This window comes from Parambassis ranga, chromosome 4 (assembly GCF_900634625.1).
Source record: "Parambassis ranga chromosome 4, fParRan2.1, whole genome shotgun sequence".
NCBI lineage: Eukaryota > Metazoa > Chordata > Actinopteri > Ambassidae > Parambassis > Parambassis ranga.
In genome coordinates, this window is record NC_041025.1 from 22043412 (window position 1) to 22168944 (window position 125533).

The 125533-nt window shown below is 43.0% G+C and overlaps 2 protein-coding genes across 2 annotated transcripts; both read right to left on the bottom strand.

Annotated features, from left to right (window-relative positions):
* Window positions 1-1246: 1246 nt before the first annotated feature.
* Window positions 1247-84583, bottom strand: LOC114435197 (ephrin type-B receptor 1-like). The gene is made up of 20 exons (XM_028404824.1): window positions 84328-84583; window positions 51846-51910; window positions 50975-51265; window positions 49951-50169; window positions 49681-49861; window positions 40679-40834; window positions 36095-36357; window positions 32586-32661; window positions 31275-31399; window positions 21601-21766; window positions 21112-21217; window positions 19070-19128; window positions 18792-18989; window positions 14332-14579; window positions 11477-11544; window positions 10827-10974; window positions 8780-8929; window positions 2952-3148; window positions 2689-2847; window positions 1247-1358 (listed from the first exon to the last, which is right to left on the bottom strand). Exons 1-20 carry the CDS (start codon window positions 84425-84427, stop codon window positions 1247-1249), a joined length of 3087 nt encoding a protein of 1028 aa, XP_028260625.1. The 5' UTR covers window positions 84428-84583.
* Window positions 84584-87701: 3118 nt separating this feature from the next.
* On the bottom strand, window positions 87702-118746 carry gpc1a (glypican 1a). The gene is made up of 10 exons (XM_028403826.1): window positions 118112-118746; window positions 95973-96131; window positions 94227-94444; window positions 93723-93896; window positions 91828-91993; window positions 91607-91737; window positions 91256-91393; window positions 90997-91127; window positions 89485-89660; window positions 87702-89078 (listed from the first exon to the last, which is right to left on the bottom strand). The coding sequence occupies exons 1-10, from the start codon at window positions 118266-118268 to the stop codon at window positions 88894-88896; spliced, it is 1635 nt and encodes a 544-aa protein (XP_028259627.1). The 5' UTR covers window positions 118269-118746; the 3' UTR covers window positions 87702-88893.
* Window positions 118747-125533: the final 6787 nt, after the last annotated feature.

A 125533-nucleotide genomic window follows, 5' to 3' on the forward strand; every position in this document is an offset into this window, starting at 1 on the left:
CCTCTCTGACGCAGCTCAGCACTGTAAAGGCTGCTGTCCACGGATCAGAACATATGGACAGGCCGCCTCATGTCATTTCATCTGCGAGCTGACACAGCTGTATTAATGAGAGATGTCAAAGCAGACACTGACAACAATGACATGTCTGGAAGCCGATGAATAAATCAGAAAAACGGGGTGGACTGAATGAACGGGCCCCGCCTGGCTGCCGGGCGCCATGTGGACAGACATGAGATCTGTTCTCTGCGTGGACACAACATGAGTGTTGGATCTCTGTGCTGTATTAATGCTCGACTGGCCGTCTGCTTTAGACATTTGCAGCCAGCACAAAAGACAATACAATGTCTCAATTTGATCACAACAGGTGCATCGACACCCCACAGTCCTCCACACCTCCGAGCACGCTCTGCTTCCCAGCCTGGAACCAGCTGTAATTCTTCATGTAGTGCTCCCTCCCTCTCTCTCTCTCTCTCTTCCTTTTTTCTGATCTGTAATTGGCTTTACTCAGAGGGCGTTTGTGCTGATTGTAAAACATCATCCAATATGAGTTCCTTCTGAATTAAGTACTTTAAGTAGGCCAGGCTGTCTGTGAGTTTATCTTCTGATGGGGAAAAAATAGAACCTATTTTTCTTTTTGTCTGCAGTACAGCACTGCAGAGCTCGTTCCAGTGATGAGTGAGACCGAGGAGGATAATCACCAACAAGTCAGAAAACACTGAAGTCAAAGCAAAATGAGCAAACAGGAAGTAAACATCCCATATCATCGTATGTACACACTCTTCAATATGAAGATAGATTCCACTGTTGGCTCTTGTTGGGACTCGACTGGTAGGAGTTTTCACCAACACGTCGCAGTGTTCTCAATAACAGGCCTGCCGCCGGTCTTCAGAAAACGCAGGCTTTTGGTCCGGTTCTTTTTCGCCCCCCCCCCCTCCGTATAAATAAATGTCTGCACAGTAGAGTCTCCTTTTGATCGGTCAAGTTTTAAAGTCTGTAATAACACCTGTACACTGGAATACTTTCCAATTTTTAAGAAGCTAAATGAGTAGAGAGAAGTCTGACTGGTTGATTTTATCTGGCCATGCAGACGACATTAATGGCCACAATGATTGTATCAAAGTACGCAAAAGTGGTTGTAGCAAACGTATAAGTGTGAAACAGAAGAGTGAGAGGACAGCCTGCCGGCTCACGGGCTGCACGCTGGTCCAGTGTTTCCATACTGCGCCGCGCCCTGGGTGGACTGCAGCTACACAGATTCAGTGGGAGACTGGTCGTCGTTCTGGGGCCTCATCGACTGCACGCTGGTCAGGATTTTCTTCTGGTGTCCGGCGAGGGACACTCCGATCCTCTGCAGGTCCCTGTGCAGACACAAAAACATGTATAAGGATGTGTTTAAGGTAGTAGAGGCCACGTCCCGCCATCTCCATCAACTTCCTCCAGAGGGTTCTACAGCTGCTCGCAGTCCATATGTGAGATAAATAATCCCTCCAGAAAGCCCATGGGGCTGTTACTACATCGATTAAACCAAATGTATAAATTGAAAGATGCCAGAACTGTGATTTAGCACATCCTGACTCAGCAGGTTTTGACTGCTTTCATTAGTTTAGTTTGAACAGAAACTTGTAAGCTGCATACTTGCTGCATTAAAAAAACAATTGTGTGTCGGCAGAGCGACGAGGATGTCCCATTTCCCGGCTTCTTTAAATACGGCTACAGAGATCCTACTTTATCCCAGGACTTAGAGAGAATGGGGTCTATGCCAGAAATTCAAATTTGGTGGCTAAGGGGTGCATCCATCAAAGTCCATATTAACTGTAAACGCCGGAGTGGCGATTCGTGTCAGGTGATGTCACATAAGCACTTGGCTGGCATCACCACCTCCATCCATCCATTTTCTTAACCCACCTTGTCCTGTACTACAGGGTCATTTAAGGAGGGCTGCTGTCCCGCCTCACTCTGTCAGGGTTACACTGGCCTTAAATGCAGAACGACCAATCAGAAACAAGCTGTATGATGATGAAATTTAACACACCGCACACATTTATGACTCGACGAAGAAGCCAAGAAAAGTTGGTCCAGGCTTCACATTCATTCTTCTCCCCTGTGTAGCATTTCATCCTACATTAAAAAAGTCTTAAATAAAGTTCACCGACTCATGCTCCTCCTGTCTGCCTTCTTCACACTCACACTGTGTTAAAATACACCTAATTAATCCCTTTAGTGAAAGCCATCCCCTCCATTTGACCTATTCTAACTATTTTAGGAACAGCAGGCGGCCAAAGTGCAGCGCGTGGAGACCAGCCCCAGGTCTGGTCAAAGGTAACGGCGGGAACCCCCCGGTGGAATATCAGCTGACACGAGATTAAGGAGGCCGGGGCGAGCAGCTGTCGAACAGAAGTGAAGCACATGTTGACACTCCTTCTTATTCTCATCACTGCCTCGTTTAAGCAGGAAAAAAAAGGTGATTTCTACTAACGACAGAACGGATATGAAGTAGTTTATTAGGTAGTAAACAAAGCTAAAGCCTGCAGTATTTATCACAATGACAGAGATAATCTAATGATCTCTATTTAGAGCATTTTGTACTCTAATGAATGCAGGGAAGTCATCCAACTGAGCTGTTTGGCAGCGTGAGACAGCGAGAGGCAGACGCTCAAACACTGAGACTGTTCAGGAGGAAAAACCTACTCGGCTGTGATATGTGTGACGAGGGGCAGGGAGGTGAAGCCTGAGCCCAGGAAGGAGTCTCTATACTGAGTCATCTTCAGCGCAGCCAGCCAGTCCTCCACTGAGCTCACCCTGCTCAGGTCCGGAGCCCCGCGGTCTAACAAGGGATGATGGGACGGTCTGTAAAAACACAGGAGAACACAGGAGGGTTTTAGAAAAGCAGCTGCATCACTGAGACAGGAAGAGAGCCAGTGTTTGTATGTAGAGTCAGTGTCTCCGCTCACCCGGGGGGGATGTTGTTGGTGCCGGCTTTGAGGGATGTAGGGTTGCGTATCATTTTGTCCAACATGCTGACGATGTCGGGGAACTTCGGCCGAGCGTTTCTGTCTTTCTGCCAGCAGTCCAGCATCAGCTGGTGCAGCACCACCGGACAGTCCATGGGAGCGGGCAGCCTGAAGTCCTGCTCTATGGCATTTATCACCTGTGACAGACAGCAGCGGGGGCGGGGGAGCATGGACGGAGGAGAATGAGACAAACGAGCACAAAGGGAACCAGAAAACGTGATATTACTGCCAACAGTTTGTCTCTTTACCTCTTTAACTGGCAACAGCTTTAAACAACTACATGACCAAAAGTAAATGGACACAACAAGCACACTTTACTGTACTGTACTAGATCTAAAGCTGATAAATGTTTGCAATATTGATATGATCAATCAATGTATTCTGAGTTTTTATGAATATACCAAGTGGAAAATGTCCTGAAAATGTTCCACTTTCCATTTATTGGCTTCTAATTGTTGCAGCTTTAGAGCACGAAAGAAATATTTCGATGATAACTGTGTGTTTGTCGGCTTCCTGTTACAACGTGGTACAAAAACAAACAAACTTTTCTCAATTCCATGTATAAAAACTTGCTTGTCCTCACCTCATCACCTGAATTTACTTAATGGGCTTAGTGGGAAAAAAAATGGAGGCTGGTGTCCACAGCCGCAGTGAAAGGAGTTCAGTAGTTTTTTGGCATGTTCTTCAAGCTTCTAGCTTGTGTGTATTAGCAGGCAGAGACAAAGGAGCGAATAAATAAATTATAGTCATATATATCAATCTTTACACTTTTTTGGAGTGTCGCCTTTAACCAGGGTTCTTGCAGGTTTTAGTAAGTTAAATTTAAGACTTTTTAAGATCTTTCAAGACCATTGTGAAGGAAATTTTAGACAAACACGATGCATTACCTGAAACAACTCAGTAACTGGGTGAAAGCTTAAAACCGCTGAAGGCTTTTTACAGCAAGCTGGTGTTTGTCCGCCTTGGAGTGAGACTCAAGCGCTTTCACACCCAAGGTCCCTAACTGGATGGTCCTCTTGCAGAGTTTACAGTGAGCTTGCTGGGAACCGCTTGCAACCAGCTGCTAAAATCGCTGTTATCAAGCCAAGCCTAATTGAAAACACACTTCCCCGTGTTTTCTACAACAAGAAGGCGAAGTGACTGAACGCGCAGGCATCTCAAACATGGCAGCAAACTGACCAGCAGTTATCACAGGATTTGTAGTGCCACGCTACCAACAATGGTAGCTATCCAAGCCCCTCAGAAAGAGAGACGATGCAGAATCAGATTGCGGCATTTTACTCTGATTCTATGCGGCCAACACTTCTCAGGAATGAACAAAAGCCAAAAACTAAAAATTAAGACTTGACAAGATTAAATTTAAGACCTTTGGGTGAAAATCCGGTCGTTTTAAGACTTTTTAAGGCCCTGCAAGAACCCTGCCTTTAACACAAACATGCCACCAGATAACAGCCCGCAGTCTCAGAGGTTACACACAGGTAAAGGCTAAACATTAGCGTCATCTTTCCATCACAATGTATTAAGGCGTTTCCTGTTCTGGCACATGACAGCAGGATCGTTCCATGTGTGTTCGCTGGGAGCTCCAAATCACAGAAACATATCTTAACGCTCCACTGATATAAAAACACTCAGGTATGTATTTGATGCACACGTGAGAAACAGAGTGGTTTGTTTGTAGAATTATGAGTCCAGCTCTCTGGCTGCTCTTTAGGCGACACTTTATATTTTGCTCTCAGGTTCTGATTTGTCACTTCCTGCTGGCAGGAGCGTTCAGTCAGGAGAGGATGTTCTCCTCTGCTGCAGCTCCTTTGTGATTTCAGATGGTTCAGGTGTATTTTTTTTGCAGAACAATCTTGCCTCCTTCGGCTTTATTTAAAACCGCAGAGAAAATGAAAACTCGCATTAGTTAAGAGGATCCAATTTCTGCAGGAGAACTTCATCCCGGCGCAGCGTGCAGTCACAGTATATTCAGATCTTCATCTCTGAGCAGCGCTAACGTGCAGTGTCGAGGCAGGTAGATTTACACAGAGGAGCTTTTGATTTCATTATGCCGCCACAGCTACAGGGAAACAATAAAGGGGTTTTTTTTTTTTCAAGCGTGAACTTTTTCACTTTTTTTTTTTGTATTACAGAGAGGCTGTGCTAACTGTGCCGACTACCTTTGAGTGCAGAGTGTAATTATCTTGAACATCACAGAATCCAAAACTCTGAGTAACTAGTGGCTTCGCCGCCCTTAAAGAAAATAATCAAAGAGAGGAAGCTCACTGATCATTATCTGAAATGGTTCTGCCCCCTCTGCCAGGAATGTGAAAACAATCTTTTAAATGTCTCTTTTAATTAGGATGCTTGCAGTGTTTAAAAGCCGTATTGTGTTGTAACCTGATGGCACAAGGAGGTGTCATCTAACATGTTGTCTACGTTGTACAGCTGTCAGATAATATCTGTCTTACAGCCTTTTTGCATAGATCAGATATCCAATTACCGTGATGTGTCTTATCACCTGCCATGCTTTATTCTTTGGAGGCCAAATGAGAATCCTTATAGCTTTATAAATAACATGTATACTTATGTCTTGTTGACACTTTATGCACGTCACTTATTCTCATGGAAACAAAAGCTTTACACGCCTCATGGTTTATACTAATACATGACAGCAGAGTAAGGCCCTAGAGAAACTAGAGAAAGTCCATCCAGCTGGAGTAGGAGTGAATCCGGATATCCTTTAAGCGGGATATGTTCAAATCTGGCACACACACGTGTCCGCGCTCAATCCGGCTTGTTTGCTGTCCTCCAAACCGCTAGGTGGTGCCTTGTAATATACAGAGTCTGTTCAGGGCGTGGTAGCACCGCGTGTGCACATGTGTTGTGCGTTTTTTTTTGTCCCGTGTCGCTCGTTCTTTCGTTTTTTTTTTGCAGTTCAAAAAGCAGTTTATTCCTTTGTAGCCCTGTGGAAAATAAACTCGGCAAAGCTGTCACAGTTCGACAGTTGTTTACATACGGCTTTTGTACGCGACCCAGACACTGAACCGGAAGTATCACGTCGCTAGCCGGATTTGCATTCAGACCTGAGATAGATGTAAGCCAATCTGGCTAGATCCACCTCCGAGAGGTGGATTGAAATCAATCCGGATTTATCCAGATACGGCCTGAATCCCACTCTATAGTCGGATTGATTTCCCCAGTGTGAACGGGGTCTAAGTCCCATTACATGTATATTTTAACAGTGTCTCATAATAAGTTTATTGGCTGTCTTGTTGAGAGCTGGATGTAAAGGGTTAAAGGGTAAAGTTAGCTTAGCACAAGAACACTGTGAAAGGTTTGTTGTGGAGACACACGTTCCAATAATACTGCTAAAAATGTGACAAAAAGGTGGTTAGATACCACCTAAAACCTGCACTGAAGCCCTCATGGAGGACAAAACTTTGGTATTGACAACTTCATCGTAATTGATTAAATACTTGGATGAGGTAAATTAGTAGATTATTAGAGTAAAAAGTTAATCTGGAGATAACTGGGCATGTGACACAGTCCTAATTGGTGTTAGGATTAATATTTATTATGCTAAAACAAGAGAAACCAGAAGATGCTCATGTCGTGTGTTGTGCTGGTTTGAATGTGAACCATGCTTAACCCTGCTCCAGCTGAACTGGGATCAGAATCGGGGTGATGATTATCTCTTTGTGTGGATCAGCCCTGGATTTATATGTCCTCTGCAGCACTGACCACATCCTCACCGTCATTACAGACTCATCATTCATTACTCATTCCCTCAGCCGTCCCCGGTGTGTTGCCCATGTTCCCCGTCACCTGACCTCCACATCCACCTGCACACCTGCTCCTCGCTTTCCTCCCTACTGTCACCTGTAGTCTCACGTCACTGTATTTCTTCCTCTGCCACAGTGGTTCGGCCTTTTGTCTTGTTATCCTGCCAACCTCTGTTTTTGACCTCTGCCTGTTTTGTTGGACTTTTGCCTGCCAGCTTTTTGCCCCCTCGGACTTCTCTGCCTCTCCCTGCTTTGATCATTGACCTCCTAAACCTTGTTTTTTACTCTCCTCCTGTTCTGCCTGTGATTTCTGAATTTCAGGTGCAGCTCTTTTGATACAGAAGAGCCGTAAAAATTCCTTGAAATAATAGATCAACAAGTTTTTTTTCTTCCTTTTTCACGGCCTCCTGTAAACTTTAAGTTACAAGTCTGTGTCTGTGTACTTAAGCTGGGGAAATGCTGTGCTTCTGCTACTGTAAATGGAGCGCCGGGGATTTGTCTGCTCGCTGGGTGAACTCTACTTGACCCCGACACACTTCTCAGGCTTTGTGCCGCATAAATTCACTCTAAGCAGGGCTGTCAATCAAAATAGCAGCGAGTGTAGTGAAACATCACAAGTCTCTTTCATGATTAATTCATGTTGAACACAGCACCTGCAGTGGCTCCGCTGACAATTTCATCGCTACATGTTCTTTCAAATCATGTGTGTGTGTGTGTGTGTGTGTGAGATTTTAGGGTGTGAGTTCCATGCATAGTTAATGCCCCGGCAGACCCTCGTTAGCTATAGTGGTAACACATACTCTCCCCATCATTATACACAGTCTGAGCCATAATAAATCTGTCTCTGTCATTATACTGACTCTCTGTCATTACTGCTGCTTCTGTTGCTTGGGAGCAACTGTGGAATGGAGGGAGGGAGGGATAAGGGGTGAGGTGAGGAGTGCCAGCAGCAGGGGTGGAGGAGGTAAGAGACGGAGGGTGAAAGTGTGAAATAAGGGGAAATACGGCTTTGCTGACAACAAAAAAACAAAAAAACGAGGGAGTGATTAAGTTCGATTATCTCAAATTGCATCCGTCTTACATATGGAAGGAGCCCTCGCCACTGATGAACCCCTCAACAGTAAGACAGCCGCCCCCATAGAGAAAACTTCACATACAGTCCGAGCTAACGAGGTCTAAAGCAGGCTAAACATCGCTGGAGTGGAACTCCTGTGGATCTACTGGGAGAAAACCTCAAAATATTCTATAAAAGAAAGTGTTGATTGGGCATATTTTCTTGGTAATAAACACAACTGAAGTCTCCCAGCGGTGCTTTGACAGGTTCTGCAGCAGCAAAATTGTTCTTTTAAAGTTTTTTTTTTTTGGTGGTGAAATTCCCTGGCTCCTCAGCGTCAAAGCTGTTATGTATATAGTTTTATAAAAGCAAGAGAATTTAAAGCCTTGGGGCTTTCAAATAGTTCCAAAAGTGCCAAAATAATCTGTGTCAAAACATGTCAGCCATTCAATCTCCTCCTCAATGTACTGAAAACTCATTCTAAACACAACATTTAGCACAAAAATAACAAAGAATTGTGCGAACACTGGTGATGATTTCTAGCTTCCGAACAGCAGGATGGGGTGAAGCACTTAATAACCTCAACGTGATGCAGGCACAATAAGGTGCGGAAACACTGCAGCAACCTGATCACACTGCAAAGGTAATTGGAATAAAGCTGTCAGAACAATAAAATAGTTCCTGTAAGAAAACATCCGGCCGACGCCTTTTGGTCTGACGTTCAGGGAACAAACACTCATGTGACACTTCAAATTGATGTCCTCATTTTCCGTGTGTTTTCCTAGACATGCAGAGCCCCTGCTGTGAGGCACTGCAAAGGAAACAAACAAGCGCAACCCCCCCTCTAACACACACACACACAGATGCCAGAAAGCCGTACAATCTTTTAAAGTCACCGTGAAAAACAAGGCGCAGACTCTGGCTCACACACAAGCAGGTGGTGAACTTACATCTTGGTTGCTCATGTCCCAGTAAGGTCTCTCTCCGTATGACATCACCTCCCAGGTGACGATCCCATAACTCCAGACATCTGAGGCTGAAGTGAATTTCCTGTAGGCGATCGCCTCCGGGGCTGTCCACCGCACAGGGATTTTACCTCCCTGAGAACAACAAAGAAAAAGAGGAGAGAGGGGAAGATAGAAATGAAGACAGAGAGGGTTTATGTGTAGCTACTTTTGGCTACACAGGCCTGCATTTGCCTGCATTTCTCTTCTCTGGTTTGGAAGTGGAGACTAAGCAGATGTTCAATAATGTGCACCTGCTCTGTATACATGAATCCACATCTGCCCGCTGTTGTCTTTTCTAATAAAGACAAAGTAGAGGGCAAACAAAACCTTTGTTCCTCTGACTGCTGACTGAAATCCAGGATAAAAGGACGGATTACCACCTGCTGCTGTATAAAATATGATCTGTTTAAGACAGATGCTTACATAAATCTTTCACAGGGCCGTAACCACAAGAACAGTTTGTCGGTAAGTATCTGTGACCTCAAAGAGAGACGGACCGTCGTCAGCGGCTTTGTTAGCTGCTGGTTTTTGTTCACTTTTTGATACTTTTTTAAAGACATGGGACGTGTTGTCTGCTGAGGATGACTGATGATGCCTACAGAGGTCATCCGATGATTCTACGCTGACACTGTATCTAATGACTGAAACTTTCACATCATCTTTGTGGAGTCAAAAGCCCTTAAAGGTCGGGTAGGAGATTTCATTCTGATGCACTTATTGTTAAATTAGTGTAACTTCTCTTTACAATCCGATAGCAACCGATTAGTTCGGCAGTTTCGCATTAAAGCGAAGAATATGAATCATCTGTGGAAGCTATAAAACACTAAAAACATCAGCCAATCCTCCGGGTGGACCCTGCACGGAGTATTGGCTGGTTGTCACTCTCTTCCTGCTCTGTGTGCACCAGAGAGGTACGTGCATGATGGCCGAAGTCCAAGTACAGACCGCAGCTCGTCTTCAGGTAATGCGCGTCCATGTGATTGGGAGGCGTGGCTTCGGGGTGAGCTCCGAGAGAAAGGGGCGTGTGTTTACTTTCCAAATCTGGCTGACTCTCACTGAGTTTTCAAAATCTCCTACTCTACCTTTAAAGTCGTGGGACTGGGTTTGATACTGTTGGAAGAATTCTTTTTTAATTTGTTTCTTAACTGTTAATTATTACTATAGTAGTTCTGTGATCTTGTTTTATGATTATGCTTGTGCCTATTCTAAGATGTGTGTATTCTAAGAAGTTGTGTCTGTTAGATAACAGAGGGTATAAGAAGGGAGTTGCTCTGAAAAGACCTTGAGCACTCCTACAGAGGCAACTGTCTGTGTATGTGACTGCTCCTTCCTGCAGGAATAAAAACACTTGAGTGAACTCCAGCTATTATCTCTCGTGTATTTTTCTGACCGATACTAACTGGCAAACTCAACAAAAACAAAAGGTCATGATAAACAAATGAGCAGCGAAATATAAAGAAACTAAACAAACGGCAGAGCAAAGAAACAAAAGATGGAAGTAAAACCAGACTGACCAGAAGGCGAGGCTCTGTTGAGCTGAGCGGTTTTTATTTAGTGAACAATGATCCTAATGGGTCCTAAACTGCAGACCCAAGCTACTTCGGTGTGCCGGCAGTGTGACTTAGGCCATGGATCAATACATTATCAATGGATTGGGAAGCACTGTGGAAAAGGAGGCGATGCTAAATGGACCACAGACAAAACCGAGTGAAAGGAAATTTGCTCAATTTGTGTCACTTTCATTGACACAAATTCAGGGATAAGAACTGATTTTGCTTGCTTCTAGTATCGGGAATGTAAACACTCCATTCATTTAAAAATATATCATTCAGCTCAGAGTGCCTCAGAGTGCCTGGACTTCTGTCTAGTCTTTACTATAATTTGATAAATGTGATAACACCCTGGACTCACTCCACATTCTGAGGGGTATCTGTATCAACGTGAGTGTCGATGAATGTTGTTGTGTGTCCCTTCTGTTTTGTGTCCTTACCAGTGAGCTGGTGTATGTGGGGTCAGAGGTGTCCTCCTCCAGATAACGCGATAAGCCAAAGTCGGACACCTTACACACCAGGTTACTGTTAACCAAGATGTTCCGAGCTGCCAGGTCGCGGTGAACATAACTCATCTCCGCCAGGTACCTGTAACATCAACAGGATTTATTATGTGTGTGTGTTATCTGTTGCCGGCTTCCATAAAGAAGGTAATAGGATCCTGTGTGTATGTGTGTATGAGTGTGTTATCACTGCAAGCTGCCTCTGATAAAACAGCAATAGGATTTAATGTTTGTGTATATGTAGATGTTTTTGTGTTATCACAGCCTGCAGTATAACACTGATAGGAGGTGTGTGTGTGTGTGTGAGCAGCTTGTACTAACATAGAGCATGTAGCAGAGGTTGGATGTTTTGTGTGTGTGTGTGCTTGGCAGGCAGTGTGTCTCGAGCTGCTGATACACACCACCTAGACAGTTCTTGAGATCACTGCATAAAATCACAAACTTCTTCTATCAATCACTGAAAGGTTGGAAACAACATTTTTTATATTCATATCATCTATTGTGTTTTTTATTTTTTTTTAGAACAAAATAGATTTCTGTAGTGGAATTGTGTGTGTGTGTGTATGTTTGCGTGTGTGTGTGAGTACCTCATTCCAGACGCGATGCCCCTCAGCATACCAACCAGCTGGATCACTGGGAACTGCCCGTCGTTTTGCTGCGAAAACACCAACCGTGACAGGATTAGCTGTATTTTCCATTATCAGACTCTCTCACTTCAGCTAGGTGAAAAATGTGCCTGTCTTTCTAATAAAGTGTCATAACAGGGGAAATATGTACCACAGAGGAGGGACTCTAGAACAGACCTGGGCACAGCCCGGCCCACGGGCCACACCCAGCCCGCTTGCGTCTTCAATGTGGCCCGTGCACCGTGCACACAATATTAAACAAAGGCAGCAAAAGTCAGCTGTTGAGCATGGTAACGTCTTTCCAACCCTCCTTGTCTCTTCCACGCTGCTGTACTGCGTCATCCCATCTACTGTCTGGAGAGACACGCTGTGTACACTTTAAAAATGCTGCGCGACTATTCTGAAATGTACGGTAAAGCACACAGAAACGGCGCATTCAGATGTCACCACGGTGCTGCAGCCGACATGTTTCATCGTCATCTGCTCTTAAAAAGCTCAGATTTTGCCCGATTTTCAGAACTCTGGGATTTGCTTCTTTAACTTTGACATTAACTCTAATGGTTTTCTTCTTTAAAAATATCTTCACATCATCTGTGCTGCTCTGTACTGTGTGTGTGTTTCAACATACAACCAGCACACACTCAGAGCAGACATGGACACACACAGAGAGGACAGAGGAACCAGTAAATGACAGAGAGATTCTTACAATGATGAAAATGTAACAGGAGCATATTTATAAAGGTAGATACTGTGCCAGTGGTCTCCAATTTATATGATTATTTATGAAAAATGTGGCCCTGATTTTCTTATGGAAGTCTATGTGGCCCTCGCAAAAAAATATTTGCCCACCTCTGCTCTAGAATGTGAATAAAGACATCATTGCTGTGATTTAATTGTGCATTAAGTCAGAAAAACAACTAAACTAAAAAAAGGCAGACCCAAGATGATATTTAAAATTTGGTGATAAAAAGTGAACTAACTTTATTTTTCGGTTCCCCTCCTGCTGGAGGTTTCTTGTATTTCTGTCAAAACTCTAAATATTTGCTTTTTGCCGTTTCACCTTTAGGCCAGACTGTCTGCCTCCTATAAACATCACTGACACTCCCTGCTGACATAGTTGCAGTCAAAGGTGTGTGTGTGTGTGTGTGTCTTTTAATTCACTTTGCGCATCAAACCTCGCCTTTGATGCTGCTCTAGCCTAATCCTCTGCAGGCAGAAACCTTCTTCTGGGTAGACACACAAACACACACACACGCTACATTGATCCTCTGGGTCTTGTGTCTGCAAGATGGTCACGCTAGGACAGCAACATCAGTGAGATCGATCATTGTGTGTGTGTGTGTGTGTGTGTGTGTGCATGAGTCACTAGATGATTTCTCAGTCAAAAGGGGTCACGCTGTGAGAAGCGAACATCAAAGAGTTTGTCTTTCTGTTTTTAGAGACGCCTCAAAAGGAGGGCAGGATCAAAGAGACGGACAGACTGACGGGCTGGCAGGACGAGCAGGAAACAGAACAGGAAGCAACACAGAGGAGCAAGAGGCTGTTTCTGTCTTTATCTCTCTTCTACGAACGGTCTCAGTCCTCCAGCTCTGCAACTGTTGCTGTGTTTGGGTATTCATGTGTGTCAACCTGATTAGGTTATTGAGCACAAACAGGAGGTATCAATGAGTTGTACAGGAATCTTCTTCTTTCCCTCATCAATATACTCCTGCTGCTCCTCCTCCTCTTTTAAAAATGTCCTTGCTGATTTCTTTACCTCTCCTCCTCCTCCTCTTTCACCTTCTCCCTCTTCTTCTGCTCATTCTTAATTTTTTTTGTTCTCTTGCTGCATTGCTTACTCCTGCTGATCCTCCTTCATCCCCTCCTCCACCCCGTCCCTATTTTTCCTTCTGTTTCTCCTCCTCAGCACCAGAACTACACTGTGGCCACTGTGTGGTTAAAATAATCCATTTGTTCTTTGTGGATGGTCGTTATGTTTACATGTTTCCAACATATGCAGAGCAGCGGAGTACGAGCTATTATTAGGCTTTCCTCGCAGAAACTAAGGTAACACTTTAGAATAACGATCCAGTATAAGGCATTTATAAGTTGTGAGTATATATTGGTAAATAGTGAACTTACGTATATACATTAGAATATTAAGTCATTTATTACTTAAATTACAAGACATTCGTAAGCTATTAGAATAAACAAATGGTACAGTACACCATTTCACCAATAAGGTAGATCATATTGAAAATTAGTTACTGATGAATAAATGATGTACAAACAATGTTGAATCAGGGTTTTTAATAATGTCATTCAATCATAAATTAATGTTGCACAACTTATTTAATATTAATATTTCCAAATCTGTATAAATTGTTTATTCATGAATAGTTCAATATCTACTAATAGCTTATAAATGTCTTGTAACTTAATAATAATAAATGACTTAATAATCTTTTTCTAATGTATATTAGTACTTTGTTCATGATTAGTTCACTATTAACTAATATATACTTACAGCTTATAAATGCCTTATAACGGATCTTTATTATAAAGTGTTACCGAAACTAATGCAGTTACTAAAATATGATACAACCAATAAGGATATAGACACAGACTCAGATGACACTTAATGGATTATTTAATTATTGTTAATAATAATAAAATATTAATTAAGTAAATATTTAATCACTGTTAACACTGTTAAACTCTATATTAACTTGCTAGATAGTAAAAAGTTTGAGAAAAAGAAGTTGTGAGTTTGTCACAGACTGCTGATAAGAGAGCGGTTCAGAGACACTGTTAGGTATCAGCTGTGTGGCACTTACCCTGAGAAACAAGTCGAGTGCTCCGTTCTCCATGAATTCAGTGATGATCATCGTGGGCCTGCTCTTGGTGACCACGCCCTCCAGCCTGATTATATTCGGCTGGTCAAACTGGCCCATGATGGATGCCTCGGACAGGAAGTCCCTCCTCTGCCTCTCAGAGTAGCCCACCTTTAAGGTCTTAATGGCCACGGGGATTTCTTTTTTCCCAACAGGTTTCAGGCGGCCCTTATACACCTCTCCAAACTCCCCTAAAAAAAGGAAAAAAAAACATTAGCAGGTGTGTGATTAGAGTATTTTGTCTAAACGCAAAGCTGCTACACACCCAGAGATCCTCGAAAAACAAGGGCACTGTTGCGCTTAAATGGTTGTTTATGTTAAAGCACCTCAGTTCAGAGCATTAGAAACATGATTACATAATTGATTGTACTTATAATAAGGTATAAACAAGATGAACTTCATACTATTTGGTTAGTATCATAAACAGCAGGCTGCTCTTTGCAGCAGCTGAGGTGGGGAGCGGTGTGATGGGGCAGGGTGTGTCGAACACACAGACACACTCTCAGCGCTGGGAGCTGTCGCCTGCACGCTCCCTCTCATACTGATGGCCTCTGAGCAGCTCCGCTGGAGCAGATTGAGGTCGAGGGCTTTGCTCAAGGGCACATTTTTTTTTCACAGACTGAAAGAACAACAACTGCTCTCAGGGGTGAGAAAAGGTTGTTCAGCAGAGGCGGCAAACGAGATAAAATGGACAGCGTGCCGTTAATGATGCTCGGATACACACAGCACACCTTAAAAATAATCGTGCTTAAATAAACACAGGCTGGTGACCTCATGGATAAAGAGACTCGACTGAAATAAAAAGTTCACAGGTCCAAGCCGTGGCTGCAGTTTATAATTCGTCTTGTGCACTAAAGCACTTTCTGTGCAGTGCACTGTAGCATCAATTTATCGAGCAGAGGTCTGTTTGGTCACATGGGACTTATGAGCTTATTTGCTTAGCATTAGCTGCCTTACCAGAAATTCAAAAAACATACCCAAAACCCATGTAGCAGAGGCAGAGATTTGTTTGTTTCCCTCTATTAACCATGCAGCCAAAGTGAAGCAAAACTGTACACAGCCTTGCTTGTTATCTGTGTAAAAGAAGCAGAAGCAGTGGAGGAGTACGGTTGTAAAAGTATAATATAGTTGGTGTATATATACACTTAGGTATCAGATTTTGTGAGGTTTAAGCAAGGAGGGGCCTCTCTGTGTGGAGTTCGCACCTTCCCCTGTGCCTGTGTGGGTTCTTTCCAGGTACTCCGGCTTCCTCCCACATTCTAAAGATGTGCTAGGTTAATTAGTGGCTCTAAATTGCCCGTAAGTGTGTGTGTGAAAGGTTGTCTGTCTGTATGTTGCCCTGTGATGGACTGGGGACCTGTCCAGGGTGGACCCCGCCTCTCACCCAAAGCTAGCTGGGATAGGCTCCAGCCCCCCCGTAACCCTGCACTGCAGGACGAAGCGAGTTAATAGACGATGGATGGATGGAACTACTCGGTACATGGAAGCATCAATACTTCTTGCTCAAGCAACGTCTTCCACCTGCAACAAACCGGCTTCTCTTTGGGTACCACGCTGACCAGACGTAGGAAAGCACTTAACAACAACAAATTAAGCACAAAACGATGGCCACTGTAGTTTTCCTCGTGAGCGTGTGCTGGGAAAAAACACATTAATTTGTCTTTGAATGTCTTCTTCATGCTGATCAAATCAGATCTACTGTCAGGAACATAAACTGGTTGTAACTTCAATTAACTTGTTCAATGCACAGAAAACGTCTTTTCTGTGGAGACGCAGATATCTTTTTGTCAAAAATAAACGCAGCTGTATGCTGCTTGGGGACATGAAAATTGAATATCACTTCAAAATAAAAGTCCTCATCCCAGAGATAAAAATCGGCATGTGAATAATGGATGAGTGATGGGAATTGGATGACAGGCCGTGTCGTCCTGTCTTGACTGTGATCTCTGCTCCACATCTCACTGCTCATTAAAAACTATCTACTGTCACCGCTGTAAACCAGCAGCAGCAGAGATGGATGGCAGCGCAAAAAAGAAAGAGGAAAAAGAAAAGGAGATAGAAAAGGGAGGGAAGGAGGCATGTGGGGGTGGGTCTAGAAAGAGTAAAGGATAGAAACGAGACAGGATTGATAACAAGGGAGAAGAGAAGAGGAAGAAAACTGTAATTTTCTCCAAGAATCAGACGACATGTCACTTCTTTGTCAGAAATGGAGGAGGTCAAGGAGAGTATGGGGCATAAAGAGAAAGATTCATTGGTGTTGTTATGAAATCTTGTCTTAAACCTACAGTATATCTACATTTACTGTTAGTAAAGGGCTGTCAGCTGACATATTATTGTCCCTTCCTATTATAAATTAAAGTGTTTCATGACTTCAGTCAAATAAAGTGCTTTTTGTGAAGGACATTTCTTACAGCGTGAGTGATAGTAATAAGAACAGAGGAAAAGCGAGAGGCTGTTATCACAAGGAGAGGATGAGGGAGTAAGGTGAGATATTTTTATTATCTCCTTAGGGTGCTTTCTTCTTTTATCTTCCCTCCTCAATCTGTTGTTCTGCCTCCCCCCTCCTTCCGTTCTTTGTTTAGCATCTCACACAAACAAACTCTAAAACTCCAGAGGGGCTGGATCGCAGAGAGAGTTGAAGATAGGAGGAAGTATCAAAGAAATACACAGAGAAAAACAAGAGAGACATATCAATGGATACGGTTTCACTTAAGACCCGGTCGCTTATCGGCTCACAAAGTCTGGCCACGTCTCACATCACTGCAGTCCATATTTTTCTCTCAATCTCCCTCTCTCCCTCCCCCTCCCTCCCCCGTCGTTTTTCATCCCTCCTCTGTCACCTCTGCCTGAGGTGAGAAACCCTTCCCTGGGAGAAATAAAGAGAGAAACGGAGGGATTACCAAAAGCCTCTCAGAGTGGCTCAACAGACCAAAAGCCCAAAGCACACACTGGCAGCGGTGAGGGTCGGAATCTGGTTCATGACCTTTAACACCAAGAGCTCAGTAGATATTTGGGTTTGATTGGTTTTGGTCCAAAAGAAAATAAGTTATGAGATATGAAGGGTTTAACATCTGAAGGAATAACAGTCCTCCTTCTAATGGAGCAGAAGGTAAAAAAAAACAAATGTGAAATATTAGAATCCGCTCTAAACTCAAAGCAGCATTGGAACCTGCTGGATACTAATTATTAAAAAAAAAACCACATATGGCCATCATCAGCCTCTGTGCTGCCATGCTGCCTTCAAGTGCTGATGAAGCTTGTTTTTAGTGCGACAACTCTACTACAGGCAATAAACAGCTTTAATTAGGCAGATTTACCTGCTCTTAGAAAACCTGCGCACACGAGCATTCTTCAGACGTCTGAATGAAGATAACATTACAGTAATCAGACACAAAGTCTAGACATTGTTAATGTGGTAAATACGTATTCTAGTTAGAAAAGGCTGATTTTTAATGGAATATATACACAGGTATACAGAGGTCCTTTTCCAGCAGCCATCACTCCTGTGTTCTAGTGGTACATTGTGTTAGCTAATCGTGCTAAAAAGGCTAATTGATGATTAGATGAACTCATGTGAACTGTTCTGCTGATCAGAGCAGCTGTAGAAGTGGCCTGGTGACCCCAAACTTTTGAACGAAGCTGCTGCTTCATTCATAGAAGCAGAGACAATGAATACTTAAAGCACTGTAATCATGTTTTCACACTTTTAGCCTTTAAATTCAGTTTGGATAGACACGTGGTTTTTACTGCCTCTTCTGGTGATCATGCTTTTTTCTCCATATCTACGTTGGCTTAATTATTTTATTGTGCTTTTAATGCATCAGATCTGTGTGTTCTGGAACCATAAAGGTGAAATAGTTAAATATGATCTTTGTGACTGCCCCCGCTGTCAGTTTAACTTCTTCCACCCAATAAAGCTGAAGTGCATAATTTCTTCTCTCCCTCCCACAAAAAAAAAGAAAAGAAAAAGAAATCAGACGCAGCTTGGGGACCAACTTTCTCTTTTTGCCAAACATCACACAGCATTTTTACGGTGAGCACACACAGATAGCCAAAGAGAATGCATGAAGACAGTTTTAATTTATTCCTGTGAAAGTTTTCAGCATGAATAAAACATCCCTCCTGACTTCAAAGGAAAAAATAGAGCAAAATAATAAACTGGCGTTGCGTCTTTCCAGATCTTTTCCATTGGCACAAAAGTCTGAAATTGATTATTTACTGTAGACTTTAATGTGACAGTTGGGTCTCATTAAATAAACTGAGGTTCTGGTACTGTGGTGATCTCAGCTGAAGCTCAAATGGAATGAATATTTCATGCATTTTAAGATAATCATGGGGCAGCACGGAGGAGAAAAGTGAAAAAGTCAAAGGGTCAAAAGCAATAAGCGTCTGAAAATCTCTACCTGATCCTATGACTTCCTCTATTTTGACACAGGAGGGGTCGATTTCTTTGGCGAACTCCCGGACGGCCTCGTTGGGGTCCTCGTAGGTGAAAGGGTCGATGTAGATCTTGACCCCTGGTGAGCTGTGACCCTCAGACAGGGTGGGAAAGGTCACAGTCGGGGTCGGACCGCTGAACATGTCTGGCCTGAGCGTCACCTCTGAGGAGAGAGTTCAAATATAAACACATATTTCAAAAAGTACAAAAAGGTAAAGAGTGTGGTGTCAGTAGCAGTCGCACCTCCTCCGGCGTTGTACTGCTGCAGCTTGTCACCGTACACGCTCTCCTTCAGCTGCCTTCTACAGACACAAGCAAAGAAACGGGAGAAATTTTACACAAAATTTTTTGAAATGTTGCGACAGTAAAATGCTAATTGGCTGTCTTCAGTCTCTTCGGCTGCGTGAAGGTAAAATAAACAGTCTTCCTGGATGATAAGAAGAAGGAGTCTTTCAGGGATTCATTAGTATTGGGTGACTTTGTTTCTGCTCTGTGTCTTCAGCTCCTGTTTCTTGCCTTCATCTGAGGATGCACTCACCGACAGATCTTTATGATAGACACCTTATACTGCATACAGTACAGACAGCATGACGCTCGCTATTTCTGAGAGGTCAAGGTGGGTCAGAACCTTTCAAATCTACCAAATGGGAATACATGTATGCCTTTAAAGGTCCACAAAAGGAATTTCATTTCTACTAACTGAAGTTGGGATGTAACAAGAACTGATATATTGGTACCGTGTTGATGTCTGACGGTGTGATAATAATAAAGGCGTCTCCACTGGAGATGCTGAATAACACTAGTAATATGTGTAGAACGGCAGATGCAGGGCCAGCAACAGGTCCGCTCTGATTTGCATGTTGTATAAGACATACAAACCCAGCCCAGTCAGTGTCACAGCCCGGAAATCTAGATCATTCTATTAGCAACTTGTTGCAACACATAAAAGCTTAGAAAAACACCGAGCAGGGATTCACTGGCACATTCTGTTTTGTGGAATAGGATGTGTTAACCACAGACCCTTTTTATGGCACTGAACCAAGAATCCATTCAATAAACCCTCTGACTTTCTGGGTTTAAAGACTCATTTCTGCAGCACTCTATCCAGTCTGCCAAAATATAAATAGTAAGCTAATGTATTTGATTCATGTATGGATTTCTTCTGGACTACAGTTCACATCAAGACTTGTAGAAATTCAGTGTTACCGGCAGTGACTACAAAATTTCACTGATGAGTAAAGCTTGAAAATACTTTTTGCTTTGATAGCTGCAGTCCTCGAGACAAAATAAAAAGAGGAAAATGACCACTTGGCAGGAAACCAAGCTGCAGATTTAACTGCTAACATGGCTTGAACCCGAACCGCTGGGCCATCAGGGAGTTCCCTAAAAATCTCTTTTATTGACTGAGTTCTTACGTGAGGGAGTAATCTGTACGGCACACTACTGGTTAAAGTTAGGCATAAAAAAAAAACAGGGTTGGGTGACGTCATGGCCAAAGAGTTAGAGGAGAGCAGGTGAGGGCTGAGACCATAAACCACGGGGTGTCAACTGGAACACAAGCACACACTTTGGAACATCTGCAGTGCTCACTGTTTCAGTTTAAAGCTGAGTGACGGTGTGTCTGTGTGTGTGTGCATGCTCTCATCTCTCTATGTAAACTACACAAACTATGTGTCTGCACACAAATACACTTTACTGTCATTAACCTGCTGCAAATAACGGAGCAATGTCTGGAATAGAAACTCAAACAGCCATAAAAATACTTTAACTTCACAGCAAACAGATCCAGTATTTAATAAACAGGCAGCTGGGATCATTTAAATGCAGCTGATGAAATGTGTCTGTGTGACAGCTCAGGTAAAGATAAGATCTCAGCTACTCCATGGATCATCTATATTTATATTAATAAGTCTTTAATGACTTTGCACGGCTGTTATGCGTCAGTCTCTCAAGTGTTTAGAGTACAGAGTGCAGAGTTAAACTGTGAGAGATGAACAGAGAAGACATAAGCAAACCTCCACCAGTATAATTACCAATGCAGCATATTGATAAAGGATATTGTCTCCTTGTATATCTCATATGAAAACATACGGATATATCTTTAAAACTCCAGGTATGGCCCAGCCCCAGGTCTTAGATGTATCTCAAAAGTTGGTAAATGGCATTTTAAAGGTGAGAAAGTATCTAAGTTATCAGACATATGTCTGCTACCTCTATCAGCTGCAGTACCTGCGAGGGTACGGTGTGTGTGTGTGTGTGTGCATGCATGTGTACATGTGTATTACCTGGTACAGATTATGACGATAGCAACCAATGAAACGATGCACACTCCACCTACTAAAGAACCTGCAATCAGGGAGAGCTGCTGTCCGAGCTCTGACTTATACTCATCTGCAAAAGAACACACACACACACACACAACCCGGTCCACACGTTGACAAAATGGATATAATATTCAACGTCTCATATTTTTGAGACTCTTGCATACACACAGCAGATCATTTCCATAAGGGAAAATATACAACTGACAGCTTCTCTCTCAAACACACATAAAATATCATTTACAAGGCTCATTTTACATGACTGCAAGCGTTCTCTCTCACACACACACACACATAAAGTAGGGCAGAATTTAATTACTTCACAGCCAGATTTCCACTCTTGCACAGCGTCTCTCAGCCCTGCACTCTCTTTCCTCTCCAGCATGAAACCCTCACCCACCCACACACATACACCTCCATGCTCTCGAGCCAATCACCCACCCACCCACTTACCGTCAGTGAGTGTTTGGAAAAGCATCTCCTTGCTGTAGGCTCCGTAGCCGGCCACCGTGCGGGCCCTCACCTGGACCACGTAGCCGGTCCCAGGCTTGAGACCCTCCAAAACCACATTAGGTGTCTCGCTCTTGACCATCGAGCTGTTCAGCACTGATGACACAGACTGAGGAGGAGGAGGAGAAGGAGGGAGACACACACAGAGGACAGATTATGTAAATACAGTAAAATAAAAACAGTGTGCTGACATCAGAAGAAGGTGAGAAACGACTGGTTTGCTGTATGTGCACTTTAGCTAAAAATACCTGAGGGCTACAGTAAGAGGAGCATGGCTGCAGCTGCTATTGTTGCAGTACCACTGGTACCTTCAAAAGGTCTCTACACCTTTTGAATCAAGAGACGACTTTATACAGTAAAAGTTCCTGCTTAACTACTATTGGCTCCCCCAACAGCCACTTACACTAAATGCCATGAGGACAAGGTCAAAACTTACTCCAGTTAACAATGAGCAGAAAGTATCTCACTGCTATGAAAACCTATAATAACAGCTTTTTGGAGACTACTGTACTATAGAAAGCAGCAGAGAGACCAGAGACCATGTTTCTAAATAATGTTTATAGACTGGGAAAGGCAAGAAACTTCATGTGTCATTTAAAGATTCAATTGCAGGACACATCTAAAGCCATTTTTATTTACGAACACTGGAGAATCGGGCCTGAAATCACAGAGGCAGCACACAGTAGCAGATTCTGGTTTATTCAGGGGGGATAAAAGTTGCAGGAGATAAAGGAGGGTTATAATTCTGACTCTTTTGGCATTGATATCCACTGAATATGCATGACCAACACACCTACAGCATCAACAACACCATCATGCCCACTCATTCACGCCGACTTATCTTGACAAAATTTGCCATTGCACAGGCTTTGTACTGAGGAACAGACATTTTATTCCCCATGTACGGCTTCGCCAGGTAAAAATGTCAAGTTCATGTTTCCTGTCTACCTGCACACATCTTGTAGGAGACAAGTCGAGCTTCCTGACCAGCCTTCACATTTCACCACCTCAACCGGATGCCCGGTGCTTTTCAACCAGTCTATCACTCTAAATCACTAAAGATCTGCTCAGCTCAGGAACTGCTTTAAGAATCATTTGGTTGAACAGACCCTTTAATAACTTGCCCCTTTAAACCTTAAAAACACTTCTGTTCCATTTTCACAATTCCTTTTTTTCAAAACTTCTGAACCTCCATTTTTTTTTACCTCACCTTGAATCCCCTCTCTCACACCTCCTCTCATCTATCTTCCAGTCATTCATTTTATCCACGAGCAGCTCCCTCATATTTCTCCACCCTCTTCGACCCATTCATTCCCTGCAAATATAATGCAGCGATAATGCAGTTAATTAGCTATTACCCACAGAGACAGGTGAGCTGAGGTGAATTAGGTATCAGGCCTATCTCATAAAACCCACGGCTACCACCTTTTACCCCTATCTATCTACGCCCTCCTTCTAGTTTTCCTCTTTTCTGGCCAGTTTCTTTCAGATACAAAAAAAAGGTTTTATTGCGGCTAAATGGAAACGGTCCAGAGAGAACGACAGATATAGTGCGGCGATGGCATCAAAGGAGGGGGGATGAAGATGAGGGGGGAAGAAATTAAGGAGAGAAACGGAAGGAGGGTTATCAGAGGAGCACGTGGACGTGGATGAAAAGGGCTTAAAGATGACAGCGCTTTTATTGCGATAATTCTTCATAAGCTTCTCCCTGTTTTTATCAGTGTTAGCCCCATTTTCTTGATATTTATTGTTGCTGCTGGATCACAGTTATATACAACACCACAGACTCCACTATTCTCTGATAATTAGGACATAGCAGATGGACAACTATAGAGTTTCCAGCACTAAAAGCTGAGGGAGAGTGAGTTATATTTGGAAGTGGCCACAGAAATGGGGTATTGTGTTGAGGGTGGGGTTTAGATTTGAAGGGGTGTGGGGAGAGTGGGGGGTGGCTCTGTGAAGAGGTTAGAGGGCAGCCCATCTGGGAAGGCCTGGTGGCCAGAGATAAGTCTTGAGGAAAAGAAAATCCTGCCTTCATGCCCCATATCAAATTTACTACATTAAAACCTCATTATCTTATAGAGTGGGGGAGTGAGGGAGGAGGTGGGAGGAAAGGGGGAGTAGATAGATGGTGGGGAAGGAAAGAAGGTGGAGAAATTACAAAACTGCCAGAGAAGGAGGTACGGTAGAGCCGTCTGGTAAGAAAAACCTGTCCTCTCTCCACAGGCTTATCAAACTGCTCCCTGAGGACACCTTCAGCTGAAGCTATGAGCTGAAATTGGTCATTATGTGGTCGGCTGCTCTACAGAATGAAATACGAAATCTTAATTGGCTTCCATGTTAAATAATATTAAAGCAAAAGCAGCAGCAAATAAGGCTGACTTACAGCGAAGGTGCTGCCATGATTCTGACTAAGTAAGGGTTTTATCTGTGACTGTCAGACTGCAGCTACATTCCGTCTCTCAGCCGTTGCTTCTCACTCTGTCCTCCACTCACTCTAATTGCTCTCACAGAAGCAGAGTCTCAACTTCTCCTTGTCTGCGGTTTCCCATCTTTTCTGGAACTTCATTCTTATTAGAACTGTGGTAGGCAGGGGTGCTGAGGGTGCTGCAGGCTGGCTGCACTGCCACACAGCTCAGGCACTAAATGAGGATGATTTCAAATGTAATGTATATATGAATGTTTTCAAATGGATTTATACATCTCCCAGGTATACTGGTGCGAAGTCTTTTGAGGAACTTGGCAGGTATTTTGCAGCATCTTCTGTGACTCTAGGTTGTCTCGGCATCTTGTGTCTCGTCATGTACTGTAATCCTACACTGACTCCATGACGAGAAGATTAGGACTCTGTGGGGAACAAACCATCTGTTGTAGGTCTTTTTGTTCTTCTCGTGGCTAAAGATAGATCTGCATGACACTTTGGGAGGCTGGTAATGCCGCAGAATGTTATCTGGGACGCAATCGTGCTGTTTTTTCACAATGAATATTAATTTAAAAATATGAAGTGCACACAGACTGATGGTGAACGATTCCAAAAATGACATATCTGCTTGTTTTGAGTGTAATTTTAAGAGATCGCAGAAGAAACACATATTTGAACTAGAGACCTGCACAGGACTGAATTTTCAATCCCGCTCCCGAACCGATCCCAAAACCTGTATAATAATATAATAATAAATAATAATAATGAATATATAATTTATCATTTATTTTTGTAAGATACTGATCTGTTCCCAAATATAAGAGTTGTATTTATGTGTGTGTTGTAACCATATCGATAAAAGGCCTTATTAGATCTATAGGCAGGATATAAAGAGCTAGAGCATCAGGTATAACATGTAAAAACGATTAGATAAGAAGAATAGAATACAGCTTTTATTAATTACACAGCGCCCCCTATCCTGATCAGTGTAATACAATACATAGTGAACAGCTTGGAACACAGCTACTGTGTCCTTACCATCCTCCATGTCCACTCTGTCACTTTGCCTACAACAGCATACTCCGAGAGAGAGCGAGACGGGACACCCAGGACTTTTGGTTAGATAAATTGCATTTCTTTTTATTTTTCGGAAGAAGAGACTTCTACTTGGTGATGCTAACAAAAGATCGCGGTTTGGGTTAAAACATATCACAAACTTCTCCATCATTTTCTTGGTTACAATGGTGACAGTCGTGCTTTAAAAAAAATTAGTCATGGTCAAACAAAACCAATGAACTGTGGAGTGAAATGGTCACAGTGGTCCCTTGTTTATTGCGGAGGTTACGTTCCAAAAATAATCCGCAATAGGCGAAATCTGCGAAGTAGTCAGCTTTATTTTGTACAATTATTGATGTTTTAAGTCAATAAAACCCCTCACTACACACTTTTTATACACTTCTCTCAGACAGGCATTGACATTCTCACACTTTCCTCTCGTGTTTAAACACTCTCAAAGTTCAAACCAGTCCAGTATTATAGAATGAAGTACGCATTGACAAACAATCAGGATGCAGAACACAATACACACACATTTTGTTTGCACACACAAAAAAAATCTGCGAAACAGCGAGGCCGCGAAAGGTGAACCGCGTTATAGCGAGGGACCACTGTATAGGCAACCTTCTAAAATGGTGTCACGGTAAAACATACAATATATTAGACAGGCTCTGTCTTATGAGTTACTGTTTGAAATCCACCTGAGAATCTGCGCACACTTCCTGTTTGAACTACAAATGAATTGCTTTCAGGTAACATATTCTGCTGGTGCCTTACATCCACTTCACTAATTGGACAGGGACGACTGCAAAAGTAGCTCTGAAACATCCGAGCAGCGATGACTCTTTATGACCCCTCATACATTAAAGGTATTAGATGCTGAATGTGCATGAGTGGATCATTTTAGCAGCATTTAGTGTCAATATATTCCTGTATAAAAACAGTGAGGTCAAAAGTTACTACTCTCATTAAAAGTTGATACCAAGGTTATTCAGTGTGAGCACTAAGATATAAATCACTGCTTCATTTTAATAAAAGCTGAGCACGATTTATCAAAAGCATCAACACATGTGCTGGAGGTAAACTCAGCAGTAGTATGAGTATTACTCATTACTGATTACTGTGCAATGATGAATGATTGTATTAGTGTCGTATTAAAAGCAGCAAGAACAAACCTAACAAAACATAAGACACACAAACACACTTTGTCCCTTCTCCTCGTGCAGCACGGTAAAATTACAGCAATTCAATTCTGTATGCTGAGCTGGAAAATTGGAATCTCTGAGCGAGTCCTCCTGAGCCACAGGCTTTAAGGAGCTGTTTTCGTCAAAGAGAATAGATAAGAAAGAGTTGACAAGAGTCTTCAGCATTTAAAGTTTGTAGCTGTTTTTTTGTAGTTGAGAGTTTCAGTGAGTTATGGAAGCACCAACTCACTGACGGCATGTATTAAAAAGCAAAAAAAAAAAAAAAAAAAAAATGCGTGCAGGGACCAGCAGTGGTATCCCAAAAAAAAAAAAAAAAAAAAAAAAAAAAAAAGATGCCAAAATCTATTTACCTCAGGTTTGTGAAAAGGATGTGAGGGTGCTGCGGGATGAAATGTGGGCTGCGGATGTGGAGGCACGAGTTGTTTTTGGTGTATCTTACACAATCCCTTGTAGGTGCTGTGCTACTCGTTTTAAATCCTTCTGCAGTGATATTCTAACACTGTCTCCACAGCTGTGGGCTCGGCTTCAGAAAAGACAAGGACATTTTTATATTAACCTTTGGGCCATAGATATGCAAGTAATTTAACGCTCACTCTCAAAATGCAAAATTCTTCCCTTTGAGTGGATTACAAAGACAAGATATGCAGTCACAATTTTCTTTTGTTTCCCCCGCTGTCTTCTTTCCCTTTCATGGGGAAGCACGTTTTTACCCCTGGATCAGAGGCTCTCATTGGTGCCCCAGGTTTGACACTCTCTACTTAGGGTAGTTTGATCAGTGAATGTTAGGACGCCTTTTGTCTCTTCTGGTTCACACAGATGAGGACAGGGCTCACTACAAGGAAGCTGAAAGCTTGATTGTTTCAGAGCAGAGTGGTGTGTGAGCTATGAACAGCACCCCCTAGGGGATAAATGGTGCTTTAGCCCTCTCATCTTTAAGTGATACAAACGCAGACAGAAAGATCCTCCAGTGCTCTACAAACAAAAATTCAGGGTAACATTTTTTTATATTGAATCTGTTTGGCAGAGGATGTATAATATTGCTTTTGAGTAAACTGCCTTGAATCTTAGAAGCAGGTCAGAGCCAAGACAAAATATGTTGACCTGAAGCTAAGAATAGGATTAAGACATACATCCAAAGAATGTGACCAGAGGTCAAGCAAGCCATAACAACTCATCTAACCCCAAGCAGGTGCTGAGGCCAAATGTCTTCCTGTAACTGTTCTGCCTACACCTTAGATTTTCCTATTTTCAATATCCTACTTCACATAAAAAGGTCAGGGGTTATAAAGCTATTTAACTGGACAAACTCCACCAACGGATAAAAAAAGAAAGGGCCCGCGTGGATGGGAGTGACCAAAATGACTGGCCAGTCTCTGTAGGGTGGCTTGGCTACCCTTTAGAGACTGGCCATGAAGCTCAGATCTGGAGAGGAGAGCTGCTGCTTTTTGCATCAAAGATACTCCAGGCGATCCGATAAGGCTGCTTTCTGGGAGTCTCATTATGGATATTTTATGGTAAGTGTACTATAAAAGACCCTGTGGTAGACTCAAAACATGCTGGAGGGATAACATATCGAATGTGGTTTGGGAACGACTCATCATCCAGTGAAGAGTGTGCACAGCTTCAAATCGGTTACAGCAATCTGAACTAACATACAAAATACCGGCAAACACACATGAATAACCCTCTTGCTTCAGCTGTAAGCAATCATTAGGAGGAACAACAAAAGCAGATTTGATAATTCGTGTAAACAGTTGAGGTTTAGACACCAATAAACAAAGAGACGGTATGATAGAACCCATCTGTGAACGAACCGCACAGGAAAACAGCCACCACCCATCAAGGAAGTGTGACGTGAATGTGAAGATCAGAAATCAAAATCTAGCGACACAAAGCTGATCATTTCCCTCACAAACTCATTTCATTTTTAAAGTTGTTAACCTTGTGTCAGATAAGGACTTACTTGTTGCAGAACTGAGAAGGGAAAACAAAGAAAACATCTGATTGTTGTGTGTTTACTACTAAGGAACAAAGATGGAGCTGTTGCTGGAGACAGTCATAGTCAAATCAGCGGCAGGAAGAGAGGCTGGACAAGACATCAATCACTGAGCGCCACACACACACTGGGGCAACACTACGCCGGCCTTGTTTGTCGTTTGTGAATGAGCATAAAGCGGACCTGTCCACACGGAGACCAACGCGGGCGTATCCACACAGGCATTTCATCCACAAGGATCCGGTCTTTTAAGAAAGCCGGTAGATGTCACTATCATCTCTGTGTCACACAGCCCGATTGCACTTCTCTTTTCACCTTTTCTGTCCATCACTGTGAATTTCATTGGTTTCCCTTTGACCTCAGCTGCCTGACGTGGATGCCTGGGTCTTTCCCTGCAGAGATGTTTTACTTCCTGTGATGGAGGCTCTTTCCTCTCTGGACAGGAAGACTTATCCTGTCATAGATTAAGGTGTGTATGTTATATGAGTGGGCCTGGGCTGACTTGTGGCACGCACACAGACCTCCGCAGTAAGCTGGGGGAAATGAATCTGGGACACAATCTCACTCGGCAAACAAGAGAGCAATATTAGTGGCTGCAGTCCACAAACACTGTAACGTTTCTCCCCGAGGACTTTAAGATATGTGCAGATATCACAGGCTGTAGAAACATCAGAGCCAAAAAACACAACACAAAGCCTGGATTGCATTCATAGAAAACAGACCATTATCTGCTGCTGGATGACATCAACATATTGTATATAAAAACTGCGCTTGGGCGCTATCAGACACACATTTCTTGGGCGTAATGACCATCCACACACAATTTGACTGAAGCTTGTCCTGCATGAGGTCATGGATCCTCAGAGATCTAAACTGGATTCGCTATAATGTGCTGAAGCTCATGGAACGGAGGCTTCTATCCTTCACATCCCTTCATTTTAGTGATGAAGTGATGCAGTCAGACAGGAGCTCACTGTTCAGAAATGGACACTACATAAACACACAGAAACTGTGTGCTGAAATAAAGAGAGGCTCTCCGTTACTAAACACCCCCGACAGGTTCGTAGCTCTGAGATCAATCCTGAATCATTAGAAAAAAATATTGTATATAAAGATGATGCATGAACAGAAACATGGTACAAGTGTGAGAGAAAATACATCACTTAGAGGAATTATAAATCTAAGGAACAGGCTGACAGGTTGCTGCCTTCAGCTGGCTTTAATTGATTTTTTTTTCACATTGTGTCTTTCAGCCACTCAGCGCAGCAGTAATAATGATTTTCTTTAGTACTCGTGTAAAATGACAGCAAATAATTAACAATACTGAAATAAACATATTGAGGGATCATTAATATATGGTGAAAGATTATTTTAACAGACACATCTGTCATGGTGTCTGTCACTGCATGAGACAGTGATGCATCTGTGAGCCATTATTTCACTTATTCATTCATTTTTCTACCTGGAATAAAGCGCGACAGCTGCATCTCATCTGAAAAGAACAAACACTGCAGCCTACACTGAGCTGTCAGGTATTAAAACACTGACAAACACATTCCTGTCTGTATCATTTTATCAAACTAATTCCTTCAATTATTCAAATCATTTAAATAAATTCTTTTAAATAGTGTTCTTATATGAATGTTGTTTTAAATCATTATCTGTTGTTTTACTTATAAATGAACACTTTATAACTTTATAGCGCACACATAAATGTTGTCTTGCTAATAGTTACGGTACCAGAAGCAGGGAGGGAACAAGCAGCCCCCCCTTATGCCGGGTTTACACTGTGCAATTTTTAGCGATCTTATAAGACCATTGCATGACACACTATGCGACGTGAATGTAATAAACTTTGACACAGCGTCAAGTTTGATGTGTGCAGATTGTACGATGTTGAGTTACTGAATCGCAGGTGATCACATCTTACGATGTACTCCAACATGCGAGGAGGAGGAGGAAGATGTGGATGCGGACATTGTGAGGACACTGAGTCAGTCATCCTAAATTTCTAACACCGCTAGAATGTTATCTCAGCTTGTCTTTGGTTGCAAGATGCTGACAACAGCCGTCGTGGAACCTGTGTCACAGCACGTCCTAAGACCACGGATTTAGAGCCACGACCAAAGACATCTCCACGATTCTCCTACGATACTCGTCTTTTATCTACGTCAGCCCATCGCACAGTGTAAAGTGGGCATTAGACAAAAATCTAGTTCCCGAATGAAGTGAATATGTGTCACCTGTTGTTACTCTGCAGTAGTTACAGGAACAGGAATCATGGTTGGATCACAGTTCAACACAGCAGAAATCTGCAGAGCATGCAGTCACGTTTAAGGATTGGCACACACAGGGTTACAACCAAGAAACAAGGCAAAGCATCATCAGACTTCTGAGGCCCTGTGCTGGATTTTGGTCGACATGGACACACTATACCATAGAGATGAATGGATCCATAAAGACAGAATCAGACACTTCTGCTACTTTATGTATGCAAAATACAGGTTTTGCTGTTATTCTGTAAGAAACATTCTGATTGAGTGTAATGAACATGATGAATATTAAACTGATGTTATTGTTCACAGCCTTTACCTTCAACCACTAGCAGAGCAATACAAGTCCTCCTCCTCCTCCTCCTCCTCAGGCGCTTTAGATTCACCTCTAGTAAAATACCTGAAAATCAGGACTGCCTTAGTTGTCCTCTGATTGGCTGATTCTCTACTTTATAGTTTGTGTGTCTTTATGAGTGGAGGCATTTTTTAAAGAAGTCGTCGTAGACGTTGCAGGTCTTCAGTAACAGATGACTTTGATACAGTTGATATTGATTTGCCCGTTTTATCGACTGGCAGTGGCCATAACACCAAAAAGGAGAGGCATACACACACACACACAGACACACACAGACACGCAATCACAGACATTTATCATCCTACTCTACCTTGTCATAGTATCGTATCTCGTAGTCCAGGATAATTCCGTTGGGCTGTTCGGGTGGTGGCCATGACAACGAGAAACTGCGGCTGGTTGAGCTCACTTGGTGCATTATGGGTACTACTGAGGGAGCTGTTAAAAAAAAAAAAAAAAACGCACACATACATACACACAATCAATTAGGCAGTTAAAAAGAGTCACTAGCACTCCATAAATATGGAAATACAGTGTGTAATGTGATGACATATTACTAAAGAATATTTGCACCCAGAGGAGGAAACGGTTTCGGTTTCACGCCTTGTGAAAACAAATTACTGCACTTGTCACTGATGGCAGAACAAGAGTTATGTCTGCAAGGCATTTTTACCCATAATTTTAGGAACCAGAAGCTGTTGGCTGTAATGTTCTGGGATTGTTTTATGAGATGGTTTTCATCACATCTGTACTTTGATCGTGGAAGCAGGAAGAGAGAGAGAGACGAGGCTGATACTATGCATAATGGTAAGAAGTATTAAGTTGTTTTAATGTAAGTAAAATGTGTGCTTTAAAGCAGGAAAATCATCATCAGTCATCAGGATATCACAGTGCTGCAAAGTTAATACGTCTTCTGTGGTTGACAGCATGGGTAAGCTGTCACCTGACCGCCTCACCTTCTTTGTTAATGCTGGCACAAATGCCATTTTACATGTCTGGCCCAAAACCTATTGCATCATTTAAAACTCACCCTCCCTCAGTGCAGTCAACCTGAAAATAAATCAACTTTTCGTTGAGTCCTAAAACATTTCAGTGATAGGAGAGGTCTGCATGCACCCAGCAGCAGCAGCAGCAGCAGCAGCAGCAGTAACAAATGGAATCAGAAAGCACTGCGGTGACAATGGATCATGTTTCGATTAGAAACGAGCCCCGGCTGCCACAGACGAGGTAAATGATGAGCTTTCCATAGCAAAGCGGCTTTTAAATCTAAATTTGGGTAGTGGTGGAAACATCACTTGTGTCTGTCTCCATAAAGTATTGATGGAGTAATAACTCAGTTACTTTATGGTCTCTAAGAATTATGCTGTGGGAGAGGCAGAAAAAAAAACAGGATGAAAGCTGTGGATGTGCAGAAAAGACAGAGGAGGAGGAGGAGAGTAAAGGCAGAGAGATGACAAGGTTCTAACATGTTTTATGAATTAAAAAGGCTGTAGCTCAATTTCCTTTATCTCCCTAGCCATCCCTCCCTCGCATAATCCACCATGCCCCAGGGTATGCTGACACACACGTACACAGATGCTTATACACACACACACACACATACATATACAGCCTTTGCACTCACCAGCCTGATTGGTTGTAATGTTAATTGACAGCTGCTGGGCGGGGTAAGGGCTCTTGTTGGAGACTCCGTTGACTGCCTGTAGAGCATAAAGTGTGATGATCAGGTACCTTACAAGCATTTTAATCCACTGCCGACAACCGGCGCTTTACAGTGTTAACAGCAGACCACTAAAAATTCTTGGGGAGCGGTGAACAATAGACCCTTGATTTCTGACGTTTCAGACAGCAAGGCTCAATTTCACAGCCTCAAAATGTCGCCTGCTGCCAGCGGAGCTTACCTGGCTGATTAGAACAATTACATTTAGAAAAGAAAAAAATAAAGAAATGAGCACTTGTTGTTTAAACTGCCATGAAATCTGTTCTGCATATATTATTGATCAGTATCAATACATGTTAAGTTAGAGTATACATTCTTAAAAATCACACAGATGAAATAAACGTTATTTCTTTTGTCAGTAAGTGGTTTTAATTACTTGCTAGTTAAACTGCTACCTTGCATCTGTTAGCATAGTTAGCTTGGCTAGCAGGCTAGCAACAAAGAAATCAGTATACAACACATATGATGTTTGATTTTAGCTTCTCCACTCTATGAAACATTGCAGATTTAAAATATTGTTATTTATTTGAAATGTTTCATCCATTTCATGAAGTGGAGAAAACTAAAAAAATTAACCCTGATGTTTCTGTTATTTTCATTTTAAGAGGATTAACTGCAGGGCAACATAAAGGCAACTTCAGGTAGCACAGTTCTGTGACTGTCACAATCATTTACACTCTTAAATACAATAATATTATAAGAATCTATGAAGTAAGCCTAGTAGTATTTCAAAAATTATATTCTGCAGTGTAAAACAAAGCAGCTGCCGAGCTTATTTAACATCCAGGACACACACACACGGTGGCGAAACAGCGCACACACACACTGCCTGTGTGATTTGTGAAATGGTTTGGAAAGGCTCAACAAAATATCCTCCAACCTCTTTATGTTCACAGTATCTCTGTGACTGCAGCTTGGTGAACAACATACAGAGGAACCCCAAAGCTTGACAGATCTGCCTTTTCCAATTACAGTTTCCAAGCCGTGATTGGACACTTGCTGTGATGTAGCAGTCAGTCAGGTGTCAGAAACAAAGAGACGGCTCTGCTCTCAGAGTGTACGCACTCTGCTAGTGTCTAGGCTTTCACGGGCCGTCTCATCTCGCAAACACAAAGACACAATTAGCAGGTTCTGAGTGTGTTTTAAAGATCAGCTAATTAACTGCCACACAGTGATTGTTATGAGCTCCGTTAATCATTTTGATGCAACAATGTCTTAGTCCAGGCTCCACTTCTAGATGTCTTTTTTCCTTTTATTTTATTACTTATTATTAATTTCTTTATGGCTTACCATCAAATCCTATGTGCTGCAAAGACTACACTAAGCTCAGATTTACACTAATACAGTGGTAACAATATACACACAAAATGCAACCTCTAACATTAGTATTGGTAGATTCAGGCCCTGCAGGCAAAAGGCTGAAGGTTCATGGTTGTACTCTCTTTATAGACCTCGGGGATATCCAGGTTTACAGTAACTGCAGATGGTGCATAAAAGCTTGCATATTGTTCTCAGTATCCTTGAAAAATACAGTGAATATCTGGCTGATATTTGCATTTTAAACAAGAAGTGATGGCACCAAGGCCTGTTTGTAGAGTATCAACCATTGACAGTAAAAACTATGGACAGAGCTTCCGTGACGTCACCCGTTTGTTTCTGAAGAGCCGTTCTGAGGCTCGGTGGGAGGCTCCGGGACGTGCTGACTGACGCCATGTTGGCAGCGTCACGTCCGCCAAAACTCCAAATATGGACAAAGAGGGGGAGCACGAGCGGGGTTTGGGGGGGTGGGCGATCATGGAAGCAGGAAACTCACGCTGTGATACGTCAACTGTCTGTCACTCAAGCGGCAACGCCCATAATTATGCGTAATTTTAAGTCTGAATACAACTGAAACGAGTGAGTTGTAAAAAAATTCACCCCCCGTACAATTGACACTAGAAGAGAACCTATCATCTGAGACCAGAATGTTTTTTTGTACCAGGCTGTAATCATGTTCTTTTCTGCTGTGAAGTCGGCCATTTTAACATGGGAGTCTATGGGAAATGACTCGCTTTTGGAGCCAGCCCCCAGTGGTTGCGGCGTGAACTACAAGTTTTGACACTTCCACATGGGCTTCAACTTTGAGCCCCGAAGGCTGCTGCTTGGTATCAACTTTGTATTTGAATGTGTCGTCCATGAAAGTAGATGGTAAATATCGCAAAAAAGTGGATTAAACTAGTTTCATTCAAGACATTTTTAACAAATTCAAAGCTTCAGAGGAATCAATGGAGAGAGTGGTGTTTTTGTTTAGATTTGCATAACTATCTTTTTTTTTCACTGCAGGAACTAAACGGTCATTCTGAGGCACCCTGCCCCTGTGTGTGTGTGTTTTCAACCACCAGACAAGCCCCTGTAGGACTTGATGAAGGGTTTGTTTTTCAGACAGAGAAAAGGGAAAGTACTTCTAATCATCCATGAATGTAACTTACTGTTTGAACAAACAAAAGGCTAACAAGCTAGTGGAGACAATGTAAAAAACAGCAGATAAATGTTACCCCATCTAAGAGCTGGCCCAGGTTCCTGCAGTGCAAACGTTACTCTACTCACTCCCCTACGTTAGATTCAAAGGGCTCATCAAGGAGTCTCTTGGAATTCTCTGAACTGGAAAACAGTTCCAGTGGAGTTCTCGAGATATGCAAAGGTTTTAGTGTGTAAACTAATGCTTTTAGTATCCTTGATGCAAACTTTTAGAGTGCATTGCAGAGATTAAGGCCTGGATGTCACTGAACTTTCTAAGCTTGAATGATGAAAAAACTGAGGTCATGTTGTTCGGCCCTGGTGAGGCCTCCAAAATGTATGTGGATCTGGGTCCTCCGAGTCAATTTTTGACACAAACAGCCACAAATCTGGGGGTAAAACTCTGATGTGCAGATTAAATCAGTTGTCAAGTCCAGTTTTTATCAATTAAGACAACTAGCCAAGTCAAGCCATTTCTTCCAAGACATCCCTTTGAGATTTTAATCCATGCTTTCATCTCATGATGACTTGACTCAGCAATGCACTTATTGTTGGGCTCAGCCAGACGTTGGCTTTTATTGTTTTATTTTGTTTTATGTATTCTTTTATTTCTAATGTGTTTTATATGCTTTATATTGGTGTACAGCACTTTGGCCCACAAGGTTAATCTCAAAGTGCTTTATAAATAAAGTTGAGTTGTGCTGTTGTCATCCAGGCGTGTCGATTGTAAAGCAACCAAACAGACAAGTCAATGGCGCAAAGAGTGAACAATGCCGCAGCAGTGACTTCCAGGAAGTTACTGCCATCCACCACTAATAAACACAGACACCTGTTAGGTCTGCAGGCGCTGAGCGTGTGACAGGCAACAGTGAACAAACCTCTCCAAGCACAAACTTTAAAAACCAAAAGGCACAAACCTGAATTTCGAAGGTGTACGACATGTGGGCCCGCAGCTTGCTGATCTCCACCCTTGTTTCCTTTAACGCCCGTTTGCCTGGAACAAAGGCCACGCTGTCGTCACATGGCTGGCACGCCCGCCGTTCGCTGCTGTGGCATCGTCGGCACAACACGTTATATGTCAAGTCGTCGCGGTGCCCGGTGTCACGTGGCGAGTGCCACTCCAGCAGCACCGAAGTCTGATTGACAACCGAGACCACGTTGCGAGGAGCTGATGGGACACCTGGAGAGAGGAGGAGAGAGATAAGAGATGAAAAAGGAGTAAAAAAAAAAACACACATGCTTCTTCAGTCTGTGTCTGTGCTTCAGTCTGTGTTTTACTGAACCTGTAACTGACCAAGCCAAAGTGCTGTTGACATCAATCATGTGAATTAAACACCTGAATACAGTAACTTTTTATTGTGGCAAGCACTCGGGAAAATCATTTGATTCTTTTATTAAGCTGTGCCGAGTAATGGCTTGCATATGGATTTTTTTTTATTATTATGGGATATGTGCTCTTTTATAGCTAAGCAAGCTGTTGTTGTGTAAGCAGACACTACAGTAACGAGCATGCCCGGAAGTTTGTCGTAAAGTAAATGTGCAATGGGAGTGCGCCGTATCAGACGTAATGTGGTTCAGCAGAAGCAAGCTTCTGTTGCAGTGCCTTTTCTATAAGCACATGTAAGCTAGCAGGAAAGCAATCATTAATCCACAATGCAATACACCCCAAAAATGAGCAAAACAAAAGTACATTAATTAATAATAAATAATACCCTGTTCTACATGCAAAACACAGAAGCTGAGTACTTCTTATTCACACTGGGGCTGCAGCACAGATAACATCTCATCCCATTCCATCACTGGTATCTGAGGAATCTTTCATTTATATTCTAGATTAAAGTATTGCCACACTGTTGGTCACAGAAAAAGTGAAGAACCAACCAATCCCAGAATACATTTTTTTTTTTTTATACACACCACTGAATATGTGCATTATTATCATGACGGGTGAAGAATATTTTTTGGCTTAAGGTGGAATGAGGCAGTTTTAGAACAGTGAGGTCAACATTCTTTGTAGAAGTCTCTTCCTTAATCTTCTCTCATAGCTGTCTCAAAAATCATCCTGATCCTTTTCCAGGTAGTTTATTCTGGATCTGTTGGTACTGCCCACTGGAAACTTGAATCCACCGAGACCAGACAGACTAGCCAGGCTACGTAAACATAGGCATCACCGTGATGCTAACCTAAACCGATATGGATTTACTGGAACCTCAAGACTCTGGGAGTTTCTACTTCTTCAGCCTCTGGTTGGAAGTCTCTTCCATGGTTACAGATGGTTACATCAGGCAGAGGAGTTTCAGGCTCCAGCAAGCTGACACTGCGACCACCTGGAGTTTATGGTGGATAACAGCATAGACGCTTTCACAAGTGTTTCCTAGCTATGTGGCAATGTGTTGCATGGTTACCCATCAGTCTGTCACAGACCTTATTAGTGGTCAATTGTATGGTGACCGTTTTCCAGGAGGAGGGTCATCCCACAGGCTTTTGCTACCAGTAAAAAGGAGCACCCTCCACTAGTGAGTGATAAGCCCTTGAGACTGAGATAAAGGACACAAAATTGTCAATTACCCAGAACACAAATACCTTCAAACATTCTGCATAATTACTCCAGTGCAATGACTGCTGTATGAGCCCCCTGTTCTACCTTTACTCCATTGATTTCAGATTCTACAAAGAGTTTTAGTATAAATTAAACTGTCATTGCAAAGTTGCAAAGCACAGTTTTCAACCAGCACATAGGGAATTGGGGAAATAAGCTAACGCTGTCTTTAACACAGTGATAAGGTGACCCAACAGCTCACTGCCAGCAAGTGAACCAGTGTCTCTTAGCAGTCTGTCGGTTTCTTTCTCGCTGATTCCCCTCTCTTTTCTCTCAGCTCTTCGCTTTGATCTGAGGAGCGGCTCGGGTTTTTGGGGGTGTTAAAGTGAGTCTTTAGTGCACAACCACAGCATTCACAAGGTTAAACCTAGCGGGCACGTGTCTCCTTCACACACATCACAGACGCTGCCAAACACACAAAACAAGAGCGGTTGAGATGAATCGGAGTTTCATCCTTGGCATATGCTAAATCACAGTCATGAGATGTGACTGAGATGGCCCTGTGGAATATATGTATGTGTGTATATCTCAAACCAACAGTCAAGCTGCAAAATCAAAGTGCCAACAACCACTAGGGGGTTGAAAAATCTAACAAGCACACATCTTATAAACATTTCTACAGAGAGACGAGAGAACCCGTCTGGGTGCATTCGTAATTATGCACACACACACACATGTGCAGACGCACACACAGGCACATGCAGTGTTGACACAGATATTCGCTCAGATCTTACTTTTTATCTACACAGCACAAAAGTACAAATTCTTTTAAACTGTCAGACGCTCAGAGTTCACAGCAAGTACACATTCAACTGCAAAAAAACAGTAAACAAAGAAATGATAATCACATTTTTACATTTTCAGGTTTTTACGGCTGCAACAACAGAAACTGTTCCAAAAGATTTAGAGACACAATCTGTGCTGCTGCTGCTGCTGCTAACAGACACACTCTGTGTTGGTTCACAGCTTTGTAAGTGGCTTACACAACATTAATCTGACCTATACACCAAAATACACTGCAAAAAAAACAACCCTAAACACACACACACCTCCTCCTCCTCCTCCTCCGTACCTATGCAGCCCATGAGGCATGCTGAGGGAATGATTTCCTGTCAGGCACACTGCGCACTCACTCTTCCATCTCACTGATCGGATTTTATATCTGATTGAGTTCATGCCAAATATAAATAAACTGAAGCTCCTTCCTATATTAAAGTTCCACACCAATGTTCAAAGTTTCCATTGCTGTTTGTAGGTCAGTTTGTTTTTGTCCTTGAATTGAAAGTACAGTTTCCTCACAGGGCTGAGTACGCTGACATCTGACACCTTTTCAATGTGGAAGTTGATTTTTCTTCTATCAGCATCTGTTTGAGAGTGTGATACAGCTCCTGACGAGCGCCTCTGTGTGTTTTCTCTGTCGTCAGAACAGGTTAACCCCATCAAACGTTACACACAACACAGTGACAAAATCATTTATTTTGAAAATTCAACTTTCTGTAATATCCATTCATCCATTCATCGGTTTTCTAAACAGCTCAATCCAACAGGGTCACGGTAGCAACAGGGGAGCAAACACGCCCAGAACAACCTCCTGGGAACAAACAAGATTCCTCTGCAGTGTGGCTGATACATATTAAGGCGGTTTGACTAGGATGCACCTTAAGCCCGGTTTACACTGTGCAACTCTGGGCTGTCTGGCAGACGAAAGACGAGCATCATAGGAGAACCGTGGAGATATCTTTGGCTGTGGCTCTAAAACAGTGGACACTGTGAGACAGGTTCAGCGTCAGCGTCTTGCGACCAAAGACAAGCTGAGAAAATTCTAGCGGTGTCAGAAATTTAGGATGACCGTCTCACAGTGTGACAGCTGCTACGACCTGTCACCCTGCATCCACGTCTTCCTCCTCCTCGCATGTTGACGTATGTCATAACCTGTGATTGCCTGCGATTCAGTGAATGGTCATCATACAATGTGCACAGATCAGCGTTGACGTTGTGCCAAAGTGTATTACATTTACGCCGCATAGTGTGTCATGCAATGGTCTTAGAAGATCTCCCTCCCTTTAGGAGTGCACCAGGCAGGGCCATCCAGGCAGAGATCATGAGGCTGACACATCATCGTCATGGTCAGCCTGGAGTGGCTGGGGAACCCACAGGAGAAGATCTGGTCAGGTCTGGGTGCCTACCCATGTTGCTACTGCAGCTCAGATGGGCTGAGTGGTATGGAAATGCATGGATAGAAATCGTAAATCGAGTAATCATGACCATACAACAGAAAGTCAGGTTAAACAGGGTTACACTTATTCCTGGTAAAATGTTGCAAATTCATTCACGAATGAATGACAGTAATCTAAAGACTGAATGGGGCAAAGCTTTTTTAATCCCAAAAAATATTAAGTTGTATCCAGGTCACGAGGACTTGCACAAACACAGCACAGACACACACACAGATTCAGAGTTTGAGACTAGCTACAGTCCAAAATGATTCATGCCTCAACCTACTTCCAGCATCCCTCAGTGCAACCGAGAGGCTGCGTTTTTCCAGCTCTGAGCTTCGTCGTGCATAGCAATATCACCTCTTCAACACACTAAACACATATTCACTTCAATGGAAAGCCTGAGGAGTGTGGCAGCATTATTACTTACTGCTCCCCAAATCCCCTAACAACGATGGGAATGCTGCAACACTCTGAATGAGGCGCATAAAATTAAGGGTTGGAATGATAAATCAAAGCAGATGTTGGCCTTTAATTTAATTATGAAATATTAGACTGTCACCAGTGTCAACCTGTAATATGTTAGCTGATGGTAATTCCAAAAATCTGCCTTTGTGAGCATGTATTGATCATCTGAGGCTTTTAGATAAGCGCCCAGAATATGCGTTTGTGTGAGTGTGACTTACTGGTGCACATATCCTCCGGATTGTCCATGTCTCCACGGTAATAGCCATTCCGACACCCACAGATGGTGGCAGCTTCGATGGTGGAACGACTGTTGAGCGGGCACTGCTGACATAATCCTGCCCCCTGGGACGACTTAAAGGTGCCCTGAGGGCAAGCTGTGAAGATAGAGAGAAGAAGAAAATGCATTAAAAAAAACTGCACACAACTGTCGACTGAACTTCAGTGACAGACAAGTTAAGTTTCTCAGCTTGACTCGTGTTTCTGTGCCTTTTGTTTGTTTTGCTTATGAGACATTTGGTAAACTTTGTTTTAGAAAGTCGAGGACGTGCCAGCAGAGTTATTATTGGTACTATAAGGTTGACACAGCACAGAGGGGGGATTTTCTAAGGATAGCAGCACATTATCTTGCTCCAAACAAGATACACAAAAACACTTTGTGTACAACCACACATACATCAGTGTCACGCCGATTATCTGCAATGTGTGGATTATGACTTTGTGTCTCTATCCATAAATATTAACTGAATAATAATGTAAAACACATATGCATTGGTAAGGATGATGCCCTGTTTTATCCTACTTTTATTTATCTAGGGACGGCTTGTGCTGAGCATTCAACATATTCTTGTTATTCAGCTTGCATACATGCAGTCTTATTATTTGTCCTGCTGTCATCCTGGGATAAGACAAGCTTTGTAATGGGGACAAGAATAAATGTGGAATTGGCTGCACAGTCTATAAGAAGAAAATCAGCTATGCTGGTGCCAAAGCCCCATCTGTAATAAATGTGGGCGTGGCCTATCTGCTTTATACATCTGTTATAACCTATAGATGTGTAATAATGTATGTATACAAGTAAAAAGTGATGTAAATAGAAGTGATAAACACCAATAGTGACTTAAAAGTGAAATATATAGTTTGGTTCATTATATTCCAAGACCTTTAAAAATTTCCAAGATGGCCGCACATGGCAGCAATCTTGACAATTATGTCTACATAGGTTGGACTAAACCCTCTGTAATTTTGTTTCCCTTAATTAGAATGAAATAAAAACTTGGCAGAGATAATGCCCACAAGCTTAGCTACAGATTGAGATAACTAGATTGCTTCATCTAGATCAGTGGTCCCCAACCACCGGGCCGGGGACCGGTACCGGTCCGTGGGTCATTTGGTACCGGGCCGCACAGAAAGACTGAGCAAAATATATATTATTCATTATCTGAGTCTGAAAGCTGTTTCATTTATAAATCGATCAGATTCATCCGCCTGTACCTTTAAGCACCTGCCCAGACGCTTGTCTCGGTCACGGGATATGGCCCCAAAATTAAGCCCACAAGCAGCAAAAATAAATAAAAAACAAACGTCTTTGGAGAGCTTCTTCGGAAAGGGGAAAAGGCCTAACGAGGAGACAGAAGAAGAGGAGCCTACCCCTTCAAAGAAAAAGAAACCTGCATTTAAAAGACTATATCAGGAGTCCTATTTAAAATACGGATTTATTGCAACAGGTGATTCTCACACACCAAGTCCGCTCTGAGTGATATGTGGCGACAGACTCGCAAATGAGGCAACGAAGCCTTCAAAACTGCAAGACCGAGCACCCTGCATTAAAAGACAAGCCATGGAAGAAAACATGAACAAGAACGACTGAAGCAATTAATGACGGCCAAAACAAAATTACGGAGTGGACTGGACATAAGAAACACACTTCGGGTGTCATGTCTCCCATTATCCCTAGATGGGTCCGCCTCATTGCTGAGAAAGCTCAAAGGCTCCCACTAATTAAGCATAAGAGTAAGTTGTCTCTTTATGCACTTTTTTTTCTGTGCCGGTCCGTGAAAGTATTGTTTTACATGATACCGGTCCGTGGTGCAAAAAAGGTTGGGGACCGCTGATCTAGATCATTTGTAAGGAGATATTCATTGTAAAAGTGTCAATTTTCAACAGTTTTTCAGTTTTGCTTTGTGCCATCTTAATTTACAAAGAGCCAGAGGCATACAAACTAGGTGATCTCCCAGGTGTCCCCTTTATTATGACACCAAAAGTATTCAAACACACCTTGTGGTTGCTGAGATATACTCAATTTATTTTTGGGCATGCCGTTTTCAAGCTGATGCCTTAAAAAAAGAGGCTTGGAGTAGAAAGGGTTAATAATTAAAGGGGCCCATCACATGCATTAGCATATGGAAACCAAAGTCTATGTTTGAGTCAAATTTACTGACAGGATACTTTTTTATGTTACATAAACCTAAGGGGAACACTTAAAGAACACAGTGTAACTCCAAGTCAGTCACACCTCTGTGAAATCAGCCAGTCCAGTTAGAAAGCAACACTGACTGTGAATCTATTTCAGCTCCTGTTGTGCAAATGGATCAGACAACAGGTGGAAATGAGAGGCAGTGCTGACCACAGACCATTCCTCTGTTCTCGTCCTTTCTGCCTGATGTTTTGCTCACTTCTCTCACCCCTGGAGCTAGCATAAGGCGGCTTCACAACTGCTAACGTTTATCACAGAACATCTCAGACTGGGAAAAACATGGCAGCCAGCTTCACACAGGATTAAGCACAACATTGACCTCTATGGTCCTTTAAAAATTAGAGGTCCGTTGGTAAAACTAGTCATGTGTGAATAGAGCAAAAAGGGTCAAAATATGTGATAAGATGTTTGAAGTGTTTTTAACGCTACTCTTGGGGCAGAGATTATGACTGCGGCAACCTCATAAACAGACCTTCTGGTTAAAGTAAAAGGAACAAACAAAAATAAAAGCAGCACTTTAGAGCAGGACGAAATGTCAGTAAAGTAAATAAAAAACAAGACCCAGTTTTAGGAGCCAGTCCAGAATGAGATCACCTCTGAACTGCTAATGCTAGTACACACTGGGTAACCTTCCTAAATAAATCTGTCTATTTAGCTTTACTGGGTTCTCTATAAGCCTTTAAGGAACTTAAAATTTACCAATAATTCTGCCTGCTATAACACTACTATACTGCCAAATACACACACATACCACAGCAACAGATTCATGCATCATCCCCTATTTATACCAGCTGATCTGGCAAACATAGTGTTACATTTTTAATTCTCTGGCATGCAGTTTTAATTGCAACAGAGCCTGACCCTTGCCTGAACATGATGTCAAGCACTTTACAACCCTGGTGACTGCACTGACGTTAGCGCAGAGATATTTTAAGCTGCTTATGTGACAGATATTAGAGTAAAGCATAGGCTCTCAATGTGTGTATGTGAATTTGTGTTACGATATGAATTTTTCATATACCGACAACACCGGTTTAAATGGCCTAAAATGTCCGGAACTCAGTGTGGTGGTCAGTGCTCGTGGTCCTGCATGGACAAACAGGTTTTGGAGACTTTTGGAGACGCTGAACAGAGGTAAACAAACGTTTACAAAATGTTTGACGTGGAGGAGAAGGACGGTGTTGCTGCTGTTTGGTATTTCATGGCTTTGCCTGTTTTCCCAAATATCTCCGCTTCATACATGTTCACCTGAACCGCTGCTTCTGCCGACGATTAGCAGCGGAATAGCAGCAAAACCTGTATGTGTGTGTGACGCTGCATGCGCTGCAGCGGAGAGCGGTATGAACAGTTCTGCACACTCGTTTGTCATGAAGTATGCGTCCACTCGAAGCCACAAGTGAAGCTGAGCAATTATTTGTAATTATTTGTAAAACAATAAAAATCATTTCTTTAATCGTAATTGAGGAAAAACCCTCAAGTAATCACGATACTACTGGATATTAAATAATACCCCACAGCCCTACCGTATTACATGTAATACTAATGTGGATTTTTTTTGTACAATTCTCATGACTGTGGAACAGGGTAACAACTCTACTGCAGTAATTCTTCTCACAATCAATGCAGTTAACACATCATGCATGAGGAGAGAAAATACTGTCAAATACCGGAAACTGTTATAATAATATAAAAATAGCATGATCTACAATTTTGGGCATACCGCCCAGCCCTAATCCCCCGGGGATTTTTTGTGCATTACAATGTTTCTCAGGTTTAGTCCCCATATGTGTTTATTGCACATTACTGGATACAGACCAATAAATGTAAACTGTAGAGATGCAACTGGGTCATTAAAATGATTACACGTGTAATTTTTATTCTTCTTTTTTCTTTTCTTTGGCCCTCAGCTATCAAAACTTTGAGAACCCCTGGAGTAAAGTATCAGGTAAACAGTATCTGAGATGCGATGGTTGAAGGAGGCGCAGTAACACAACGACATGGTCAAACATCTGAAGTCACATCTTACAAAGACGTCCTTTGTGTCCCAGAAGGAAGCATATTTTTAATTCACACATGGGATTTCATAAGTATTTTGTAGTGAGAACACATTATGAAATATGACTTCAAGTGAAAAATAAGCACAACGGAGAAACACGGAGGTGTGAAATGAGGAATAAGACTTAAAAAAGGAAGCCAAACCAAAGCAAATGAGTTTTTTAATGTTCCCCTTTTTCAGTTTTGATTTATTTTTCACACTCTTTTCACTCCCTTTATCTTTTACACCCTTCACTTTAATGAATGTTTATTTTCTCTCCAAGATGCTGTAAAACCAAACCAAATTGCAAATGCTGCATAGATTTATGGCAGAAGAGCGCACGGGTAGGCTTTTTCCATGAAGTCAGAATGATGACGTGAATTTGGAGGAAGTAAATGAGACAGTGTGGGTGGAAGTCCTCAGACAAATGTCAGAGTACAATGCAGAGGAGCGTCAAAGAAAGTCGGAGAGGAAACAAATGAAAACACAACAGCAAAGAAATATAAAAAAGGATTGCAGACTAATAGAAGAGGGTGAGATGGAACACAAAGAGACTACTGTTTTTATTCTTCCCTCCCTGTATCACTTGGTTCTATCTGCCCCTGAAACGTTATATTATTTCATTCTTTTGTTCTAACATGATTTAGGGGAGCTGCTCTTTGTCCCACTGTTGTGCTGCTTATTATGTTGCACATGAGCCACAGAGCTTTATGAACCCACTCTCAGTGAGGATGTATATATTTTCATCATACAGCAGGGCTTGATCAAACTCAATATGGAACATAGTAAATATCCAATGAGACTGGGCTGTGATAATAAAGATCCATTTTAATTCATCCCAGCTCCTTAAATAAAACTTTTCCTCACACCTGTCAGTACTTCTTCACCTGAAGGATTAAAGAAAGAACTCACTACTACTACACACTACTAGGTAAAGGTGAAAGCTACAGACAGAAAGGACTCGAGTGAGATTTTCTAATTGGTACAAACACTTTGTAGCTTAAGGGTTAATTTGGCACCAAGAGAGCTCACTTGGTAAGAGTAGGTGCAGCTAACCTGAGGTTATAGGCCTCCCTGTAGCCGCCTGGGTTCAGTTACAGCCGGGGGCCCTTTGCTGCGTGTCATCCAGCCTGTCTGTGCTCCAATTCTTATTGTCTCTCTGTCAGGCTACCAATTCAGAGCACAAAAAAACCCATCGTTTCTTTAAAAATGGCTGCTCTAGCTTTAGTGTGGCTTAAACACTAATATTTCCTGTCATCACATCATGTGCTGGTCATTACATCCAAACTAGAAAGCAATAAATGTGCATCTCAGACTCCTGTGTCCTTCAGAATGAATGTTATTAAAATGTGCCACTTGAAAATAAAAAACACACACACACACACACACACACAGACACACTTCTTCTTTGCTTCTTTGACACCACCTCTTTAGGACTGTCAGTGTATGTGTGTCTGCTTTGAATAGGCAGATAGACATCTGGCTTGTCAAGGTCATTTATTCAACAACCTTGCTCATACACATGGGGTGTGTCACCATGGCAACAAGTCTTGCTCCCTCTCTGTACTACTTATCACCAGATACCCCTGTACAGTTATCTCTGTGTGTGTCCAGCTGTCTGAAGATGTAAACCCGCATACATATGTCAATGCTGTTTGTGTATGTGTCTGTGGCTGATTTGTGGTTCAAATACCAACAAACAATAACAAAAAAAATGATGATGAAGATGGATCTTATATTTTTGAAGCTGTTAAAGTCTGCGTACATCGATGTTGAGTCTGTTATTTGGTGCAGACAAAAATAAAAATTCCCTCACATGACAGAAAATCGATCATTTTATTAAGGAACTGCACCTAAAATATATTCCAGGAAGCAAAAAGAAAGAGGCTAAAAAATAAAAACATAAAAATGGAAAATGGAACAAAGAGAAGGAGATTATTCTGTTTCCCTCCGTGCCCTTTGCCAGCTGTGTGGAGTCATGCAGCGTCCATGTGGATGACAATTGTCTAAAGTTGGCATACAGGCTCACTAATCAATTATTAAAAACTTGCCTGAGTGTGTGTGTGTGTGTGTGTTAAAAGCCCAAAGGTTTGACAAACTCTGGGAGCATTGTTGGGGTTCACAGCAGGGGGAGGTTTGTGTGCTTTCATTGGCAGTGCTTACTTTTGTAGTGTGATGCATTTGAAGTAAGGGTCTGGAATATTTATTTAAAACACACACACACACACACACACACAGACACACGCTCGGTGCTTTGATGCTGAGCCAGTTTCGCCGTATGTTTTGCACAATATGCTGATTTTGTGCAAAATAAACACCAACTCTGTGGCTCCACACGCACATAACCACACACACAAAGACGACCATCTGTTCTAATAGTTAGTCCAGACTCCTGCCAAGTTGTTATCAGCTGATTGGCAGAAGAGCTCACCAAAAAGATGCCAGCTCCGGGAAGACAGACAGGACGTGTTCTGTCCCATAACATCCTAAATCGCTGTTTATGCTGAAAGGCTTTGAATAAAACACATGAAGCACGTGTATGCAGACACGCTGACTGAGGCTGTCTTTGATCTGCGTACTCAACCCATCATCACACAATCCAAGAACACAACAGTGATTTGAGTCTTTGAATGAGGATGGCTCAAAACAAAGATTCCGCTGTGCATCCAATCCCGTCTCCTTTTCTAGTAGGGCTGACTAATGGCTGCAGCAACAGTTAAAGGAGGTAACATGAAGTTGGTGGTGTGGAGAGGAGCTATAGTGAGCTGATTACTTAAAGCCCCATTTGGCCTCTCCAGAGGATCAGACAGGTCTCTGAGCTAACACTACTTAAAGACCAAACAGATAGTAACACCTGAAGCATCAACATCTGATAATGCACTCAGACGGTGAGAGCTGACCAGGTATTAGACTCATCCCTGGAAACAAGTAGGAAAATCTAATGCTGCGATGTAACCCCAACTCCTCTTGTTTGTGGAGCGCGTCAGGCTCTGACCACCAAACATACACATAATGATAAGTATCGCCAGGTTTTAACCTGCATGACTGTCAGATAAATGTCAAAAGGAAGTAAACGTACATAACATGAGACCATAACTCTATTTGCAACAGCAGTGAATCAGGTAGTAAATCCTAACCTAACCAAGTATACTTTTGTTACAATCCTCACCAAGTGGAGACTCAGGATTGACAGCTCAAGAGATTTTTGTGCATGAGCCATTTGTATATGTGCACTGTGGGTGCAGAGGAAGGAGCGGAACAAATGAGAAGACAACAGGAAATTAAACAGCAGGTAAAATGAAATGTAAATGATATATTAATAATCCTAATGAGAATAAAAGCGGAGGATGAGATTTCTCTGACACCCTTTGGCAGCCTAGGAGGATGTACTCTGGGGTCCATTGAAAAAAAAAAACAAAGATGCACAAGGTGAAGCGACTGGTGTCAGAATGCATTGTATGATTTATCAATTAAGCTTTTGATTCGTCGTCTACGTGTGAGGACAAGCTGGAAGCACCGTTATCATGTTTCTAGTTCTGCTTTCTAAAGGGCAGCAGTGACAGGGTCAGTGTGTGTTTTAGAAATTCACAGCAAAGGTCTGGTGAGACTTAATAATTCAAAATTCAACTAAAGTCCTTCAGCAGCGGCAGGTCACATTACTGCAACACTGTCAGACATAATGACTCTCCAATGAATCGTGACTTCTACACTGAAACAGAGAGACTGGCAACGAAAGCCAAGCTAACATGTCACATCACAGTTGCTGTCCTTGGTTTGTTCTCCAAACTTTCTTCTTATCCCAGAGGTCTTTCTTTCTTTTTGTTTCCTTCCACTTTTTTCTTCTCTTCATTCGTCCTGATAGCCTTCTATCTCCCTGACACTCTCTGACAGTTCAGGACTAATTTGCAGTAGTCTAATCTAGCTGGAACACGCTAAACTAATTAACATGGGATGAAGCGGCCTCACTTATCATTTTACCATATGTACATACATCACACGCCCACATGCCCACAGTCACACACACGCACACACACACACTAAATGGATGAGACCCTCCAGGGAGAGTAAGAAATGATGGGTACTACTTTGGAGAGGAAATGGGGAAGGAGGCCAGATATAAAAAGGAGGCAGAGATATTTGGAACGCTGAGGGAAGAGGAGCTATTTCTGTACGGTTATCACCCAAGTCTGCCTCTGAAAATATTAACATATGGAGCACCATGGGCAAAAATATACACATATAAGTGCTAAGACTGTCAAAAGTGACATACTTTGTTCTCCTGGGCTCAAAAAAACATCACGTACAGCGTTTACGCAGCATGTAGTGGTTTGTAAACAGAGCCAGGACAGAAACATCAGCATGCACACTCAATGAGAGCATGTTCAGACCACCGAGACACTGGTGTTTCAATGGTTTCAGCCATTTGCATGATGTGTTTGCTCCTTTATGCTTCCTGAGATATTGACTGCTGCCGGGGCTGCTGTGGCTGAATATTGAAGGCACGTTTGCCTGCTATTGATTAACTGTCATACTGGCTTGTTAGCTTTGATACAAAACAAAATGAAATGTATGTGCAGCATGCAAGAAGGTTTCTGAATAGCACCACGATACGTCTGATATGCAGCTACACAGAATGCTATGTGCTGGTTCCATCTTCAAGTTTTAATGAGCTCAGTTTGAACCAGCGCTGCCTCATTAATGCACAGATTTACCTCGACAAACGTTGCCATTGTCCGGCTCATAACCCGCCTTGCAGCTGCAGCTGCCGATGGGCACCATCCACTCCCCGTCTCCGTTACAGTAGAGCTTTATGGGCACGTCAACTTCCTCTGCATTTGGGATGCAGCTTCCCCTGGCGATGACTAATGAGGTCGACTCCGCTCCGGTCAGTGTCTGCACACAATAAGAGTCATTAAAAAAAAAACTGCAAGAAAGAGCTGAAACAAAGTGGCTACATATTTCATCCGAGTTTTGATCCGTACCTCTGGGAAAAAGGCAAAGTTCTGCACCACGCTGGGGCATTTCTTGTAGAAAACTCTGACAGCCAGGAGCGACATGCATGCACCCAGATCCTGGAAGGCCAAGTGGAAGCCTCTGCCTTTGGACAGGGGACCGAAACTCCTGACCTCTGTGTTCACCTTCATTAGCCTGCCCCCAAAGTCAACCTGGGAGAAACTCTCGTCTGCTGCGATGGTGTCCACCTGGCAGAGAGGGAAAAGACACACAACATATCAGCGGGTTTTTATGATATTGTTACGTGCCGGTACTCATTGTGTGTATGTCTGTGTCTCTACTTTCTGTGCAGGTTCCCAATGCTTCCAGTGGACCAAGTGGATGATCCACACCTGAGTCCACTTGGTCCTCATCAGCAGAAGTATATCAGCTGGAGGTGTGCACATGGCCGGGGCCAGTGGGCCAACTTGTGGACGCTCACACCATGCGTCTTTGCTCCGTCCAGAGGGACGAGAGCATGATAATTAGCACTGATCTTTTTAGTTTTGCTTTTGTGTTTGATTTACTATTTTTGTTATTCATTTAAATAAATCAATTTAATTCATAGTCACTGTTTCCGACTGCTGTCTCTTCCTCAGGCCTGGGTAACATTATTGTTGCTTCCCCTCATCCCCTTGGAGTAACTGGGGAACGTAACAATATGAAAAGTCTTAATTTGCCCTTTTTCTTGGCAGAGAGGATTGTCAACATTGTGATGATGGATTTGGATAAGCTGAAGAGAAAAATCATTAAAAATTGACAAATATCTGAGGTGGTGCAGAAAAGATTTTGACTGAAGCAGAGAGTTGTGAATCCCAAAGAGCACAGAGAAAAGCACCCAGTCAATAAGCACTGAATTGGAAGAGCTGGTGGAGGTGTGAGCCTACAGCTGGCAGAATATTTCTGATTAAATGAGCTCTATTTTGGGAGCTTCTCCTGGAGGTGCAAAGACTTCACAGCCGGTGGTTCCTCACCCTTTTCTGTCTCAAACATTTCTACATTTGGGTCAGTTACCTTTAGAAAAGGGGCATTGGCCCAGTACTCCACCCCTTTGATGCCCTCTGACAACGTCCTGTCGGTCTCCAGGTAGTAGAGGTTGAAGGTCTCTTTGCAGGAGCCCAGGACGCTGGGTATGGAGGCGCAGTCACGTACGGTGAAGCGGATCTCCACGTAGATGCGTTGTGCGGCCCGTCTGTCGATGTAGGTGGTGAGCAGCCAGTTGTTCTGACTGGGCTCAAACACGTTGCACACCTGGTACGTCCTAATGGTGTTGAGGTTCTCGTCATAGCCGCTCACCTCCTCCCACTAGGGAATGTGTGAGTGAAGAAGAGGGGTGTGAAGAAGGGGTGGAGGTGGGGGGGTGTGAAGAAAGGCTAAAATGATTAATGGGTTTACAGAGACCTGACACAAATTAAACTTTCTCCATCCCTCCCCCCTGCTTCGTCTCCCTCTCTTTTCCCGCCTTCCTCATTCTTTTTCTCTCCTCCACCTTGTTCTGTGCTGCACGGGGACAACCATTCATCACAATTAGAGCCACTCACCTCAAACGCACACACAGCAGACCACTGTGACCAAGCCAGAATTTTAAAAAAAGCCAAGGAGTTCAGGGAAGTGGAGGAACACCCCACTCCATTCTGTCTTATTTTCTTCTATTGTATTCTATTCATTAGTGTATTACAGACATGTGTTGCAGTTCTCTGATCTTTTTAATGCATTCTATTCTGCATCAATAGTGCTTAATTGGTGTCACCTTGCTGCTGTAATTAAGATTTTGACAGACTCGTTAATGGACCACTGTAAACTGTACTCAAACTGCTTTCCCCAAGGGTACACACACATGTATATATACATACACACACAGTACACCTTTACACATTGTTCTTACTCCATTGGCAGGGAACGATATCCAGCCGAGCTCAGCTGTCGCTGTCCTTGTATCCATCACTGTCTCTGTCAGACAAAAAGAGAGAGAGGGAGGTGAAACGGAGGGAGCTGCAGCATGAGGACAGGTACGGCTTTAATTAACAGGCAGCTCAGATGCCAACTTTTGCCCCGCTTTGTGATGGGCGCCATTCATATTCATAACCCCCACTTGACACTATTTCTGCAATGTTCTCCCTCTATTCTGTGCTCGTTATGATAAAAGAGATAACCGCCATTAATCCAGGCTTAAGGTTGTGTTAATATTGTACAAACAAAAGCAACAATGATATGACACAACAATCACAAACATAATCCGATTAATCCAGGTTTCATTTGAACCTTCCCATAACAAAGAACATTTATGATGAAAGTCAGTGCTAAGGAATAAGGAATAACACTGTGATCTTTACGTGCAAGACTTCAACAAATACTATATTTTTATAATGTTAGAATCTTAGAAATAACCAATATCATACAGTATATAACAGAGAGCTAGCAACACAAGATTCAAATGGATTAGGGCTGCAAATGAGTATTTTTGATACTCGGATAACCGGCGATTATTTTTGCGATTACTTGAGTACTCAGATCTCGCGTAAATGTCATAGTTTTTCCATAGCTTAGGTGGATACCGCTGCAGTGTCCGCCACCGCCTCCATGCCTGGCGCCAAGTGTATGTGTGTGTGTAAACGGCTCACCCGCGTCTCTAACTCGGGACCTCCTGCACCCAAAACGCTGATCATCCCGCTACGCCACAAGAGAAACATCCCGATGACATCACTAAACGAGTCATCAAGTACTAAATTAGTTGTCGATGCATTTTGCCCTCGATTATTACTTGTAATAATATTACTCGAGTAATCGTTGCAGCCCTAAAATGGACCTACAATACCCAACTGATGTAGCACAAGCACCACTTCCGACAGCAGCAGATGATCAGCTGTGACAGGATTAGCAGTTGGTTGCAGACATGGAGGCTATTCCAGTGTGTACTGTTGTGGTGTACATAGATAAGCAGGACTTCTGTCCTCACTTTTGTCATGTGATAATCTGCTGCGATTTGTCAAACACACCATAACAGAGGGTTTTATAGACATTCACAATTATCATTCCCTCCCAGTAATCACATTAATGTAACATGTTACTGCCCTACACCGGCAGTTAGAATAAATTAAATAATAATTACACACAGTTGAAATCAGTCAGCGGCAGTGACTGCAATTAAACATGATGTGAATGTGTAGGCAGCGAGCTTGGTAATGACTTCGTGTCCCCACCTGAACCTACACCATCAGACCTGTACTGTAACTCCACATACGAACCGCATTGACTAAATCACAGTTGGGTGACACACTGACACAGTGACGTACCTCTCAGATTACAACAAAGGAGTGGGAAACCTAAGCTGTATATTGTATGAAAAACATAAGAACAAAGCTACTTGACAGCAAAAACACAGATGGCAGCACTTATGTCATGATATGTCTTCATATTAACACCCAACGGCAGACAATGCAATGTGGGATTCTCTGTTTTGAAGCATCACTGTGTGTGTCAAAGGGGAAAAAAAAAATTACATTGTTAGCGATGTTAGTTATGGTCTTTGGAGCACAAATAGAAACCTAGTCTTACATTTGCATGATCTTCTACTTCCCCAAGCTTGTTAGAAGAAACACACTTGACCATCACCACGACAAATTGAGTGCAGATTCATTCAAGCGACTGAAGCTGTTTAGTATTTCTCGCCGCTGTCAGAGAACTCAAACCAAAACGACCACACAGAGAGCCAAAAATAAAAAGAATGAATTGCACTGTGTCAAATATTCAGTTTTTCCCTCTGTACATAATGAACTCCAGCGCGCCTGATGTGATGCTTGTGTACCCATTAATGTACTTTTTACATCTGTCATCCTGTAAACAAGTGGGTTTCAGACCTATTATGTGCAGAATTAACAGTGACACACCAGCGGCCGTGACGCTCTGGCCAGCATAAGTTAGCTGGCGTGCTGACAACACAGAGCCCTTTGTAATAAACCATGGTGAGAAGATCCGACGACATCACACCACGAGGCGGCCGCAGGCAAACAGCCCCCCCTTGATTCTTGACATGCTCTCCTCCTCTTGCACTCTTTCATACTGTCACCCTGCCTCTCATTATCTGCACTCCCCCCATCACACCCTCACACCCTCCACCACCCACCCCCCACCTTCATCCTCTCCTTCACTCCACCTCCCCTATCTTTCATCCTTCCTCTACCTTGGGTGCTGCTGCTTTTTTTTGTCAGCGAGCTAGCCTAATTACAGCAGAACCCAGTTTTTCAGCTCTCCCTTGAGAGAGAAGGTCGTTTTGGAAAATGAAATGCTTGTCACGGGAAAATGTAGTCGACGATCAAATTTTTGGGACCAAAGCTTATTCAAAATGGTGACAAGTGTCAGTGTCTAATTTGTAGCTTCGGTGCATTTAGTGGCATGCTGTCAACAACAATTTAAAAAAAGAAATGAACGTAGCAGCAGGCAGACCTAGTTTATCTCTATCATGCATACTTTGCCTCATTCAGACGTCTTTGAAGTTGCAAAAAAATTGAGCTAAAAAAAGATAATAAAGAGAGAAATGTTGACAGAAGGGACGCTGGAAGAGCACATGGAGTCTTACCAGTCGTACCTTCCAGCTAAGTCTTGCAAGATGGGATTTGATACAAAGCCTTTGCCTCAGAAATAGAACAATGGAACCAACCCAGGGTGTTAAAGGCGTACTCTCAGGCAGTACTATATATATAGAGAGTTTGCTGGCTAATACACTTATTGGAAATTGATTGTGCTGCCATACCCAGAAACCCTTGGGAGGCTCCTGTGATTCATCATTTCATGTTATTAAATCCTGCTCGCAGCGTGATCATTATGACCCAGTGCTGGGGGGGAGCTCTGTGTAAACATTAAAAATACAAATAAAAACTGACTTGTGTTTAACATGTATCAAATATCAACAACAGTATTTATAAAACTTTTGATTCTCCCCTTGGTATGCAGTTACTTTTACTGACAGCAACAAACACATCTGTGACAGGAGCGCTTCTCACGGTGCCAATAAGCCAATAGCCTATTGAAACCCGTTCACACTCGGCTAGGGACAAAAAAATGCACGACGCACATGCGGCCCTACCACGGCCTGAACGGACTCTGTATATTACAAGGCGCCACCTAGTGGTTTGGAGGACAACAAACAAGCCGGGTTAAGCTGGATTGAGTGGGGACACAGGTGTGTGATAACCAGATTTGAAAATAGGTCGAGAACCAAGCGGGCTCAAAGTTGAAGCCCATGCGGAAGTGTCAAAACTTGTAATTCACGCCGCAACTGCTGGGGGCTGGCTCCAAAAGCAAGTAATTTCCCATAGACTCCCATGTTAAAATGGCCGACTTCACAGCAGAAAAAAACATGATTACAGCCTGGTACAAAAAACCACTCTGGTCTCAGATGATAGGTTCTATTCTAGTGTCAATTGTAGGGGGGTGAATTTTTTTACAACTCACTCGTTTCAATGGTATTCTGACTTAATTACGCATAATTATGGGCGTTGCTGCTTGATTGACAGACAGTTGACGTATCACAACGTGAGTTTCCTGCTTCCACGATCGCCCGCCCCCCTAAACCCCGCTCGTGTTCCCCCTTTTTGTCCATATTTGGAGTTTTGGCGGACAACATGCCAACATGGCGGCGGTCATCAACGTCCTGGAACCTCCCACCGAGCCTCAGAGCGGCTCTTCAGAAATAAACGGGTGACGTCACGGAAGCTCTGTCCATAGTTTTTACTGTCAATGGTGCGGACACACGTGTGTGATAACCAGATTTGAAAGTAGGTCTGAACGTATCCAGATTAAAGGCGATCTGGATTCAATCCTACTCCAGTGTGAACGGGGCCCTCTATCAAAGAAAAGCAATCGATAAACACAATGTAACCCTACAAATCAAAAATTCTAAAATATAGGGCAATTTACACATTTTCAACACTACAATATGTTTTCTAGCTACATTGGCTGAGATCGTGTTCTGTCTCACTGCCAGAAGGGGGAGACAGAAGTTCTGCTCTGTAGTTTTAATGTAAAGCAAGAGAACTAAAAGTGTAAAAAAAAAACAAAAAACAAATGAGGACTCTGCATTTAAAAAGGAAAAAAAAGACAAACACTGAAATGAGTAACAGATTACCACCACCAGTGTCAATTATTTTCTGAGTTCACTGATCATTCCATCGGACACATCAATGAAAATCAATCGGCGGACCAACATGTGTCAGCACACTCGGCTTGTGAGTTCCAGGTTAAAAAGAGAGAAAAGAAGTCTGATCAGAACAAAAGGAAGCGTGCATTTAATGGTCTGTGCTTGGCTTATTAGAGTGTGTCTACTCATCAGTCTAATTAACAGCACACACACACCTCTCTGCGTATAATAGGGTATACTCTCCGATCAGTCTAATTACTTTTGACATATTGGAGGCTGTGATCGCAGTGCGCCTGCCTCCCCCCGCAGTGGTGCTCCTCCTCAACCAGCGCTACACCGCTGACGGAAACCAAAAGCCATTACATGGCAGAGGAAACAGCAGGTAAATCTGTGCGATATTGTAGCAGTCAAAGAGGCTGTTAAATCCTTCTTGTGGCCCACGAGGGAGAAATAAAAAGTATTTCCATCACAGTCCCATGGATTAGAAGACATTTTGCCTCTTTCTCTCTGTATGTGTGTGCAAGTACTGGTGGTCAAATGGCAAGTGAGGTTGGTTCATCGTATGCTAATTAGCCTTGTGTGTTCCAACCAGATTAGTCTGCTGCTCAAAGACTGCAATTAGTCCTGATTTATATGCCTCTGTGTGTGTGTGGATGTTTGTGTGGGGGGTTGTTGTGTGTAACCTTTCTGGTCAGTTCTGAGAATTAAGATGTTTAACCTTTAAGGAGCAATCTGTATATTTTAAAAGAGACTCAAGCCGTCTTTTCAGCTTCAGATATCTCCTGTATCTATTGAAATTAATATGCTATCAATATGCTAACCAGTTAGCTGTGGAACATGTTCACACAACATCACTTTATGCCATAATGTAGTGTCTACTTAGTCGAACAAAAGAGGGGTTAGTAGTGTTCTGTATAGGGATGCAAATTATCGATTAATTCATTAATCGTTAGTTGAATGACCTTATCGATCGATTAACGATTAATTGATAAGCGGCGATTTTCCCGGGCCTAAGTTTCACTAAGATTAAAAGCTAAATATTGTATACTAAATACAAACTGCATGTCATATTCCTTAATGAGTGCTTGCTGTACCATTGGGGATACAGTACAGACAATGACATTTATGTAGGCTAGAATAACAAAATCTATTGCGAATAGAAATTAAATAAAATATGTCAAGCTGCTTTAACATGAAAATAAGTTGTTCACTGGCTCGGCTGTTGCATGTTAAACATAAGGAACATAAAATAAATCCTGAATAGAAAGCTAAACAAAATATTATCTTTTATTAACCTAGTTGGCTATTTACAAGTAAAAACATTAGAAGGGCGTATAATCTCCTTTAATCTGCGTGTGCACAGCTTGTTTACAGTGAGGGCAGCTACTGAGAACACGTGTTCTATTCAACTAGCATCCTGATTAAAAATAAAGAAAGTACTTCATGTGAGCTGCGTATTCACAGTGAGCACAAATGGAAACACTGATTATCACGCGGCAGTCTCCTAGTTTGATCTATTTTGGGACTATATTCTGACGGAGCACTGCGACATGCGCACAGAGATCACGCAGCACCTGAAAACAAATACGTAACCGCATGGCTAGGCTGCTAATAACTTTCCGAAAGAAAGCGCGTCCCTTGAAACAGTTTTCAATGCGCGCTCTCTATCCGCTGGCTCACGTGTGTGCGCACGCACAATACAGATAGCAGTGGAGAAATGCGTAAGCATGTAGAGACAGAAATGACACGCCGAGCAGAAATGAGGCTGCCACTCAGGAGTTACAAAACGTCTTCACAACTACATATCAAAGAAATACTGCCGGGGCAATTAATCGGCAACTAATTTAATTTAATCGATCAAATTCTTATCAATTAATCTAAAGTCAATTAACTGTGTACATCCCTAGTTCTGTATATTACGAGGCGCCACCTAGCAGTTTGGAGGACAATAAACAAGCCGGGTTAAACTGGATTTATCACGGACACGGTCTGAATGTATCCAGCTTAAAGGCTATCCAGATTCAATCCTACTCTAGCTGGATTGACTTTCTCCAGTGTGAACAGGGCCTCATAGAAATCATCCAACACCCATCCTTAATTGTTACATATTACTGGATAAATAACATGATAGCACCTTGCAGCAGAGGCTAAGTTATTCCCACCATGTTACATAAAGCTGGTGTTGGTGAGGTCTACTAGCCAGTCCTCCTCTTCGCCCTGCACTCCACTCACATAGACTGGCTCCCATTGTTTTACACCAACAGATGCAGCTCTGGGCAGTTCCATGTCGATTCTTATCACAGGTGGAGTCAGCTCCACAGTTTGTGTTTTCACTTTTTAGGAGTATAAAATTGCTAGTTTTACATTCCTTTCTTTGCTTCTACACACATATAATTTGAGTCAGCAAACACATCTGTGTACCTCACATTATAACAAAAAAGTCAGTATCTCAGGTCTAGAAAGGCAACACTGTGTCAATACTGTGTCTTCACAAAAACAGCACATTGCTGTATGATTAGAAAGCCAGAAGGTATAAGCTGGGAGCACCAGACACTTGGTTAAAGAAGCACAAGCGCAAAATAACACACAAATACACAAAACACACACTAAAAGCCCACCCAGGGAGGAAGATGTCAGACCGCCTGCAGAGACAGCCGTTGACCGATCAGGCGTTCAAGTGGAATGACACATCGTCACGGAAGGACAAGTCAGTCAACACTGCACACATTTATATGCAGATCTTTGCAAATGAAACATACATCCATTATATACACACACTGCATGTAAATACACTTAAACGCTGCAAGACTAAGCAGAGCAGCCTTTCATGCCCCCCCCACCACCACCACCACCACCACCAAACAAAAATCAATTATGAAGACAATTAGTGCTCTGACAATCTAAATAACCCCTCCACACACAAAACCCGAACAAATATTTGCCTCTTCACAGGAAATTATGTAAATAACCTCAAGCACTCAGTGAGCAGTTAAACAAAAAGCTGGCTGGAATTCCAAGAAAGAAAGAAGAAACAAAAAAACAAAGCACATTTCTGTGATATTAAGCTGCTGACAAACATTCTGGCCCACAGGGTCCCCAGAAGGCTCCATGTCTGCTGTCTCTGAACTGTTCTTATCTGCACGCTGTCCCCTTTGGTCAGAACTCAGTCTTGTACATAGCCTGCGAAGTCTTACCCAGTAATCTCTGCATTCACCATCACTCTGAAGCACTGGCTAATGGGCTGACCCTGTAGTCTTGGAAAGGGTGTGCTCAGCATTTCACAAACACGTCGCATCAGCAAGAACACACATAAATACTATTCAACAACAGAAGAGGAACACAAACAGGAAGGACAGACGCTGCAGCGTGACACCGACCAGCACAAGAAATGGTGAAATATCAATACCGACAAACTTTCACCTGACAGGTGTCTGAATAAATTTCACATTTCTGTTTTTATTTTCTGTCATCCACTGCATTTCCCATGGTGCACTGGGTTCTGGGAGTCTACACTGCTCAGGTCTGAATCAGTCAATGAGTGGGAGCATTTCCTCCTTGGGTCTGTTTCTTTTCACACGGTGATCCCTGTGAGAACGTTCAAGTTGTTTTCTGATCATAGGTGTCAAAAGGATAAGTGCTGCATTTCATTTACCTCAAGGCTGGAAACTGGGGATAAAAATAACATCACACTCATATGCTGTAAAGAAAAAAAAGAAGAAACCGTCCCTGACGTCACACACAGGTTTCTGAAGCTAAATGTGAAAGGTTCTGGCCGTCTCCATGTTGGCACTGTCAGAGTCTGTCTAACTTCCAAATGTGGGTGGTGCATAAGTGGAGCTAAGGTGGGTGGTTGGTCTTGTAAGCAGGCAGGTCGCAATCTAAGATGGCAGTCAAAGCAGTCACCCCTTAATCACACATGACTTGCAGCCTTACAGAATGAGAAATTATCGATACTAAAACTGTACATGCCCGTCTAAAACATTAACATGGAAGTCTGTAGGGCCTGACCCGCTTTTAGAGCCAGAAAGCCAAACATTTCCGGTTTCAGTCCAACTTGTTTTCTACTCTGGTGTACATCACATCACGATAACCGAAACTATATTAGCAGAATACAAAGATGCTTCCTCCAGATGATGAGCAGAACAAACTTGTGCGTTATGATCGATTCTCACCACAAACCGAGTTCGACTTCCTACTTCCACTAATAGCTCTTGCTGTAGTTGTTTTGGTCAAACTATTTAATTTCAACTGGATAAATGAATAAAAAAGCCCACAAGTCCAACCCATGACTCCAGGCTTCTGTTCACATTTGTGTATAAATATCCATCTAATCTTTGTTTATTTGCTCTCACACACTGCAGGGACTAATCAACTTGGGTATCTACTCACTAGTTTTGGGAAAGGACAACTATATTAGTGTTGATAATGAATACCAGTTATTAGATAAACCTCTGGGCTTATTTAAACTTATAAACCTAACCCAAAATATTTGTCTATTTTAGTGTTTTCAGCTGAACTCTTTCATCTGTGCAGAATAAATTTACAGATCTCACTGCTTCCTCCTCCGTCCTTCAGTGATGCTTTATTACCAAAGGTGTTTGTGTCGAGAGCAGTCTTGATGATGTCAGAGTTCCACTTGAGGTTGCTGAATTCTCTTTATGGATTTTAGCTTTTGCTCTCTGGGTTCCAGTTGCTAAATCAGGTGCTGCGCCTCTGAGTATTTTTAGTCTCGGGGACTGTCATCTCTGCTTCTATGTATGCACGTTTAAACTTCTTTTTCCAGGGAAAGTAATTCAGGGAACCTTTATCCCTGCTCGAAAAAAAGTCATCTGTGGCACGGGGAGTCTGAACAGGTTAACAATTCCTAATATATTAAATGTGAAACGGGCAGAAAAAAGGTCTGAAGAAAGCTTTTGTGTGGCTTAATGTGAATCACTAAGCTAATGTTGAATTCTGGTTGTGAATGATTGTGAAATGTTTTGTGGTGATGACCTTGTTGAATAACATTGCTCATTTATCCTCAATAAAAAAAACAAGTGTTGTATATATTTTTATCAGATTTTTTGTCCTATACAAAAATCAGGAATGTGACAGAAAGATGTTTATTGGTTACTTCAGACACGTTGTTAAAACAGGGGTTATTATGTTCATTTTGATTACACCACTAAGCAAATTAAACAAACGTGTGTGTACTCCTCAAATACATTTTTCCTGTTGACAGTATAAACCATGTTGGTTTCACATGTAGGTTTCTGAAGTGCTGCTTTGCTCCAACCATTGCCATGTTGGCAGTGACACAATGCACCTAAACTCCTAAACAGGCAAGAGGTGGCAGGCAGGCAGTCACAGAAGCACAAAGGTGGTCACGCCCAAAATAAGGCATCATTTCAAGTCCTATTATAATAAAAACCAGCGATAAATTCACACCCCATAAAGTTGTCACAAAAAGAGGACCTTATCAATGGAGACCAAAACCATTTTTTTTAACCATTCAAGTGCTCGGTTTTTATACACATGTATTTAAATAGTTATTGTTGATTGAAAAAGGAGGAAGTAACATTGTGGTCAGGAGTCAACAGAGCAGCTGAGCTACAGGCCAAATATGGAAATAGATGGGTGTATGGGTGGACCTCTACTGCGCACGTTCTGGTTCCAACATGAGGTCTTTTTCTGACTTTAAACAAAATACATTGACCTCACTGTTGTGTAATGGGCGGAGGCAGAACCGCATTGTCCCTACAGTTATACAGTCAATGATTTATCTTCATCTTGAATTTGGACTTTAATTGGGAATTCAATTCTTCAGGGTTGGGCTATTGTTAGCATTACATGTTGGCAGTTTTGGTGTCCATAAATGATTTTTTTTTAATTCATGGCAACTGTACAGGTCTCAACCTTTATACAGGTCATCTGTTTAAGGCTTAACGTTATGTTGCTGCCTTGAGTAACACGTGTGTGCTGTCCTGTATTGCTAACCGTCTGCTAGATGATGTCATAGAAGGTTTGTCCATCATGGTAATTACCTGACCTCTCTGTAGAACTTTGTTTCAGCCTGTTTGCCTTGCCTCACCACTGTCTGTCTACAGAGCTAGATATATCTTTAAAAGTGTGTCAGACTTACAGCATTTTGAACAAAAACATTACAGCTTTTTCTGCTGCCCCAAGTGGCCAAACCTCCAGCAGCAGCTTGCAGAAAGAGAAGACCACTCAACAACAGATAGTAAACAATATGCGTCAAAGGGAAACACAAAAAAGCATTTTCAGGCTTGCGTGCAGTCTAGTCTCATGGCAATGCATGCGTCCACTTGTGTAGCCATTGATTTGAGGCACCAGGTTGTTGTTTTCGTTTTTTTTTCCTCATTGCCAACACTTGGTTGTTGTGAATGGAACCGCTGTGTTAAAAAGAACAACCAAGCTGTCACACACGAGCACTTATCTGTGTCAGTCAGTTTCTTACAGAACAAGCATCCCACACAAAATACACACACACACACAAATGCACAGAGACTTTGTGGCTCCTCTCTTTTGTTTCTTCCTTTAAGCCTCTCGTTCTCACTGTGTTTCCACCTCTCCCCTCGCATCTGTTGTTAACAGCCTTGACCTAAAAAAAAAAACCTGTGGTGTCATGATTTCACATGATAAAAGAGAACCAAAAAAAAACACACTATAATGACACTTCTGGAGAAACCGTCTATCTCAGCTCATTCAGAAAGGCCTGTTAAATCCCCTGATACCTGCACATCCTGACTATTTACACCTTCCTCTATTATTTGTGTGTTGCTGCCACAAATGGTTGAAAAATGCTGCTGCCACAGCCTCTATAATGCTGAAGTTCTTCCGTTATTATACGTTGGATAATTCAATACAATGCAGTGAAGCTGAGCCTTTAAAAGACATTGCGGTTCACCAAAATATGATTTCTTGCTTGTCACTATAAATACAACTGCAACATATTGACAACTAAGAGTGTGCTATAGTCACTGTAATAAAAATAAATAAATAACACACTTATTGTCTTGTAGAAAATCAGAGCTGCACAACAATAATAATAAATAAAAAAACATAGAACATACTGCTGTCTTATTTTTAGAAGCCTGTCTTTCTTTTCTCTGGAATGAAAACTTAACATGAAACTGCCACTACCACAAAAAGAAACGCGCGCACATATACGTGCACGCCTTCGCTCGGAGACACAAGCGCCGTGTGTAGCATCCAGTCTGTCACTGTGGCAGAATCCTTTGTGCCTTTGTGACTAAAAAACAAGGGGAACAGGCCTCTAGCTGACATGCTGTGTTTTTGAGGAGAGCGAATGTAGATGCCACATTAGACATTGTCGTCTGCGGGATCATTTGTTAAAGTTGATGTTCAGCGCGTTGATAGGGCGGGTAAATCAGAGGGCTACATGAGTGAGCACGAGCGGGGATAATATAGCTTCTGTAGCCACAAATTAAAGGTTATGTGTTCACTGAACTGTGGAGCATATGATGAATAGGATGAGGATACGGCTCCGTCTGAGGAGGATACATCTGTCTGCACTTTGTTAGCATGCATAATAGTGTTGAGTTTTAACTGCACATTTTTCATATTGGTGAGGACTCGTGCCTTAAGTGTGTAGTTGGAAAAAGGAGGCGGTTATGGAGTGTGATGGAACATTGGTTTCACTGTTTAGTCTTACCCGGATAAGCAGTTGGAAATGAATAGATGGATGGATGTTTAGTTTTGAATAAGCCATCCTCTAGAGATCAGATAGTATATTTACACGCTTCTTTTAATGACAATATTGGTGTGTTTAAACACTCCAGGCAGTCCAACATACTACTTATCTTCTAACAAAAAACAAAACAAAAACAAAAAATAGCTCCGTCTGGTTTTGGTGTTTTTTCTGAGGTTTGCCCCGCCCTTAAACTTTTAATTATCGCCACCTCTGGATCCATGGGCTGGGTGGCATGGTGGTGCAGTGGTTAGCACTGCCACCTCACAGCAAGAAGGTTTTTGGGGTGAGGTGGCCATTTTCCCCTTGGATCTCACCGACAACCTGTCCAGAGTGTACCCTCTCTCACCCATCGACAGCTGGGGTAGAGGTCTGTATGGATCCATGAGTTCTTGAAAGCTGGAACTGGACTATTGTACTATTTAGAATAGTAAACAGGCAGAAGACTTTCTTCACCTTTAAAGAGAGCTTACTGTTACATTCATGCATTTAGAGGTCTGACAATTAACCTAAAGGAAGAAACCTAAAGCCTTAATATACCGTATTTTACGCACTTTAAGTCACACTTTTTTTCATCCTTTGGCTGGGTATGCGACTTATACTTAGGTGCGGCTTATATATTAAAATATACAATTAGCTAGCCTTGTGTCCTGACATACATCCTATTACAGATATAATGGCAGCTGTTCTGTCCCTCTCCTGACGGTTCTCTTCCACCTCCAGCTTGTCCATACTTTGCATCCCGAGCATAGATGACGCGTGTGGTTGTTATGTCGCTAATTCCAGACAGCTATAGAGCACAGTAGTCGCCTTTTACTCATTCACAGGATATTTATAGGAGTTTCTGTGCGGTGAAGCTAATCATTTCTCCGGGTAAGGACTAATAGTTCGGTGGGACTTATCTATTGTTTTTTCTTCTTCATTACGCATTTTTTGGCTGGTGCGACTTATTCTTCGGTGCAACCTATAGTCCCGAAAATACGGTAATTAAAATTTGTGTTAACATATGCTAACATGTTTATTTCCAGTGTAAAGCAGGAGATTTCTGCATGGAGGTTGATGGGGATTGACCATGTTATTGATACTTAAGAGTCAGCCCCTAGTGGCCACTGAAGGAACTGCGGGTTTTGACATGTCTGCATGGGCTTCATGACGAGGATGTATACACCAGCTTTTACTCAAAGCATGTTTTTTTAATATATTTTAAGTGTATGTAGCTGTCGTTTAGACCATAGTCTCTGCTAAAATTGTTTCTAAAGTGTTTTTACTGCTCTTACAACATTTTAACATTTTAATTTTTAGGACTCAAACTCACAATGCTACCGGTAACTTTGGCTTTTTGGTGTAATTATGTAATCTCAAGCCCAGGCAGGGATGACATAATCTCACAGATTTCCTCCAGAGCCACACAAGACTAATGACTAATGAACTGACCTTTAGGTGTGAAACACTGTGTCTCCCTCACAAAAGAGAACACAACTATTGAGTGACTCAGATCATCTGCTATAAACTGATTAGTAACACGTATTATTTTAATTCAAGAATGCACTAAAGTGAACCTGTATTAACTTTTAGTTTGGCAGTCTGCACTATGACTGTGACACGCTGAGTACAGTGCACTAAATGAAACAACTGTCAAAGACCTCACAAACTCATAAAACTATGTGGCAACATCCAGTGGAGCTTTAAGTGTGTCAAGAGATTTCTGATGTTTTTCCTGTGTGTCTGAGCTGCCAGTCAGAAATACAAAGATGAGTGGGACACAAAATCAGACGAGGCAGCACTGCGAGCTTCACACTACAGCTCCGAACGCTGACGTGTAATCTCAGAGCCGCAACATCAAAGCTCTAATCCCTGCACATTTTTAATGAACACAGTGTTAGGCAAATATACCTCCATTTATTATTTCTTTCGCACTTTGACATATAAACTGATAATCATTTAGAAAAGCCACTAGAATCCTATCGAAGTGGGGCATATGAATCATTTTGGATGTGACACGACCAGAAAAAGAGACTCTGAAAGGAAGTCAGCTGAAAGGAAATGGGCCACATGGGTGTGTATTGTGTGTGTCTACACTAAGTACATCCACACCACATCTCCAATGGTGACAAGCTCATTCTCTTCAAAAAGAATACACCCACAGCAGCATTATGGCTTCTTAGGTTTACATAAAAGCACATTGGGAGGGGAAAATAAACGCCGAAAAATGCAAATCTCAGGCCTACTGAAGGAGCCAACTTTTTCATTCGAGCATACAGTCGTATGTGTTTTTTATTGCAGAAACAAGGGCTCTGAATTCAGCCCTGCTCATCATCTGACTGCCAAATAAACCATTTTAAAAGGCAATCGGGTGATGTGAATACACCTTTATTATTTGTCTACTAAAGACAAACAATTTCACAACATCTTGGAAAAAGAAAAACAGACCAAACATTACATGTGGACAAAAAAGTGTCATCATGTCAACCTTTTTGATTAAAAAAAAACAAAAAAACAAAACACTCATGTCCTGAGAGGCAAAGATTTCCAGCGTATATCCGGATATTTCATACTCTACCTGTCAGGAGAGGACACATCAGCTGAATGTGAAGAGAAGAAGAAGTCTGATGTGAGAGAAGGGAACAAGGGAGCTAAGAGAGTGATAAATGTCATCTTTGTTATATGCTGAATCTTAAGCACAGGGATAATGTCAATATAAAGTGAAACCAAAGCTCTGGTTCACATTTTCAGTCTGTTAAAATCCCCTCTGAACAAGTGTGTGCAGTTTGTTTCTGCATATTGGAACAATGATTCATGTAGCGGACTGCAGCATTGCTGAGATCAGAAAATCTAACTTTAAGCTATGCTTAGCTTTAAGCTATGACTATCTCAACAAAAGTGATTCAGACAAACAGACAGATGCTTCATCCAATCACCTGCTCTTTACAAACAGCTTCTATAGACGCTTCTTTATAACAAATCATCTGCCAACAACACCACCATCATCATCATTCACCTTTGTTGTTGAACATCAACCATTTAGCATCCAATGAAGAAGAGAACAAACATGCTTTGATGGAACAAAGGAGTAAACACAAGTCAAAAGTTAGATAAAAAATAATATTTCTGCGCATATGCATATATATTTACACAGCATATAACAGTATTTAGCATTATAAACATTAGATATGACGCTCTCATATGATTTCAGTATTATTTATGCCTAAAACTCAAGTATATAAGGTGTGAGTGCAGGAAAAGAAAAGAAAAGAAATCATTTGTTGTCCAGCTGGAACCACGTACCTGTCAACTATTAATAAATATCCTGCTCCAATACTTGCACTTCCTTCTGACAGTCTTTCATTATCAATAATGCCACATGACAGACACTTAAATGATTTCTTTTTTTCTTTTGTCTACATAGGTTTTTCCAAGAGAAACAACGCAGCGCCCAAAATAAACGCAGGAATTCCAAGAAAAACAGAGGAGCTGTCAGGCCTCTTTTTTTTTTTTATCCCAAAAATATCAAGCCGAGTGAAATGTCACTCTCTGACAAGGTAATTCGAACATGAATATATAATTTATTTCACTGACGTGGTGACCTGACAAGCCAATCAAGTCTTCCCAAAAACAGCTTGCCAGCTTTAATGTTGCACCATCCCCCACTATACAGATGGAATATAAGTGTATAATTAAACACCAGCACACTCCAGCTTCAAGCATTATTTTGTCAGCAGAGTTTCTTTCTTTGGCATAAAAGAGGCTGTCTAATCATCTAATTTGTATTCTATTAAAGCAGACCATTAGTCACAGATCTGTTTATCACATGTCAGCATGTGTCTCCGCTTGTCTCCCCGGAGACAGCCACAGAAAGACGGAAATGAACAAAGAGAGAAAGAGATATCAGCTGACCACATGCCACCAGGTCTCTGCTGTATCTCCCCTGGCAGTCCCAATCTATCAGCAGGTCAATCTGTTGACAGAAAAGCAGCCTGAAAGACATCCGCTGGCTCAGTCAGACGCCTTATGCTAACTATGAATGTGCAGCACGGTTCAGAGACACATGCTCGCGCGGTACGACGCTCGGTCATGTCAGCGTGGTGCCTCACGCTACCAGAAACATACTGCAGACCACACGTGAGGGTGGAGTGGTGCTGGCTCGACCCCTGAGAGGAGGACACCTTTGCAGAGCATAAGGCAGCACTGTGTCTGTGTGGTCAACATCATACGGTACTGCACCAACAGATGGTCTGTTAGACTGACCTAAAACACTAAATGACAGATTCACCATATCGACTAAAACCTCCTAAATTCCTTGCAGGGAAAATTGTAATTTACCCTGCACATTTTCTTTTTATTTCACGCCAAAAAATGGCAAAATTGTTATTGTTTAAGTCCTATAAAGTACAAGTAACATGGGCTGATGTGTGTCTGTGTACAATGGGAATGTGTGTATAACAGATTCTGTTTGTTTAGATGACTGCTGAACCCCCTGAGGTTTATTGAGATGAATGTGTTGTGTATAATGTTTTTAGATCTTATTTTTTCATTATATATTTATGCACACAAACCTGACATGAATTAATCGTTACATTTTTCAACAAGTATGATGTTTTTCTGCTTTTCAATCTAGATAGGCGCCTTGAACTATTTTTCGGACACTTTATTGATGAAACACCTGAACATTGTTTGTGTACTGAATTGAATAATGACAGTATCACCATATCAGCAATGAGAATCACTTAGCCCAACAGCTAACCTAGCTGCTAAACTAGCATAGAGAAATATAATAATTGGCTGCTTTCTCAAAAAATGTTAAAAAAGTGCCAGAACATAGCTGTAACCTCCAGAGCTCAGAAATGAAGATCATGCAGAATGACTAAAAATTGCCATTCCCCCTGCAGCCTAAATATGGGCGTGGCGCTTTGAGTGACAGTTGGGTGCCAAATCAGAGCACAACTGTTTGACTGACTCGGTTCGATTTGCACTTCAACTCCATGCTTGTTTTTGGAATTTAGGCGCTTCAAAAATGGTGATGAGCAGGGCGCTTCAGATGGAAGCTTCATCCATAGTTATATACTGTCTATAGTCAGGGAGACACTCGTTACCATGGTAGCCCACAAAATGGAAGAGAAGGTTGTTGCAGAGTAAGAGGGGTAGTTCTAGTAGCTTTAGGGTCTAAATATATGCAGATATTTGACTACCAAACAACCTTAAATCCTCTGGAGAATATTTGCCAAACAAACTGCTTTACAGTTTATGTAATTAACAAAACAAATTAAAATACTATTTCTTTAATAATCAGACGTCAAAGTATGATTACCATCACTGTGTTCTCAGTCAAATAAGACTTTCACACCTTTCACACATGAACTCCAGTTCAAGTCCAGAGAATGAGGTCTGGACTTCAACCGGTGTGGTCCCGTTCACAGATGCAGCTCTCAGCAGGTGGATCTCTGTGCCAGACACAAACTGCAGGAGAGCTGATGCTCTCCCAAGAGAGAGGAGGACTTATCGGGGAAAAGAGGTTTTTTTTTTTTTTAAATCTATATCAAACTGAAATGAATTCGTAATATCAAGCTTGAATTCAATATTCACACTCAGGACTTCGGCAGCGGTCCAGTCAAATGTCTCATGAAATATGAATAAATGCATTTTTATGTAAGTCCAACAGCTTGAAGCAGCTGGACTTGTTAAGAGTCCCTGGAAGATGTTTCACTGCTCCTTCATCACAACATTTATTAGCCCTGAGCACGTGCACAACGGTTAATATCAACCATCGCAGGCATAACATACATTACAAACGCAGCTGTCTGGGATCTAATCATTCAACTTCTGCTCACTGTGAATGGGACAGACCACTGCAGACATTACCTGGACTTACTAGAGCCTGCAGGTTAAAGTGTAAAGGGGCGTTATGTTATATGGAATTAATTGATCAGAAGGGCAAAAATCATTGACAAACTGTAAAAGATTTTCCACGGCTACTGTTTTACTAGTTCCTGTGACTTGCCGTGAACTCTCATTTACCTAATAAAACACGTTTTACTGTGTTCTATTTTATGCCGGTGTCTACTGAAGCTAAATTAATGGAGACGCTTCACCATGTTTGTGTTTGTTTATCGAGGGTCCGGGTTCATTCAATATTCCATTCAGAATCAAAAATAATAGTCTTGAAACAAAAACTGCTTCATTTTTAGAACCTTTGATTTTATACTGAGGTCAAAAAATAACCGTTTAAAAGATGCAGAGGGCCAGATTTGTTTTTGATATACCTTACTTCTGATTCACGCTACCCTGAAAGTCTTGAGCGTATGGACTACATTGATTGTCGTTTTTAATGCTACACAATAGTGTAACCAAGCAATCTATATAGGTCTACTTCTTATTATAAAATGGAGACTCTGCTGAATGAACGTGTGTCAGTTTATTCCAACTATTCCGACATTAAGAGTCTGCATACCAACAACACTTCCGGTCTCTTCCTTTAAAATAAAAGCACCACCTATAGATGCAGCTGGAAGAACATAGATTGACGTTAACAAAAAAGTAGGTAACAACAGAGTATGCCTGATGTTTCCTGTTGACACTGCCCCCTAATGGTGAAGGTTTGTGTAGCACCAACACAGTAATATATTAAACCTGTTGAACTTGGTGGTTCACTGAAAACAGAAATAGTAAAATCAATATTACGGATTATGGACGGAGTGCTGTTCTGTTTATATTGTTCCAAACATCAATATAACTTAAAATTGTCTCCTATGCATTAAATTAAACATTATCAGTTGTGTCGCATTTTAAAGCCATGATCATTTTGTGCAGGTAAGAGGAAACTCAGACTGCCACTAAATGCAACTTGTGCATTAAACTTAACAAGCTCTGCAAAATTAAATTTGATCACAGCAGAACACACCTTTTTCACTGCAGTTTGAAGTGCTTCAACATTTCAGATCCCCTACCCAATTATTTAATCAAATGCCGAGAGGCCACTTTCCCCTCATTTTGGAGAGGTACGGCGATATTAAGAGCAAGCATGGAACGGCAATAAAAAAACGGTTTCTGTGTTTCAGAAAGCCATCAGATAGGTGAACAGATGAGAGGTGTAACTTCAGCAGAGGAGTTCGCCAAAAGGTCGCGCTGCACCGTGACCTGCCGCAGCTATTTTCTGAGTCAGTAAGGGTGACTGTATGCATATTCTGCACGCAAGCTAAGATAAACCAAGTATTCCCACACAATTTCAGCTATGTGGAAGATATGTTTAGCCTTGAGAGGGGAGTTTGCTGACCTCTTTGCTGCTTGAGGTAGAAACCTGAGGAGGATCAGTTGCTAAGGGAAGGAAGAGGGCGGATGAGGAGACAAAAATAGAGAGTTTTCTATGAATGAATAAAAAACTTGTTTTTCTTCAGCCTCTAGTCAGCAGTGTCACTTTGATCACTGTCACACTTGATCGTCTGTGGCTTGAAGATGCTGTTTGTGTAAGTGCGAAGTGTGTGTGTGTGTCTCCAAGGGTCGTCCAAGTCAAGTGCTGTGTCTAGTCAACTGCTGTGCTTCGCCTCAGTGCATCCACACACAGTCGCACACACACACAGTCTGACCTGCTGTCACAGAGATGTGCCCATTCCTCCTCCTGGATCGACTCAGAGGACTTCGATACAACAGATGCATCCAGCTCAGCTCTGCCTCTGTGAAAGTCTGCTTGCCTCCCATCTTTCGCTTTTGTGGGTCTTGAAGCACAGTTTGTCAAGTATAAATTGGACGACAAACGTTGTGGGACATTTCACACTGGAAAAAAAGCAGTGCAGTCCTGGACTAGTGTTAAAGTTTCTGCATCTGTGTTTATTTGAGGGTCTGCCAATATGTGAGAATGCAAGGATATCTACAGATGTTTATGTACACTGAACAACCATTAAAGGCCAAGTACGCATGCACCATCCAAGCAAGAGAGAAGTGTAATTGGTCTAACTGGTGACCACAGCTATCTACATGCATGTTTACATAAAATTAAAATTGAGGCCCCACCTTTAAACAACATACAAAAAAGTCTCTGCAGCCGAAAAGGAACTACCAAAATTGCAGTTCCTCTCATGGCCACTTGAGGGTGTCCCCAAAAGTGAGTCAGTCTTCACCGACCTTAAAATATACAGCCTAGAGCTAAAAACAGCTTGTTATATATTTACAATATGTCCAAGACACAAACTAAAAAATATACCGGCTTTTGAATTTCTGTGTGAAATATGACAATTTTTTGTATGCAGACCGTTTTATGACTGAAATTACTACAAGTAGCACCTGCACAGCTGTGTGCTGCAGACAGTGCTAAAAAGAGATGCAGACTCAGACTATGTGATGCTGCATTGCTAAAACCTTTTTAACTGTTCTGTAAAAAAAAAAAAAAAAAAATGCAGTTCCTTACGTGGCCCTGAAGGTGGCTCCAAAGGTCAATCCTCATAAAGAAACACGATAGAAAATCACTAATTTACAAATTACTACATGTAACATCTGCTTAGCTGTGTACTACACTACAGACAGTGCTGAGAGGGGGCACACACTCAAACTAAAGCCTCGTAAACTGCATCATGTTCTGTAAACAGATGTCAGCCAAGACAAACTGATACTGATGTGTGGCATAGACTGCTCCCAGTGCCAACACAAAAACTTCATACCAATAATCAGTAACACTCTATGTTAATTTGTGAGTCCTGCAGACGGGACTCTGGCCAGGAATCTAGTTCTATTCTAAAATGAAGTGTAGCAGTGGGCCTGGGGCATCGAGCACACAGGATGTTTGCAGTATTGAATTTGGCTGGTGACCAAGAGGACAGTGTGTGCCAACCGCTCTTAATTTCAGATTATGCAACAGAAGAATAATGACCAAAAGCAGGTTGTGGGTGTGTCCAATAAAAGAACACACAGCTGTTTAAACAGCGGCCGCTGTATTCAGTTTACCTGCATGCATGTGTTCACAGATTTACAATTCAAATTCCACCACAGTAAGAAGTTTCCAGGCAGGATTACAAGCCTGCTAACAACCACTCAGATACAAAGAGCTCGTAAAAATGGATGCTGATGGGAGCAGGCTGACACTTATGGGTCCTTTGCTCCATACATCAACCTGCAGACAACTTTCCACTGGGTTCATCTTCTACCTTTTTATGTCTCTTTAACTTATTTTCTATCATCCTTCATCCCCTCTTGCTCTCTCCATCTCTTAGGGGATTTGCTACCATAACTGCTGCCATGCAGAGTAAAACTGTCAAAATAGAATTCCCCCCTACCTGTCCTTGCTGCACTAGTATTTGCTTTTCGTCTGCAGGGTTACAAAAAGTAGAAATGAGGACAAGAGGAAAACCTAAAAAACACAAAGAGCTTGCTCTGTAGGGTCATGATACACGCACAGCCGATGTGTGTGACATTTTGCTGGACAAAAGTCTATACTGAGAGAACACCAGTCAGACCCGAACTATAATCTCTTTTTTTTTTCTGCAGACGCTGTCCTTCAGTTCCAAATGCCCCACTGCTCCAGCAGGGCATCTCAGAACAGAAGCCTGTGGCTGTAAAAGGCAGGTGTGGATGAAACTGAGTGAGTGTGAAGCCATGTACCGCCATAAAAGAGCTCAGACTCTTGGTCAACCTACCGTGAACTAATAAGGTTTTAACTGAAGGAGGAACACCAGACTGTGCAGGTGGAGGAGGTTGAACTTTAAATGGCACAGTTTTTTTTAAATTACAGCAAATGACCGATGGAAGATTAAACAGCTCTTAAACAACTGCAACTTTATTATAACGCACTTTAAAAAACAACCATGTTGACCAAAGTGCTACATTCATCTAAAAATGCAGTAGAATAAACTAAAAAACAATAAATGAAACAGTATATTATAACAAATTTGAAATATGAAAAAAATATAATTAAAAAACAGATTAAATAAAATAAAGTAGAATAAAATAAAATAAAATAAAATCAGGTCAAATGTCAACATCTCAAGTAGTGCCAAAAAGTGCCAAACCATGCAGCAAAAATTTAAAATGCCTAAAACTGCAGTTCCTCAAATGCCCACTGGAGGCTTACTCAAAATGCAAGTACACACTTAACCTGATGTCACAGGCTTCACCACCTGTTCACACAACCTGGGTCATGAGAACATGAAGCCGACTTCACTAAGAAAACAACGCTTTTCATCAAACTTTCAAAGCATTAAACAACCAGTTTGCCCAGCTATGTGCAAACCTGTGGTCCTGGGATGGATGAACTCTGGGACCATGTGTGAGAAATTTAAAATGGCAACTTAACACAAAAAGTAAGGTCAAGCAACGGTCTGACATGAAAAACAAATCCAAGCCTACTAGGTGAAATTTACAGGATCCTGCCTACTCCTGCTTCACGTCTTCACTCTGCTGCCTTACTTATACCCCTAGATCCACCTCTCATGGGTGGATCTAGCCGAAGAATTGGCTCAAATGTGGCTCAGGTGTGAACGCAAATGTGGCTAGCGAATCCGGCTAGCGACATGCTACTTCCGGCTAGTGATGTGCTACTTCCGGTTCACGGGGTGCGACACGGGACAAAAACCACACAACGCATGCGCACATGCGCCACCTAGTGGTTTGGAGGACAGCAAACACGCTGGATGAAGCCGGATTGAGTGCGGACACAAGTGTGTGCTAGCCAGATTTGAAAATAGGTCTGAACGCATCCAGCTTAAAGGCTGTCTGGGCTCAATCCTACTCTAGCTGGAATGACTTTCTCCAGTGTGAACGGGGCCTTAGTCTCGATGCCTAAACAATCATATAAATGAGAATCATTTCCTACAACCCTACAGCTGAAAGTCAGGAAAAAGTTGTCATAATTAATCCTGCAGTGATCCATGCCTGGGTTTCTTCCGGTTGAGTACACTCAGGTGAAAAAAATGGTCCAGTTATTGTTTTGCATGTAAACAGGACCAAACTTCAAAGTAATTTACTCAGAAATTGTTGAAATGAGTAGTTTTTAGGCTCACTTCAGGCTCTGTGAAAGTTTTTCATAAAGGCCTCTAAATATATAATGAACATATGATTAAAAATACATAACTTCTGCATCACTGTGATGTGTTTAGGTCTCTGAAAGGAACCATCAAATAAAAAAGGGATTAAAATTCTTGATTGAGCACCTTTTTGTCCCCAACCTTTCACAAGGAGAGGTGAAACAACTAATGAACATTTCTCTCCCATTATGCCCCCCCTCCCCCTTCGTTTGCCTCAGCAGTGACACAGTCCTTAAAATCCAGCATGGCTATCTGTGAGACCATATGCCCACGGCAGGAGCCCTGAAGAGGCTGGCAACGGGCCCACTCACAACCAGCAAATAAATAATGGGCCATTATGTTCAATCATATGCTGAGCTATAAAGGTCTAAAGCTCAGAGCTGCAGTACGCAACATGCAGTGCCAAAAAACAGAATAGAATACAACCCCCTCCTGTATGGTCCAAGTCTGATGGAGGTCTGAATTCTATTCTGTACCACAGGTTCCATTGTTGTCTGAAACATGCACTCGCTGACATGTTCTTTCATTGACACAAACAGGAGAGTGTAATATAATTATAGTCCTACACACACACCGTCTTTCTGCTGTAAGCTAATACCACAAACGGCAGAATATTTTCAACCTTAACTTTTTGATTAACACAAATAGCCAAAAAGATCAACTGCCCAAGAATCCAGATACACATACGACTGTCTCAATTATAAGAAGCCGTTGGGCTTCTTATAATTGAGACAGTCGTATGTGTATCTAAAAAAAAATTACTAATAATTGTAAATACTACAACATTACCATAGCAACATATCATCGTTTGTTTTGTTGAGCTGTCCTGCCATTCTGTCAGACGGTGTCCATCTGCTGTCCACTATGCAGCATTTGTCACTTTACTTTCATTTCCTTACAGTATGAGTTAAACCCCATAAGAAGGCAGACACCTCCTATCTGCAACAAGCTTCTCCACCATTGTACTGATGCCAAGTCCCACCCAGATCAGAAGCAGAGCATAGAGTATTTCTCTGTGAAAAAGTGACAATGAGATGGAGTGTAAGGGAATAGTTTTTCTTGTAAAATGTGTGTAATGTTATAAATGTGTGTGTTTTAAGACCATTCTCTTTATTTAACCTTAAGCTGTAGCTTTTAATGCCCACCTTGAACTGCGATGGTGTGAGGAGGAGTCAAATTGCAGATCCGTGAGGATGGGTCTGCTAGCTGCCTGCACCCCCACCATCCCAAAACTACTCCACCTCCCAATCATGGACTTTTGATTCCATGATTGGATGTCCTCTGGCAATATGATCAAAGGTTCATTTAGCATTTAACGTAACCATGTGTCATATCTGTGGGATTTAAACGTGGCGCTTGTTAATGACGATTATTAGATTATTAGATTTTTCACACGAATGCAGGAGGGTATAAAGCTACAATAACACGCTGATGGTTTGTCGCAGTTCTGATCTAAACAATTGCAGCCTTAAAAGTGCTTTTCATATAAATAATCGCTAATAAAGTATGTAATATTGCATCACATCATGCTTTAACACTGTCTTCCTGAGGTGGGATGATCATCCCTTTATTTGCACTTAAAAGAAATAAATACATATTTTTTAAAAAAAAATCCTTCCTGCCGCCTGTGTTTATTCTTCACTTAGTTAGCCAGTAGTTGGTGGAAGGCCTGAGGTCAAGATAAATGAAGAGACTTTTCATCAAGTCCACCTCAAGAGTTTAAAGAAAAGATTTCACCTCTGTGTGAAACAAAGGGTAATTGATGCCATCGCTTACCTTGCATGTTGAAAAAAAAAGAGAATCAATAAGGAAGACAGCGCAGCTCAAGGAGCATGCCACCACCGCCTGTCTAACATAGCGGTGTATTGACGTGACTGTTTGAGCTGCAAATTAGTTGAAGTGACAGTATAATGAACCCCAGTGAAAAGAAGGGGGGATTTTAGGTGAACACAAAGGATTCTTTGATTCCTTTTATGCCCACCAGTGCTCTGTTCTCTAACGGTATCAATTATAGCTTCATATCAGGGAAATATAATCTATTTAGACTGATTTGTTATGCAAATAACCTGAGGAGTTTGGGTGGTGGAGTGTTTTATGTGCGTGCCTTCTGCTGCTCTCTGCAGCTACGATTTATGTTTTTTTTTAAAGATGGCAGCTTCAGAAGAGAAATGGTGATTGAAGCTAAACGCCTGTAATGAAGGCGGTTTAGCTGCTGATTGGAGACTGATGTTTGAGGGTGTTGTTGTAGCCATTTAACTGCAACGGCTTTATCCATCTGAGAGATATAGTCCCAGCACCACATTGTGGGTCTGCCATTGGGCCTTCTCCTTGGACGGATGTGCTCTCAACACCTCATCGAGGACGCTTCTAACCAGAAATCCGAACCATCTCAACTGGTTTCACAGAAGAGCAGCAACTCTACACCAAGCTCCTCTAATGGAAAAACCAGCCACCCAGCAGAGAAAACTCATTTTGCCCACTTGTATTTGCATCCTCATTCTTTCAGTCACTACACACAGCTTGTGGCCTTAAATCCAGGCAACAACATAGATCAATAAATTAAAGGTCATCTCTTTCTTCACTATATTGGACCTGAGCAGAATCCTCATTACTGCAGATCCTGCACTGATCCACTACGACAACCAAAGCAAAGTCTCACACATTACACAGGCCGGACCAAGAGAAGGCTCAATGACCATCAACTCATCAATCACTCATCAATCTGTTTACGTTTTCTGGAGGCGAGCCTGTGAACAATAAATATTACTAGTACAGCGGTGGAACACTATAAAGTTCAGATATCATTCATAAAACCAGACGTTTTGTGAGATAATCACAGAGAGAATCATTGAACCTATCAATGTAAATATACATTTATGCATCTGTCCTTTCTTTTCATCGTGAAGCCACATGTAGTGCGTGGTTCTGCTTTACAATTATACATCACTGAAACTGCGAAGCTTTACGTCCACTCCCACAGTTAGACTTAAATGGCTACAACAACACCCTTAAACATCAGTCTCCGATCAAGATTTGTGGTCATTTCACTGCTCATTACACCCGTCAGAGAGAAGAAGTGGTGCAGTTTAACTGATTGTGTCACATTGGCAGGTTCTCTGACAGCAGAACAGCTGTCTTATGCACGAGCGTAACACATGGCTGTGGATATTTATAGGCCCCACTGCCACTAATTTATCACATGTATGCGTAAACCAACACTGCAGCTCATTAAATGTCAGGAAGAAAACATCAGGATGAAATAACATAAGACAGCACACAGCTAATATGTAAATAAGAAGAACAATAAAGCTCCTAGAAAACTGTGTTTGTCGTTTGCACAAGGCGACAGTTTTTATTTTACATAACTGTGTAGGAAAATCTATATTTATGATTTTCCAGCTTCACCCTAGGTCCACTTATTCAAAGTTAATTCTTGTCAAATTAAGTGTTTTCAAAGGAAAATAGTGCACCAAACAGATAAATTCTCATAGTAGACTTTGAAAACGATAGAAAACTGAACCATAAATTCAAAATGGTGGAATTAGGGTGGCTTTTGTTAAGTCTTTGGAGGTAACACATGGGTACTCACTACTTTGGATGCATATGCAAAGTTTCACAAGATTTTGGCACCTTGTTTTTGTATTTGGTTGCAGACATAGACTGAATGCAACAAGTTCAGCAGGCAGCTGCTCACCATAACAAGGAGGAATACCTTTCTACAAGAAGAAAGGAGAAGCAGCACTGATAGAATGCAAAGCCATTTCTACTGCACATTTAACATGGACATTGACTGACAAGTGAAACTTCCAGCATCTAGCTACATGATCTGGGCTTGCCTTCTATTTATTAGCTCATTAGCTGAAGCCGTTGTGTGAAACAGTCATGACTGCTGTCATCCTTTTTATAATGACAGGCAAGTTTTTAGATGCTCAGCCCAAGCTGTTGCTGGAAAACAAAATAGATGATAATTATGAAGCAGTTCACAAAATTAAAGCAATGGTGCCAAGTGGCGGCCACAAACCCAGGATGCCTGGGTGGCAAGTCTACATCCCCCAGCCCACACCTCCCTCCCTCCTGACATGGATTTTTGTAGCTTTATGCACTGTAGAAAATAAATGTCTGATTTGTGTATGTGTGCCAGAAAAAAGTGATTATAAAGTATTATACTGAATGAGAAAGTTGAGGTCCATGCTTTAAGCTAACAACAAACCCTCTCCCTGCTCTTCTTCTGCTTTGTCTTTTCACAGCTTCACTGCACTTATTATTATTACCCTCTAAGTTAAGCAATATTTTAACGAACACACCACTGAAATTCTGTCATTTTAACAAGCAGCATTTCAAGTCTTGTAAGTATTTGAGACCCGATCTGCCGTTCACCTCACGGTATGGAGAATTTTCCAGCACAGAATGCATCTGCAATCATCAGACAGGGATGTGACCCAAACATTTGGTGTAGAAATGCTGCCAAAAACATGCATTAAAAAAATGTGTGTCTTTTTTTTCCCCACAGAGGACTGATGTGAGTCATATCACCGATACAGGACGACCCACCAGCACTTCCTGACTATAAGGACAGGATTTGCTGAGTTGTGTGAAAATTCACAGCAAAGGTGTGAAGATTCATAGTTAAGGATATATTTTCACACTAATATAATTCAGTAAACATTGAACATGTTTTGTTAAAAAGAAAAGACTTCCTGAACCACTGAAAGCTGTGATAGTGAAGCCTGTGGGTATAGAGGAGTGTGGTGTCTTAATACCACGCTAACTGATCTAAAAGTGCCTCTTTAATGCTGAGCTTGCGGTGGGAAACACACCGGCTCTCAGTCTCTCAGAGAAAAAGGGTAAATATTCCCACAGAGTTCCCACAAAGTACCATTTTACAGGAGAAGAAACCCAAATTTATTCTGAAACAATCTCAACTCTGTGTGCAAATAAATATTTAATAGTGAAGACAGGCCCAGAGGAAAAATAAGACCGGGAGACACTGGACTGGTGCTTCTTCCAAGCTCCTACTTTCCCCCAGTTCAACTATCTGTCTGTCACATTGATAACCTGTCACCACATGAATATAAAACCCCATCTTTAAAACATGAGCTGACGGAGAGTGGTGCAGGCTACAGTGTATATATAGGTGTGTGTGTTTGCATGTGGGTGTATGGCACTGCTGTGTGTGTGTGTGTTTGTGCAATGTGTCATCCGTATAGCGATTCGCAATGAGGGTGTCATAGGCTTCCCCCGAGGAGATCATTTGTTCATTTGCTGCACACACACACACACAAACACACACACACACTGAACAAAGTAAAAAATTACAGCTTGTCATGTTAACACCAGCATCTATAACAGGATCTTCAATGTTTAACCTTTAGCATTCCCACAAGGTGACAGATGGGGCACGGCACGTTTGTGTTCAGGCTCCAGGGAAAAAGCACTAAAATAGTTTATGTGTAGGAAATAAATAATATGTGCAGCACGTGTACAGTGGTCATATTACAGTATCCTAGAAGGGATCAAGAACAATGTGTAATTCTTAAATTAGCAGCTCTTGCATTAAAAAAAGTAGAAAGAAATTAACTCCTCGACCTCTCGACACTCAACACTGACACAAATCAGCAATTTCAGTGACAGAGCCTGCTGCTGACAGGGCGTTTGCTTCAGACACGGATGACTTTGCCTCCCCTCGCAAGGCTTGTTTGTGGGATATGTAGCACTTATACTCAACAATATCCGCTGGGTCAGGGTTTGCACTGACTTTCAGAATAACAGGGTCAAAAGCTGGATTACTGTGCTGCATTCTGGGCTCGCTGAATAGGTGAAAAACCAGGAAGGGGGGGGGGGATGTAAAGGTTGCAGAACAACTGCAGCATTTCCAGGCTACATAAATGACAGTTAACAGCTATAGCTAGAATAACGTTTTGACTTTTTCCAAGTATTCTGGCCCATTTCCTGCATCTACAGTTTTTCACAATTCTGCAAAGATTGCCTGAGTTAACACCTGCAAAGAGTGGCTTTGGGCAAGTTTTGTAAACAACACATACATACAACCAAGAGAGGAAAACTTAAATCTAGAAACGTCCTCACAGTGTGAGCAAAAAAAGACAAAACAAGACATGAACCATAGTCTGACCATATATACATTAGGCTTGTGCAAAATCGTATCGTGTGCAATTAATCGTCAGAAAAACTGTCATCGATTAATATTTGCCACTTATCGATTACGGCGATTAGTGCCTCGTCATGATGACGCATTTTTGTGTGCGGCGTACTCTCACCATCACCCGCGCACATGTGAGCCCACAATAACAATAATGGTGGAAGGCAGTGGTGTTCAGTTAAATAATGCGGAGCAGCACGTTCATAACACAAGTTCAACGTCTGTCACCATAAGCCCGAGCACGAAGAAAGCCGAAGAAAGCGCAACGAGGACGCAACACTACACTACACTACAGCTAGTGCCGCCACAAATGTTCTCGTATCAAATGAATGAACTCCGATCTTTATTTACGGACTCCACAGCAAGATAGGAAACATTACAACAGCGAAGTCTCCTCCAGCAGATATTGGAAAGAATTCCACTCAGCCGAGAATCCGCGGTACGTTTAGTCATTGTGCTGCTTACGACCAAACGAAGCGCTGGAAGAACGTAACGCAGGTTGATTTGCACACACACACATTTAAATGTGAAATTGTCCGGTTTGTTTATTTGTTTGTTTTTTCTGCTGCTGTTCTACAGTCTGAGTGAAAACATGCTCTAGTGTGGGACATATTCAGTCACAGGTTCATTTGCACAGACACATTTTTTAACTTGAAATAATCACTGATGTGACTTTTCTGAACTTTGTCTATTTGTCTGTTTAATTTTAATGTTGACATGCTTTGTGACCTTAAGATAAAAACATTTGAAGGACAAAGTTACTTTAAATGTTTGCTTCATTATTATTTTGAAGCAGTTTGTGCCTCAATATTATCAATACATATTTCCATGGCTGGTTGGTGCCTACTCACCAGCTTAGCCTGTTAGAATGAAGTAGTTAACTTGACTGATGATTTGTCTGTATCATGCTAGAACACTGTGCCAATTTAGAGTCACAAACATGTAAGTGCAACTGTCATCAATTAATCGTCAAATTAATCGTTATTGGCTAAATGCCACAATTAATCGTGATTAATTTTTTTGCCAATATCGCCCAACCCTAATATACATTGATATTAACTAAATGTAAGTTCTCAGAGAATGGGGCTGATCTATTCACTTCAATTCTATGTTTGCAACAGGTGTCAGCACTCACAACAACATCAAGTCAGCTGTATGGAGGTCACAATGTGGCCAAAAGTAAATGGAACATGAGCCTGTTTAGGTATTCTGACATTTTCTGGATAAAATAACCCAAAAATGTTCCTGTTTCCAGTTTTACAGTTCCACACTTCCACTCAGTGACTAGCTGTTGCAGCTTTCAAGCACATCGTGAGCATTTAGGTGAAGATTTTGTGTGTTTGTCAGGATCTTGGTTTAACATGGCACAAAAAATACTGAAAGAAATCTCATCACTCCTCATCAGACTTAAAAATGTTAAATGGCCTGGACAGGGAACCAGGAAAATAGAGCCCAGCAATCCCATGTGGTAGCTATAGTTGTTTGTCCATACAGTGTATTTGCATTACAAAAAAGGGGCCACATATGTTCCTAAATTCTTTGATAAATCTAGGCCATAAACTTATCAAGTGCCACTGATTGTTGAATCAAGGAAAGTACCATCCTGTATTGAAAACAATTGTTAGTTCCAAAATCAGCTGTGTGCATCAGGCAGTCTCTGAAAAAAGTCTGAGTTTACAGAGAAGTGTAGAAGTGAGCACAGAGCACAGATAATAACAGTGACTGTGTCAGCAGTGGGTCTATTTTACACCAACAGGCTCAGATCAGCTTATACCTCAGTTCATTAGGCAGCTACTTACCATGAAAAGGCCACCGTGACCACTAAACAACCCACCACCCACACTGTACCTCTTCCTCTCTCGCTAAACCTCCCACCTTTCTCTCTCTCTCTCTCTCTCTCGCCCCCACAGGCTCACACAATCACACACAAACAGCATTCTGTTTAATCAAAATAGACCTGCCCTTCCACACATTTACATGTCTCATAATAGGGAGAGACTCAGTACGGAGCCCGTCATTACGCGCACCATTAAAACACAGCAGCAGACTAATCTGGTGCTTCCATAAGCAACAGCAGCAGGAGGAGAAGCAGCAGAGGACACTGGAGTGGAGGCTGATGGGGGAATGGAGGAGGAGGCGGAGGAGGAAGAGGAGGAAAGGGAAGATCTGAGATGTCAGAGGAGGAACAGGAGCAGTGGGTGAAGGTCATGAGGAGAGAGAGAGAGAGAAGGAGAAGAGAACCTGAAGATGAAACAGCAGGTGATGCAGGAGAAGAGGAAGAGCGAGAAGAAGAGGGCTTAGAGGAGGAGGAGGAGGAGGAGGAGAGGCAGGAGCAATAGGAGAAAACCTGATTGTACGGTGAGAGATATTTAAAGAAGAGCAGGAGCAAGGGAGGAATGTCAAGATCCCAGAGAAGATCCATGAGGAGAAGCAGCAAGAAGAGGAGCGAGGAGAGTGAAGATGTCGGAGGTGCAACAGGGAGAACAGGAGCATCACAAGATAAAGTGACTGAGGAGCAGACGGAGGTGATGCTTGCTGAGGACAAGAGAAAACTGTTAGGAGAAGCAGACCTCAACCATGTTTGAGGAAAAGGAGCAGAAGTAGATGACGGACAGAAGGGAAGCAGCAGGAGTAAGGTGATGGGAGGAACAGTGAGGGCTGGAGGACGAGCAGGAACTCACTGCTGGTGAGAAGAGTAGCAGGAGACTGTGAGGTGCAACAACAGAGGTGATGAGACAGCAGGAGGAGCAGAGGTGATGCTGGGGAGGAGCAGAGAGGGGGAGGCGGCGGCAGCAGCTACAGCTCAGCCACTGAGCACACCTGTGAGCTGTAATTATGATTCACTTTGCCGCTCCCGGTGAGTGGCGGCCTGCGCGATAATAGAGCGACAACAGTGCACTCAGGAGGGGAAAAAACAGTAATGATGGATGCTAAACAGCGCACATCATTATTATATTCATATCAGAAGGACATTATGTTCCCTGATGTAATTTAATCCTGTAATGTGACACAAATACAGTGTGTCCATGGCTTATTTTTGTGTATTTTATGTCCCAGAAACTAAACAGAAAACCTGCTCTGTGGTTTCATGCATGCATTCTTCCAACTGCTCCCTCATGTCACAGCTGAAAGCCAATGATCCCTCATCTCCAACCCCCAAACACACCCAGGGAGACCAGACCCAGAAAACTTGATGATGATGTGTTTAATCCTAAAGCGGGCACAACATAAGTTTCTAAAGAGCTGTGTGTAAAGTTGTAACGTCTATAAGGAGCTTAGCTGCAAAGCCTCCTGCTTTAACCACCACACTTACTGCATAAATTAATTCTTCATCATACATCAGCTTTAGAGAGCACCTACCTTCCACTGCGCACACACAAGTAATCACACACAGCAGCAGCAGCAGCGCAGCCCGGATGGCCGGCATGGCCAACACGGCTCCCCGTCTCTCCTCTCCCATTATCCGGCTGACAAATAAGAAAAAAAAGAAATCCCACAGAAAGACGCCGTATTCCTCCAGTAAGCAGTCACATCTCAGTCCTCAGCGTGCAGAGCCGGTGGAGTCAGCGGGGACTGAGCACAGAGGGGGGGAAGAGAGAGAGAGAGAGTGCCGCTGCTCCTGCTGGATCTCTGCGCTCTCTCTCTCCCCTCTCTGCCTCTTCTGTCTTTCTTTCTCGCACTTTTTTCTGTCCAATCAGGAGGCAGGATGCCGGCTCGTAAACCAATCACCCGTTCTTCTCCACCTGACCCAAGATGAACGCCCGATGGTCAGGTCTCCTCCGCCCCGTGCACGGCGGCTGTGTGTGTGTGTGTGTGTGATGTGACAGCGACACCTTGTGGTGAAAGAGCAGCGCAGCAAGAACTTATTTAAAGTCATTCCGGGGCCATCCATCAATCCACTTTACCCACTTTATGTTTTTAGGTCATTTCTTTTTCTTAACTTCCTTAATTTGTATTAGCAACGATTATGGAAATGCCAGACAACATGTAGTGACTCCTTGTAAATATTATTTATTTTTTAAATTAACTTTAACAACCAAAAGTTCCCAGAAAGACCGCATGTTTGTATCAACAAAAGTTTGTTCCTATGTCAATTTTTAATTAGCATCGAAGTCGTTACACTCAAGGCTAAAATTAGCCTGGTTAGCTTCCGACAGGCTAACAGCCCTGCATAATGGACACTCACTTCAATACATGTTCAGTCACTGAAACAAATATAACAAAAAAAAGATTCACAAGTCGGTAAACACGCACCGTGCAGTCTGCTAGTCGTCCTGGTAAACACTGGAGCGTCCGTAGCTTGCTCCAACGCTCCCCTCCGGGCCTCCCGACATCGTAGCGTCCCGGTCCCCGCAGCACCGTGTCGTCATGTCGCTCATCCGGCTGTCAGATGAATTCTTCTTCTCTTGTTTGAGGAGAGCAGAGTAGACGCAACACTGACTCACTAGTCCATCTGCTGCTGTAAGGTGGTATTACACCCGAAAAGGCTAGCTGGTTAGCAGCATGCTAACTTCAACACCCGGCCTCTCTGTGCACCACAATACATAAATATTATATATATATATATATATAAATATATTTTTAATTATCAATGGGAAAACTGCTAGATGGTGCCTTCATTGAGCATTTTTATTTGTCTTTGGTCATTTCTTAGTACTACCACAGGGAAATGGCAATAAAACCTGACCTTTAATAAATAAATAAATAATAAATAAACCCTTAAATTGCCCCTCTGGGACAAATAAAGTTTTCTAAATCTGAATAAACACTCTGTATCCTTTCTACCATGCTGAATTCTTCATAACAACCACAACAGGACTGTGATCAGCCTGTTCCCACTGCTTTGGATTAACATTAATACACCAACACACTGATCACGTATATTTATTTGCATGTACTTTTCCACAGTGCTAGCATGTTATACAGACATGAGGAACGTACTGTAAAATATTCCTCTGCATTGAAAATGTCTTGTCTCCTGCAGCGATCTGAACGTTTTAACGCTCGCTGCAGTATGAAAACTGAAACCTTCACTCTGTGCTTCCAGCCCTGCTGGCCTTGGATCAATTTGCTCTTTTGTGTCCTGTCTCCTTCATCCTGTATCTCTTACACTTTTTCAGCATTTTTCAGCCCACACACTTTTTTAAACAGACCCTGTGAAACTACACCACTACACCATCGCTTTTATGCAGCGGCTGCTGCATCCCAACTCTTAAAGAGCTGCGTTTATGTGAGTGCGTCTTCTCCATCTTATCTTAAAGTCAGCAGGTGGAGACCCAGCAATTGATTCTAGCAGTCTTGGCTGCCACATGAGCAGAACTGTAAGCTGTCTCCAGGGGGAACAGTGATGGAGTCTTTTCTTCAGAGGTGAGTGTGTGCCTGAGGGACACAGAGAGGTGAACTTTGACCTCAGACACAGAACCAAGCATTAATAATCTTCAGGTCTAGACATAGCACAGGACGCACAATCACACAACAGGACAGATTCCAGGAGGACGTCAGGATGTTTGCATCAGTCCCTGTTACATAACATGCTGCTGCTGAGAGGTGAAATGTGAACCCTGCACAGTGAAACATTCAACATCACTTCAAAACTGAACTTTTTGCTGCCTGTGTGTGTGTGTGTGTGTTCAGTTTCACTCTGTTGTATCACATTTTAAACATCAGCATCAGGAAAATAAATCATTCATTAACTTCAAACCCCTGACTGGTGCAGGATTGTCGTCAGCCCCCTTTTTCACCCAGCAGGGCCAGATGAGGCTTGTGTCAGTGTGCGTTACAAAGAGCTAAAAAGTGTATTTATAGCCGCAGTGCAGCGAGCGAGTGGTGGCTTTTAATAGAAAGAGAACAGAATCACCCCCAGATTTGATGCTCTCGATTGGAGTGGGATGATATTTCAGAGTGGGCGTGCTTCACCCTGCTGTGGGAACAGAAGCAGTCAAAGATGTGAACTGTACCACCAAGAAGAACCAAAATAATTAGTTGTCAAAGCTAGTAGCTCCTCTTGACTCGCTTTCTCAGTGATCAGTGTAGAAGAATCCCGACCCTGTGTGACTCTCATCCAGGTTGTCCACTGGCAGTATCCCAGACAAGAGGCCAGCAGACATCCACTGACTCCACTTCTTTAGTGGATCGAAATCTCATCCGAGGTTACAGATTTATGCACAACTCTTCCAGGCTCTGCCTCCAAAATGGAACAAGTTCAGCTTAAAGATGCTCCAAGGAGTTTCTGTTGTACTGCTGTGCTGTTGATCAGGCTTGTGTTAATGCTTTCCTGTGTGGTCATCCTCCAGGCTGTCTCTGCCATGTTGTTGAATTCAGCTGTCTTCAGCAGAGCTTCCTGGGTGACAGGCCTGCTGATGCAGAGTTAGCATGAAGGCTACGGCTTACAAATTTCAAATCTGAATCAGAAAGGTCATGAGAAGTTACAGACTTCAGACTTTCTGCAAAATTATTCAAGCTGTGTCTCCCTCTCTGCCTTAGGCCAAAAAAAAACACATCAATCACAAGCGTCAGAGGAGAAACTGGTGTTGATCTGTAAACTTCAGTGGGCGTAGCTTTGCTGTAAGAAAACAAAGTGCCAAATTAGTGGACTAATCCTTTAAAACAGCAGTGACCAAATAAAACCGTGTATTGCAAAAGAGAAATCCACAGCTACAATCAAACAGTTTAATGAATGAAATGTGTGATTAAATACACTGATGAGTAAAAACCAGCTTAATACACAGCCCCAGAGTGTGTAAATGTGTGTAACACTACTGCTTTATGAGAATCAGGAGTCCCATATATGTACCAGTATAGTTGTGCAGACTGAAAGAAAGGCATGCCGATAAATCACCAGGCTCGTGTAGACAGCGTCCTCTATGTACAAAAACTTTTAGGGAACTTTTTTTAAGTTTCTGCACTACAAATCCTGGTGAAAGGCTGTCAGACGTGCCCCGCTGTCAAAAAGTGTACAGTGTAATAAGCTTTGGTTTGACCTACTGCGTGCATTCATCCAGTCTCTGCCATGGATGTGAGATGAAATGCTCTCTGTGGAGGTTTCGTTTGTGGTAACTGCAGCCACATGTGTCAGAGAAATGTGCAACAATCCTGCCCTCCGGAAAACAGATCTGAAGGAAAACCAGTGCATGTGTGTGCTTGTTTACAAGAGATCCGATAAGATAAGACAGCTGTTGTCCTCACAGAACGTGATGTGTTGTTTAAAAAAAAATAAAAAAATAAAAGGTGGTTCTTTCCTTTTTCTTCTGAAAATGGTCGAGTCTAAGTGAGGTAAAATCTTGCAATCACAACATCTCATACATTTCAGGAGTGCGACACATAATCTGGAACATTTCAAACAAATCCTACTATCCATTTATGCCAACACACACCAAAACATCTGGACTGGACTACATCACAGATTATGGGGGATTCATTGCCGATAGATTATTATGCTGTACATTCATGGCTCAGTATGGGGGCCAGTCTTCAAGCTAATCAACACAAACATTTACAGCGTACACAATGTACCCAAGTTAGAAAAAAAAAAAAAGCCTTGAACGCACCATGTGTTGGCGCTCTGAATGTTTTTCACAGACCTCTGCGGCCTGCTGAAGGGACCCTGGAGCTAAATGGACATCGTTATCTTCATCATCACCCTCATCTTCCTTTAACTGTCGTCCTCCCAAGAGTCCATTGAAACCAGCTCAACAAACTAAATCAGACTAAGACACATTAAAACGCAGCAAAATAAGGAATATAGCCAGTTTTTGCTCCTCTTCATCAAAGAAAATGTCCATCCAATCCCCAAAAGGTCTTTTTTTTCATATTTGCATTTTTTTTTTTTTAATTTTTGGCAAAGTTGCATTCCAGTCCCGTCCACCCCCTCCCCCATTTGTTTTTTTTCCCCCATGGTTCAGTCTGACCAGAGGCAGCGGCGGTCCATCATCGCTGAAGCAGCAGGGCGGTCAGCGGGAGCAGCAGTAGGAGGCTGCAGAGGCTGCTGGAAGCTGACGAAGCTGCCCCTCTGACTCGGTTGTTGTCTGGCGTGTAGGCGTACAGACCCGGTCTGCTCCGAGCACACTGTCCGCCAACGCACATCCCGCTTCCTGAGCCGCTGATGTCATCACCTGGAAAGTTATTAGAGAGAGAGATGCCATTAATTTAAAACATGATGAGAAGGAGATATGGTTTTTTCTTTTATGTGTCACTTTCAACTGCTCCCGCTTTCAGTTTGTGATCGGGTCCAGGTGACCTCCATGAATGAAATTAACGTTTTAATTAGGTTTTTTTTATCAGGTGTGTTTTGCTGTCAAATCCCAGGTCACACAACACATTTCCTGCGGGCAGGTGAGAAACTCCTCTGTATACCAGAGTATTCTAGAAGCAAACGCGAGTGCATCTGTCTGACCAGTTAAAGCTTGAAACTGGGTCTTACAACAGGACAATGATCCAAAGCACCGAAGCAAAGCTACAGCAGAATGGCTGAAAATGAAAGAATCAGAGTGGTAAGAATTTAGAGCGGTCGAGACCCACTTGCATCCTGGAAGTCCACATCGTTGCCTTCCAGTGCATTTTTCAGTCTGTTGCTCATGATCTTGAGCTGCATGATCTGCTGTCGGATCGTCATGTCTGGCTTCGTGATGTCGAGCTCCACCTCCGGGTTGTTGATCTGATTGGCCAAACCATCGCCCATCACCTCTGGAAGGTACCTGAAAACAACGGAGAACTTATTACGCAGTAAGGATTGTTTTTAATGAGGTTCGACTATCGGCCGAATTCTCCTCTCCAGTAGCCTGGCATAGGCTTTCTTGGGGAGGCTGAGGAGTGTGAGGCCACTGTAGTTGGAACACACCCTCATGCAAAAAATAAGCAATATGTTATCATGTTGTCATACTTCCTTTTATACTAGATTACCCAGGAGGAAGATTACAAAATCTTAATCTGCTTCTCACCCTTAAAAAGATTAATGATTAATTCCAGGCAGGTTTCCTTCAATCTCTATCTTCTTAAAACACTAAGAACTCCATCACTAGCCTCCATACAAGAATTCCACTAGATGTCACTGTGGAGCTGTGATAATTCACTCTGCCACAGGGAAACACACACACACATATTTCATATTTCCATAATCTGTCACACACAGTCACAGGTTCATCTATATTTCACACTGTGTCTCTCACATTATTCAGACACACACACACACACACACACACACACACAAAGGTACATCTATATTTCATGCCATGAGTGTTTTGCTCAGGATAAATCTCATCAGTTGGCTGTAATCCAGCCACTTTAAGGAAAGGCAGGTGTGTCTGTGTGGAGTGCCGCTGGATAACATCGACATCAAACTGTTCTATAATCCATTTGCACACAGATTATGGAGTGTTGTGTGGTCTGAATGCTTGTGTTGCAGGAAGAAATGTCAGGTGGTTGGAATACATCTTCATTCAGTGCAGTTTTCAGTGTGTCAGAGAAGAAATGTCTCCGTGCGCCTCTTTGTTTTGACACAAGTGTTCCAAATGGATTTCAACAAGCATAGAGGAGGACCAAAAAGGTAGGAACCAAAGGTTCCACTGTTTTGATTGTTCCAAAGGTGAGATCCATGAGGAAACATCAGGCTGTTTTCAAGCTGTGTCTGCTTTTTTTGACAGGCCCAAAGAGTTTCAGGGCCCAACAACCTGACAGCTTGTCTGTTGCAGATAACTGCATGGACACGTTCCTAGGAGACACCCAGCTCTGTGCCAGTGTGCTGTTATGTTATTCATAGATCTGCCAGGAAAGATCATGTCATGGATGCTGTCAGTGGTCTCCTGTGCAACGTTTGAACCCAGTTCTTCACCATGCTGTGAGAAGTCATCCACACAGCGGTGTCACCATGTCCACACGGACTTTCCAGGTAGCACAAAGACCAATGTTCTCAAACAGACCTGACGTTCAGTTTTCAGATATCACAAACGCACAACTACCACTCAGCTTACTGACGTTCTGTAAGACTCGACCGCACATGCAGCAGGTTAGATTCTTTTGTGGATTCTGTCTCACCTGGCTTTAGTGATCCCGTTCCAGCATTTATCCTGACTGTTTCCTCCTGCTGCCAGTTTGCTGCAGAGGGCCACAGGAAGCTGGATCCAGTACTGACGCATCTCCCTCAGCTTACTGGAGAGATCTGACACCTGATAACAAAGAGTGTAAACAGCATTTTCATTTTCAACCACAGCATAAATGCAGACAACCTGTGATTTAGTCTCGTGTAACACGTGAAAAAATGAAACACTGTATTAAAGGTGCTGAAATCAGCCACCTGCATTTCCAGTCTGAGTCCTGCTGTCGGTGAGGGTTTGTAGTCCGATGCTGTCAGGGAGCCGCTCTTCCTCCTCTGCTCATGAACGGTCGGACTTCCTGTTCCTGGTTCACCTGGAGTTCCACATGTCTGGTACACCTACACACACACACACAAACACACACATTAACACACACAGGCAGGGGAGGATTCATTTGTTAGATGTAAGACCTGAGAAATCCACTAGATGGCGCCACAGACAAGTCAAACTGTGAGGATGTTTGACAGCCATTTATTTTGCATTGACGGCAGACTTGCTCGGAAGCTTGTTTACAGTCTGAAGGAGTGTGTCAGCGACATGAGACGTCCTACCTTTGCAGTGAAGGTGTCCATGTTTTCCTGCAGGAAGTGCACAGCCTCGTAGATCCGAGCAGGGATGGAGGACAGAACCACATCGAGGCTGGGCTCTGTGCTGAAACTAGACGCCACCTGGATCATCGTGTCTGAACAGAAGGATGAGGACAGAAACTCTGTTTACCACCTCATGATCTCTCAGTGTGTGCTAACACAGCTGAAGCATCGGTGTGTTTTACCTATGAGGTTCTGCCATTCGGAGTCGAGGTCAGCCTGGTTGGCCAGGCAGCCCTTCATGACGTTGGAGCAGTAGTTAGAGCAGGGTTTGACCGAGGCCAGGCCACGACAGTGAGGGCAATAAACCAGCTTCATTAGGGCCTTCACACACTCTGGACTCAGAGAGACCTGGAGGGGGGTGGACAGAAGGGGTCAACATCATAAATTTAAAAATTTAAACAGGACTTGCTGATTTACAGTGTTTCTTCATCTCTTTCTTCTTTCTGTGAGGAAATATACACCTGACTGAAACACTAGGGGGCAGTATTGTGACAGGGAACAGAGCTGGCACAAGAAGGCGATGACGGCCCTCCTTGTCAGTCTTTACACAGTACATGGTTTTTGTTACACTGTCAGCTTCTGATCATGAATGCAAGTCATGAAAGGTGTCCAGTTCCACAGTGGACTTAAATTACCACACAGCCATTCAATCAAAAGCAGAGGTGCCTCAGCAAAGGACAGCCGTGTCTCCACCGGTGCATGTGCAGGATTAAATTCAAGCACTTCTGCATTTTCTTCAAGTAACATTTTCTCTTCTCAGGAAGAGAAACATGTGAAAAGTTCTAGAAAGAAAACTAGTGAGAGATGAGTCTGAAGAGCCGAGAACAGCTGCAGAGACATTAGTGAAGGATTGAAGCTGCAGAGACATTAGTGAAGGATTGAAGCTGCAGAGACATTAGTGAAGGATTGAACCAGTTCAATCCTTCACTAATGTCTCTGCAGCTGTCTGGACCTAAAGATTCAGAGAAGACCGTCACTAGAGTCCTGCACAGAAATGGACTGCCGACTGAAGTCTGCTAGAGACCACCTGGAGACAGAGCCCACAGACTGAAGTCTGCTAGAGACCACCTGGAGACAGAGCCCACAGACTGAAGTCTGCTAGAGACCACCTGGAGACAGAGCCCACAGACTGAAGTCTGCTAGAGACCACCTGGAGACAGAGCACACAGACTGGAAGTCATTGGGTCAGATGAAGCTGAACTAGAGCTCTGTGCTCACAGAGATGTTGTCTTCATGTGGAGACAGAAAGGAGAGGCTAGAACCCAAAGAACATGCCTCATACAGTCAGACATGGTGGTGGCAGAATGATGCTGTGAGGAGGATTCAGTCAGTCTGGAGCTGTGGATCCTGTCAGGGTGGAGGATTCCCCAGGAGACCCAAACTTGTTAAAAACTACACAAAGTGAATCCAGACACAATTGACTGTTGTTTTGCAGAAATATAGTAGAAGGTAACGAGATGTCTGCTTCCTAAATATATCTAGTATGTTCAAGTTTCTTTGCTCTAACAAACACAACATGGTAACTATTAGAAAAAGAAGGACATTTTCATAGGGGTGGGGGTGGGGGTGGGGTAATAACTCTGTCTCCAACTGTATAAGCTGGGTTGGACATAGAAGAAGACAAACACTGAGTCACATCAGACACAGTGTGAGTCTAAGTCTTTGGGAAAATCTGCAGTGAGAGCTGAAAAAACAACATCACACCCAGAATATGACTGCAGCGCTGTCATCCCTCCAAACGAGAGCTTTGTGTGACGCTTCATTTTTGATGATCTTTGTGTTTCTCATTTGTAGGGTGGAGACATTTTCTCTGACAATTAGGGTGTGACCACCACGCAGACATCATATCTGCTTTCCTGGGAGTTGGCCCAGCCTGTGTCCTCATACACACACACATGTTTCCATCACTGGACTTACTTCAGTTCCTGCACACAAACATGAACCACTGCTTGCTTAACCTTAATATTTAATAAATCGGTTTGTGAGGTCGTAGTGTCTGTCCCCAAAAGGGACAATGACACAGGAATGTCCCCACAACATGAATAATACAGGTATACACACACACACACACACCCACCTCGGAGACCTTCCTGACCACCTCTGAGCTCACTAACAGGCCCTGGACGAAAGACCGCGCTGTGACAAAGGCACGGATCACCTTTGCCTTCATGTCCCGGGGGACGTCCCCAAATGGCCGAAGCGTCTCATGTTGCTTAGCAACACATTCAAGGTAGTCCTCTGATAGGGTGACCTGTCGAAGGGAAGGGGAAGTGGAAGAAAAATGTTATGAAATACTTTTCATCTCTGTCGAATTGATTTTAAAGTTAATTAACAGAAGTAAAAACAATTTTTTTATCAGCTTGTCATAATTTTATGAAACACAATGGAAAAACAGGCTAAAAACAAACAGCTGTGACAGTCCAGTCTTTGTCCAAAATGTTGGAATGACCATTATTTTCTTAGTTGAGTCACTCCTCCACCTACATTTATCCAAACAGTGATGTGATTTCTGCCTCTCCTCCTCGGGCTTTCTCACAGATCTTTACATTCAAAATGACACCACACGTTGATTCTTACTCACATCTGCAGGAGCCGAGATTTTGAACGTTCGCTCCAACAGATGAGCCCAGAACTCAGACAGGTTCTCATCCAGGTTGAGTGCCGAGCCACGGTAGTACTGACGCAGGTCGGCGTAGAGATCCCCGTACAGCCGAGTGTTCTGGGTGTACAGGGGCCCGAGCGGAGACAGCACCTCCTGCAGGGAGAGCTCGGAACTGCCATGCAGCTCAGTGAAATAAGCTGAAGGAGAGAGGAGAGATACAAGGAGCAGTTCAGGGAGTGTTGATCTTTTCTGACCACACACACAACATATCATAGGTACATGCCTCTATGAATCTTGCAAACACAGAATCTTCATTTGAATCTATAGGTGCATCCTTTAAGCTCTGTTTTGGTTCCACTATTACGTGTGAAATGTCTGTTTATCAGCTCGATTCTCTTCTCTATTCATCAGCTGGTCGACAACTGTGTGTGTGTCTACTGTTTGGTGCCACAATTGCTATGCTAAAATGCAGACAAAGGGACAGACTGTTGGCAAGATGGCGGCACATAGGCATGCAGCGGCTCAGGGCTCTCAGCTTTTTGTTGTTTTGTGCTGGTTTCTGAGGCCTTAACTTTTTGTATTTATTGCCTTCTTGAAAGGATTTTTGATTCTCGTGACTCATATAAAATGCTGCACCCCCCCCCCCCTGTACAGTTAATATGAACAGGGAAATGATCTTTTTCTACAAAGATGGACATTTCAACATGGAGGTCTCCAGCTCACATGGGTGGAACACTGATTTAAAGACTTACATACAGTCAGTGTAAGAAAGCCTAACAGGATAATTGCTCACTGCACTGTGTGTTTTTCCGTTTGCTCTGCTGATTAACTCCATTACAGCCCTGCTGATTATTATTTTTCAACATTTCTAAAGGTTTCTTTTGAATTTTGCAGCCAGATGGACACAAAATGAGCGAGGTCACACGCAGAGAATGAGGGAGTCAGCGAGCTGCCTCCGCTGGTCCTGGCGTTTCCCTCGTGCTTCAAAGGCGATGGACCGGTGCCAGCCTGTTCTAACCACGACCAGATGGACGGCCACATTACTGCTACTGAGGTGGCCTGCTGCCTTCAAACTCATAACGCTGCCCTCCTCTTCCTCTGTCGAGCCCTCCTCTGGCTCTCTGTGCGTCTTCTGTCTTTGTTTTTTCTCAACACATTTCTCACTTCTGCTGCTTCTTTCCTTCTCGCTGTTGTTAGCTGTGGCACTTTTCAGTCTCCTTCCTCCCTGCATCCTTCTCCTCCTCTGATGTGCAGTGATCTGCAGACTCGGCTCCTCAGTGGGTCAACTGCTCATTAGCTGAACCAGCCATTGCCCTGGGGGACACCCCTCTGTTTGTGTGTGTCTGTGAATGAATCAAGTGTGTGTGTGTGTGTCTCCCCCGAGATCAGGGGATCGGCTTATCACATTTCATTGTGTCTGGCTGACTCCGCTCTCATTATAACACCCAGTCAGGGGTCCCCTTGACGCAAAGGACACACACACACACGTATGCATGCACACACACACACACACGCATGCATACACACACTCACCATCTCTATTAAAGCTGCAGTATTGAGCGCTGAGCACAGCCAGAGCTTGTACTGGCAAATACACAACATACAAATGTCACACTCCTCAGAGTTTACTTCTAAAGCTACGCTTCTGAGCTCTGCCGGTAATGAGCGTCTTGCACACACACACACGGACACGCACACAGACACACACACACACAGCCTACTCACTGTCGAAGCTCCTGTGGAGCGCGTTGAAGGCAGCCTGCAGCGACCTGCCGGCCTCTCTGATCAGTCCTTCGGTCTCCTTTTTGCTCCAAGCGGCCAGGCTCTCCTCCATGGAGCTGGTGCAGCAGGTCGGGCCCTGAGGACACATCCTCAGATGTTCACCTGGAACAGCGGAGAGGACACAGAGACTCTAATTAATTTAATTTAATTTGCATTTAGCACACCAGATCTTGAACATTCACCAGCAGAGCTTCAACAACAGAGGAGGAGAAGAACAGAAATGTTCACGTTCATCCTTCAATAATTAAACACTGAACATGGAGTCATTATGTGAACGTGTTGTTCTGCTAATATTTGTCTACTTAATTACACTTTGACTGCAGGACTAGATTTTTTTTTTGCTTAAGTAAAGAATTTTCATGCTTCCTGCTCCACCACATACAATATTTATGACACTCTCAGAATTCTTTTATATAAGGTTTCCAACCAGAAACGTTTTTTTCTTTTTTAAGCCGCATAAATCTGTGTGTAACTTTGATGCTGCTGTAAAGACTGCTGGACCTTCAGTGCACATCGTAGTCATGTGTTCAGTGGTGGATGAAGTGCTGAGATCTAAACTTAAAATCTGTGTTCTTCTCTGCTTTTCTTTAAAAGTTTCTGGTCTGATAAAAAGCTGTCTCGTGATCACCTGTACTCTACTGCATCACAGCGAAGAAACAGCATTAAATATAAATATGTTTCCAAGAAAGTGAGTGCAAGAGCTGATGTATAAAGACACATACAGTCCAGCTTATTTTAAAATAGCCACGTTGTACGTCTAAAATCGTACGCAGGTGTTTCTGCATCTGAGGGTTTGTGTGATGTAACTTTTAAGGGACTGTGTGAAGCCTTCTAGCACTACCTGCATCTGTACAATTCTTTTTTTTATGAATAAAAGATGAAAAAGAAAAGACATTGTACACTAGCTGTGCATCATTGGTAAGCTGGTCCCGTCCACAAAGGCATCATGACACAAACATGTCCAAAATATCATCAGAATCAGACTCAGAAATACTTACACACATACAATACATTCATCTCAGGGGAATTGATCACATTCCAGGTGCTCTATGCATGATCAGAAACACAAGGAATGAGCTCCTGTGGCACTCAGTGCTGCATTTAGGAGGGATCAGTCTGGCACTGAAAGTCCTCCTGCACCTCAGCAGCACACTGTGGAGAGGATGGAAGCTGTTCTCCAGGATCCCCTGCAGCTTAGCCAGCATCCTTCTGTCTGACACCGCTGTCAGGGAGTCCAGCTCCACCCCCACAACATCACCGGCCCTTCTGATCAGTTTGTTGAGTCTGTTTGTGTCCGCCGCTCTCAGCCTGCTGCAGGAAAATAGAAGCGGCTCTGGGCCTTCGTGTAGACGGCTTCAGTCAGTGTTCTTAGTCCAGCTCCAAAAACACCCCCAGGTGTTTATAATCCTCCACACAATGCCCACACTCTGACCGCAGATGGAACCACGCGTGCCTTGGCCGTCCTCAGATCCACAACCACTTATAATAATTGTAAACTCTGATCACGACATGGATTGATCACAGTGATGGCTTATTTTTAAAAGTCTGTTTTTATGGGGATTCTCTGGGAAAGTAAAATTAAAGATTTTTTTTTGCACATCTAGACACAGACATGCACAATGTCTGCCAAAGAGCCTAAAGAGCAGTCTGCAGAACCAGCCTCCTGACAGACTGGATGCCTCAGGATGTGTGTGTGTGTGTGTGTGTGTGTGTCTATGTCTGGGAAGGTTATGGGTGAGTAAGTACCCCACAGCTGTGTGCATCGCTGCTTTTTTTAACGGGTTTTGGGCTGGTGTGTGTGTTTGAGGGTGTGTAGGCTGGTGTTCATGTGTGTGTGGGTTGGGGGGCAGAATTTGTGTACCATGGTAAGTGGAGCAGAAGAGGAGACGCCTTCATCATCACTGCTCCATGAATCTTTCATTGGCACTGGCTGGTGTGTGTGTGTGTATTGTTTGTGTTATACTGTATTACAGGAAACAGCACCTCATGTCTACTCTCACATCCCCTTTTAAAAAAAACCTTTGTGCAAATGCACAGAGCATTGTTTTGAGTGTAGAACTAAACCCTCACACACACACACACACCCTGCACATCAACCAGGATGCTCATTTAATATTCTCATTTGTTCAGCGGCCCTCGAGTGTCAAGTGTAGGTCGCTCTGTCTGAGATGAGAAGCCTCACTCCTCCGAGCTCCGTCACATCTTTCTTCTAATCACACCTGCTTTCCACAGAGCGTCATTATTTAAAGAGCTCCTACCATCCTCGCACTTAAGCTGTGAATTTTCACATGACTCCCACAGTCCGGTTAATCTGGCTTCCACAAACAATCCCCTCTTTGTGTTGGATGCTGCAATAAGAGCAGTCTTTGCTGTCAGCTACACCGGAGCTGTTTGTAGTCATCCAAAGTACACCTTCAATCACAGGTTTAATTAAAGGTGGTGATATCAGAGGATCAGTGCAGGTTTACACACAGCTGGGTGGAAGTTCTGCACCATTTGGAGCCTCCCAATGGTTTGGCTGCCATTCTCTGAAGACTGTCCAGAGGAAGAAGAAGAAGAAGAAGAAGAGGGGAGGAAAAGGAAGAGGAGGACTACAAGTGTTTAAAAAGCTGTCATCTGTCAACGTCAGCAGCAGGAGCTACTTTAAACCAATCAGATCAAGAAGGAAACAAAACAAGTTGAAAGCTAACAAGCTAGCATCTTAATCTATGGGTCACTGTCCCAACAAAAACAAGCGAAAAGCTGAGTTAATCTGGATTGAGTGCAGACACGTGTGTGATAGCCAGATTTGAAAATAGGTCTGAACGTATCCAGCTTAAAGGCTATCCAGATTCAATCCTACTCTTGCTGGAGTGACTTTCCAGTGTGATATTTATTTTGCCCATTTTATTTTAATGGATGAAGGTGGAACCACATTATCCATCTATATTTATGTACAGACTCTGATAAAATGCAGGGTTTGGGGTCTTTTGTAGTCTCATGAGAATCCAGCAACTATTTAGTACCAGAGGCCACTAAGATCCATCTGCAGAGTTTAAAAACCACACCGTCAGTGTTGAATATGTAACACTGAGCTTCCATCTTTGAGTTCTCATACGCTACAGCTAATGTTAGCATTTCAATGAGGATGGTTTGCTTACCAACCCAGACGACACAGGGCGTTTACCACAAACACACACGCTTTACTGCATTCCTGGGTCGCTGGGTAATGGAAGCAGCTGGCATCCTGCTATAAAACCCTAATTTATTTGGAGAGACACAAGGGAGCACGGTGGTGACACACTAACACACGTGTGCAAAAAGGCAAGCTCGCAAGCGTGCTCACACATGCGTGAAACAGTAGCAGGAAAAAAGGAGAGAGGAGAGGAGAGGAGAGGAGAGGAGAGGAGAGGAGAACATTTTTTGCTTCTATAGGTGATTTTTGCTGCTCACACTGTTTTTGCCCCCAAGCTTCAGCATATATTTAGTTAAGTCCACTTCCTGAGGGGCAAACACACACAGAGTTAGATTTCTGCTGCGTTTCTGTGGACGCTCTTTGACATAATCCATTCCTGTGAGCCTGAGGCTTCTTTCAGATTCTGAGAGGAGTTGTGAGTGTCCGCAGTGAAGCTGGACGAAGTTGCTGTTTCACTTGCAGGAATCTCTGCCGCTCATTAGCCGCCTGTTGCAGTTATTACAGGTCCAGCAGCCTGTGCTGATGATTTAATTATCCGCCGTCAAAACAGTGTCCAAAACTGTTTATAGCTGTTTTTTAAGTGCGACTCTCAAAGGCAGGGTGAAAAGGTCTCCATCATACACAGAGGGGCGAGGTGCCGTGGATCATTAAAACCTGTTTAAAGCCACAGATTCTCAGATGGTCTCTCCTCAAAGGTGTTGATGGTGCTGCATGTGGCTGTAATCATGACGGAAAGAAGAAGGCTTAATTGGGGGCAGCAGTGGCTCAATAGTAGAGCAGGGTTGTCCAATAACCAGAAGGTTGGTGGTTCAATCCCAACTCCTCCCTAGTCATTGTTGTGTGTCCTTGGGCACGACACTTTACCACTTTACCCACATTGGTGTGGTGCTCCTTGCTGGTCAATGTATGACACTGCTTGGCAACAGCAATTTCCCTTGTATTTAAGTATTTAAAAAAAAAATTAATGGAGGACTGGATCTTATCACTGAACCTGACCAATCCCTCAGCTAAAGTATCTCCATTAGGTGTACAACAATAGGAAATTTGTGACAGCATACAATCCCAAAGTCTGCCCTTTGACCCCTATTTTAAGCAAAGGGGTCAGCTACAGGAAGCAGAAAGTCGTTTTTGGAGTCATTGCAAACTGAACTGTGCCCGAGCATACTTCTTCAGTCAGGCCAAGGTGCAATATGATGGACCATGCAGCCCGAGCAGGAACGACCTGGACTGCAGGGGGTCTAATGTGCTCAGCCATGCTGCATTTAGGTACACATTCGGTCTGACGTTAAAACAAGCATTAACCTGTGTGCTTGATGGCCAGAGAGGGACCTGATCACAGGACGCATGCAGCCGCCAAAGTCTGGCCCTGATCCTGTGTCACACCTTCACCTGGCAGTCTGGGCCTGATGTTGTTGCTCCAGGAGCACAGAACATGTTGATTTCAGTCCATTTTAACTGCTGGTTAGGTCCTAAAAACACTCCTCTTCTGCTTCTGATTGTATCTCTCATAAATGAGTTTCACCCAAAACAACACATGTGACATGGTCATTCCCAAGGACACGACTAAACAGAGTACCGGTATCTCTTTAGCTGAGATAATGTGTGGAGATTTTCTGTTTAGGAGAGCCAGCGTCGTGTCTCACCCCTGACTGAGATTAATTTGAGCACTGAAGCTCCTGAAGCAATGATGTGTTCATTACAAAGTATTATGATCTGACCTAAATAAGCTTTGTTTACATGAAGAAAAAGTTGTTGATTAAACCAATCCAAGCCAACAAGTCTATACACCTGAAGTTTGTGCCAAAATGAGAGAATGATTCAGTTTTTTCTGTTAAAGAGGATGAATTAAAGTGTAAATTCAATATTCTGTAAAGAAGCCTGTGTGTCTGATGTCCTACGTTCCCATGTGGATGATTAAAAATGTCATTTATTTAAAAAAACAGCAGTCTTTTATAATTGAAGGTGTTATCCGTGGCCTGAAACAGAGAGGAAATTAAAATAAAACACTTGCTCCAATCATCAACCACTCGGCCGTTCACATACATCCAGAAAAGGTCACCTTACTCTTCCACTAAAATGCTGCTTCACATTCATACAGTCTTCATCCCAATCAGTCAAAGTGCTCCTCAGGTTCAATCACAGCTCCCTGTTTCTGCTCACTATTCATTCACTTAAATTTTACCGACTGCTCGAACACACACACACACGCACACTTTAAAATCAGATTATCCTGCTTATTATTAAGGAGCAGGTTTTATTTAGCTTGTTAAGCTGCCATGATGAGGTAAACTCTTTAGTATCGATTATGTGGAGACGTCTGATGTTACATTTATGAGGATAAATTCATTAGACTGAGGATGCACTGCAGCTCCGTGCAGCAGCAGACAGCGCTCGCTCTGCTGCAGGCTACTCTGCACTTATTCATTAGTGAGTCAAACGTGTTTTTTTAGGTTCTGGTCACCATGGAGACCACATCAAGACATCACATCAGCCATTCATTTCCTTTTCCCATCATCAGGCTCTCACTTTCTTCAGTCACGCCCTGCTGCTGATTCCCTGACATACCTGAGCCCGTCTCAACAAGCGGGCCGACCTCAGCACGTGTGCCAAGCATGCACACAGGTGAGCCGCACTCCGCTCCGCAGGGGGATGACAGGAAGCCATCCAGCCAAGCAGCGAAGAGCTGAATCATTCAAACGCCACAACAGTGTGTAATGTAGACCTGACGCTCAACTCAAACACACCTTTAAGCGGAGCTTTGGCAACATCTAGGCTTAATCAAAGACAAATTGTTAGTGCAGCCATTCATCTAAGAACCTGACAGCAGCTGGCTGCTCACCTCAGACTGATACCTGGGATTAATCAATCTCTCTTGAACGCTCTTCTTTTAGCGTTCCAGCGGCACACTGCTGGCTTGTGTATCACACACACACAGTTTGGCTTCTGGCTACAGTCACATAATTGGTGTTTACCCTCAGGGTCGTCCATGATCATGGGAAGATTCGTGTTTGCTTTGCTTTACTACAGAAAACTGATTTGAATCCAGGATTCATTCAAATTGATTAGCAAGTCTATCACACACATTTCTCCAGCGTGAGATGATGAGTGACTGGCTCATTTGAGCTGCAGCTGCAAACGCTGTGGTCGAGTGTTTCAAACTGATACTGATTCACACAGATTAACTGTGATGAGTTTAAAGTGAACGACCAGTCACTGTAATTATAATCAGCGCTACCTCTATTTTTAATCCATAATGTCCTGCCCCAAGTGGAGGAGTTTGTGTATCTCGGGGTCTCGTTCACAAGTGAGGGAAAAATGGAGCGGGAGATTGACAGACGGATCGGTGCAGCTTCCGCAGTAATGCGGTCGCTGTACCGGTCTGTTGTGGTGAAGAAAGAGCTGAGCCGGAAGGCGAAGCTCTCGATTTACCGGTCAATCTATGTTCCTACCCTCACCTATGGTCATGAGCTCTGGCTAGTGACCGAAAGAATGAGATCGCGAATACAGGCGGCCGAAATGAGTTTCCTTCGAAGGGTGGCTGGGCGCTCCCTTAGAGATAGGGTGAGAAGCTCAGTCACCCGAGAGGTTTTCAAAGTCCTTTTAATGACCACTTACCAAAACTAACAAAATTTCAACATGTGAGTAAAGAAAAAATACAAAAATTTTCAGGGTACACAATCAATCCTGACCATCACAAATGAAACAACTCTCAAATCATAACTTAAAGGTTAACTCCCCGTTTTCTGCTACAGCACACAGCACCCCTCCCATAGTCCATACATGTACGAAGTCCTGCAGCTTGTCTAGTGTTTTGTGAAAGTCACCCGAGAGGAGCTCGGAGTAGAGCCGCTGCTCCTCCACATCGAGAGGAGCCAGCTGAGGTGGCTCGGGCATCTGGTTCGGATGCCTCCTGGACGCCTCCCTGGGGAGGTGTTCCGGGCATGTCCCACTGGGAGGAGGCCCTGGGGAAGACCCAGGACGCGGTGGAGAGACTATGTCTCTCGGCTGGCCTGGGAACGCCTCAGGATTCCCCCAGAAGAGCTGGAGGAAGTGTCTGGTGAGAGGGAAGTCTGGGTGTCCCTGCTTAGACTGCTGCCCCTGCGACCCGGCCCCGGATAAGCGGTTGAAGATGGATGGATGGATGGAATGTCGGCAGTTTAGAAAATAGTTAGTCCGTCTTATCTGTTCAGGACAGCATGCTGTGTGCCGGCTCTGCAGCATGCAAGAAGTCACCTGAACGCAGCAGCTAGGTAACTTAAGACAGTTTAGCTTATGTCTGCTGCATCATATAAACAGTAATGTAACACTGTGTTAAAGACCCAGTTCACACTGGGAAAATCGATCCGGCTAGAGAGCAATTCGGGCCGTATCTGGATTTACGTTTTTTTTTTCTGAGTCTGAACAATGTGAATCCGGATTGATTTCAATCCAATCCAGCTAGTGACGTGATACTTCCGGGTTCACAGGTGTCCGGGTCGCGGACAAAAGCCGTATGTAAACAACCGCAGAACTACGACAGCTTTACCCCGAGTTTATTTTCGGCAGAGCTAAGGAATAAACTGCTGTTTGAACCGAAAAAAAACCCGAAAAGAACGAGCGACACGGGACAAAAGAAACGCACAATGCATGCGCACACACACGGTCCTACCGTTGCCTGAACTGACTGTATATTACAAGGCTCCACCTAGCAGTTTGGAGGACAACAAACAACCCAGGTTAAGCTGGATTATGCGCAGACACACGTGTGTGATTTGAAAAAATAGGTCTGAACGTATCCAGTTATCTGGATTCAATCCTACTCTATCTGGATTGACTTTCTCCAGTGTGAACCATAATGTGCACTTAACAACACACAATACTGCCAATGTGGATGCACCATGGTGCTAATGCAGTTAGCTTAGCTTAGCATAAAAGCACCACAGGGGAACACAATGGGACTGACACACTGTTAATGTATCGAACGTTTGATTCTTCCAGGTTTTTACTGCGTATGTAACACAACAATACTCTGATACAGAGTGAGATTAAAGCTGCTGAAGAGCCTCATATCCATCAGTGTATGACAACTTAAGAGAACTACACACACACACACACACAGTCCTCCCACTGTGGCCTCCTTCATTAGGTGGATCAAGGTCACCAGACAAACAATTAAGAAGATTAAATGTACAATAGAAGCTTTTATTCATCACACACACACACACACACACAAAGGTGGGGTGACACTACTCACACACACATAATACACAGATTTCACTTGTCTTTTGTAGACACACACACACACATCATCATCATATGAAGCCATTAGTCGCTCATTTTTTGGCGTCACAAACTTTTAAAACTTTCCATCGATGTGTTGCAGAAGAATAAAAAAACCTCCCGAACAGCTCGTCTTCTAATGATATCTTTAATCATAATTAAGGATTTTAACAGCTGAGCCTGTGCTGAGCTGGTTAAAAGTTGTTTTCTCTGCACTTTCTTTAATTTTACCTAATTAAAGACTGTTCCTGCACCATGAAAAACACCAGATCAATTCAGTTTCACTCCAAAGATGCTTCCAATATTTGAGGCTGTTCAGGCATCGCGCAGGTTAAATGAGACGTGTAAATCTAATTACACCTTCAGCCACAGCAGTGGTGCTCCATCACACACACCTAACCTGCACCGGCGCTGCAGACTAATCTTCCTCGGAGGTCGGACAGCGCACGCCGAAGCTGAATCAGCACACTGTAAAGCAAAAGTAAAGCATCTCAGATGACTAGTTTCCAGATGTTAGACCGTACTTCAGCTGGTTTAGCTGCTGACAAAGGACTAAAATTGGAATTTGACAAACAGCCCTCCTGTGGGTGGAGCATCGCTCCTGTCCAGTTTAAAGAATGGAGCAACGACTCTGACGGAGGCTTCTTCTGGATCCTGTTAAGCAGCTGGACTGAAGGATCAGCCATTTTCACAAGGAAGGAAAATAAAAGGTTTGAATGTTCATTTAATGAGATTTCAAGTGTGGCTCTGGTGACTAAAAACCCAGAAAATGACAGGATCAGCAAGGCAATCACAACAGACAAGGAGCAGCAGGAAATCACGACAAAATCATGACAGCATTGATCGACACAGGTACGAGAAGGAGGGGTGACGCAGGTGAGCTCATGTCGCTCATTTGACATGTGTGGGTCCCAAAACTGGCAGGAAACACTAAAGAAAGAAAGGAAGAAGCGAACAACGCGGCAAGAAAGCAGACCCATTTCAAAAATAAAACAGGAAGTGAACGCACAACCCCTGTTGTCATTTCTTCACTTTTCATCTCTGTTGCATCGTTAACACGTGCCCCTCGCTGGCAGCTAAATAAATACCGAGCACAATGCTAATGTAGCGGGCATCGCTTGTGCTGACCAGGCGAACAATCTGCACAGTATGGATGTTCAAACACACTCACTGTCTGAAAACCTAAACTAACACTTCATTACTCCACGTTGTATATGAATGGACAGGTGATCCAGCTTTTCGTGAAGACTTCCTCTCTGCTGTCTTGTCTCATCTTCAGCCTTCCTCAGAAACCTTTTCATCCTTCAGCTCACTGTGTTGTCCTCTTCCTCTTCTTCTTCTTCCTCTTCTTCTTCTTCTTCTTCTTCTTCTTCCTCTTCTTCGCTCTCTGCCTTCATCCCGTCCTCCTTCTGTCTTTACTTCCCTCTCTCCTGCTGAGATGAAAGTTTGTCCTAGGAAGTGACCTTGGTCTGTGTTACCCCGGTAACAGTCTCTCTCATTGTAAGTGGTCTGACCTCCGACCTGCCAAGTCGTAACAACACACACACACACACATGATACAGTGTGGAGCAAAGAACGCACACCTTGCTGTGATCACATTACAAATAAAATGTAAAATCAGTGTGTGTGTGTGTGTTTTAATTCGCAGACACACACACACTCACACGCCCTGCATCTGCCCCAGCTCTGCCATCACACACCACATCAAAGCGGCTCGTTGCTGTGCAGTGGTTTGGATTTATCCCCTTCAGTCAGACGTTTATTCGCTGCTTCCCTTTCTTAATGAGCCTCTTACAATAACCCTGTCACTTACTGCGGCGAATTACTGCTGCTTAAATGAGGGGCCGATGGTACGTGTGAGCACATGTGTGTGTGTGTGTGTGTGTGTGTTTCCTTCTTACACTCTCTTCACCATTTAAGGCCACCTGTATGTGATTTGAGGTCCCACATGGCCTTCCTCCCAAAGTACACTTTTACCTTTTTACTATCCACTGAAAAGGGAGAGAGAGGGGGGGTTGGGGGGGGGGATGGGTGTTGTGGGGGTGAGGGGGTGGAGGGGGGGGCACTGCAATGATGGAGGAGAGAGGAGAGGGAGAGATGGAGGGATGAGACGGCAACACAACATGGAAATGAAAGAGGAAGCAATGAAACGCTGATGAAGTAACAGAGATTAAAGAGTAAATTATAAATCTATAATTTGCATCTAAGTGTCTGTTAATCTGCAGTGTATCATCTTTTCTGTGTGATGTTGTAATTCGAAGTCATATCTGGTTTAAAAACGTGCTTACTCTGCGGTTTTGTGGCAGTTCAACACATATTTGCTCCACTGCAGGCAAAGGAAAGGCTACATGGAATCAATGTGGCTGCTTGTCTTGCAGCTTATATCAATACTGGTACTGTTACAGCGAGTATAAGAAAAAAAAAAACAACTGCAGGTTTTCATAGTGAAGCGTGATGTCACTGATAGTCCAGGATCTGATCACATCAGCCTGCACACTCACATTGATTCTCTGCTTAATTACCTGCTCTATTCAAACATGGGCACAGGTGGCTCTTCCATGGACTTTGTACCAGGCAGCTGCACCAACTGATCCGCCACCTTCTTACCATTCTGAAATAATCTCATAATGTTCACATGGTAAAGAAAAAAGGGTCCACTGGATTAAGTGTGTAAATGTTTAAGGGGATAATGTTGCCTTGCCTGGCACAATTTCTTTAATTAAAGATCCCCCAAATTGAATTGAATATCCTGTTTCCTAAAAGTCTCTGCAGCAGCAGCGTGAGGAACATTTTCATCTTCTGTCTACAGAAACCTCAGCTAGCACATTAGCATAAGAAGCTACCACTTAGCATCCCTGCTCCTCTAATCTCCCTCATTCAATACTACACTTTATTACATGAAATGCTGCATTTACTGATGCACACGGAGCTCAGAGAGGATCTTCAAAATGTGATAAAACCAGCCAGAAAGACGGGCCGAGAAAACAGAGAGAGAGAGAGAGAGAGGGACACACACACAAACAGTGTTTGGTTGAACCTGTTTCTTATTCTGTTACTGCACTAAAAATAACCCAGCACCCCACAATTCAGCCTGTCTGCTGCCCTGTGTGTGTGTGTGTGTGGCACCAATCCCACCGTATAATACCATAATTCTATGTCATTTCTGGGAGTAGTTAAAGGCTCTTAAACTAACTACTACTTTTACTCCCCTTCTCTCAGCGTGAAAAAAAACACACGCATTCTGAAACACGTGCCAGCTTGTGCGTGCCACACTGTGTGGAGTCAGCGTCTGTCTGTGTGTGCGGTTTATGTATGAGGATCGTTCTGAGGAAGGTCAAAGGTCACGTCAACTGTCTTTAACGGCAGGGATTAGCTTCTATTTATGTGACGGTCGGTTACTGCAGCGCCGTGACGGATGCGTACCCTCGTCGACTCATCTCGCCGTTTATTGTCAACGTCCGGGAAAAAGACTAGTCGTAGCATTCAAGATAGCGACTTTCCCTCATCGATGTTGCCACCACATGTAAATATTTAGTGTAAAAACAATAACGCTACGTGCTTATAGTAGCAGAGCAAAGTTCCTCTGAATGTGAGCACGCCGATAAATGAAGAAATAATCTCAGTCGGTGAGTGTGTGTGTTGTTTTCTCTGCAGTAAAGATGGTCGGTTAAATGGTGCTATGAGCTAAAACCTGCTCACACACAGATTAACAAATTGAGATTAGCAGGAGATTAGACATCAGCCCTAATCCAACAAGCACTGGTGCTGGTGTTGCTGGTAAAGATAATGATGATGATGAGAAGGTGGTGATGGTGGGATTATGTGAATGTGTGGGGTTAATAGGGCCAGATTCTGCAGCCCTGCTCTTTCTCAGCGGGGCGCATCCATTCTCTGCAGTCCGGCGAACATTAGGTCGCAGCCTGAGGTCGGCCATTTCCAGGTCAAGGCTTCAGTGTCAGAGCAGCAGAGAGACTGAACGAATGTGACGACCGCCTGGAAGGCTGGGAGGACAGTCACATGGTTTTAGACTGAAGTTTGAACAAGGCAGCGTCACAGTCCGCATAAAACCCCAAGACAAGAACAAAAACAACAAGGTGGAGCTCAGAGGGCGGGACTCTGGCTCCACGCCACTGATTTCCATGTGAAGACACACACAAACACACACACCAGGTTATGCACTGATCGTTCATATCCTGAGCTAATAGTAGGCTAGCAAAACATCAACCAAGCGTAAACGAGCCAAGGCTGAGAATGAGGCCAGCACAAATGTCCAAGTTCACTGTCAGCATGTTTACAGTGTACAGGAGGCAGAATATTCAATACTACTAAAACTGTGTTTGTTGGTACATTTAAATGTCAGGAAACATGATTCCCAGACCACATTCAGTTCAGTTTTAATGGACCACTGCTTCTTTGGTAAGATTTGAAGACCCCTGCCATAAAGTTATGCAAATTTTGGGTGTGGTCACACTCCTTTTCTTTGAGTTAGGGACAGTCAGACATCTCCTCCATCCTCCATCTTTATGTTCAGTCTGGTGTTTGTGTGTTTGTGTCAATGCAAGTAAGCGGAACAACCAGATATTGTGTTTGCTTTGATTGCTGTTGGTCTTTTTGCTGAAGCGTCAGGTGCTGACAGCCCTGGCAGTGATGAATGAGCTACAAAGGTTGAGAGATAAATATCATGGAACAGCTTCAGCGATGACTAATGACAGATATGTCACAACTTTAATGTGGAGTTTTATCAAAGAAGGACACTGAAATGAAAAAGCAGCTCAGTTACAGAGAGAACGGAAATTCATTATTATCTCTCCCGCGGCGCCCGTGGTGGTGGCTAAGAGCGGGTTCATTGCAAGAAGGCGTACAGACAGACACCCTGGTGTATCGTCAGAAAATGACACACACACAAAGACATGCACCATGTCTTCAAAACATTATGAGCCAAGGAGCTGTTTTTATGCAGCCCGCCACCTCTATCAAATAAACTTCTCGGTCAATCCCAAAAGCAAAGCACGCAATAAAGCAGAAATATCACAAAATAACAATAAACAACAACTAAAATAAGCGAAACGAAACGAAATAAGCTGTTAGCCGACACTCTGGAGGTTAGGTTGATGAAAAGTGTGAGGGAGGCTGGCTGTGAGGAGCTCAGACGCAGCGGGCGTGCTCAGAGTTGGGATTTTCACAGCAACAGGTCTAATTATAGGCTCATGTCTGAGCCTCGCATGCAGAAACACAGTGATGGAGGCCTCACACCGGTCTCAGGTTCTCCATCAACTAACCACACCCTTCATCCTCGGTGGGTCTTAACTTTCAACAAACCTGCGTCCGAATGCTGGGCTGAAAGCTGCAGCATGAGCCCTCATTGATCATTGATCTGCCTCTGCAGCCTTAATAATCAATCATCTTTTCACAACATGTTTAAAGACGATCACCTCCTCTGTATAACCGAAGCTGTTTGTGTTACCTTGATTGACCTGCGACACACACACACAAACACACACACACACACTCTCTCTGATAATACTCTCTCTCTGCTGGTGATCCTATCAGTGTGCACGCCAGTGTCCTTCTGACCTCTCAGTTAGGACGCTGTGAGTTCCACAAACACCTCCTCTAACACACAGGAAGCACTTGACTTTATATTTTCTTCCAAACAGGCCATTTAAGCCATAAAAGTGATAAAAACCCTGCTGGGGTTTGAGCAACATGCTTACAAACTGTGTGATTAGCAGTGCTAATGCCTCCCTGGTGACTGCACGCGCTCATTTAACAAGCTGGTGTCTTCTGGTTTTCAGATGACATGATTACATGATTGATTTCTGTGGATTCATGCTTTCAGTTTTCATCGCAGACTTTAGTAAAAAGCCTTCAAGTCAAACATTCTGATCCAGGTTTGCTCACAGTCTGTAAACTGGGGAGTATATCTACTGTTTGATGGAGTCCTATGGCCAAACACCTCCACCCGTACTTGATTAGTGTACTAATTTCTGGTATGTGGTCCAATATCATAGAGAGTAAGTCAGTATGGACAAAGCCTCACTGGGTTCAGAGGTGCCATGTTGGGTTTCTGTGGATAACGTCACAGTCCCCCTAAACTCCAGATGCGGGCAAAGAGGTGGAGCACGAGGTAGAAGCATATGTATATATGCATAATTTTAAGTTTAAGTATAATCAAAAAGAGTGAGTTATAAGTAAATTCACCGTCTGTAGAGTCATCACAAAAAGAGGAAATTACCAAAAGAGAAATGATCAGGCTGTAACCATGTTGGACATTTTAGATCGATCCTCACCAGAAAAATGTTGCATGAGTATCAGTCCTCAATATATCAGTCCTTAAAAATGGAACCTTCTCTATCTGCTCATGGGGGCAGAGACCAAAAATGGCGGCCACGTGTGAGCAGTTTTCAACATGGGAGTCCAGTCCCTGCTTTCATGTCTCAGCCCCAGAGGTGGCCACGGCCGATATGAACCTTCCACGACTACACAGTGAGACTTCATCTTCTTTCAAGGAGTTAAATGTAAAGAAATGCTGGAAGTTTGTTTGTTTAGTACTTAACAAAACTTAGTTTTGATCTAAGTTGTGGAACTTCACTCAGTAATCTGTGTAAAAACAATATTTTTCTTCATATTTTGCAATAGAACAGCTGAATTACAACAATTAATCCTTGTTATCATCCATAAACATGGCCGCTCAGTGGTGGCAGCGCTGCCTGGCATGTGAGGCTTCAAAGGCCGGTGAAATGGAAAGCAGAGCGCTGCACCGCCTCAGCGTAACCCAGCGAGGAGACCGCGCCTGTGTGCTTCTGTGAAATTACAAACCACAATGCATGATGGTTAATATGCAGAAGTGCGAGCGCGCTCAGCTGACACGGCTCATCCACTGCGGTGCTTCTCAAGGCTGAACGTTGACTCTATTTATTTGTATCTAAGCTGCAGCACAAAGTTCAGTTTCCTTCATTTTAAATGCAAACAACAAACATATTGATTTAAATTGATTAAGGTGTTTTAATTTGTTGCTGAATATGAAGTTATCTGTAATAAATGCATCTAGAGAAGCCAATACCTCTGTTTTCTTAATTATTCTATTCATTCCCATCTTTAAATTGCTTGATTTGGCTGCGAAAAAGTCCAAAACTTGAAGATATTTTGTTTACTACTGCCACAAGGTGAAGAAAAATCACAATTTAGAAGGCGGAAACAGGAAGTTTTACAGGTTTACCTGGAAAAAAAGTTCTTTGCAGTTGAGCAGCTGATCAATTAATCATTTACATGAAAAAAAAACTGAGTGGTTAGATTGTTTGGAACAAAATCACTTTATGTAAACGTCTGTTTTCCAAGTGACACAAATACCCATAAATCTCCATCCCTTCCTCACACGCACACACACACACACACTGTGTAATATATATGCAGTGTGCCGGGCCCCGCGGAGCATATGTATGAAAAGCGTTGACTCATAAAGCAGCCGAGCAGCCACAGAGTCCACCACATCACACAAACAACTCATCTTTTCATTTGGAAAACAGATGGATGCTCAAGAGAGGACGCCAGAGAGGAGGAGGAGGAGGAGGAGGAGGAGGAGGAGAAAGTAAAAATAGTGTTTGATAAGGAGGAGGAGGAAGTCAACATTAAAGGGGGGGGCAGAGGTGTGAACAGAGGTTATCGAGAGGCGGTGCTGATTTGTAGCACATTGATTTTAAAGTGCAAAGATTGATGTGAAGCCATTGAACGGTTTGTGCTTTTGCTCCTCGGCTCCTTCTTTCTCTCTGCACCCACCACTCCTCCTAATACGTGAGGACCATAGGGATGCAGGGGGGGGGGGGTGTATGACTCTGACCCCTGCATCCATCAGTTTGAGAAATTTAATCTTCCTGTGTCACCATAAGGCTCCATACCTTGAATATCAATGTGAGTCATTACATGTGGACCGACCAGACTGATTGTTGGCACCTATCAAACAAATAAAATGTACATTTCAAAAAAGTACAAATATGAGCAGGTATTCTTAGAGTGTGTGTGAATGTGTGTGTGTGTGTGTAAGGGAGGAAATTGATACTGTCCGTCATCTGTCACACATCACATGCTTACTCAGGCGTTCACAACACAAGTCACCAAGTGGAACGTTGAATACCCAAAGCACACACACACTCTCCCTGTCTTCGTCTCTAACTTCTGCTCCCTTCCTGTCTGATTCCTGGTGCCATCAGTGCATTGTTTTTTTGTAGGCTGAAATCTTTGGGTGCAGGGTTGTGTGTGTGTGAGAGAGAGAGAGTTTGGTTGGCTGTTAAAAGCAGAGCTGTGAATCTTTCATGATGTCTGATGCAGCGACATGAGAGAGAAAGGAGAGAAACAGGCAGAGATCGAGGTGAGGTGGAGGAGCGGGTGAGAGGGGAGACCAGAGGGGAGGATGAGAGGAAGGAGGGAGGAGGAGGAGGAGGAGGAGGAGGAGGAGGAGGAGGTTCTGTCCTGGCTGCTTTTCCTTCATCCTCCCTTCACAGATCAGGAGATGAGTGCTGCTACAATTGGTTTGATACAAACACCGGCTCTGTGCTCAGCGGTGCTTCTGATTCAATCCTGAACATTAACTCCACCTGAACAGTGTTGATCAGCTGACTGAGCTTCAGCTGTGTGTCTGTTAACATGTAAACATCTGACTGTATGAACCGTGCCTCTCCTTTCTGTCTCCACATGAAGACAACATCTCTGTGAGCACAGAGCTCTAGTTCAGCTTCATCTGACCAAATGACTTCCAGTCTGTGTGCTCTGTCTCCAGGTGGTCTCTAGCAGACTTCAGTCTGTGTGCTCTGTCTCCAGGTGGTCTCTAGCAGACTTCAGTCTGTGTGCTCTGTCTCCAGGTGGTCTTGAGCAGACCTCAGTCTGGTTTGGAGGTCTCTAACTGTAAAGACACATTTTCATGGAGACAAACTCTGTGCAGATTTTCCACGATGCCACCATGATCATGACATTGTTGTTCCCACAGTTCGAACAGGAATCAAAAGCAGCTGGATTACTCCATGATTAAACTGAGTCCATGAGCGCTTCCATCCAAAATAATCCCAAATCTAAACACAGATGATGTATGGTGACAAAGGTTTTAACGTCTGTATGAGGTGGAAGAAGCACAAATTAAAAAAATAAAACATGTCCTGTCCTGCTTTCTTCTTCTTCTTCAGTGGTATAATGGTACAGCTCTTAGTTAAAATATAATAACATACAGATACTGACGGAAACTCATTTTCAAGTAATGTGATTAAATTTAAGCTATGGGTGGAAAACAGAATGATACAGATTTACAGCTTCAGCTGACTGAGGCCAAACCTGTAATGTATCCTAATCTAGCAGTAAGCCAAGCTGAAAACACATCTGACCTGTGTGTTCATTTACACATTCAACAACGTGAAAACCACTCAAATATTCACACACACACACAGCATTTAAACTCACTAACAGAGATGAAGTGTGCAGGTTACACTCTGTCACTCGATCACATGGGTGTATGCTGCTCTGCACAGACAAAGCATGTGTGAATGAAACCTGGAGAAGGTGTTGGCTTTCACTCACTTTTAAACACACACACACACACTATAGGACGAGCTAGTCTTTAACTATTGACCAGGTGAAAGCTCCAATGTGTGTGTTAAAACCGCTTGCAGGCACAGAGACAGACGGGCAGACAGCAGGAAAGATGACTTCCATTCACCTGCTGCTAAACCTATAGAACAATGAGTGTGAGCTGGGAAGAATGGGCTTTTTTAAACCTCAGCTTAGGAATTCAGAGCTTCTTCCCGTCATATTGCACCTATTTTACTTTGGAGTTATGATGTTTAAAGCATGCCTTCACAGTGACATCCATATATGTGTATATACACCTGGATTATACACTCCAAACTGTTCATCCTGCAGATTATTTCCCTGTATGCATTCCATAATATGTAAATTTCTGTTCATGCTGTTCACATGTGGCATGGACACACACTGCATTTCTGCTTTGTAGTTTCACCGCAACACAAAACAACACAACATGACAACATGCAGGGATCCTGACTGCTTCCTGTTCCCTTCAAACACTGAGTGAATATCATCGTTGGACCATTTGCTCTGACAATTCAGCCATGAAGAATAATGGCAAATACCAATTTTTATATTATAATATTGATGTGGTAGGTTTTTGTGTGCTGTTTTGCAATGACATGACACAATTCCTCAAAGAGATTCACAAGCCAGCTTTGTAAAAGCCAAGTTGGCCAGTGCCATGAGTTCCCCTACCACATGAATGCAGCATGAGGATTAGTGCTACACAGAGTGTTCTAACAACGATATTCACACAGCTGTGTGAAGTTCTGTTCAAATCCACAACCTGATCTATTTCTGAACCTGACCTGAAGCTCGGTTTGCAGACTACTATACAAAAAAAACACCAACACATCCTCACCACATGTGCCACAGTTCATCCATGATACACCTGCCACATACTACACATTGTAGCATTTATGCTAACATGATTGTACTGCACGGCGTCATCCGATTATGGGACCGATGCAGCTGCAAACGTCTGCAGGAGGAGGACGGTTTGGGGATGATGGGGGTACAGACAGCACTCCGAACCTTCGTTCCCAAACATGTAGAGATGCAGAGAAACACGCACACATGCTCAAAAAACTCCTTGAAACTCAAAATATTCTGAACTTTATGTATTAGTGTGTGTCACAAAAAAATCATAAAGTTTTATGTTCACAATATAGGTTTTGCAGGTTAGCATGCTAACATATGATGGCTAGAAGGGGCAGCTACACCTACAGCTAGGGCTGTGTATTGCCAAGAATCTGGCGATACAATACATGTCACGATACAATACGATATACGATATATCCCGATACTGTAACAAAGACGATATATTGCGATTGTGTGTATGTGTGTATATGTATACACACCTCTCGTATCTCGTTGTCGGTGTCAGCCATGTTCAGTGTCAACATTGAGCTGTGTAACAACGACCGTGAGAGTAGAGAATAAACAGCTATCACATGGTGGCTTAAGCAGAGCTGCTTAAAGAGACAGTGTGCACCACAAAAGTAAGACGCTGAAATTAATGTTTGCTCATAAATAATTAATAAAAAAATCAATTTGGGTATTTCACAGAATCGATTTTTTCCTACACCCCTACCTACAGCTGAGGAAAATATGAACACAGTGAAGTATTCGGCCTTGAATGAACCAAAGTCTTGGACCGCCGTCTCCCCGACTGACAGACTGACGTAGCTGTTGTGATGGAGCCATGATTTTTGTTCGACAGGCCAACTCAGATCAGACAACTCCAAACTCACTTTCAACTGAAACAACCTTCTGTAGCACTGCTGTGCAGATAATGCTAGCTGTGAAGTGCTTGGGACTGCCAGCAGCTGGGTCTGGTCCCAAACCATTAGGAAAGTGTTTGTTCCTCCGAAAAAAAGGGGGGGGGGGGGTGTGTGCTGCACGCACAGGAAGGCCGCTGGGCCGAAACATCTGTCTGTGTGTTTACTGCTCCGAGATAATAGATACATACAGGAGTCAAGTGAGGCTGACGCTCCGTTTGGAGGATGTTTAGAGGATGTTGTTGCTAGTTTCTCTGCAGAAAATATATTAAATGTTAACTGTATGCCTTCTTCTATGGGCTCTGGAGCTTCAGTAGAAACCTCCAGCTAATATCCACAGCTTCATTATTTGACTAATGGATCCAGTTACTAAAAAGTTTGAGTATTTTTCTGTCCAGTTCAAGGTTTTCAAGATTCTTCTTGGTCAACATCAGCTGCTCTTCCTTTGTTTCTGCAGTTTTCACATAACACAAATAAGAGAAATAATAAGAAACACGGCCAAAATAGATAGAAATAATGAAAACATAGCCAGATACTAAACTGAAAACCAGACACAGGCGCCCTTTGGAGGAGCTGATATCCTGATTATTCCAGAAGCCACCTGTTTCTGAGACTTATATGTGAAAAATATATAACTTCCTGTCAGATCTGAGTTGTTTTTGTTCCTTAAAATCATCTTATATTCACACAGCATCGTTTTTTTGGCCTCTATAAGAGCAAAACATGCTTAAAAAACAGGAACAAAGACCTGCAGTAAAGCTGTTCCACCCTAACGATTCATATTCTTTCTGATGGGCCGTGCAGGTGCTAATGTGTAGCTCTGTGTAAAGTCTTTCACTTAATTTTCAGTGCATACCCTGAGGAGTGAGGAGCAGCCTGCCGGGCCACACGGCTCTAAATTAACCCTCCCTGGATCCCTGAGATGAGACTGATAGAGCCGAATCCTGCCGCCTGTCACCGTCTTTCTTGTTGCTATCTGTGTGTCAGTTTTAACGAGTTCTGGGAAACCGAAGAGAGAAGAGAAGATCAACATCCGAGTGACGGAAGCATTGTGTTTTCACGTCCCTCAATAAAAGATGAGGTTTTAATGGAAACAGAGGGAGAGCGTCTCCTCCTCAGCCGTCTGACAGAGACCTTGAGTGACTTGCTTGCTCTGCCTCTCTCTCTCTCTGTCAACCCTCACTGTCTCCACATTCTGTGATTTCACTCCTATCTGTTTGCTGCTGTCTATCTCTATCACACACACCCACACATCCAATATTAATAACCACACCACCCAAACCAGAGCATTTCATTGACACAACATGAAATGACCTTCAGATCCATACACACACCCAAACACACACACCTCCCTTTCATCCCCTCCTTCTGTCCGTCTTTAGGGGAAGAGACAGCAGGACAGATGATCGCCTTTAAGGGAGAAACAACTCAATTTCACTTTCCTCAAGGTTGAGACAGTTTAATCAGCATGTGTGGACGGCTGGGACCAGACACAGAGAGAGTTTGATGTCTGGATCTCAAACTGACTGATTACTGGGCCGGCTGGGTAATTGACTGATTGATTAAATGCATGATAGCTGGACTACTTATAGATGGCTGAAAGACAAGAAGGGCTCCAAGAATTAAACAAAGAGAAGCCATTGAAAACTCTGTTTACAAAGTAAAACACACTTTTCTTGTTACCTATGTTGCCCCCTTAAGCATTGCTTAAATTAGTATGCAAACAACCAAACATACCCCCACCTCCACACACACACACACACACACACACACACACACACACACTACACCTGCAGTCCACAACAAAGCAGACAATGAAAAATGCCTGAACAGCACAGTCTATCTGCACTTTACATTAAAAAGGAAGCTTACACCTGCAGTGCAAACATCAGCTAACAGCCATCAATACAATGAATAGACTGTAACAGCTCCATGAGACACACACACACACACCGCTCACACCCACCTGCAGACAATGAAAATGCCCCAGAAAGGACTATAATAGAGATGTGCAGGAGGGGTGGCTGTGGAACACTTCACTTGAGATGCTTAGAAAATAAGAGAGGGCTCAACACATGAGCTGCAGCAGTAATGCACACCTACCCCCCCCCCCCCCCCTTTAGAACAATAAAACAGGTAAAATGCAAAATAAAGTCCCCATTCACAGCACACACTGCATGGAGAAAGCGTTATATAATTATATAGAAATAATAATTATGATTATATGTTTTATTAATAACAATTAAAAAACTGACTTCAAGTGTGTTAAAGTGCATGAAAACGCAACATAAACTCACCGGAGATCTCAGTCTGTGGCACGCCGGCCAGGACGAAGCCTTTCCCGGTGTAGAACTGCCGCAGGTCGGCGCAGCTTTTATCCGCCGCGGCGGCCACCGGGCCGGGCGCTGCGCACAGACACAGCCCCACACAGAGGAGCAGGACGGGGAGCCGCATCTTAGGCTGAGGCGTTAGTGCCTGTTTCCTCCACTCACACTCAGTCAGACAAAAAAAAATCCCGAGCAGGAGTTCTCTTTACAGGATCCAGAGAGTTTCCAGCAGAGTCCCGTTCAAACTGCGCAAAGCTCCGAAGGTGAAGGGAGGAGGCGCCCGTGGCTGCCGGTCCGGCGTGTGTTTCTGCGAGAGGGGAGAGCTGCAGAGCGCGGCTGTAGGTGGCAGGTACACCCCGCTCCTCCTTCCTCCTCCTCCTCCTTCCTCCTCCTCCTCTTTCTCGGTGCTGCGCGCTGCAGAGATGCAGGAGAGACAAAAGGCAGAGTGTGGGAGCAGGTGTCCCTCAGTCACAGCGGCTGCGCGCTCACACTATCGCTGCATGATTATGGAAATCAGCCGCGTAAAAGGCGTCAAAAGAGCCAAACGCGTTACTTTAAAGAAGCTTTCAGACCAGAGCAGGACTGTCTGAGCTCCCCGCTCCACCAGCAGCAGGCTCCGGGACAATAAAACCTGCGTGAGAGTGGGAGGGAGTGCTGCTGATGCTCCCTCTCTTTCTGTTTCCGCGTGTCTGTGTGTGTATGTGTGTGTGTAAATACTGCTTCAAGAACTAAGGAGCTGAACAGCGCCACCTGCAGGTCCTCAAAGCACGAAAAGCACCAAAAATGAATGGATATTCTAACAATGCTTCACATTTTTCTTTCTATTAATGTTTGTTGTTTTATTTATTAATATACAATAAATTATTGTATAGATGTTTTAATTGTGTGGGCCTATATAATATGTATGTATTTATTTATAATCCGGATGTTTGTTTTTAATCACAGTCATTCACACATAATGTAGCTGCACAATGATAACAGTGATATTTAAAAACTAGCTCTAATAAAATAGCTATGTCTAATGAAGGGACCTGCAGTTCCTCAAATGGCCACTTGAGGGCTCCTTACATTTCTTTTTTTTATAACTCGCCTGTTTAAATTGTTCCAGGGCTTAAAATGATGCATGTCTGACAGAATGGGTCCTCATAGACACTGCTGTTGATGGATGAGTTCTGACTTATCGCTGCACTCTAGACCACCTTGTGGTGTAAAGAGGTATTACACAATAGTCAACACAGAGATCTGAGAACTGTTTTCTTTATGTATTTCCTTTGATTGACAGGTGAACCTCGACCTCTTTGCTCCTGGAGTTGGATTCACTGTGAGTCGACCTTACTGCTCATGTCATGGTCCAAGCATTGAAAAAAATTCTGCCTCCTCCACCAACTCTCTCAGCTCTCTGCAGCTCCAACCCTAACACAACCAGTCACTGGCTGCCATTCAAAAAGTGTGTTGACAGTTTTTTTCCTTTATTCCAACTGTAATATGTAAATAAGACATTTTTCTAAAGAGCATAAAAAGAAAACCTCTTCGCTCGGTGATTTAAGAGTTTATTTTTGCAGGCTTCCCACCTTCTGCCAGGCAGCTTCAAGGCTAAAGGGATTTAGCTGAATTACTCTGTACTGACACAGTCGGCCTGCAGCCACTTAAAGGTTGATACTGAGGTCAGGATTTAAAAGTCTTCTTTTCTCCTCTGCATGAAACAAACTGTGTCACGCAAACTGAAGAAACTGGCCTTCCTGCAAACACTCCTTACTCATGAAGCAGCCCTGAACGCTCTGCATGTGTCTCTGCAGGCCGCTGGAGGTTCTTCCTCTGGCTCGGCAGGGTGACTGATGAGCTGTCGGATCCTCTGCCTCTGCATCATAGCAGCCGCAGCAGCAGGTCCAGAGGCGGGCCAGGAAAGCTCACTGGCAGCTCCGACGCTCCAGAGATGCAGCAGAAATTAAGTGCAATTTGTCGGACCTTGCAGCAACAAAAGGACCTAAAGTGACTTACAGAGAGTGAGTTAAAAGGCGTGTGAGCGACGTTATTGGTGCACAGGTCAGACTCAGAGTTCAGGCGTGTTAATTAATAACATGATGTTCTTTAGCAGACTATAAAAAGAGTTGAAACCCCGTGGACCGCAGTCTTTATTCAGCAGAACAAAGCACCCGTCAAAAACGCTGCACGCGGAGGCTGGACTCATTTTATTATTGCTATTTTAGAAACAATGTGAAGCTGAAGGCAAATCTGTGCCTCAGCAGAACAAATGAGAAGCAACTGATTCAACACGGTCCCCTTGTTCGTCTTCACACTTAGTAGTTAATGAGTGTGAACCTTTTTCTACATAGTCCAGCAAAAAATACAGAGAGCAACACGTGGATGCAGAGCTGACAGCCCGGTCCTGATCAGAGGACATGTTGTGGATGGTGGTCGTCTCCATCATGCTGTAAGAAGGAGCACCGTCCATCGTGCCCTCTCAAGCCTGAAGTAAAAAAGACACTTGTCAAGAACACTGCATCTCTTTCCAGGCCCCAAACTGACCAATCAGCCCTCACTCTGTTCATGACAGGTCTCATTAAGCAGACCTTCACTCAGAAATAAACCCATTACATACAAAATATGTAACATCCTGGTTTGTCTGGAGCTACAGCTGCTCCACCGCAGGCTGACGTGATGATGGGCTAGCTGAAGAGCTTCACATGACAGTCTGCTCACTGGGCTCTCAGAACAAGCATTGAAGCCAGGACTGGACTTTTAAAGTTATGTTATATGATGCATATGGTTAAATTAACAATATAATATAGAAACAAACTAATTATAAATAAAAACATTTTTGTAGCATCCTGAATGAAGTTAAAACAGCAGACCTCCTCTCTTACTATAATCTTTGTGTGTTTACTTTTCTGTCAGCTGGTCGGCACCCCGGACACACCTACAGGCCGGCTCATTCAGAGGACAAGTCACACCTTCACATAATCCAACAACACATGCACACACACACACCTAGTGTGATGTCAATGTTAATCCAGCCAGTGATTTATCGCCTTGGCAGGCTGAACAGCGTTTAATGTGCCAACCACCTGAACCCTCCGGAGGAAGACTGCTGATTGAGTAACACTGAGCCACGAATGACACCTTCCTGTTTCTGGTGCTTCAGCTTAAGATCCCAAAACAAAAACACACACACACAGTAAACTGGTCTGAAGTGATATGAGGCAGACTTTTAGGTCAACAATTCATTGAAACAGTGTGGATGAGCACAGGTGTCGTCTCCACATTCTTTCTGGCCCAGTGCCGGTGCAGGATCTCGGTGTCGGCCGCAGAGCTGTGCTGTCAGACACCGAACATAAGCGGCCCGTTCAGTCACAGTTTACACAACATGAATAAATGAGACAGAGCAGGAACGTTCCCTCCACAGTATGTATGCATCTTTTCCTCAGTCACAGCATGAGGCTGATCAAGCCTCTGAATCACTCCCTGTGTCTTCAGCTCCTTCCTGTTTTATCCTCGGCTGAACTTTCTGCCCTGGTTTATCCTCACAGAGCAGGAAGTTTTAATACTTTAATGCTACCCATTTTTCAATATATTCCCTCCTTGCCATCCTTTACACCTTGCCTCTCCGCTCTCAGCCTTATAGTATCATGCAGATACATCATATGGCTCTGTCTTTTTAAGTGCATGCCAGTGATGCATCGGAGCGTGAAGATGTCAGCGAGAAAAAAATAATGAAAGACAAAGCAGCTTAGCCTGCTGTGACCTGCGTACAGCGACCTATGAGTGTGTGTGTGTGTGTGTGTGTGTGTGTGTGTGTGCACTGCAGTGAAGTATTTCTGTCTCCTCTCAAGTCTGTAAGTCGGGGCGACAGATCCGTCTCAGCAGATTTTAAACCTCTCTTAACTTCCATGCCAGTCAGTCCTGGTGGCATCTTGCAGTAGTGTGTGGGGCTTTGACTAAACCAAGATGTCTGCCAATGTGTCTTAAGCTGTCCACACTGTAGACACACACGGTTACAAACAATAAATCATAAAGATGATGAAGGCTTAATAGCTTACCTGCCACTCTCTATCCAAGCGATCTGTCATTTCAGATAAGATCTCTCAGCCGTCGCCAATAAACACTGACATAATGACATGGGAGTGAATGATTGGCTGACGTCCAGCTGAACGCGAACCTGCTGTAACCTGAAAAACACAGAGTGTAAAACTGAAGGAGATTGACTGAAGACTGAAAACACCTGCACCTGTTTGTCAGGATGAGGAGGTGACATGTAGCCCTGCTGAATATACGGAGCATTAAAGGCACCTTCTATGACATCACAACAGTCATTAGCTTCTCTTATCATTTTGCCACGTATGCATAGAATCTTTTAGGTTGGTAGGTACCTCATTTTGAAGATGGTACAGTATAATGCTAGCTGCCTTGCAGAAAAATGGTCTGGACAGCATAAAATTGTGTTAAAACAGAAAGTATCAAATGCAAAAACTTGTCGATTATGACACCGTACACCCTTTTATATCTTAAATGATCAAATCAAAAACACTAATGTGCATAATTTCAAAATGTGTTCCATACAGAGGATTCTTATCGTTAGCTGAGAGGATGCCCGAGGCTCTGAGTCCTGCTGGTCCACAGATACAGAGTCTGTGGTTCTCTGGTCGTCTCTGGCAGGGCTGCAGCACCGCAGGCGTGTTGAGGTACAGTCACTTATATGATTCACTGCAGAGACCGGAGTTAAAGTGCCCTTCAGTGAGACACTTAATCCTCCATCGCCTCGGCGGAGCGGCCCTGATGTTGGCTTCATGGACTGAGGATAAGGAGGCTGCCAACCACTGTGAGGACGGACGATCAGCTTTCAGGCTTAAATAAGCCCTAAACACCTCGTCCAAATTTAGACTACGGAGCCACGCCACTGCTGTTTAGATTCTATCAGCAGAAACCTTTATTAGTCCCACATCTGTCACACAAACATTAACGATTAGCATATCTTTGCACCTTATGAATTATATTGTGTGCTTCTGCCTGGAGTTACACAATGATACAGAGCACAACAACATGTGTGCAATCAGTCATCTAAGATGATGAACGCTGCAAACACTGATGAAGATGAATATAATGTGAAGGGATGGTATTCACCTGCAGCTTCACCTCTGACCCCGACCATCTGCCTCCTGATACTTCCTGTTCAGTCACAAAGTAATTAGTCAAAGCAGTAAACAAGTAATAATATCGGCATTAAAGACATGGAGCAGGATATATATATATATATATGTGGTCACAACATCAGGATGAGTGATGGGAACTGTGAGTGTGTGTGTCTTCCTCTCTGCGGTCATTTGCATTCAGTGATGTCTTTATTTCCCATCATCCCCTGGCAGTTTCCTGTGCCAGCCGAGCGATCGGTGCCAACTTCCCGGCCATGCCAATCCAATCACGGTAATCTCTCGCAGGGCTAGAGGCCAAAGACCTGCAGCCACGTTTCCATGTAATACATACATACAAGAGGTTTTAGCAACCCTGATGTGGTGGAGGCAGCAAAAGTAAAAATAATATACATACCTGGCTGTGTGTGCGTGTGTGTCAATACTCCAATCTATAAGTTTAAACAAAGATATCAAATATGATTTTAGAGTTTGACGATGTTAGGTGTTGAGGGCCAACATGCCACACAAAGTCATTACATAGACAGCTAAAGGACATGTTGTAAACACAGGAAGCTGTGTTATTATTTTCAATGGTTATATCATTAATACATGTTGCTGAGGATGACAAGGGAGGATGGATTATGATGAATAAATGGAGCTGTTGGGCCTTTGAGCTGCATTTTATTGCAGTGTTATTTAGTAAGGGTGCACATTATTATCAGCTGATACTGACCTTAAAATCAAACATGTCTGCACCGTGGAGGTTTCATCTCTGCATGGGCACTTCTTAAAAAATACAACTTTGATCATCTAATTTAATAAATTAATTTACAGACACACTTAAACACACACTCTGTAATTAGATGAAAAAAAAATCATGTCAAAATATACCAGCATTGGCATCAGCAACCGGCCGAAAGTAGTTCCACATCAGGGTATTGACAAATATGTAATGTTTTTTAATGAAAGTTTTGAAGCTGTTACTCATTTTATTTTATTTTTGTTTATTCTTGAGGTAGAAATGGACCCAGACAACCTCATAGTGACATCCAAAGGTTAACTAGCATGCAAAATAAGTCTCCACACCAGCAGGTGGCAGTAGTCTGTATTGATTATTCTAAAGGTAAACAGTAAAAATGTTAATTTTCTAATTTTTACAACAATAATTTGGGTTTCTTCATCCTAGGCGGCCATGTTGGTTTTTCTACTACTCACACAAAGCTCAGTAATCAGAGTATTCTCTCTCATCAATGGGCACCAACAGGAGCTCATCATGTTCTATTGGTTGAACATCACAAACACTCACAGACAGTCCAACCTTAGGCTCAGTGTGTCAGAAATCCTACTACACAAACTTCCACCATCCAACGGCACTCCCACACCAAGGACCAAGCAGCTACACACATTTGAAAACACAAGAAGTTTATTATTATGATATGGTTAATAAACAGTGGCAGGACACAGAGTGTTATTTTAGTCAGTTTCACCTTGCTGGTTTAGTTTACATTAGCACAGTGGTTTGCACAGTGTGGTGAGGGAAACCACAGCTAACAGGTTGCATCTTGGTGCCCTGCATGCTGCTGCTACACAACATCAAACATTAGAAGGACTACACTGACAGCACAACATCAGCACGGCGATGGAAGAACAGGAAGTCACTTCTGCTCTACTTAACACACACTGACTCAAACAACAACACACCGGTTCACACAAACATTTCAGGACGTGAACTTTGTCTAATGTGTATGGGCTTACAAACAAACATGTCAGCCGTCACTACAGTGTGAGAGACACCAAAATACTGCGTGGCTGCAGAGACAGGAAGCGAGTGAACTGACACAGAACCCACTGTCACTCAAAGAGGCCACAACGTGGTCAGCTGTTTTTTTTCATTTTTTTGTACCAGGCTGTGAACAGGATGTCCTTTTATCATGGTCGTCTGTAGGGGATCAACTAGCTTTTGGAGTCAGCCTCTACTGGTCATTCCAGGAACTGTAGTTTTTGCTACGAAGCTGCTGTTATACTCTAACTACCAACTCAGAATTTGTGTCTTTAGGTCTTTAAACATCGGCCGTGCTGTGACCAGATCTGATTTTAGAAGCTCCTTCAGATGCGTCCTGACCTCCACAGGTAGCAAAAGGGGGGGCACAAGTCTTCCAAGAGGACGTATGACAGGAGAATACAACAGACTCCAGAGTGAACTATGAAACTTTTAAAAATCAGTATCAGCTGCTGGTTGCTAGGCAACGGGAGCAAACAGGAAGCC

Excerpts from the sequence above, each read along its gene's own strand:
- gpc1a (XM_028403826.1), bottom strand. The coding sequence starts at position 118,268 with ATGCGGCTCCCCGTCCTGCTCCTCTGTGTGGGGCTGTGTCTGTGCGCA. Across the intron at positions 91,128-91,255 it reads GACTCAGACTGGAAATGCAG|GTGTCAGATCTCTCCAGTAA; the intron begins GTGGCTGATTTC and ends CTTTGTTATCAG. Across the intron at positions 89,661-90,996 it reads AACGGGATCACTAAAGCCAG|GTACCTTCCAGAGGTGATGG; the intron begins GTGAGACAGAAT and ends CGTTGTTTTCAG.
- LOC114435197 (XM_028404824.1), bottom strand. The coding sequence starts at position 84,427 with ATGGGAGAGGAGAGACGGGGAGCCGTGTTGGCCATGCCGGCCATCCGG. Across the intron at positions 40,835-49,680 it reads CAATGGCAACGTTTGTCGAG|CTTGCCCTCAGGGCACCTTT; the intron begins GTAAATCTGTGC and ends CTATCTTCACAG. Across the intron at positions 19,129-21,111 it reads ATCGTCATAATCTGTACCAG|AAGGCAGCTGAAGGAGAGCG; the intron begins GTAATACACATG and ends TTGTGTCTGTAG.